This window comes from Miscanthus floridulus, chromosome 14, assembly GCF_019320115.1.
Source record: "Miscanthus floridulus cultivar M001 chromosome 14, ASM1932011v1, whole genome shotgun sequence".
Taxonomy (NCBI): Eukaryota; Viridiplantae; Streptophyta; class Magnoliopsida; order Poales; family Poaceae; genus Miscanthus; species Miscanthus floridulus.
Genome location: NC_089593.1, coordinates 7,815,542 through 7,959,720, shown reverse-complemented (window position 1 = coordinate 7,959,720; position 144,179 = coordinate 7,815,542). Strand labels below are relative to the sequence as shown.

Below are 144,179 nucleotides of genomic sequence, written 5' to 3'. Positions count from 1 at the left end.
CAAGAGCAACAACACAAGCATGATATATGAATGAGTAAAAACAAGCTTGTGTTAGGAGTAAGCAAACCAATGGGATGAACAAGATGACATGATGATTTTTCTCCTGAGGTTTGGTGGTTTGCCAACCACTTACTCCCCATTGAGGCAAGCCCAAGGTTGCCACCGATCCTTTAGCTAGTGGTGACCCTCAAGTCACACTCTCCCACGTGGAGTTCTCACCACAAGCTCTAGCTTTTGATCTGGCTGGACCACTTGGCGCTCTTCACACCTCACTCTACTAGAGTTGCTCTTCGCGTCTCCCATGGGGCGAGCACAACACCCCTCACAATGCCTTCTCTGGAGCCATGCACAAACTTCTTGCAGGCTTCATGATGGAGATCACAACCATCGAGCCATCTAGGAGGTGGAAACCTCCAAGAGTAACAAGCACCACTTACTTGCAACTCGATCACCTAGTGCCAACACTTGTAATCTCTCAATGCAACACACTAGAATCACTAAATCACTCTCAAATGCGATCACTACAAGCACTAGTGAGTTAGAGGGCTCCCAAGCACTCCCAAGCATGGCCACAAAGACCCAAGGGTGCTCTCATGCTGGCCAAGGCCTGGCTACCACTCCTATTTATAGCCCCAAGGGCTAAAGAGCCCGAAGGGACCGAGATGCCTAAGAGGGGGGGTGAATTAGGCAACTTAAAAAACTATTTCTAAATTGTGGCCTCTAATTCCAACCGTAGCAAAACCTCTGTAATAAGGTAAACTATCTATATGTGCAACTATGGTTTTGCTAAGTGTGTTGCTATCTCTACGACAGAAGAGTTATGTAACCTAGGTTCCAATCCTATCAACTAAGCTAGGAAAGGTAAAGCACACAACCAAGGTAGCAATATAAATGTGGAAGCTAAAGAGAGGTAGAGATGCAAACTCCCGTCGATGACTCTGGTATTTTTACCGAGGTATCGAGAAGCGCGCAAGCTTCCCCCTAATCCTCATTGGAGCCCCTCGCAAGGATGCCCACGCGAGGGCCAAGCTCCCAGTCAGGTAACTCCGTGGATAGCCTCGAGCCTTCCCCACATGCAAGTGGGTCTCCGATGTGCCCTCCGGCAACACTCTCCCTGTCTGCACCCCACCATCTTCACTATCAAGCTTCCCGCCAAAACGCCATGGGCTTTGTTCCCTTCAGTACATGGTGGCAGCCACAGCACAAACGCAGTTGGTGTGATCTCGCAAGACTACAAGCCCCGCCGAGTATAATCATGGTGCGCACAAGCACCTTCTCTTCTTGAGGTGTGCAAACCTCACTAAACACTAGGCCTAAACCTAGAGAAAGTGCATAGGCGGTGGTCTAACTAGGCTAAGCACTTCGCAAAGCACCTACACTAATCACCGAATATTTCACTAAGCACTTTGGTGTCTAAAGCTCCTAGAGAGGAACCTTAGCTCATACAAATGTTCCTTGAGCTCCCATACACTTGTTTTGGCTAGCCATGGGGGTATTTATAAGCCCCAAGTCCAAACTAGCTGTTGGTCCTTTCATTGGGCAATTCTGCGTACCGTCAGACCATTAGCTACAGGAACGTCGGACCATTGGTGGTCAGGGTCTGATGCTTTTCCCAACGGCTCTCTAAAGTAGCCATTGCCGACCATTGCTGCCACTCCCTCATTGGCAGCTAGGCCTGAGCATCGGACGGTCCGACGACCGTACCTCAGATAGGGTTCGACGCTCAAAACCCTCTCGGGTTCTTCTCTAGAACCCGTCGGACTGATGTGCAATGGTCCAACGCTGCCGTGATGACAGGGTCCGACGCCCTCTATCGCCTGGTGAATAGTAACTCTATCTGGTCCAATGGTCCACTGTTCATTGGGTCGACGCCCAGCCAACGCTGCCTCTGCCTAGGGTTTGCACCATTGAAATAGTATGACGCCTGCCACAATAGGGTTCGACGCCCCTGCAACCCTCCTTTGACTTGGTTTCTTCGTGATCCTTGCATCCGGCTTGGTTCCATCTTCTATCTTGGACTTCGCTTGATCTTTGTAGGTTTTCAACAAGTCTTCTAAGATCTTGCTTGAGGTGTTGATCATCCGGATCACCTCTTCACCTAAGTTCAAGACACTTTTGCATCCTATTGAACTACAAAACAAACACTTGCAAATTCATTAGTCCAACTTGGTCATGTTGATCATCAAACACCAAAATCCAAACTAAATGGGCCAAGGGTCCATTTTCCTTACAATCTCCCCCTTTTTGGTGATTGATGACAACACGACCAAAGCAAGCAGATAATAGATACCAAATGAAAACCTATCTACTTGCTAGAAAGCAATGCAAAGGCATGTTTATATGATGCTAAAAGATACCAATTGAAAGGAACGGTTTCAACTTATCTTGCCCTTGCAAATGTCCCCTTGTGGTATTATGGACTTAAGCCTCCCCCTAACTCCATAATCCACTTACCTCCCTTTCTCGGACCATTCCCATATAGAGTTCTTCCCCACTTTTATCTTCTCCTCCTTTTATCTTCATGACTCCTCATAACCAACAACACTTGTATGCTTGATACCAAATGTAATATTACTAGAAAAATTTCAAGAATTTTTAAATTTGTGGTTTTTGGTGTTTATGTGGGTATTGTATGGGTAGGGCTTGCCTTTGGTCCTACAACTTCTCCCCCTTTGGAATCAAACACCGAAAAGGAAGACATTAGTAGCACAAGGGAGGGTCAAATTTTGTGATCCTTTATATGTGGAAAGAATTGATCACAAAACATGACTCTCACATTACATAGACTAAGCTCCCCCTAAGTATATGCATACATGTAGTGTTAGGCAAAGCATATGCATAACCGGCAAATTAATGCACAAGGGAGTTTAATCCATATAATGTATGGAGAAAGCATAAAAGATACCAAAATGAATATCAACATAATGACATTGGTAGATATACCACATGTAGGAGTTCATCTTGATTGACATCATTTGAAACCAAATGAGGCAATTGTAAGCATGATGCTTATCTCTGAGGACTCCATTTTCCTTGCAATGAGACTACTACACACATGATAGACTTGAAGCAAATGTTAGTCTCAAAACTTCCAATTTGTAGAGTAACCTCCTCCTAAAAGTGTGCATACAAGTTTGGAATACTTGTAGGAGAGATGCACATTAGCTTTTAAAGTCAATATCCCTTGAAAGATGACACCACATGAAGGTGGATATCACTTTGCGGGTGATATTAGGGGTGAATCATCTACAATTTGGACTTTGGCACATACAAGATACTAAATTGTTAAACTAGAGCTATGTGCCATGCTCTTAAGAATTTTTTAAACCATGTAGGTTTGCTCCAAGGGTAAGAGTGATACCGAGCAACCCTACCATATGATTTACCTAGTGTATGCATGAGAAGGATTTAAATATGCAAATGCAAACCTAGGCATAAAGGAACTAGATGCTAATTGAAATTACAAGAATTAAAATCTAGTTACCTAACATAGGAAGGGGAATTTGGGTCCATAGTCTTTACTAATTCACTTGGCAATGACATGAATCCAATGTGATGCACCCCATGACATGCACCCAAACTTTGCCAAGTCTCCAAATTCCCCATAGTCCATTGGACCTCTCACTTCCCCATCGGGATCCAAACCTTCTTGGTGCTCTTCATGTTGGAAATTATCTCCTTTGGCGCCCAAATGCATTTGGCCCCTTTTGTGTTGGCTTGCTTGTTTACCTTAGTAGCCACCAACTTGTCATTTTTCTTCTTCTTCAAAAGATAAGGTGTGGAGGCCTTCTTGTTCACCTTATTGGTGTAGGTGTTGGAGAGCTTGCTTGTTTGCCTTTTGTTTTCTTTCTTCTTTTGTCCCCATTCTTCACCTTGCACTCATAGGACTTGTGGCCTTCTTTGTGGCACATGTAGCAAACCACGGTTGCTCCCTCATCAAGCTTCTTCACTCCCTTGATGGTGTTATCTTGATGCGGTTGGGCTTGCTTCATCTTTCCTTTTACTTGAGTCAAGTCCTTGGTGAGGCAAGCCATTTCTTGCTTCAGTTGCTCATTCTCCATTGCGATCTCTTGTGAACATGTTTCTACAATGACATTCTTAAAACAAACTTGATCGCAAAGAGGTGAGTCCAATTTAAATAAATCATCACAAGAAGTAGAGGAATCCCTTTTAGGCATATCCAAGATTGAAATTTTCTTTTTAGGTGCCTCTGTGGGGGTTGTACCAACGGCTTCAAGATTAGCAACTTTATTAGTTAGCTCATCACAATGTTTGCAAAGGATTTCCATTTTAGTAAGCAAACTTTTATATGCTTCTTGTGAGCTAGATAACTTTGCTTTTTGTTTTTCATTTTTCTTCACAAGTTGCTCATCAATAATTGTGCATTCATTTGTGTTTGCACTAGCCTCAAGTTGCTCAATTTTAGTAGATAGCTCCACATTAAGATTAGCAAAGGTTTCATATTGTTCAAGCAACACATTATAAGCTTGTTGTGAGCTATCTATCTTTGCTTTTAGTTCTTTTATTTTATTTTGTTGGCTAGTGCAAAGCTTAGCATATTCAACATTATCTTGCACAATTTTATCATAAGAAGGTAGCTCATCATCACTATCACTATCACTTGATCGAGAACTTTTGTTACCTCATGCCATAAGGCACATGCGTGAAGAACGTGATGATGAGTGCTTGTGACCGTGCCTCTTGTATTGAGCTTCTTCTTCACTTGAGGAATCATCCCATGCCTTGATCATTGTGAGGGCTTAGCCTTTAGAATTTCTTCCCTTCTTCTTTGTCTTGGGTGTGGGCTTGTTTGGACATTCTTCTACAAAGTGCCCCTTCTTGACACATCCATTGCACCATTTCTTTCTTTGCTCTTTTCTTTGGTTGGTGAAGATATAATCTTCTATCTGGATGGGCACACCCTTGACATTGAACTTGTGAATATTTTTCCCCACCTTCTTGATTAGATTGATTGTTTCTTCATCAATGTCCGAGGAGGAGGAGGAGGTGGAGGCATGATCATTGTAACACACCCGGTGTTAATCACCTAACCAACAATGGGTTTAGGCTAATGCAAAAGGATAAGTGGTTGTTCAGTGCTAAACCCTAGCTGAAGATGAAGAAAAAGGTAGAAGAAAGAGAAAAACAAAAAGAAAAAGGAAAGAAGCAAAGAATGTGTGGCAGCAACCAACCTTGTGTTCGTGCTCGAAACAACCCTATATGAACTCCAGACAAAAGTTGTTTAGGGTTCATGTTGGAAAGATGCGAAGAAAATGCTCAGAAATGCCCAAAACCCTAAACTGCTTTAATTGTTTGTTTGCTTTTTGGTGGCTGAATAAATAATTAGTTTATTAATAAACATTAAAATATGTCCGTATAAAAAGTGTAGTACAAGTTGTGTACTCTTGGGTGGTGTGCTTGGTTGTGCGTGTTTCGGTAGTTAGTCAATCAGTTCAGCGCCCCGAAGATCGATCGCGCGGCCGTTTTCAGCGTGGACTTAGAATTTTTCTAAGTCTGGAAGCGTCGTCGACACTGCTGTTTTGACGTGTCGCGTTCTCCGCTGTTGGTGCTACGGCAAAGTTGTTCTAGAGCAAAAACGTGGAGCGTGTACTTTGGAAAAGAGCTTGGAAGGTTTTGGAATATGTTGGACATATTTTAAGCCTCCAAAGTCAGAGCCAAACAGGGTTAGAACGACACTATTGGAGCACGGTTCGTGAACCCTTTTGACAGTCGACAAAGCCAAGTTTTAGCGTGTTTATCTTCTAAACCATGTGGTTAACGACCTTGGACTCTTAAGCAATTTTGGAGAGTGAAGGGGGATGAACATCTTTTGTATAGGAAGTGGGGCCCATAGCTGGACTAAATCAGCTGCACAGGGCGTCATGGGAAAGCACTTGGTTGTGCCCTTGCCCAAGCCGTGCCCACTCCCTCTCCTGTGCGCGCCCATGCTCGACGTGTGCACTGGCACCACGACGACCTCGCCGGCGCTATGTCGTGGACCCCACTGCCCTGGCGCCTTGCCGAGTGGCCATCACCGTCCTTTCTGCCATCACCTCTCCATCGCTTCACCCCTCCCTTTCCTCTCTCCCTGCTCGTGCACATCTGCCACCGCCATTGCCGCCCCTGTGCGTGCACAGCCATGCTAGGCTGTCCTCCCCACGCCACGCTGCCCCTCTCCTTCGCCTTTAAAAGGGTGGGCTGCCGCGCCCCCTCCCACGCATCCCTTCCCTCTCTTCCTCTCGGCCTCCCCTCGTCGCTCTTTCTGCCATGGCAGAGCAGAGCACCAAGCTGCCATGCGGTCTCCACAGCTTCACCCTGCCCACTGCGCACCCACCGCCATTTCCAACAGAGCCAAGCTCGCCACCGCTTCGGCACTCGCTACCCTGCCCCACTGCCGGAGCGCCGTCGCCTCGTGCAGTGGCCGCACCGCGCCGCGCACGCCGCCAGGGTGCTGTGCTCTGCCTCGGCACGAGCGAGGACCAGCCGCGAGCACAGCTGTGGCCGCCGATGCAGCGCAGCCACCCTCTCCAGCCTCCGTGCCCCACAGCGCCACCGCCATAACCCATCGGAGGCGCCGCCGTTGCCTCTGCTGTGCGGGCGCGCAATCACGCCCCTGCGGGCCGCCCCACCGGGCACGTGCTACACCGCCATGACCCCCGCACCACCACCACCGCCGGCGAACCACCTCTAGGGCACTGAATTGGCCACTGGCTGGTTTCGCCCCCCGCACGTGCTCTGTTTTAAGGAGCAAGGGCCTCAGGTGTAAATAAAAGAAAGAGCAGGAGGTTAGGTGAGAAGGCTTTGACTCAGTTTAATAGTGTTGTTTTTACCTTGGGTTATTTAGAGAGAAACGTGAGGTCAATTTTGCAAATGCCGCCGCCGCCTGGGCTTGCCGGGTGGGCCGGCCTACCCTTTCGGTGCGTGGGCCACAGCCGGCCGTGGGCCGCTGCCGCCGCCATGCTAGACTGGCCTGCTCGCCCCGCCGCTGGGGCCCCCTCCCGTGCGTGGGCCGCAGCCGGCGCTGTGCGCCATGGGCTGCATGCGCGCACGCCCCTCCGCGCCTGGGCCGCGCCCTTTGGCTAGGCCGAAGTGAGCCCGCGGCCGCTCTCTCTTTTTTCGGCGCCTCTTTCTTTTCTAGTTTGTTAGCAAACTTGTTAAATGCACCATAAATCGCAAAAAATCATAAAAATGCCAAACTTGTTTGTTGCAATCCTCTTAACAAGATCTATGCGTTAGTTATATAATATCCCATGTTTTAGTATAAACTTTTTGTCACAAAAATAAATCCATGTCTTTATGTGTTTACTTATGAGTTTATTTAATAGAGCATGCGTTATTGGTCCAAATGCAGTGATTTTTTATTGGCAAGTTAGTAATGATGTGTGTGTGCTTTGGTAAAAGTTTCATGATTTTTGGATGCTTGGTTACTATGCTTCTAATTTTCTTGTAAATGCATGTTTAATAGTTTTTAATGGTTTTAAATTAAATATGTTAATACAAAAAATGAAAACTATGTGTCCTCTATGTTTTATAACTATTTCTATGTCTCATAAACCTTTAATGTGGCTTTAATCTTTCATAGAATAGTAAATTGTAGATTTATCTAGCTGTCGTAGCTTGTTTGCTGGTGATTCCTGTTGCGTGTCGCATAAAAGTATGCTTGGCCTTTGTTTGGCTTGCGCTTGTGTGTGTCTAGGTAGTACCTCGCTCGTACATAAGTTCCGCTGAGAAAGTAGGTATTAATGGCTAGCTCGCCTTCGATTTGAAGTTGTGTTGCTTGAACTTTTGTGATGTTTTCTGCGTATGTGCTTGTTTGACCAAAGCATGCATTGCATCTATGCATATCATTTAGGAACGTTGGTGAATGACGGATCCATTGATGAACGGCGAAGTTGAACCGAAAGGCGACATATTGATGATCAGAGCCATACGACGAAGGGTGATCGTGTTCTAAAGATGGAGATGATTGGATTGTGTCCCGAAGAAAGAAGAATACTAACTTAATATTATACAAGTTACCCAAGCAAGCCCCGGTGCATAACCTATTGATTTAAAGCACTTTTCTGTTTATGCTGCATTAGGTGTAGTTGTTGGTTGGAACCTACATGCATAAATATCTTGACCTATGAGTCCTACTAGCTAATAGGCTTGAGTAGCTGCTAATGCTTAGGGACTCGATAGACTTGAGCGACCTGCTGTTGCTCACAATAGGTCCACTCTTTCGTACCTCATAACTGGAACTTGGGTGTAATAATTTGAGACTCGCGGGACCCGGTGTTGGTGAGGCAACAGGGCATGGAGGCCCTAGGTGCTAGTTCTTGTCCCGCTTGTGTCGATTAAGGACTATACCGAAAGGTGGCGCTATTGGACATGTCAAAAGTGTTGAACACATATCAGGACCCAGGGTTATTGTTGATCCAAGAAGGCCTAGGTACCTTTCTTGCCCTAAGGTTGGTCTTACACCGGTCAATTAGGCATGGGAGGCGGGGATGGTTGAGGGTCAGTGCCGTAGACTTGCGGCTAGGCCGTAGTGTTCTGGGCTTGACTCTCTCGGTTGGTCGGGTAGGTTCAAACTTAATCAGCAAGCTAGGGATGGGCTAGTCTTGCATGGGCTCGTGTCCATGCAGGGCGTGTGTTTAGCATTACCCAGCTGGATGTACACCGATTCGAATCTTCATAAGTTTCTCTCAGATATGAGAGCCTTGATCATTTCACCACCATCGTAGTAACAAATGTACTACTGCTCGTTCATAAAATATATTCTGATTGCTTACCACCTACTTGAAAGTAGTACAGGTGCTTACCTAGAATGGTTAGCTAATGAACCTAACCTGACTGCCAAAACTTTGAATATAAGGATGCACTATTAGTAAGCTTCTTTGCAGAAACAAAACTAAACAGCTATCCAAATAGCCCCCTACATATCCTTGAGAGTCGGGAGACTACTCCCACTTAGTCGGGTAAGTCTTGCTGAGTACATTGTGTACTCAGGGTTTTATTTCCCCCTATTGCAGGTAGCAGGTGGATGTTGGAGCTAATGGCTTTCGTGTGTGGATACCTCCTAGTGGGCTCAGCGAGGAAATCCTTCCGCTGCGATCTTAGTAGTTTTAATCTTATCTCACTATCTTTGTTCCATGCTCAAAATTGTTAACTGCCGCTGCTTTTATATAAAATAATCTTGCTTCTGCTATCTTTTTTTGAAATCTATTTTGTAATAACTCTGATATTTGAAATCTTGTGATGTATGAAATGATTAAGAATGTTGTAAGCTTTATCCACTTATTTGTGATCCTGGCAAAAACGTGGTTGTTCGAGTCCTCCCTTCGGGTGGGCTCGACATACTACTGGGTTTAACTTGGTCTCTTATGTGCTTAGTGTCAAATGGCTGACAAGTACACTTGGGATTAGGTTAAATTGGGCGGTTCTGCCATAATCATGTTCACTTGATTCATCATCTTCATCATCATCATCATCCTCATCTTCTTCTTCTTCACTTGAGGAGCTTGAGCTTGTCACAACTTGCTTCTTGCCCTTCACCTTCTTGTGCTCATTACATGTGAGTGCAATGTTTTTGCTTGATGAAGAAGCTTCATCTTGACCCATTTTGCGTGACTTCTCAAATGCCACCAATTTGCCAATAACAATGGCCGGGGTCATGTTGCTTAAGTCTTCCATGTTGTGGAGAATGGTGATGATGCTTGCATATTTATGATGTGGTAGTACCGAGATGATCTTCCTCACAATGTCTGCATCACCTAGCTTCGTCAATCCTATAGAATTGATCTCATTGATAATTAGATTCAAACGTGAATACATATCATGAACAAGCTCATTTTCATTCATTCTAAAGGAATCATAATTTTGTTTAGCTAGGCAATATTTTTCCTCACGGACATTACTTGTGCCGTCATGGAGCTCATGTAATTTTAACCAAATTTCATTAGCATTTGCAAGAGTGAACACTTGGTTAAAAATTTCCATGCTCAAAGATTCAAACAAGCAATTTTTTGCTCTAGCATTGAGATGAATTTCCTTTTCATCACTCGCGGTGGGTTTCTCAGATTTTTTAGAGGTTTCATCCTGTCGTGAATGACTCTCTAAACACCCAAATCTACTGCCTCAAGGTAACAAGCCATTCTAGTACTATAATAAGGAAACTTAGTGCCGTCAAAGTACGGAGGCCTAGAGGTATCCATCCCAACCACTCTTATCTAGCGCCGGCTCAACGGCGATGAAGCCAAAGGTCCAAATTGAGCCAACCAGCTCTGATACCAATTGAAAGGACCGAGACGCCTAAGAGGGGGGTGAATTAGGCAACTTAAAAAACTATTTATAAACTATGGCCTCTAATTCCAACCTTAGCAAAACCTATGTAATAAGGTAAACTATCTATATGTGCAACTATGGTTTTGCTAAGTGTGTTGCTATCTCTACCATAGAAGAGTTATGCAACCTAGGTTCCAATCCTATCAACTAAGCTACGAAAGGTAAAGCACACAATCAAGGTAGCAATATAAATGTGGAAGCAAAAGAGAGGTAGAGATGCGAACTCCTGTTGATGACTTTGGTATTTTTATCGAGGTATCGAGAAGCGTGCAAGCTTCCCCCTAATCCTCGTTGGAGCCCCTCACAAGGATGCCCACGTGAGGGCCAAGCTCCTGGTCGGGTAACTCCGTGGATAGCCTTGGACCTTCCCCACATGCAAGTGGGTCTCCGATGTGCCTTCTGGCAAGCCTCTCCTAGACCGCTCCCTGCCGTCTTCACTATCAAGCTTTCGGCCAAAACGCCGTGGGCCTTGTTCCCTTTGGTACACGGTGGCGGCCACACCACAAATGCAGTTGGTGTGATCTTGCAAGACTACAAGCCCCGTCGAGTACAATCATGGTACGTGCATGCACCTTCTCCTCTTGAGGTGTGCAAACCTTACTAAACAGTAGGCCTAAACCTAGAGCAAGCGCATAGGTGATGGTCTAACTAGCCTAAGCACTTCGCAAATCACCTACACTAATCACCGAATATTTCACTAAGCACTTTGGTGTCTAAAGCTTCTAGAGATGAACCTCAGCTCATACAAATGTTCCATGAGCTCCCACACACTTGTTTTGGCTAGCCATGGGGGTATTTATAAGCCCCAAGTCCAAACTAGCCGTTGGTTCTTTCATTGGGCAATTCTGCATACCGTTGGACCATTAGCTATAGGAACGTCGAACCATTGGTGGTTAGGGTCTGATGCTTTTCCCAATGGCTCTCTGAAGTAGTCGTTGTCGACCGTTGTTGCTGCACCCTCGCTAGCAGCTGGGCCCAACCTTCGGACGGTCCAACGACCGTCCCTCAGACAGGGTTCGATGCTCAAAACCCTCTCGGGTTCTTCTCTGGAACCCATCGGACTCTTGTGCAATGGTCCGATGCTGCCGTGATGACAGGGTCCAACGCCCTCTATTGCCTAGTGAACAGTAACTCCATCTGGTCTGATGGTCCACTGTTCATTAGGTCCAACACCCAGCCAACGCTGCCTTTGCCTTGAGTTTGCACCATAGAACTAGTCCAGCACCTGCCACAACAGGGTCCGACGCCCCTGCAACCCTTCTTTGACTTGGTTTCTTCGCAATCCTTGCATCTAGCTTGGTTTCATCTTGTGTCTTGGACTTTGCTTGATCTTTATAGGTTTTCAACAAGTCTTCTAAGGTCTTGCTTGAGGTGTTGATCATCCGAATCACCTCTTCACCTAAGTCCAAGCCACTTTTGCATCCTATTGAACTACAAAACAAACACTTGCAAATTCATTAGTCCAACTTGATCATGTTGATCATCAAACACCAAAATCCAAACTTAAAGGGCCAAGGGTCCATTTTCCTTACAGAGTCGTTGGAGCCCTTTCTTTAGCCGAACCGACCGTCGAACCGTGCCCCTGAGACCGTCGGACCGTCCGACACTCCAGATCACGCCACATGTACTAGCCGTTTGAAGGCGACCATTAGAGCATAACAGCTACATCACGTGGCTCTAAACCTTCACTATTCAACGAATGTCGGACCGTCTGGCCCCTAGGGTCCATCATGGTCCAGAGACAGTCCACAAAGGGTTTTCCTGGTCGGACCCGGTCTGACACTCACTGTCGGACCAACGTGCAGAGTTCGAGGCCTCTCTGAGTGCCACGTGCCCCTTGCTTGTGCGCCTGCTCAGCTGAGGAACCGTTAGACCCTAATGAATAGTGATACCATTCGGTCCGATGGGCCTCTTCCTTAGGGTCTAACACTCCACGTGCATCTCTGCTGCCTAGGGTAAGCCGTCGAACCCTACGATCAATGGTTCGATGCTCGCTGCCAGCTCGGTCTGACGCCTACCAAAGGCGCCAAAAAACTACTTCTCCTTTTCAAATGTGCCAACACCACCAAGTGTAACAACAACTTGTACATGTGTGTTAGCATTTCACAAACATTTTTCAAAGGATTTTCACTTCTCTTTACATGCCACTCAATCCTAGCAACACGTATGCAAAGTTAGATCGCTCAAGTGGCACTAGATGAACGATATGCAAACAAGTTTGCCCCTCTTGATAGTACGACCATCTATCCTAAACCTGATCATGCACTTATCTACACAACCTTTGACCAGTGAAATGAAATGCCCTACAAATATACATTTGCCTTGTGCATTCCATTTCATCTCCTACAATAGTTGATGCTACACAAGCACCAACCTCCATTAAGCCTCTTCATCAGCATTGCAAATCAACACTTGGCTTGATCTTCCTTGAATGATATGATCCACTTCATATCATCATGTGGCCTTATTGGTTCATCGATCTCAATGTTGCTTGCTCTTCACCGTTGCTTTAGTCCATCAATGCCAAGTCTTTGCTCAAGCTTCTCCACCACGTGCAGTCTGTCGCTCCAAAGCCTCCGACTTACCCTTCACACTTTCAACTGGTCCATTGATGCTAAGCCTTGTCTTGATCTTCTCCACATAGCCATATGACTCCATGTCATGTCTCATATGCAATGAGCTCCTTCATTGACACCTAGTTGAGCATTTTCAACAAATCCAAGCCATTTCTACCTCCATGGCTCAAGTTGCTCACACTAGTGTACCTATGGACTAATCACCTATGTATCTCAACATAAACAAATATTAAGTCACTTAGGTTGTCACTCAATTACCAAAACCAAACAAGGACCTTTCACCTTTTGTGAATCTCCTATTGCAAAGTAGGCTCTACTACCAATTCCATAGCATTAGTGACAAAGCTTAGATTTATTCGCTCAAACTCTGCACATAACTCCTTAGGCACAGGTGTCGTCCAAACTTCATTGATGTAACTCTTCCTACTATGAGCATCGGCCATGATGTTTGCCTTTCCTAGGTGGTAGTGCACTTCCAAATCGTAGTCCTTGATCAACTCTAACCATCATCATTGTCTCAGATTCAAGTCTGGCTGGGTGAATATGTATTTTAGGCTCTTGTGATCCATGTAAATGTCACTCTTATGTCCAATAAGATAATGCCTCCATATCTTTAAAGCATGAACCACAGCTGCTAATTCCAAGTCATGTGTAGAATAGTTCAATTCATGCTTCCTTAACTGCCTTGATGCATAGGCCACAATTCTACCTTCTTGCATAAGAACACATCTACGACCTTGATGAGTTGCATCATAGTAAATAGAGAAACTCTTGTTAAGATCTGGCAAAATCAATATTGGGGCTGTAGTCAACCTCTTCTTCAACTCTTTGAAGCTGGCTTGACATTTCTCAGACCATACAAACTTGGCATTCTTCTGTAACAGGGTGGTCATTGGTTTAGCAACCATTGAAAATCCTTCAATGAACCTACAATAGTATCCTGCCAAACCTAGCAAACTACGGATCTCGCTAACATTTTTCGGTGGTTTCCTACTCAGCACATCATCCACTTTGCTTGGAATTGAGTATGAGGGTATTCAACCTGTACCTGAGGAATACAAGCATGAACTATTAGAAGATGTAAACACTGAAGATAGTAAAGTGGATTGTGAGTTTTCAGATGTCAATGTAGAGGAAAAGACACCTTTGGAGGAGATTGATACGAGAGACGATCATGCTTATGCAGATTATCAAGCCAAGAAGGGACAGAACACTCACCGTGCCATGTGAAGTTTAGTTGTATTAGCTAGCTCAAAGCTTTTGTTAATAAGTCAGTTGTGACCTTTGATCCCTGAAGAGTCTCCCTATCCTTTCTGGTAGTCTCTACGAATCTCGGGACGAGATTCATCTTATGGGGGTAGAATTATAACACCCTAAAATTTGCCTTTTCTAAAATAGAGTTAAATTGATTTAAATACTTGTTTTGTGCTCATGAAAACATAGGAAAGAAAACTTTTTATTAAATTAAAGACTTATCATAGGAATTAGCAACATGTGTGTGCATACATGCTCTTGCATTGGTTTTGATGTGATGAGTGGTTTGGCCAAAGACCAAGACCTAACCTTCTACCTTCAAATGCCACTTCTACTTTCTAATATCAAAGGCTTCAAAAAGGATTTTGTTTGGTTTCAAAAACCCAAACGTTTTCCAAAAAGGAGCACACATTGTTTCAAAACAAATCTCAAAAGAAAATGTGTTGTTTGATTTAAAACTCTAAATGCTTTGTTTTCAAAATCCAAAGGCTTGGAAAAGGTTTTAAGACGCGTTAGAACGATGCCGCTCTTTCCGGGAATTTTTCCGACCTTTTTTGGGATTAAATTCCTATTTATTGGAGTTTTATCTTTTTTCTCGATCAATCCAAAAGTCTTTTCGGGAGGTAAAACCACTTTGGTTGTGTTCCTTATCCTTCCATCTATCCCTAGGATTTTTTCTAGAATTTTTCGGATCTCGGAGATATTTTTCGGAGCCTAAATAGTAATTCCTGATTTTTCTAGAATTATTTTATTCCGAAAATCAATAATTCCTAAAATAATAAAATATCTCAAATTTCCAAAATCTCCAAACTCTAGGACTATATATATACCGGTGTTCCTTTCGATGCAAGGATTCTAGAAGTACAACCCGTTTTCGCAGCCGCCGCTCCTATCTCCCGACATCTATCGCCGAAGTTCGGAGGAGGCTAGGTTTCCGGCAAACTTCCGGCGAGCTTCTCCGGGCAAACCGTCGCGTTCCGGCGTCAATCATCACCACCCAAAGGTAGATCTCTTCGTTCTCTACGCCTTAGTATATACCAACGCACGAATCCATCACTGTTTGACCGCTTTCCGTTCGTTTCTTTGTCTCCGGCGAAGTTCCATGGCACTGTTTACTGCTGGCCGCTGGCGTGCCTCTCTGGCCGGCCATCGGCCCTTCCTGGCCGGCCAGGGTTCCCTCTCTGCTGGCTGATCTGTTCTCTGCTCGCGGGCTACTGTAGCATCACGCGAATCACTGTAGCGACAGAAGGTAGAAGGACTGCTTTGCGAATAAAAGTTTCCTAAAATCGCAGATTCGTCCCTGATCTTTGGGAGGCCATAACTTCTTCGTTTTAACTTCGATTTGATCCATTCAAGTCGCGTTGGATTCGTAATTTTGTAATCTATCTGTTAGTAACAATGTTTAACTTGTTTTCAATCTAAAATTTGAACAATTCAGATGCACTCATCTCTCTCTCCCGTTTGGAAAACAAATCTTCCGAAAAGCGTATCTTACGCACCGTAGCTCCGTTTCTATCCATTCAAATTGTGTTACATTTGTATTTTGGTATTCTACGTATTAGTAACCTTTATGTCTCAGTTTTCAAAAGTAAAATTGGATCCATCTATTCCTAAACTTTGAATAGCTATAGATTAATCTTCGTAACTCTGATTAGCGTGATCTTCGCGTCTGTGTGTTTGTAGCGATGCGTAGAATCGTGTTTCAAACTCTTTTACTTATATTTAAATGATTGGTGTACTGATCTAATATAGATATACTTGTATGTTATGCATGTATGTGAATGGATGTTGTGTGGTGTTCTATGATTACGTCCAGTCGATGAGATATACGTGGTGATCAACGAGAAGAAGAAGAAGAAGGACGTTGAAGATTAAATCTTACCGAAGGATCGGTGTTTTAAGGCAAGTATAACATGAGGTTCCTTGTTACCTATTCACTTTAATGCAATTCATCATGTGCATGTGTTTAATGAACCGCCTGGAGTCTACTTACCTTGATGTTGGATACCCTGTCGTTGGTTTTCCCCATGGGTTTTTATGCATATGGGTAGTATTTGCCAGTGCTCAAGCTAAATGATACATGAATCATGAATTTGACTAATGGTGATACATAATCAAGATAAAAGATGCTTTTTAGCAAATTGGATATAGGGCGAAGGAGCTCTTGGCTTTTATACATGATGCTCTAGGCTCTCCCTAAGGACTTATCTGTCGGCAAAAGCTAGGACTTACAGTACAACCATGAGGGCTAGATGGCTCTGGCTTTAGTTCAATAAGAGGACCTTTTCTAGCTTGTTAGAGGTTACCTTTATGGCGCAAAAGGGGCTCCGACTTGTATGATCTCTGCCTACCAAGAGAGTGCACTTTGGTTTATATGTCTTTTTGTTAGTCACTCCTTGGAGGGGAGCTCATGCTTGCTGGTGGGGAAACCTAGCGGCCCTAACTTGTTAGACGAACCTTTGAAAGGCTTCATAGTGAACCCTGCCGACCTTCCTTAGAAGTGGGTTAATAGGCTAGCTACCTCGGGCGAAAGGGCAAATCACGACTCATGGGTAAAGGTGTACAACCTCTACAGAGTGTAAAACTATTATAACAGCCGTGCTCACGGTCACGAGTGGCCCGAAAAACTCACAGAATAGGTGGATCATTAATGATGGATGACTTGTGACAATGATGATGATTAATGACGATGTTGATGAACATGAGAGTTGCTATACCTAATCATGTGGGAAATATGGAGCCTATGCATACTATAGTTATGAGTAAGATAAAGTATGCCCAACTAAAATGCTGACCGCTATAAACTAGTGTCTAGCCTTTTAAGCCTTGCATCCCCTTGTGTTATACTTGTTGAGCATGGTGAGCTTGCTCTTTCTTAATCACACCACAACCCAAAGGATGGTCTAGAAGATAGCTACATATGGTGTTCCTATTGGAGGCGACCAGAGGCTTGTGATCAACCAGTTAGCCGTTCCCTATGGAGTGGAATCCCAGCCTAAAGTCTAAAGTGTTCTTTCTGCTGCATGTCTATAAGGTATATATTACGTTATGTATTTAAACATTTACTTTGATAAAGTTTCCATTCCATGTAGTCATATGTGAGGACTTGTGCCTAGGCTCACATATGGTGGTGTATTCGGTTTTATCCTTAAAACCGGGTGCGATAGAATGGTATCAGAGCAATGCTGACTGTAGGACACAAGTCTAGTTAGAACTGGACGTTTTAGCATGCTTTCATCTTTGCTTAGTTCTTGCTTTCACTTTAACCTTGTTACTTGCTAAAAGTTATGCTTACTTCTGTCTCTATTCTTTTATAAAACTTTGTCTCTATTCTGAATCTCCTCTCTTGTCTGTTAGATGGATCATAATGAGCCAGTCGCTTATAACAAGAACCAGGAAGATCCAGCTGTGTCACCTATGCTTGTGTTCGACAAGGAGAAGTTAGCGGCTATGCAAAAACAAGTACTTGAAGTAATGTCTCTTCATGGAAGCTCTCAATAATGCTCTTCACAAGGACAGACTAACGTACCAAAGGAACCAGTAAAGAGACAAGTAGCAGAAGCTTGGAAGAAGATGAAGGCTAATGAGGGTGAAAGTAGTAAGAAGCCTAGAATTCGGTACCAATGTCAATGTTGCCAGCATTATGGTTTTCCCTGTCTTCGAAACTAGCCCAATAAGGAGGAAGTTAAGGTGAACCCGAGTCATGAAATTGATGTGGATAAGAAGAGGAAAGCAGTATCAATAGAGACATCATTGGAAAGTAATCAGCAAGTGAGCTCCACTACATTATCACATCTAGCTCTTATCCCTAGACAGATAAATACCGACTATAAGAAGTTAGAAGTTTCTCAAGCTAAAACTACTACAGATGAGGTATGCATCGATGGGTGGACGATCACTTATAAGGAGTTTCAACCTCAAAAGACCAAGCGAGCTAAGAAGCAAGCTAATCAGAGGAAGGTGAACCTTCAAAGTCAGCATCCTAACAACACACCAAGCAACAAATCCGTGGAGTATGATATCACCAAAGATCCAGCTAAGATAATGTGTTATCATTGCCAACAGGAAGGACATTATGCTAAATCTTGCCCATAGAAGAATCAACAGCTGCACCATGGAAGTAGCCAGAGTCAGAGCACTACAGGACTACCACCAGCAAGTGTTAGTGACACACAATGCGAAGGAAGCCCATGATGAAATTGATGAAGTGGATGATGTGTTGCTCTCACTCCTATGCAAGAGATGCTACCCCAGAAGCCCCTACAACCACACTGTGTTTAAGGATTAGGAGTTTGTGTCCCCTTATGTAATAAAATGCTAGAAGCGAAAGTCAATAGTCTTTATGTGTGTCTTGTGAACCTTTAGTGTTTGATTGGTTGTCCTTATGATAATGCTTGAGTTGAATCTTTGTAATGAGTGCAATGATCTTGTGGGGTTTGTCCACAATTTCATTTAGTTTAGAGGCCTAAGGCATAAGGATTAATGCAATAAAGAGTTGGGTTTCAGGCATAAGGATTAATGCAATAAATAGTTGGGTTTCGCTTATCTCCTGTTTTCCCTATCCTGTCTTTTGGAGCAACCTGTCCTTATCGGCTTATATCTCTGTTCTTGGATGACCTAAAATAATGGAAAAATTCTGTACAATAGTACACTTCCATATATTTCTCGGATCTCAAGATTCAGCCTAATATCTATTTTGGTTATGGAGTTACAAAAATCACAAGATGATATATCTGCGCTGTCTGGAATCTAAAATAGTTTCTGTTGTGCACTGTTTTCGACCATGTTAACTGTGGAATTTGGAAAAGTGCTCTATAAGAAAGTTGTAGAAAATTTGATAAGCTTTCCAACGGTATAAACAACAACTTTATTGGATTAACGGAAAAAGAGTAATGGCTGTTTTACTGTACTGCTGTTTTTCTGCTCGTGAGGAAAATCGAGTTGTTTGTTCATACCCATGCACATGAGTTTCTTTGGATGTCAGCATTTCTTGATGATAGTCAACTTAGTTCAGAAGGAGATTCAAGCTATGATTGGTGTCCCCTAGTTGATCTTTTCTTAAGGGGGGTAGCCAAGTCAAAGAAGTAGCTATATGGAAGTTGCATACGTTCTAGTGTCCTGTTTGAAGGTTTCGGTTAACTCTATGGTTTGGTCTTTCTCTTGTCTCTCTTGCTATCAAGTCTATCTTGTCATCACATGAAGATACATTTAAGAATGCTATGAATGACTTAATTCTAATGCATACGTGTTGAAAACAGATGGTTGCTACTAGGAGAAATGCTTATGATGAAGCTACAAGAAGTGTTCACAATTCTAATCCACCGCCACCAAATCCTCCAACTATAGAGCAAGCTTTGATGACGCAGACTCACATATTACAGATGATGGCTCAAAATATGTTGAACAACCAGTATCAGGCACCACCTATTGGCAAACGTGGTGAATTTTTGAAGGGACATCCACCGACATTCTCTCATACAAGTGACCCACTTGAAGCTGATGACTGGCTTAGAGCTGTGGAACGACAACTGGACATAGCCCAGTGTAATGACCATGAGAAGGTTCTTTATGCTTCTGGACAACTTCAAGGAACTGCTTTAGATTGGTGGGAGTCATTCCAATATGAACATCCCAACGATGCTCCTAAGGTCACCTGGCAGAAATTCAGGGAGAACTTTAGGTCTTACCACATTCCTGAAGGATTGGTGGAGTTAAAGCAGGAGGAGTTTCTCAACTTGAAGCAAGGATCTATGTTAGTATTTGAGTATCATGACTAGTTCACTCAGTTGTCACGCTATGCTCCAGGAGAGGTGGATAGTGATGCTAAGAAACAGAAACACTTTCTAAAAGGACTAAATGATGGTTTGCAACTACAGCTGATGACTGTTGTATATGCTGACTATCGAACATTGGTGGATAGAGCAATTGTAATTGAGAACAAGCGTCGAGAGATGGAAGAGAAGAAGAGAAGGCTTGAACTTCAACACCGGTTAAGAAACATCCGTCCCTATTTTTCTACACAACCAGAGTATTAGTCACACCCTATGAATCTGCTTGGGAGTACAGATTAGGATCAGTATCCGCAATCCAATTATGAAGAACAACCCCCCAACTCTCGAGAGCTATGTTTGTCACCTCCTATTAGTACCTTGATGAACACCAATGTTCCTATCAGTAAGGAAAATTATGACTGTGGTGAGATTGAACACTATGAGGATGATTGTCTTGAGAAGTTTGTTGAAAGCAATCAAAGCTAGGATCAACCACAGCAAAAGCAACAACAGAAGGTCCAGAAGAAGCAGGAACAAGGAAGAAAAGTAAAAAGAAACTACATCCAAGGAAGATTGAATAATATGATTACTACTCATAGAGCTAAGGAGGTCGTGTATGGCTTCATTCCAGTAAATTCAGCTCCCGCCATAGTGTTGTTTGACCCTAGAGCTTCACATTCATTCATCTCTAGCCAATATGTAGAAGATCACAAGATAATGAAGCTTTCGAGGAGGAAACCGGTGATAGTTAACTCTCTAGGAGGTGAAGTGAAGGCAGACCATATATACCCAAAAGTTAACATTGACATAAAGTGGGTGAACTTTGTGGCAAACCTTATCATTTTGGAGTCAATGGACATGGATGTTATCCTTGGAAAGGGATGGTTTTCTACTTGTAAAGGAGTGATTAAGTATGCCCAACGTTTGGTTCTTCTAACAACACCGTCAGGAGAAAGAATTGAGTATGAGGGTATTCAACCTATACTTGAGGAATACAAGCATGAACTATTAGAAGATGTAAACACTGAAGATAGTAAAGTGGATTGTGAGTTTTCAGATGTCAATGTAGAGGAAAAGACACCTTTGGAGGAGATTGATACGAGAGACGATCATGCTTATGCAGATTATCAAGCCAATAAGGGACAGAACACTCACCGTGCCATGTGAAGTTTAGTTGTATTAGCTAGCTCAAAGCTTTTGTTAATAAGTCAGTTGTGACCTTTGATCCCTGAAGAGTCTCCCTATCCTTTCTGCTAGTCTCTGCGAATCTCGGGACGAGATTCATCTTAAGGGGGGTAGAATTGTAACACCCTAAAATTTGCCTTTTCTAAAATAGAGTTAAATTGATTAAAATACTTGTTTTGTGCTCATGAAAACATAGGAAAGAAAACTTTTTATTAAATTAAAGACTTATCATAGGAATTAGTAACATGTGTGTGCATACATGCTCTTGCACTGGTTTTGATGTGATGAGTGGCTTGGCCAAAGACCAAGACCTAACCTTCTACCTTCAAATGCCACTTCTACTTTCTAATATCAAAGGCTTCAAAAAGGATTTTGTTTGGTTTAAAAAACCCAAAGGTTTTCCAAAAAGGAGCACACATTGTTTCAAAACAAATCTCAAAAGAAAATGTGTTATTTGATTTAAAACTCTAAATGCTTTGCTTTCAAAATCCAAAGGCTTGGAAAAGGTTTTAAGACGCGTTAGAACGATGCCTCTCTTTCCGGGAATTTTCCGACCTTTTTTCGGGATTAAATTCCTATTTATTGGAGTTTTGACTTTTTTCTCGATCAATCCAAATGTCTTTTCGGGAGGTAAAACCACTTTGGTTGTGTTCCTTATCCTTCCATCTATCCCCAGGAATTTTTCTAGAATTTTTCGGAGCCTAAATAGTAATTCCCGATTTTTCTGGAATTATTTTATTCCGAAAATCAATAATTCCTAAAACAATAAAATATCTCGAATTTACAAAATCTCCAAACCCTAGGACTATATATTTGCCGGTGTTCCTTTCGATGCAAGGATTTCAGAAGTACAACCCGTTTTCACAGTCGCCGCTCCTATCTCCCTACATCTATCGGCGAATTTCGGAGGAGGCTAGGTTTCCGGCGAACTTCCGGCGAGCTTCTCCAGGCAAACCGTCGTGTTCCGACGTCAACCACCACCACCCAAAGGTTCCCTCTCTGCTGGCTGCTCTGTTCTCTGCTCGCGGGCTACTGTAGCATCGCGCGAATCACTGTAGCGACCGAAGGTAGAAGGACTGTTTTGCGAATAAAAGTTTTCTGAAATCGCAGATTGGGCCCTGATCTTTGGGAGGCCATAACTTCTTCGTTTTAACTCCGATTTGATCCATTCAAGTCGCGTTAGATTCATAATTTCGTAATCTATCTGTTAGTAACAATGTTTAACTTGTTTTCAATCTAAAATTTGAACAATTCAGATGCACTCATCTCTCTCTCCCGTTTGCAAAACAAATCTTCCAAAAAGCGTATCTTACGCACCGTAGCTCCGTTTCTATCCATTCAAATTGCGTTAGATTCGCATTTTGGTATTATACATATTAGTAACATTTACGTCTCAGTTTTCAAAAGTAAAATCGGATCCATCTATTCCTAAACGTCGAATAGCTATAGATTGATCTCTGTAACTCCGATTAGCATGATCTTCGCGTCTGTGTGTTCGTAGCGATGCGTAGAATCGTGTTTCAAACTCTTTTACTTATATTTATATGATTGGTGTACTGTTCTAATATAGATATACTTATATGTTATGCATGTATGTGAATGGATGTTGTGTGGTGTTCTATGATTACGTCCAGTCGATGAGATATACATGGTGATCAACGAGAAGAAGAAGAAGAAGGACGTTGAAGATTAAATCTTACCGAAGGATCGATGTTTTAAGGCAAGTATAACATGAGGTTCCTTGTTACCTATTCACTTTAATGCAATTCATCATGTGCATGTGTTTAATGAACCGCCTGGAGTCTACTTACCTTGATGTTGGATACCCTGTCGTTGGTTTTCCCCATGGGTTTTTATGCATATGGGTAGTATTTGCCAGTGCTCAAGCTAAATGATACATGAATCATGAATTTGACTAATGGTGATACACAATCATGATAAAAGTTGCTTTTTAGCAACTTGGATATAGGGCAAAGGAGCTCTTGGCTTTTATACATGATGCTCTTGGCCCTCCCTAAGCACTTATCTGTCGGCAAAAGCTGGGACTTACAGTACAACCGTGAGGGCTACATGGCTCTAGATTTATTTCAGTAGGAGGACCTTTTCTAGCTTGTTAGAGGTTACCTTTATGGCGCAAGAGGGGCTCCGACTTGTATGATCTCTGCCTGCCAAGAGAGTGCACTTTGGTTTATATGTCTTTTTGTTAGTCACTCCTTGGAGGGGAGCTCATGCTTGCTGGTGGGGAAACCTAGCGGCCCTAACTTGTTAGACGAACCTTTGAAAGGCTTCATAGTGAACCCTGCCGACCTTCCTTGGAAGTGGGTTAAGAGGATAGCTACCTCAGGCGAAAGGGCAAATCACGACTCATGGGTAAAGGTGTACAACCTCTGCAGAGTGTAAAACTGTTATAACAGCCGTGCTCACGGTCACGAGCGGCCCAGAAAACTCACGGAATAGGTGGATCATTAATGATGGATGACTTGTGATAATGATGATGATTAATGACGATCCTGATGAACATGAGAGTTGCTATACCTAATCATGTGGGAAATATGGAGCCTATGCATACTGTAGTTCTGGATAACTTCTAAAATGCTCTGAGTAAGATAAAATATTCCCAACTAAAATGCTGACTGTTGTAAACTAGTGTCTAGCCTTTTGAGCCTTGCATCCCCTTGTGTTATACTTGTTGAGCAAGGTGAGCTCACTCTTGCTTAATCACACCACAACCCAGAGGATGGTCTAGAAGATAGCTACAGATGGTGTTCCTATTGGAGGCGACCAGAGGCTTGTGATCAACCAGTCAGCCGTTCCCTATGGAGTGGAATCCTAGCCTGAAGTCCGAAGTGTTCTTTCCGCTGCATGTCTATAAGGTATATATTACGTTATGTATTTAAACATTTACTCTGATAAATTTTCCATTCCTTGTAGTCATATGTGAGGACTTGTGCCTGGGCTCACATATGGTGGTGCATTCGGTTTTGTCCTTAAAACCAGGTGCGAGCTCACATATGGTGGTGTATTCGGTTTTGTCCTTAAAACCGGGTGCGACACTAAGTTTCTGTAGAACCAACCTCAAATGTTCTTCATGTTCTGCTTCAGTCTTTGAGAAAACTAGGATGTCATCAATGAACACAACTATGAACTTGTCAAGATACTCCATGAACACCTTATTCATCAAGTACATAAAGTATGTGGGTGCATTAGTAAAACCAAAGGACATCACTATGTACTCATATAGTCCATACCTTGTAGTGAACGTTGTCTTGGGTGTATCTGATGATCGAATTTTTAACTAATGATATCCAGAACGAAGATCAATCTTGGAAAACACACAATCATCACTTAACTGATCAAACAAGTCATCAATTCGGGGCAACGGGTACTTGTTATTGATTGTTACCTCATTCAAAGATCGATAATCCACACACATCCTTCGAGTACCATCTTTCTTATCAACAAATATAACTGGGGCTCCCCACAGTGATAAACTAGGACGTATGTAATCTTTCCCCTGCAATTCCTTTAACTGCTTCTTGAGTTCTTCCAATTCATTTACACCCATTTGGTATGGCCTCTTTGCTATAAGCGATGTTCCAAGTAATAGTTCAATAATAAACTCAATATCACGATCTGGTGGCATACCCAGTAATTCATCAGGGAATACATCTAGAAACTCATTCACCACTATAGTCATGTCCAAGGTTGCATCCATAACTTGGTTAACTATGCAAACTTCTTTAGTTGGTGAGGCTGCATTGTAACCAACTTCTTCTCCTCATTTGGATGTCAAGATCACTGTTCCAACTTCACTTCGAATTTCAGCCTTCTGTGGTTTTAGCCAATCTATCCCAAGTATCACATCTATGCTTGAAGATTTCAACACAATAGGATTTGCCAAAAACTCTACCCCCTTATTTCCATGCTTACACTGGGACACTTCAAATTAGCTTGCATACTCCCGGTAGATGAATGAACTAACATTGGTCTCTTCATAAAACACCTTGGGATGTTATGCACCTTAGCGAAAGGATGTGGTATGAAGGAATGTGTAGCTCCAGAATCATACAAAACTACCGCGGGGTTGGAGTTGACTAAACACATACCAATCACCACTTCTGGGTTCAACTGTGCAGATTCTGCTATCACATGGTTAACTTTGCATTCCAACTGATTCTTTTGTCTTCGGTTTCATTCAAGTCTTCTAATTCTTCATAGATCCAATCTTAGATATCCACTAGTTTCTTCATATACCATCATCGTTGGATCTCGAGTGTGTTAGACTTCCAACTGATGTGGTCTTGCAGACCAATCTTGATCTATGGGTTAGGACCCATCATGATTCCTCTGTGCTACTCCGATGTAGTCGGGCTTGGCGATGATCCAACAATTTCTATTCCTTCTTCTTGGGGAAACTTGGAGAGAGTTTCAGAACAACGACCGTTGTCGCTGTCTTGATCAGCTACCATGTGTCAGCCCCGAAGGCACGAGACATGGATCAACAGTGAACCAGCAACAATGGATTGTGTCCTTACTATTCTGTTGGTTGGTGTTCCAAATCCAAGTCGTTGCTCAATAGGTAGACGGTTGGAGTTTGCTTCTGAAGTTCGAGGTTACCAATATCATGCTCATAACAACTTTAACTTGGCTGCCCCCTTAAGAAAAGATGAACCAGGGGCACCAAAGAGTAAATTGTATCCTTCTTCAAGTGAATTGACGTCCTTCTCATATCCAAGAAAGCTCATATACGCGTAGGAGTGGGGTAGAAATCTGTGTTTCTTTGTGGACAGAAAAACAGCAGCGCAGAAAAACATCTATAACTCCCATTCTTTTAATCCAAAATAGTTGTAGCTTAAACTGTTGGGAATATTATCAAATTACCTACAACTTCCATTTAGATCACTTTTCCAAATTCCATAGTTAACTTGGTCAAAAATATTGCACAAAAGAAACTGTTCCAGATTCCAGACAACGCAGAAACATCAACTTGTGATTTTTATAACTCCCAAACCAAAAGAGATATGAGGGTGATTCTTGTGGTCAGAGAAAGATCTTGAAGTCTACTTTTGTCCAGAATTTTCTCATAACTTTTGGTGTGCCTACGGTTGAGGACATAAACCAAAGACGACAGATAGCTCCAAGAGACAGAAAACAGGGAACAAGAGGAAACCGGAACCCGACTATTTATTTCATTAATCCTTATACCTTGAACCCTATAACTAAATCAAATTGTGAGTATACACCACAAAATCATTGGCATTCATTACAAAGATCCAAATCAAGCATGAGCATCATGATAATCATACAAACATTATAAAGTGCACACATCACACATTATGACCCAAAGACCAAACTCGTGGCACTATTGTTTTAGTTAAGTTGTGGGTACCAACTCTAAGGCTTCATCTTCATGCCACGCAAGAAGGTGGTAAGAGAGAGTTCTAAAAGCAATTCAAAGCAAGGGTGAACACAGAGACAAATGTTTTCAGCATCAAGGAGGAGATGAACATCAAAGGTTCGAATGTAGTATGGAGGAGATATCAAGGCTTATAGAACAAGGATTTATTAGCAAATTCTAAACCTTATGATGACCATTTTCTAGCTAGGCTTACGTCCTATGGTTGATATAGCTTCGATACCATTTTGTAGCACCCAGTTTTAAAAACAAAACCAGGTACATCCTATTTGTGCGCCCAGGAATGCAATTCACACATATAGTTACAAATAATGGATAATATCAAAGACAATGCCTTTATTACATAACGTTTACATATATTACAGCGGATATAAACTTACATCACATGTTTATACTAAACTCTAATCTTCTTGTGAAGCCTCCAACACCACATGAACCATCAACTGGTTGATCACAAGCCTAAGTCGACTCCAGCGGAAACACCATCTGTAGTGGCCTTCTAGTCCTTCTGGTACCCATCCGGAATTTTCCAAAGAATTGAAAAGATAAACAAGTGTAAGCTACTACCGCTTAGCAGGCATAACATGAGGGGATGCAAGGCTCAAAAGGCTTGACACGGCTGAACTGCGGTAAGCATTTTAGTTGGTCATATTTTATATCATTGACCTCAGTAACTATGTTAGGCTTAAGCTGCCAAAACATTGAATACAATTAAAGATATCATCAAAGTTAATCATATTCCCAAACCTTCCAAGTAACCATCTAATCAATAAGTATCCAGGCCACTCGTAACCGTGAGCATGACTGATATATTAGTTTTACACTCTGCAGAGGTTGTACACTTTCACCACGAGTCGTGATTCCCTTTTGCCTGAGACCCGTCGATCTCTTTACCCACTTTCAAGATAGGTATGCAGGGTACACTACGAAGCTTTTCGCAAGTCATTCTAATTAGTGGCAACCGCTAAGGTTTCCATCTCCCACAGGCTATGGAGCTCACTCCAAAGGTGGCACACACTTAAAGCACACACAACAATGGGATAAGGCCCATACACACAGCGGTATACCCCTCTTGCCCTTTCGGTAAGCTGCTCAAAAATTAGAAAGAGCAAGGTACTTGGCTACGACCAGAGCCATGTAGTCTCATGGTTGTACTGCAAGTCCTAGGTTGTCGCTTAAAGATCAAGTCCTTATGGAGAGAAACTTGAGCACCATAAACCCAATGCTCCAGCCCTCTTGGTTCCATGTTGCTAAAAAGCATCTTTTATAACAACGGTTGCATAATCTTTAATCAACATTAGAGATCTTTATATATTTGTGAAGCAAACTAAGCATACTACCCAAATTCATAAACCCATAAGTAACAAGGCAAAAGGTTATCAAAATCAAGGAAGATAGACTCTAGGAAATATATTAAACATATGCACATGAAAGTATTCCATTAAAGTGAATAGGTAGCAAGGATGCCTCATGTTATACATGCCTTAACTCCACGTGTTACTACTATTCTTGACCTTTGAAGAGTTGCTCCGGATCACCGAGAACAACTTACAATCTACTCACGATCAAACCTCACCACACACGCATCCATACAATCATACATGCATATCAACAAATAGAAACATAATTAGAACAGTACACCAAACAATATAAAAATAATTTGAAAAGGTTATAAAACTATTCTACTTGTTACTACGGTCACACAAACGCGAAGATCACGCAAAACTGATCTACGGCGCAAAAGATACGCTAAACGGAAGATTTGTTTTACAAAAGAGAGAGAATTAAATACATTTTAATTATTCAATTTATAGTTTGAAAACAAGTTAAACATTGCTTATAATACATAGATTATGATATTACGAAACCAACACGCGCGACTTGAATGAATCAAATCGAAGATCGGACGGAAAAGATATTGATGGCGGAAGAATTATCGAAAACAGGGCAACTTTGGTATATCACATGGGATGTGATGAAAAAGTTTAAAAATATATTTGTGAAGTGATGAAATAGTTCTAGGAATATTTATTGAAGTGGCCGAGAAATCAAAATTCGATTCAGAGTTGAAATGGAGAAAATACGAATAGAATTTGGGCTATCCAGGGACCTGTTCATAATTTATAAAAGATAAATAATTATGGATAGGTCCTTCTTCTTCAACCTTAGAACTCTTTTTTTCCATAACAGTGCTGGACCTTTTTTCTTGCGGTACTGTAGCAAGATAGAGGAGGGGATCGGCTGCACAGGGGCTGTCGCTCGGGTTCTTGGCAGCCGAGTGGCTGGTTGGCCTGGTAGAGGCCAGCTTGGGCGCTGTGCAGGAGGTGGCCGCGGGCGGCTGCTGCTGTAGGGAGGGACGGCCAGAGCCTGCTGGCTTCAGCTAGGAGAGGTCGTGCAGGACCTACAGGAACAAAGATCACCAGGGGGGAGGAAACAAGGAGAGGGGAAAGCGCCGGCTGCAGGGGAAAAGAAGGAGAAGAAGATTGCTCGAACAGTGCTCGGCCAAGGGAGAGAAGGGAGGAAGAATAAGAGAGAGAAGGAATTTCATGGCCAACCATGGAAACTCCTCGCCGGAGTTGGGGAAGACGACGATGAAACGGGATCAAATGAACTCCAAAACGCAAAAACAAATATACCACGGCGAATCGAACGACGAGGGCTACCTTTTGGTGGTGGTGGTTGATGCCGGGATTCTATGGTTTCGCCGGAAAAGCTCATCGGAGAGTTCATCGAAAACCTAGCCTTTCTGAACTTCGGCGATAGATGTAGATCGCTCCGTACGTCCACTGCGAAACATAATCCTTGGGACGAGGAGAACACCGACATGTATTTATATGCAAGGTTTGGAATATTTTTGGAAACTCTTAATTTCAGTTTTAAAATAATGGAAAAGTCCATTTTTGGCCCTCCAACTATAGCTACAGTTTTTTAGCCCTCTAACTCAAAAATCAGACACGCGCAGTCTCTTAACTCTCAAAACTAGTTAAAATTGGCCCTTGCGCCCAATCGACCGCGGTTTCCGCCCAGTCAACCCGCCACGACCGCGGTTTCGGCTTAGTCTCCATGTCTGGCGGCCCAAGTAGTCCCGCACTCTCCTCTCACTCTCGTTCCTTCCCCAACCTCAAACCCTAACTCCTCTCACTCTCGTTCTCAAAACTAGCAAAAGAACTGTCAAAGCTCTCGCCCAGGAGGGATACCCGCACCAGCACCCTCTACCGTCGCCGTCGCCGCCCTCGGGAGTTAGGGTTCGGGGTGGGGAAGGAACAAGAGTGAGAGGAGAGTGCGGGACTACTTGGGCCGCCAGACATGGAGACTGGGCCAAAATCGCGGTCGTGGTAGGTTGACTGGGTGGAAACCACGGTCGAATGGGCACGAGGGCCAATTTTAACTGGTTTTAAGAGTTAAGAGACTGTGCGTGTCTGGTTTTTGAGTTAGAGGGCTAGAAAAAAAACTGCAGCCATAGTTGAAGGGGCAAAAATGGCCTTTTTCCTAAAATAATCCACGAATAAAATAATTCTAGAAATTCTAGAATTACCTTTTTGAGTCACGAAAAATATCTCAGAGCTCCAAAAAATTCCAGAAAAATTCCTAGAGGTAGATTGAAGCATGAGGAACACAACCGAAGTGGTTTTAGCTCCCAAAAAGACTTTTGGTTTGATCAGTGTAAAATACAAAGCGCAAGGAAAAGGAATTTAATTCCAAAAAAGGTTGGAAAATTTTCCCGGAATGATAGAAACATCGTCTAAACGCGTTTCAAATTGTTTTTCATACATGAACACCAAATTCAATTGGCATGAATGCAACATTACATGTTACTAACCTTATTATAAGTTTTAAATTAAAAACAATTATTAATTTTCTCTAAATTTTAAATGCGCGCGAAAAATACTTTGTTAAATCTTTTTAATCCTATTTGGAGAAAAGCAAATTTTAGGGTGTTACATTGAACTTGATTGTTTTCGTGAGCTTCTTTCTCTTTGACTTGAACCAATTGATTTGCATAAGCTTCCAAGTTCGGTTTGAACCCTCTCTAAGCTTCTTCACATGCCTTTAGCGGCTATATTATTGAGGTTGTACTGGACACTTATTTGCAATCCAAAACTAATCAAGTACTTGGGTTCACTAGCTCATGAACAAACTCATATACTACCACTAGTATCAACCAATAATTTAAGCAATAGTGGTAGGCTATGAATTTAAACCATTTTTTATACATGATCCTATTAAGCATGTAATATATGCACTAACCGCATACTAGTAAGGGATGAAGTGATCATGCACATTACAATGATACCTTTGCTATCTTGGAGTAGAGGATAGTCATCAAGATTCCAATTTTGCTCCCCAATAGCAATATGAAGTCCAATTAATAGCCCGGTGAAGACCAATCATGAAAATGAAATCCATTCTTCACCCATATGATTTGAAAAACCATATATGATCAAGTGCATTCTTCATGTTGTGGTTGGCTTGCATCAATATTTAATCCACTTGTTGGAGGGCACCAATTGATGTAATGATACCATTTGTTAGAATGATTCTACGTGTTATGAACTTGCTCTCTTTTGGAGTGTACTGCTTGCTTTCTTGATCACTATCTTAATTCTTCAACTAGATGCCACTATTTTCCTCTAGATCACCACTTTGTTTAGCCTTATGAGCCACATGCTCGGATATCCCACTTAGGGTGGCATCCCACTTAGGGTGAAGTTAGCCTCTCTCCAAAAAACCATTCTTGATACCCAATTGAAATTTACTTGTTTGATTGATCTCCATGTGTTGAACTCAAATCCAAATATGAGACTTGATTCCTTGTTTGAGTTCTTTTATTTGTACCAAACAATCTTCAATCATCTCCCTTTTTGAACTTAAACACCATCTTCATCATCTTTGGTCTTGATATTCAACTTGGAGTACCAAATATGTCCCAAAACACTCAACAATCAAATGGCCTTGTACCCCTTAACTTGTCATGTTTCTAGATCAATTAAAAACCAAACTTAGGTCTCTCAATCACTTGTAAATATGTTTCCAATTTGAGAGCCTTTCAGTCAATCTTCCAATATTTCAATGTTTGTTACTTTTCTGGCAGATTCTGCACCTTTAAATGGAAAATGCATATCTCCAATTGTATGGATTCAATGATCATGAATTTTGGTGGAGATGTGCTTCACTAAGTATTTTACCAGTGGTAAAAATTTGAGTTCATTTGACTTATTATGAATTGACAACAATCACATCTTCCACAATTGGTACATGTTATAAACTGCTACATTTGTGTTTGACAAGATTCACTTCACCAAGAAGTTCCACTTATCTAATGATCATGAATTTTGCACAGCATTTACTCCTATAAGTGTAGAGCATGCCACCAATTTTCAAGCCAATCCAAATAGATTTGAACACTTAAATATGGCTATGAACTCAACTCACTCAGATTTTCAATTTTGGACAGATTTAACTACTTGAGCTTTTCTTCTTCAATTTGAACCAAACTTGAGATGAACTTTTTTGAACACTTTCACAAGATACATTACCATTCATACCTCTTAATAAAAGTAATCTTGTGAACTCATCAACTCAAGAATTGATCACTAAGTAATTAATTCCATTCAAACCACTTACTACAAGAAGTCTTATGAACTTATCCAACACAAATCAATTCAAACTTGATTGCTAAGAAATTAGTCCATTCAATCATCTTATCAATAAACTCATATGCACTCAAATGGACTTGATCAATAGAGAGTATACCTTGATAGCTCATGATCAACCTTTGGAAGCTTCAACTCAATATCTTTGCAAGCCTCAAATATTTCCAATTCAATCGCCACAACTTGATCTTTGCACTTGTATGTTGTAGCACATTTGGACTTCACTTGCTGTCATGGCATTGGCTTGACTGTAGCAAATAAGCTTCAATACATGATTCAACAAACAATAGTTAATATGAATCCAATTGAATCAAGCCTCCAATGCCGATGGTACCTACAATTAATTATCCACTTTTTTATGGTACCAAATCTGAGTAGGGTCCTCTCAAGTTAGGAGCAACATACTTAGGCATCCACATTGCCTTAGTATGAGTAGAGGAATGTTTTGCAATAGCCACCAAAGAGGTACCATTACCATCCTTTCTAAGCATAATATTTGCATTATTTGAAATAGGCTCAGGATCATTACCTAGGGGACATGAATTAGACAAGTGTCCCCTTTACCGACATGTGTAGCAAGTTCTCTTCAATTGAGCCTTTTCTTCCTTGCTCATATCTTGCTTCATATTGCCTTGCCTCTTCTTATTTGCTTGATCATCTTCTCAAGCTTGTTGGGACACTTCGAGGAAAAGTGACCCGTATCTTCACAGTTGTAGCACTTGATGTGAGCTAGATCTTTCTTCTCATTTTGATTCTTGCTCACTATCTTGGCATCTTGATTTAGCTTTGGATGCCTTCTTCTTCCTCCTCTTCTTGTCTTCTTTTTCTTCCCCATATCAATACCACCTTCATGGTTGATCTTGTTTTTCTCTTGGGGCTTCTTCTTCCCATCTTGTGGCATCATCTTTGGCTTCTATTGTGGCTCAACTTATGGATTCACCAATTGCTTGGTTGGTCACATTGAGGTGGTTGTCCCTAAGTGTGGCACTTGAAGCACTTGACATGCTTAAGCCATGCTTCTTCCTTAATCAACTTGAGCTTTCCTTTGTTGGGGGCATGTCAAATCTAGATGACCCATCTCATGGCATGTGAAGCACATGAAATGATCAAGCCATTCTTTCTCTTGCTTCTTCATCTCTCTTTCATATCTTTTCTTGCCCCATCTCTTGCCTTTGATCTTTCTCTAGTTGAAACCAATGCCACTCATGTCACCATAGCTTCTTTGATTCTTCATTATTTTCTCATGGGTGACTCTTGATACATACCACCACTCTAACTTGTTGCTCAAATTCTTCACTTCACCTTTGAGCTCAATGTTCTCCTTCAAAATGTTAGTCTCACATTGCATAGAAGAAGAACAAGCATCTATATGTGAAGAACATGGCATAGCTAATAGATCATCACAAGAGGTGGATACATGCTTCTTTCCTTCATCATAAGGGTTAGCAATACTATGCAATTGATCATCTAATCCATATGATGAGCTCTCACTAGTTTTAGTTTCTTCATTAGAAAGCTTGTTAATGAGAAAAACATGGTCTTGCACCGAGTTCTCATGAGCAACACTAAAATCCTCATGAGTCAATTTTAGCTCCTCATATGAACAAGTAATAACATAAAGTAGATGCTTTTGTTGTTCACATGCATTCTTTAGAAATGAGTTTTCATTTTCTAATTTGATTGTTTTAGCCATCTCATTATACAAATCAATGTTCATGCTAGCAATTCTATCTACAAGCTCATCATATGATTATGAACGATAAATCATATTGCAACTTGATACCTTGGTGTCACCTAGTGACATGAAGCAATGTGGTCATGGAGATGGGCTTGTAGAGGCATCACTCTCATAGCCCGAGCTTGAACCATCATCTCTTATGTCAAATGATCTTGTGGTAGATCGATCATCATCATTACTTGACCATGAGGTGGAGCAACCCTCCACAACCATTTTGTTGTAGATGTGCTCAACATTTTAACACCCTTAATTTTCAATTTCACAAACTAGATCAAATTGATTTAATTATGCATTTATATATGTCATTTGACATAGGGAAAATAATAATTTATTAAATTTAAAATAAACTATTAGGCTAGACACATGTTGTTGCATACATGCTAGTGCATTTTTTTGTACATTGAAGATTTCAATTTAAACTCAAATTTGAATTCAAATTGCTTTTGGTATGAAAATAGAAAAGGAAATAAAAATGGAAAAAGGCCTTTTATTTCTTTTGGCCTAGGCAGCCAACTTGGCCGGCCCAGCCCTTCCTCTGCGGCCTATCACTGGGCCTGCATCCGCGGCCCGCTTAGCCCTATGCTTCTCCTGCATGCGGCCCAAGCCAGGTGTCCTCTCCCCACCTCTCCTGGTTCTCCGATGCTTGGCCCAGTTCAGGCGGCCCTCGCCCGTGAGCACTCGTCCATGTCCCACTACGCCCTCACACTAACAGCTCGCCCCCGCTCATCAGCCGCCATCATGCCAACTAATAGGTGGACCTCACCTGTCAGATCTATCATCTTTGATGCATACTTGACCTTGCAATTTCCTTCTTCGCTGCCATAGTCAAATCCAACTGTATCCGCCCCTTTCCATCCATGGAGATGCCTCAGGAGTATAAAATCTGAGCCCCTGCATGCTGCCGCCCCTCATCTAGTAGCTCTCGAGCTTTCCCATGCCCTAGCACCTCTCCCCAAAAACCCTAACCCTAGTGATGATTCTGCCACCATTGACTCACCGCCTCTAGGCCTCTCCATTGTTGAAGAATGCCCTTGGAGCTTCACATTGAGGTAGGGAAGTCGTCGGTACCCTTTTCGTTCTCCCTCTCTCTGTATCGCGCGCACAAGTTTGTTGTAGCACTATCATCACAAACGAGCCACTTTGTCGCATACACTGCCAGCTCCGGCCATCCTCTGTCCACCACGACCCCTCCATCATTCTTGTCGTCATCTCCACTCTCTTCTCATTCCACCGCTTTATCCCGCCGTGCCCCGTAGGCTGACACCCATGAGCTCTGGTGAGCTCAGACCGTCTCTAGCCATGGCGCTGCTATGCGTAGCTGCCTCAATGACCTTACGCTAGAAACAAACCCTAGCCATCAGATCCTGAACCAACGATCGAGATTAGATCAGGGGCGTACCCCTTCGACCCAGTCCATCGTGGACTATGGACCGCGTGCATAGCCTTGGTTCACCGCCATGCTAGCTAGTCCATCAACAAGGACCAACTAGTGATTGCCATGCAGCCTCCAGTCAGTGCTACGCTAGCTCCCTTTGCTGACTGTGAAACCTTTTTGCTAAAGAGACCCTCTGTTTCTTCAAAATCAACCCGCAGTCCAGATCTGTTCAAAAGAATTTCAAAACATGTCCTTTTTATTTCATTTTAGCACCTGTCTTTTGTCAAAATTGAGCCCCGGTCCATCACCCTTTTTATTTTCATTTTCCTTTATTTTAAATTCAAAAATCAAGTATCATCTATTTACAAAATTGCCACTGATAATGTTTTTGCTATAAAATCTTTGTCTTAGCTTCGATTTGATCTGTTGAAGTTGCGTTAGGTTCATAATTTCTATTTTAGTTACCTTTTTATCTCTGTTTTTAGAAAACAAAAATTAATCTTTTATTCCAATCTTCCAAAAGCCGTATTTTGGTCATCGTAGCTTTGATTAGCATGATCTTCGTGTCTGTGTGATAGTAGCAACACATAGATTCGATTTATAAACTTTTAATTTCTTTTTATATGCATAGTGTACTGTTCTATTCTATTAATCTTGTATGCTTTGCATGTATGTCTGTGTTGCTTGTGTGTTGCTGTTAATCGAGTACAAACGGTGAGCAATATGTTGGTGACCAGGAGTTCTTCTATGAGGAGCAGAATCGGCATGACAGCTTTGAAGAAGGAAATTATATCATGGGATCTTCCTTGTTGCCTATTTCACCTTAATGTCACAATAATTCATGTTGCATGTGTCTCATTGTTTCCATTAAGGATGATCCTAGTCTTTGTTACCTTATACCTTGTCACCTATGGGTTATTGCATTCAGTAGTATTTTTCTAGTGCTCTATTTAAATGACCATGATCTGTAACTTGACTAATGGTATATGTAATAAAGTTAAATATGTTTTTAGCAACTTGGATTAAAGGGTTCTAGAGTATTTGGCTACTTTCCAAATGCTTTAGTTTCTCTCCCTAAGGACTTATCTGTAAGTGACAACCCAGGACTTACAGTACAACCATGAATGCTATATGGCTCTGGCTTTATTCAAGTATAAATACCTTTTCTAACTTGTTAATGGTTACCAAAAGGCACAAAAGGGGCTTGACTAAGTTGGGTATAGGACAACCTCTGGTATTATGAGTGCTTCTAGATCGAGTGTACCATAAGAGTAGGGGGTTCCTACATTCGTAGGCCAATTGCGGCTACTAACTTGTTATGTAAACTTTTGAAAGACTTCATAGTGAAACCCTGCCATGCACCTTGGAAGTGTAGTATGGGAGTATAAACCCTGGCAATTGGGAATTGCAACCCACGAGAAAAGTGTACAACCTTTGCAGAGTGTTAAAACTGTCATAACAACCATGTTCATGGTCATGAGCGGTGATGAGGACATGACACCTTCGGATACAACCATTGATTATAAGGTGAGCTCATTCTTATATTTGCATAACGATAAAACTAAGAATTTGTTGCTACCTAATATTGGTATTTAAAATGTTCTTAGGAACAATGGTGATGATGATAGTGAATGGATATGCCATGAACAAGGCCGATCTCAAAGTGCAAGTCCATCAAAATTGAACATTCGGTTCGCCGGTAGCCCGACACTACTTTATTTTGAAGGCCATAAATCTTTCATACAGAGTGTGATTGAGTAAAATGAGTACATGATGCAAATATTATTTGATAACATTTCAAATGGATCTTATCTCACTTCAATATCATGTCGGCAAGGCCTCTAAATCATCAAGACATGCTGTCGCTGTTTCTGCCGGGTGCTACGACGTCGTCATGAGCTTATTATTCACACTTGGGATCCTGGCCCAAGTTGGAGCATGCCTCAACCATGTCGAGAACACTCCAAGGAAGCCCTTGGATGTCCTCCCCCTTGGCCACTCCTTAGGAGGTCAGCAAGGACGTCCAAGCTAAGTTGGAGGCCCAATCCATGTCAAGTTCGAGTCCATCTCGAAATATAGGAGCAGCCTGTGGTAAAACGGAAGACCATGATGTATATGAACTCTGTTTTTGATGATCCACCTATGGATGGAAAGATAATTTCATAAGATAACTAATGGATTTAGTTTGAGGTCTAAATTCCATCAGAGTCAATAGGAATGGTCAAAACAATTTAGCGTCCAGAATCTATCAGGGTGTTGCGTCACTGTCTTTTGGTCCATTGGGCCGTGTATCATCTTAGAGCACATTAGGGGGGTGCGTCTAGGGGGTGTGTTGACCCTTAGACCTTATAATCAATAGCCACTGACCACGTTAGGGTTTGGGGTTTTGCTTTAGATCAATCTATCATTGAACAGTCACCGTCATCGGTTGTGAAACCCCAACTTTGAGTGCTTAATCTTTCATCTGCAATTGTCACTTCAATTTAGTTGCGCTCTATCTTATTCTTGCTTGTGTTCTTCGATTCACAATAGGGATTAGCCTTCTCGGTGAGGTCAACCGGATTGTGACACGGTTGATAACCAGAGGAGACGTGGTGCTAAGGTTGCAGGGTTCGAGTCTTTGTGACCTGAAGCCGGATCGGTGTGTCGCTCTCAACCAAATTGATAGTTATCTTAAACCTGATGCAAGTGGTAATTAGAGCTTCAGGTATACCGTCAAGGTTCGCATATTACCCTTAGTTCAAGTGTTTTCGTCTTTGTCCTATAGTCCATCGCCATATTTGTTTTCTGTCCTAAAACCATCCTCGCCACAGCCTTTGCATAATTTAGTTTTAGAGTCCATCGTGTTGAGTTTGTGTCCTAGGTCAAGGTCTTGTTGCTGGTTTAGATCGTGTTCTTTTCTAGTTTGTGTTGATCCCTCTACCCGTTGCCATCCTGTATCACCATCGGTTTGCATCTTGTGTCCACGTAAAACCCTGATTCACACTGCCTTCCTTAAAACATTCATAACTTTTGCATTCGAACTCGAAACAGGGCGAATTTTATATCTATGGAGAACACCAAAAAATTTTAGATTTGTTTCATCCTAGAATGGTTGGGTTCACAAAAATTAGATTTGCGAAATTCGATTAGAAAAATCAAGTTTCTGGGCCCATAAGTTTTCGCATGCTTTTTAGAGCACAATCTTGATTGTCAATAGGTCACATCTTTTATCCTTTTGAGCCCAAATTTTTTGTGGTTTGTCCTTGTGTGCTCCTTGCTGAGAAATCAATATCAAAAGGGCAAAAGCAAAAAAAAGTTTGGACAACAAAAATAAAAGAAAAAATTGTAAAAGAAAAGAGAAGAGAAAAGAAAAGGAGCATATAAGGAACACCTAATATCTCTATTATTTGTGGTGCCTTTTTCCTTGTCCATGTTTCTATTGTTTCCTTTCATACTTGTTTCACTCCCTTGTTTATCACAACTAGTGCTAGGAACACGTATAGGCCAACAACTAGGACAAGTGCTCTGGACATTTATTCAATATTGCTATCTGATACTGATTTGTATGCCAAATATAAATTATTTCTCTTTGTGTGCCTTCCAAGCTCCACATATATACTTCATAGCAGTACAAAAAAAGATCTTTGCAATCTCTGTACCACGCCCTCATAGGTATCACGAACCAGTCGCCAGTTGTACCATCCATTGCTTGCTTTGGTAAGAACATTTGTAAGAGCATGGTAAGACGTGTGAGAGTGTGTTGCCACCAACACATTTAATAGTTGATAGAGAATTATTTTGATTTCTAACAATATCGAACAACGAGTTTCTTTAAGAGTGAATTGCAGGAAATCATGGAACAGATGTTTGCAAGGATGGACCAAATGAAGAATAATCAGCCACCACATATAGACTATAATCATCAAGGTATGAGAGGTAAATTTACCATACCAACCTTTTATGGATCTTATGATGGAGAAGAATATTTTGATTGGGAGATGTATGTAGAACAAAAATTTAATTCTCACCTAGTTCTTGAGATACATAGAGTTAAACAAGCTACTAGTGAATTTAAGGATTTCGCTAAAATCTGGTGGTGAGAGCTAGGCAATGTGCATTTGCAACCTGAGTCATGGGATAGACTAAAAGAAGCAATGCGTGAAAGATTTATTTCTCTTTCTTATAAACGTGATTTGCATAAGAAATTGTAGCGCTTAGAGCAGGGCAATATGTTTGTCCAGGAATATTATGCAGAGTTTCAAAAGTGTATAATACGTTGTGGGATAGTAGAGGACACAAAAGATAAAATTGTTCGCTTTTATGGTGGTTTGAGGCATGAAATATAGGATATTGTTTATCATAAAGAATTTTATACTGTCACCGTTTGTTCCAGCTTGCTATGCATGCAGAAAAAGAATTGCAGGGATGTCAGGAAAAGAACCAGAGCAACATTGGCGACAACCTCACAAACCAGGTATTAGCAAGGGTAGAGCAAGCATTTGTGAAGGTCGAGACTGCGATAAGCAGGAGAGTGGCTGCTTCTGCCGCTGCAGCAGCATCTTCACCACCTCCTCCCACACCCACTTTGGAGTCTGGTAAAATTTTAAACCCTGCTGAAATTATACAACATGATAGCGAGAGTGCTACTAGTGAAAACAAAGAGATTGATATTAAATATAAAAATCACCAAGTACCTAAATTAAAAGATTCTTTTATGCTTACTATAAAATCTGATATTGCTTAAATTGGTGATGATGTGCTAAATTTGTCCACCACTTATGCTATAATAGAGCAACATTTACTGGGTACTAAATCTGAATTACCTTTGTCACAAAATAATTGTTCTGCTAATGCTTGTGATAAAGAAGAGTTGTGTGATAGTGCTTCCATTATACATGTACCACAACTATTGAATGAGATTGATTCTTTTGTTTTGGAGCCACATATTTATGCTGAAAGTACAAATTTTCTTCCCATCACTACTGAACAAGATGAATTGAAATTGTTGTCTTCTTTACATACTTTGGGATATATTGAATTTGATATTCTGAGTAATCTAAGTGTGTTGAAGGAGAAATTTTGTGCTTATTCTAAATTGCCATGGTTGTCTAGATGTACATATCACTTTATTGGCGTAAAGAAGAGTATATGGTGCATTGTGTCTATATTTGTTCAAATCTGAAATCTCCTTTTATTGTGCAAAAATATGATCAACTAAAGGGCTGTGGTAGCTATAATCTTATCATGTCGAGTTCCCCAAGTTTTGTTTTAAAGAAACAGGATAAGTCACAAGAAGGAGAGCACTCTTGGTTACTACCTACAATATATCATCCAACTAAGACCATACCGAGGATGGTTTGCTATCAAGAAGGGGAGGATGATGAGGACATGATACCTTCGGATACAACCATTGATTATAAGGTGAGCTCGTTCTTATATTTGCATAACAATAAAACTCAGAATTGGTTGCTACCTAATATTAGTATTTAAAATATTCTTAGGAACAATGGTGATGATGATAGATAATTGATATGCCATGAACAAGACCAATCTCAAAGTGCAAATCCATCAAAGTTGAACGTTTGGTTCGTCGGCAGCCTGACACTACTTCATTTTGAAGGCCATAACTCTTTCATACGGAATGCAATTGAGGCAAATGAGTACATGATGGAAATATTATTTGATAAGCTTTCAAATGGATTTATCTTACTTCAATATCATGTCGGCAAGGCCTCCAAATCATCAAGACATGCTGTCGTTGTTTCTGCCGAGTGCTACGACATCGTCATGAGCTTGTTATTCACACTTGGGATCCTGGCCCAAGTTGGAGCATGCCTCAACCATGTGGAGAACACTCCAAGGAATACCGTGGACGTTCTCCCCCTTGGACACCACCTTAGGAGGTCAGCAAGGGCATCCAAGCCAAGTTAGAGGCCCAATCCATGTCAAGTTCGAGTCCATCTCAGAATCTAGGAGCAGCCTACGGTAAAACGGACACCCGGGACGCATATGGACTCCGTTTTTGATGATCCACATATGGATGGAAATATAATTTCATAATATAGCTAATGGATTTAGTTTGAGGTCCAAATTCCATCGCAGTCAATGGGAATCGTTGAAACAATTTAGTGTCCAGAATCTGTCAGGGTGCTGCGTCGCCGTCTTTTGGTCCATTGGGCCGTGTATCGTCTTAAAGCCCGTCAGGGCTGCGTGTCCAGGGGGTGTGACGACCCTTAGAATTTATAATCAATAGCCGCCACCCATGTTAGGGTTTGGGGTTTTGCTTTAGATCAATCTATCATTGAACAGTCGCCGTCATCGGTTCTGAAACCCCAACTTTGAGTGCTTAATCTTTCATCTGCAATTGTCAGTTCAATTGAGTTGCGCTTTATCTTGTTCTTGCTTGTGTTCTTCAATTCGCAGCAGGGATTAGCCTTCTTGGCGAGGTCAACTGGATTGTGACATGGTTGATAACCAGAGGAGACGTGGTGCTAAGGTTGCAGGGTTTGGGTCTTTGTGATCTGAAGCTGGATCGGTGTGTCGCTCTCCACCAATTCGATAGTTATCTTGAACCTGACGGAAGATCGTGAAACCTGTTCCCATTAAGTTGTCTAGAATCTTTATTGAATAGATGCTCACATGTGATAATTATTTTATGCTATACATTACTCTTGTGTTACATGATCATGTGGTTATTTGGGCTTAAGCTAAACTTGATACTACTCTTTTTGTAAAATATGACTCAATAAATGCTGACCACTGTAAACCTGTGTCAAACCTTTGGAGCTTCATAATCCCATGTTATAATTGTTAAGTATGACAAGTACTTATGCTTGTTTTTATTTCATTACTTGGAAAAATCTAGGATGGGTAACAAATGGTAATGTCTTTATTGATTATCCCAAGGATTATTAGGCTTGTGCTTCACCAATTGACTGTCCCTGATTGTTGGAGGCTTCTACGAGAGTTTACAATTTAATATTCTGCTTCGTGGTGTAAAAGACTAAGTATTGTGATGGATATTTAAATGTTATGTAATAAAGCATGCACTTTGATATTATCTTATTTTTGTTGCTATTTGTGTGGACTTGTACCTGAGCACACATATGGTTGTATATCTAGTTTTGCCTTTAAAACTAGGTATGCCAAATTGGTATCAGAGCATATTGACTGTAGGACGCAAGCCTAGGTAAAATTGGTCATTTTAAAATGCTCTTGTGTAAGGAAAATGAACTCTATGGCCTATTTAAGTTTGGATTTTGGTGTTTGAAGATCAACATGACCATTTGGACTAATATTGTTTGCTAGTGTTTTGGATATAGTTCAAACGATGAAAAGTGGACTTGGACTTAGGCGAAGTGGTGATCGAGATGATCAACACCTGAAGCAAGACATTGGAAGACATGTTGAAGACATACAAGAACATGCAAGAGTCCAAGACACAAGATGGAACCAAGCCAGATGCAAAGATCACAAAGAAACAAGGTGAAAGAGGGTTTAGCAGAGCATTAGACCCTGAGGGGCATCGGACCCTAAGGGTGTCGGACCATGAGCTAGAGCAAAACCTAGCCAGGGCGTCAGCAAAAACATTGGACCGAGCAAGGAGTAGGGCGTTAGACCAAATGCCATCACTGTTCAACACAAGGAGCTGTGTCAGACCGAGCCAATAATGCATCGTCCAACCAAAGGAGTGTCCGACGGCCTGCAGAGAGGTTCCATAGAGGGAGATCAGGTGTCAGACCAGTTCGATGAGTCCCATTGGACTATACACCATGAAGACATGCCCAACAGTCGGTAATGGTTACTTCTAACATAGTAGCTATTGTGAGACACCAGACCCAGAGCATTGGTCCGATGACCACCTGTTGGACGGTCCGACGGTGGCGCAGAAAGTGTGGGCAAGGCCCAATGGCTATGTCTCTTGTGGGGGCTATAATTATGACCCCAACTAGCCAAATGAAGTGGGTTGGAGTGTGCTAAGATTATATGAGCATTGAGACACTTCACCAAGTACTCTAACCACAACAAGTGCTTAAGAGAAGAATAGGTGATTAGCGTAGTGCTTTGTGAAGTGCTTAGGCTAGTTAGACCCGCTTAATTGTGCTTGCTCTAGGTTTAGGCCTAGTGTTTAGTAAGGTTTGCATACCTCGAAAACTTTGGTGCTTGCACACACCATTGTTGTACACCGACTAAGTTTGTAGTCTTGTGAGACCATACCAACCGTGTTTGTGGTATGGCTACCACCATGTACCAGAGAGGCCCATGGTGGTTTGGCTGGAAGCTCGATAGTAAATACGGTGGGGAGCGGTCCGGGAGAGTCCCTCTCGGAGACCCACTTGTGCATTGGGAGGCCCGAGGGCTATCTATGGAGTTACCCAACTAGGAGCTTGGCCCTTGCAAGGGTATCCTTGCGAGCTGATCCAATAAGGACTAGGGGAAAGCTTATGCACTTGTCAATACCTTGATAAAAATATCAGAGTCGTCGACGGAAGTTTGCATCTCTATTACAATTAAGCTTCTACATTTACATTGTGTACTTTACCTTCTTAGCTTAGTTGATAGGCTTGTTGATAGGATTGGAACCTAGGATGCATAAGTCTATTGCGGTGGAGATAGGAACACACCTAGCAAAACCATAGTTGCACATTAGATAGTTTATCTCTTGCATAGGTTTTGACTAGGTTGTTTTAGAGGCGTTAGTTTAGAAGTAGATTTTAAGTTGCCTAATTTACCCCCCTCTTATGCATCATGATTCCTACAATTGGTATCAGATTCAGTTGGCTTAATTTGGACCTTTGGCTTCACCGCCGTTGAGCCGATGCTATTTCGAGTGGGAAGGATGAATACGTCTAGGCCTCCACACTTTGACGACACTAATTTTCCCTATTGGAGTGCTAGAATGGATTGCTACCATTAGGAAGTATATTTGGGTGTTTAGAGAGTCACTCGCGACTGGATGAAACCCCTAAAGAATCCTAAAAAACCAACCGCCAGTGATGAAAAAGAAATTCATCTAAATGCAAGAGCTAAAAATTGCTTGTTTGAATCTTTGAGCATGTACATCTTTAACCAAGTGTTTACATTAACTAAAGCAAATGAAATTTGGCTAAAGTTGCATGAGCTCCATGATGGTACAAGCAATGTCCATGAGAAAAACATTGCCTAACTAAATAAACCTATGTCTCTTTTAAAATGAAAGAAAATAAGCTTGTGGAAGACATGTTTTCTCATTTGAATCTAATTGTCAATGAGCTCAACTCTATAGGTTTGACAAAGCTCGAAGATGCAGACATTGTGAGGAAGATCATCTCGGTGCTACCACACAACAAATATGCATTGATCAACACCATCCTCCACAACATGGAAGACTTGAGCAAAATAACCCCGCCATTGTCATTGGCAAATTGGTGGCATTTGAGATGTCATGCAAGATGGGTCAATAAGAAGAATCCACTTCATCAAGAAAGAGCATAGCTCATACATGTGATGAGCATAAGAAGATGAAGGGCAACAAGCAAGTTAAAACAAGCTGAAGCTCCTCAAGTGAAGAAGAAGATGAGGATGATGATGATGAAGAAAGTGATGATCAAAGCTCCACCTCCTCCTCCAATGTTGATGAAGAAACCATCAAGTTGATAGGACTGGTGAAAAATATTCACAAGTTGAATGTCAAGGGTGTGCCCATTCAAATTGAAGACATCCTATTCACCAACCAAAAAAGAACACAAAGAAAGAAAGGATGCTTTGTTGTGGCAAGAAGGAGCACTTTGTGGAAGATTGTCCAAACAAGACCGCACCCAAGACAAAGAAGAAGGGAAGAAAAGCTAAAGGCCAAGCCCTCACCACCATCAAGACTTGTGATGATTCATCAAGTGAAGATGAAGCCAAACACAAAGCTACTATCCAGACTTGAAAGCCAGAGTGCAATACTGCAGCACTGAGCATAAGCATCCTCATGAATCTACTTACCGGAAGACAGAGTTGGTTGTTACCATCTGGAATGAAACAAGCAGGCTCGTGAAGTGGAATCTATCCACATCCCTCTTGCTAACCATGCTACTATGGAGGCTAGTATGGAAGATGCACCTCATTAAGCCTACCTGATTTATCATGCCCAATGCTTTGGTGAGATGAAAGAAAATGAGTTCAATTACCTTTCTCACCATAGATCGGGAGAAGATGGTTGTGTTATGATGGAACCACAAGGCCTTGATCCAACATTCTAGGTATTGGTCAAGTTTGCAAGAGAGATGCACCAAAGTTTGGAGTCTTGCAAGCTAGAACTAAAGGAAGAGAAGAAGGCTCAGTGAACTCAAATGCATCTCGATGATTATAGGTCCCATGCTAAGATGCCCCAAGTTTTTGAGATGGACACTCCAGCTCGTTCATCTCCATGCCACCGGTGTTCTCTAGGATGTCATTGCCAAGATACTACCTTCTCCCCATAGGAATTTGGAGTCCCCTCATGTAATAAACGATGCTAGCAACGCAAGTTGAGTAAGGTCTAGTCGAGTCTGTGTGTGGTGTGAAACTTTTAAGTGCTTAGTTAGTTTGTGCTTATGATTTATGCTTGAGTTGGATTTTGTAATGACTACTAAGATAATGTGGGAATGTCCATGAATCTCTTAGATAAGGGACAAGGTTTAAGGATAATAAATAAATAGTTGGGTTTAGTTATCTTTTGTCTTTTTAGTTCTGTTTTTTCGACCAGCCTATCTTTACCTTTTTTCGTAATTAAATCTACACGACCAATGTCGCAACCAGTTTTAAGGACAAAACTAGATACAAAACCATATGTGAGCCCAGGCATAAGTCCTCACATATAGCTACATGGAATGGAAATTATTGGAGTACAATGCTTAAATACATTATGTAATATTACCTTAGATTATCTTGCAGCGAAAAGAACACTCCAATCTTTAGGCTGGGATTCCACCCCACAGGGACAACTGACTGGTTGATCACAAGCCTAACTTCTCCAGCTTCTGGCAATCTTGTACCCAACTGGAATTTTATTGAATTTAAGCAAGAGTGAGCTCACCTTGCTCAACAAGTATAATATAAGGGGATGCAAGGCTCAAAAGGCTTGACATGGCTATACTGCGGTAAGCATTTTTAGTTGAGCATATTTTATTTATTAAACTTGAGTAACTATGTTATGCTTAAGCTCCCAATTATGAATTGTAAATAAAGATATCATCAAAGTTAATCATATCCCAAACCTTCCAAGTAACCATCTAATCAGTAAGGATCCAGGCCACTCATGACTGTGAGCACGGCTGTTATAACATTTTTACACTCTGTAGAGGTTGTACACTTTCACTACGAGTCGTGATTCCCATATGCTAGGGGTCATGAAATCCATATCACCTCTTCCAAGGAAGTGCGACAGGGTATAGTACAAAGCTTTTCGCAAGTCATTCTAATTAGTGGCAACCGCTAAGGTTTCCATCTCCCACAGGCTATGGAGCTCTCTCCAAAGGTGGCACACACTTAAAGCGCACACAACATTGGGGATAAGACCCATACACATAGTGGTACGGCCCTCTTGCCCTTTCGGTAAGCTGCTCATGAACCAAAAAGATCATGGTACTTGGCTAATATTGGAGCCATATAGTCTCGTGATTGTACTGTAAGTCCTGGGTTGTCGCTTAAAGATCAAGTCCTTATGGAGATAAACTGAAGCACCATAAAGCCTAAATGCTCTAGCCCTCTTGGTTCCATGTTGCTAAAAAACATCTTTTATCATAATGATTGCATAGTCTTTAATCAACATTAGAGATATTTAATATTGGTGGAGCAAACTAAGCATACTACCCAATCCATAAACCCATATGAAACAAGGTATAGGAAATCAATATCAAGGTATGTAGACTCCAGGCAGTTGATTAAACATATGCACATGAATGTATTGCATTAAAGTGAATAGGTGAACAAGGATGCCTCATATTATACTTTCCTTAAACACCGATCCTTCTGTCGATCCTTAGTCTTCAAGAGTCTTCATCTTCTTATCACCACATATTATCTCAACGGTGGACTAAACCAAAGATCACCACACAAACATCCGAACACACATGCATAACATACAAGTATCTAAATTAGAATAGTACACCAATCAATAAAAGGATTTGAAAACAAATCTATGTATTGCTACAAGCACATAAATGCGAAAGGCACGCTAAACAATCGCACACGTTGCAACGAAAACATGGGCGCGAGAAACGCTAAAAACGGAGCTAAAATGAGAAAACGCGACTACCGGAGGATTTTCAGTGCAATAGAAAGTAAAACCTATAAGTTTAATTTAATTTATTTGTATAAATGCTTGTAAATATTTGCATTAATCAAATTAATTCTGTGCTTATAAAAGAGCGTAGTATAAAACCTATATTTATTTTATTTATAAAATTATTTGCATAAACATTAATTAAATTAATATTTGATTGACCGGAAACATAATTTTAGAGACATGATAAACATCAATGCCACTGCATAGAGCACACCGCTATGAATCTAACGCAACGAGAATGGCTTGAATCGGAAATCAGACGGAAAAGATATAAACGACGAAAGATTTATCTAGAACAGGGGCGAAACGGGTAATTCACATGAGATGTGATGAAAAATATGAAAAAATATATTTATGAAGAGATTAAATATTGCTAAGAATATTTATTAAAGTGGCGAAAAAATCAGAATTTGATTTGGAGTTGAAACGGAGAAAATACAGATGAAATACCGATGAAAATTAAACTGTCCAGGGACCTATTCATAATTTCGAAAAGAGATATAATCGCGGATGGATCCTTATTTTTCGACCTTGGAAAAGTTCCTGTTATTGCCATAGTTGGAGCTCTGTCCTTTTTTCGTGTTTATAGAACAGAGAGGAGCAGCAGGCTGGGGGCGTGGAGGGGAGCCGACGGTTGGCTGGGCGGTTTGCTGGCCGGCCATGGGACTGCTCTGGCCGGCTAGGGTTCCCTGGCTGAGCTGCACAGAGCAGGGTGACCGCTTGCTGAGCCAAGAACAGAGGGAATAGGTGGGCTTCAGCTGGGGGCTAGTCGGCCAACTGCTGGCTGCAGCCATGGCTGGGGCTGAGCTCGGCGAGCTGGGGTAGGCTACTGGCCGGCTGCTGCCATGGCCATGGCACACAGGGGAACAACGCAGGGGCTGGCTGCTCAAGCGCAGAAACAGAGAAGACCTGGGAGGGGCATGCGGCAACAGGAAAAAGGAAGAGAGGAGGTTGCCGACTACAGAGAAGAACAGGGCTCGGCCAAGGAAAAGAAGGGAGGGAGAAAGAGAGAAGGAAGGAAAACTTTCATCCATGGTGACATCGTGCCGGAGAGGAGGAAGAAGAGGTGGGAATAGGATCAAACAGTGTCGGAATCGCGCAAATAAATATACCATGACAAAGAGAACAATGAGGGATACCTTTTGGGGTGATGGTTGATGCTGGGACATGACGGTTTCGCCCAAAAAGCTCGCCAGAGAGTTCACTGAAAATATATCTTTTCCGAACTTCGGTGATAGGTGTAGATCGCTACGAGCGTGACTGCAAAAAAGGCTTGTACTTTCGGAATCCTTGCATCGAGGAGAACACCGATATTTATTTATTTGCAGGATTTGGATTAGTTTTGGAAACTCTTAGATTTAGGATTAAAATAATTCCGTGAATAAAATAATTTCAGAAAATCCAGAATTACCTTTTTGAGTCACGAAAAATATGCCAGAGCTCTGAAAAATCCTCGAAAAATTCCTGGAGATAGATTGAAGGACAAAGAACACAACCAAAGTAGTTGTAGCTCATGAAAATATTGTTTGAAAGATCAAGGAAAAAGACAAAGCGCAAGGAAAGAGGAATTTAATTCTGAAAAAGGTTGAAAATTTCCCGAAGAGATAGAAACATCAGGCTAACTTGTTTTAAATCATTTTCCACTCCTTTTAAAATAGTTTTCAAACTAAAATATGTTTTCCATTTCATCTTTTGAAACAAATAAAATATTTGAAACTCTTTTAAATAAATATTTTTAAGATTTTAAAACAGAATTACTTTCAAACTTTTCAAACCTTTGGATTTTGAAAACAAAACAAACTTTTTTCTAAACTTTTTCCTTTATGAACTTTTCAAAACCTTTTTAAACTACTATTATTAGATATAACATGGTTGGCATCCAGCATCAAGAAGTCACTACAGGAAACCGGGACTTTGCCCAGTGCTCAAATCTTTGCCGAGTGCCAAATATCGGGCACTCGGCAAAGGCCACCTTTGCCGAGTGCCGCACTCGGCGAAACTTGGCACTCGACAAATAGGGCTTTGCCGAGTGTCTGGCACTCGGCAAAATAAGGCACTCGGCAAAGCCAAACTTTGCCCAGTGCCAGGCACTCGGCAAAGTTGGGCACTCGGCAAAGAGGCGCCCGGGGATAACGGTACCCAACGCTGTCCTCTTTGCCGAGTGCCTTTTGTTTGGCACTCGGCAAAATATTGGCTTTGCCGAGTGCCCAGGGCTAGCACTCGGCAAAATAATTTTTTTTTTGTTTTTTGCCACCAACTTTTTTTCTTAGATTTGTATTTGTACCATGAACAACATGTTCAAATTTTGCACAATTTCATTGCTGTTTGCTATATTTCTTCACTTTATTTCGTTTTCTTGCAATTTTCCGAAAAATGTAGGTTTGAACTGCAGGTGCATCGAATAATAGTTTTGATCCATTCCAAAAATGTTATTCTTGTTTGTTAGTGTCACTTTATGCTAAATCTAGGAACTGTCTCCAAATTTCGATCAACGTGCTCACGAGGCAACGTCGCGAACTTGCGTGCGAGTGGTTATTTAATTCTATAAAATTCAAACGAATCCCAAAAAATCATGAAACTTGGCGAGATGTCGTGATATCACATGCATATGCGGTGGTAAAAATTTGAAAATGTTTGGAGGACGTCATCACGTATGGTGTTCACAAACCAGGACATCATCACATGTGATATCTTTAATATTGGTAGAGCAAACTATGCATACTACCGAATGCATAAACTCATAGGTAACAAGGTATAGGAAATCAATATCAAGGTATGTAGACTCTATGCACATGAATGTATTGCATTAAAGTGAATAGGTAAACAAGGATGCCTCATGTTATCCTTCCGTCGATCGTTAGTCTTCAAGAGTCTTCGTCTTCTTGGTCACCACGTATTATCTCACTGATCGACTCAACCAAAGATAACCACACAAACATCTGAACACACATGCATAACATACAAGTATCTAAATTAGAACAGTACACCAATCAATAAAAAGTTTTGAAAATGAATCTACATATTGGTATGAACACATAAATGCAAAAGGCACGCTAAATGATTGCACGCGTTGCAACTAAAACGCGGGCGCGAGAAACACTGAAAATGGAGCTAAAACGAGAAAACATGGCTCCTAGAGGATTTTTGGTGCAACAGAAAATAAAACCTATAAGTTTAATTTATTTTATTTTTATAAATGCATGTAAATATTTGCATTAATCAAATTAATTCTTTGCTTATAAAAGAGCGTTGTATAAAACCTATATTTATTTTATTTATAAAATTATTTGCGTAAACATTAATTAAATTAATATTTCAATGACCAAAAAACTAATTTTAGAGACATGATAAACATCAACACCACTGCGTAGAGCACGCTGCTACGAATCTAATGCAATGTAAATGGTTTGAATCGGAAATCGGACGGAAAAGATATAAACGACGGAAGATTTATGGGGAACGGGGGCGAAACGGGTAATTCACATGAGATGTGATGATAAAGATGAAAAATATATTAATGAACAGATTAAACAAGGCTAAGAATATTTATTAGAGTGGCAGAAAAATTAGAATTCAATGTGGAGTTGAAAAAGAGAAAATATGGATGAAAATTAAACTGTCTAGGGACCTATCCGTAATTCAAAAAGATAGATAATCGTGGATGGGTCCTTCTTTTTAAACCATGAGAAAGTTACTGTTATTGCCATAGTTGGAGCTCTTTTTTTTTGCATTTACAGAACAGAGAGGGGCGCAAAGGGGTGCCGGCGGCCGGCTGGACGGCTTGCTGGCCGGCCGTGGGACTGCTCTGGCCGACTAGGGCTCATTGGACGAGCTGCATAGAGCAGGGGCAGCCGTTTGCTGAGCCAAGAATAGAGGGAACAGGTGGGCTTCGGCTGGGGGCTAGTTGTCCTGGCCGGCCGGCTGCTGGCTGCAGCCGCAGCTAGGGCTGAGTTCGGCGAGCTGGGGCAGGCTCCTGGCCGGTTGCTGCCATGGACAGGGTGCACAGGGGAACAACGCAGGGGCTGGATGCTCAAGCGCAGAAATAGAGAAGACCTGGGAGGTGCACGCGGCAACAGGGAAAAGGAAGATAGGAGGGCGCCAGCTACAGAGAAGAGCAGGGCGCGCCCAAGGAGGAGAGGGAGAAAAAGAGAGACAAGGAAAGAAAACTTTCATCAATGGTGACATCTCGTCGTAGACGAGGAAGAAGAGGTTGGAACAGGATCAAACCGTGTCAGAACCACGCAAATAAATATATCACGACGAAGAGAACGATGAGGGCTACCTTTCTACGATGATGGTTGACGCCGGGACACGACGATTTCGATGAAAAAGCTAGCCGGAGAGTTCGCTGGAAACCTAGCTTTTCCAAACTTTGCCGGAGCTCCTTTTGAAATAGTTTTCAAACTAAAATAGGTTTTCTATTTCATCTTTTGAAACAAATAAATAATTTGAAACTCTTTTGAATAAACATTTTAAAGATTTTAAAACCAAATTATTTTCAAACTTTTCAAACCTTTGGATTTTGAAAACAAAACAAACTTTTTCTAAACTTTTGCCTTTCTGAACTTTTCAACACCTTTCTAAACTACTAGTTTTGGGAAACTCTAAAAATTTGTTTTAGAGATTTAGATTTGGATTTCTTTTCAAACCACTCATCTCAAAAATACTAATGCAAAGGCATGTATGCGCAAGCATGTTGCTAACCTTATCTTAAATTTTAATTCAGAGAAAAGTTTTCTTTTTCCTATGTTTTCATGAGCACAAACAAATAATTAAATTAGTTTAACTCTATTTTAGAAAGAAGCAAATTTTAGGGTGTTACAACCAAATGGTATGAATTTTTTAATGGGAGCTAGTAGACTTCCTATGTTTTCATGAGGCGAGTCTGTTCGTTCAGGGTGCGTTCTCTTCTGTCCCACTTTGCTATCCACCCGCTGTATTTGTTCACAAGATGCTGTAGTCTAAAGATAGCGGAAGCCTGCATGGTAAAGGCCTCTCTGTTGGAAAATGGGTAGGCTATGCTAGCAGTAACAATTACTTTTCTACCACCTTCAACCAGGATACTTGCAAGTAAGATGATCATAGATCATTACCACTAGATGTGCAGTGCAGCGGAAGAAGAGTTGAGGCAGCCGACCCCAATCGTAGATGCGCGTCGATGAAGAGGAACCGGTTGGTCGAGTTCCAACCGGATCGCCTCATACTCATCCTCGTCCTCGTCCCAGCAACAAGGCTCAACGATCAGTGTAATAGCCAAGCAGTAGCGCCTCTACGGTATTCACACATACAGGGATGGAATCCCCCGTGCGGAGGCATGCTAGCACCAACTCGCACGGTTAGGGTTTTAGGAGGTCGTGTGGAGGAGGCGGCTCGGCTAGGGTTTGTGGCGTGGTGATCTACTATCAACAAATTGGATTGATCTCTCTAGCTAGCCTGAGCCCCTCCTCCACATATATATATAGATCGGGCCGTGGTTGCCTCTTGGGCACACCATGCAAAATAGCCGAGTCCTTTCCGAGCACGTCATGGCGTTGCAGAGTCTCGCTCGGCAACGTCCGACCAGAACTGAGTCCCACTCGGTTACGAGTCCGACCACTCGGGAACATGTCTGACTCCAAGTCCGACCACTCGGGAATGTGTCTGACTCCAAGTCCAACCGCTCGGGATATCAAGTCCAACTCGATAATGTCAATCCGACCACTTGGCAACATCGAGTCATAGTCGGCATTGCTCGAGAAAGCACTCGACACTACATATCATATATCAGTCCTCGTGTTTTTCCAACAATCTCCCACTTGCACAAGAGACAATCTCTCGAACAAACTTTTAGTTATTCCAAACCCCTTAAGTGTGTGACCCATTAGGTTCATGTGTAAACAGCCATGAATGGAAACCATTTCTGAGCACTAGTCACTAGAGGCACCTAGCAGTACATAATGACTCCCAAATACACACAAAGATCATATCGGTCCAGCCTAGATATGCTCGAACCTAGATATCCACGTACACTAGTCCCTTTACCACACGATACCAGTCAAGCTCAAGGCAAGATTCGTGCCACCCTTGTGATAGCCCAACCACTTCACTCGATCAAATAGTGGATTTAATATGACTAACCTTTAGTCACCATGATTAACCTTTAATCACATTGGCATGGCCATGCACTTTCAAATCCATCTATCTTGAGGGGCCCAGAGGTATCTCTCCCATTATCAGGAGGGGTAAATTCCATCTTGATCCGCTCACATCCCATTCCATGCTTCAGGATACACCTGAAAGATACCTTTATAACTACCCAGTTATGGTGTAGCATTTGGCATCCCCAAAGTGCACCATTACACACAGTGGGAGACAATGGCGATCTCAGGTCTAAGGACCTAGTAGGTATATCTCTCGAGACCGACTGATGGCACATTCAAGGTGTCGGCACGAAAACATGTCGACACACTGCAAGCCAGAAGGGTCTGCTCGATGGAGCTGTAGATCCGCCTAGCTTCAGTGCAGAGGTGGTCGATCCTGCGCACTCCTCCGAGACGTGCCAGTCAATTTGACCCTGTAATTGACAAGGAGAGAGTTCATCAGTAATTAAGGGCGGAACTTGCCGGTGTTACCAGATAGTCCCGAATGTGCGGCTCTGAGAGCCGATATGAGAAGAAATTGACTAAATAGTCGATTCCAGCATATTAATGAGAATAAATCGGTTAAAGCTCATTGGGTTATATAAGAAGAATCGGTTATCATTCAGAATACATGTCGTTATTTGAACAAATATTAATCAATGGCAATAAGATGTCAACAATGATTAGTTTATGTCAAGCCAATGATTACAGGTAACCGAACCCCTTTTTATATAAAGAAACAGTTCAACACCACTTGACCATTTGATAAAGGTAAATCTAATGAACATATTAGATCTCATCTATCGCCATGACCAGTGGGGCATGAGGCAGAATCATGCAGGCCGTAGAAATAACAACAGACTCGACGACCCTAACTCATTACTAATATCAGTGGGGCATGAGGCAGAATCATGCAGGCCGTAATACAATAATAAGATCATGGGGCTAACATATCTTTCAACCTATCTTTACTTCAACGGTCTCGTGATGCAAATTGTTCGTGAAAGCATTCGATATCGGCTAAAACAGCCGATTCAGGCATAGCGCACAGTTAAAGTCATGCTTTATCAGGAATAGATCTACTAAATAATGATCCCCACTCCACAATGCTAACAGTGGGGTGAGAGGCAGAATCACACAGGCCGTGATAGCGGGCCATGGAGTAGTTTTTGCTAGCCAACAGATCTACTCAAGATGCAACATGCCTTAACCGCACGCTATGCACAATCAGAATTGACGTAAAACAGCCGATAAAACATAACTCATCGTTTAAAGTGTAGATTAGATCAGTTTTAAATTAACAAACGATGGGTTAAACAAGATATAAGGCCGATCTAGATCAATCCCAATTGGGCAGAATGATATTGCTGTAATTTAGATAAACAATGAAAGCAATAAGCAATATCGGTAACTTAATGAATCTACCATAGACTGCCATTCTAAGGTAGAGCCGATAACTTGACCTTGATCTAGTTCATGCAGTGGGGGTCGACCGGATCGATGCAGCCATACTTGAACTAGGCAAGAATCGATAACTAACTTATACCAGAGTCGCAGTGGAGGTCGACCGGATCGATGCAGCCGTACGAACAGAGGTATAAGCCATAAGGGTACTTACAACAAACAGTGGAGGTCGACCGGATCGATGCAGCCGTACTTGCTGAAGAACTCGCCGAGATCTACCTTACTTCTACTCCTAAGGGTGGCCGGAGCCGAAAAAGTAAATGACTTGTGTATTGGATTTTCCCTTTTTAGAATCCTTGCTAATAAAGCTTCTTGGGTGACATATTCTTCCTCGATATATATCCTAGAGTCCGCCATCTTCCAATAATATTTATCAGCTTCCTTTCGTGGATAGCCGAATCAAATAGAATCTAACTCGGCTTAACACGTCCTGAACACATTTGCTCCAAAAGCCAACCATGTACGACGTACACCAGGTGGTCAGCTTGGCATATTAAATTGATGACTCCAGAGTACGGCACCTACGTGAGGCATGCTGAACTTGAACTTTGATTTCCATACCAGGCGCCAACGTCCAACCGCCGAGGGAGAATTTGCAGATCTTTTCCTACTCGGCAACGGAGATTATTCAGCTTACACAATCTTTTGGCTTTCCTGTCTTTCCTTTGCCTTCACGTGATGTGCTTCTAGACATCTGCTTTCTCCTAGATATATTAAACAATGTTTCTTGGCCGGTGAAGAGTTCCTGAACGTCAAGCTTTCCCAAATACACCTCCAAATGTATTAAAGAATATTTTTTGGCCCTGGTTCGTAAGTGTCTTTAATTAGGAGATTTTCCTGCCTTTGACACCGCCAGCTGACTCCTTTATGTCAGGGTAAACTTGCCAAATTTTGGTGTCAACACAGGCCCCCCTAGTTCGGAGTATGAATTTTCATGCTTCGAACTATTTTGATCCGATGGTCTTCTATCCCGAGTCAGTGACATCTGATTGCAATACTTGGCTTTGATGACTTACATGGGTTCAATCTCTTGGCTGTTCATCTACTTTAGCCGATTAAGGGCTGGCCCCCGAATCTATAATTATAATCGGCTATTAAATCACTGGCAAGGAGCTGAAGAATTCACCGGTAGCAATATTATCGTATTCCAAGCCTCACCTATACATGTGAATTTTGAGGTGTCTATCACACCATCTTTGGTGGTTGAAGAATGGAACGGATTAGAATTCAGTCATCCTCAGTTCTCCTGCTCAGAAAACTTGAGTTGTTGAAAGACTTTTAAATTAAAACATAGCTTTGCTCCTCAAATGATTTTCTCAGATCGCTCAGTGTGTATAGTTCCTCACCAAGACATTGTTTCGCCTCTATTCACCCTACTTCTAAAAAGCTTATGTGGAGTTCGGGTAGGGATAAAATATGTAGCATACTTACCTTGAGTATATCGTAAAGTCAAACCCCGGATCCAAGGAGAGAAGTGTCATCCTCGAAGATCAAGATGTGCATGTGTGTGGAATATTTAGTGGCCAACCTAATTCTACTATGCTCTCTGAAATATATTTCTCTCTTGTGACATATTTTTGCGAGAACATGGGTTATCTTTATTCTCATCTCTTTTTCTTTTTCTCGTTTTCTCCTTCTTTCTTACTTTGGACCTTTTTTGTGTCCATCTTTTTACATTTTTGCATAACCCATGTCTCTTTTTACAACAAACTTTTGAGAGAAATATTATCGAGAATTTAGAGCATTTATTCTGATAAAGTCTAGCAAACATATTTTTGTCTTCTCCCAGTGTAGGAGCAGAACATTTTGAGGTGGATAAAGAGCATGTTTTTGCGTACTTCCAGTATAGAAGCAGCATATATATGAGAGGCGTGTACGTGATCTTAATCTTGGGAGCATGATAAATCTCTTAACAAGGGTCAACAAGACTTGACAAAACTCAACACAAAGTAAGCAGCCTATGTGGAAGATTTTTTGATGATAACATATGGCCTTGGTAGGAAATTCAATATCATCGAGGAGACAAGCTATTGACTTTGAATTTTTGTAAGAAAAATTCCCAAGTACTTTGCAAAAAGAAGCAAGGTTCCCTTCATCATACCAGATCTCATTCATCAACTACTTAGATGGCATGCTTTCCCTATGATAAATTGTTCACAGGTGATAGGAAAAGCAAGGAATAAACAATATGCGAGCCAACCATAGAAAGGCATATACCTCATATCTGCTTGTACATTCCTCCACTCTGAGCCGATGAGTGCCTCTGCGCGGGATCCATTTTTTATAATGATGCCCTCACCAGCGTGCTTATCGGATACACCTCATGCTCAAGAGAATCCGATAGTCAATGAAGTTGTCAACACCCGCAAGGGGCTGATGATAATGCCCTGATCCTCGAGTAAAGCCAGCAACAAGAAAAATCCACCTCTGATTATATTCAAGAAAGAAGAGAGGGAGCCGATGTATCCAATACAAATATCCCGCTCGTAGCTATAGATTCTTCCCAGTAAAAAGAGCTTCCGCCAACAAATCCATCATCATTTTTTTTGAGTCCGAAGCAGTATCACTTTGCTGCACGTGATGACTTCTTGAAGCCTTTCTCATGTGCGCTCTTTCTGTTAAATTAACCTGTTCTCGCCTTAGGTAGGAACACGGCGTGCATGGAGATGCTTAATGGATTCATCAGTCATTGGATAGCCGATTGAGCTATTGGCTCTCCTGCGGCGCTATCGGTCATGACCGTTCCCTACTTCCCTTCATGAAGTCTTGCCGTAGTTCGATGTCAATCCGGCCACGTATCTTGCATCTTTCCTACCGGCGTGCAAGCTTCCGTCCAGACTACCAGCTAGAACACATGCATACATATGTGTGACACGTAGAATATTGGTTCTGGTGATGAACTTGCAACAAATCTCTTCGCTCATTATTACGCATCAGCCCTTTTTCATAATTAATTTGGCACCGAATTCATCTGAGAATAGCATGCAACCGACAGATATATCTCATCGGCTTTCATTGCCAATATTATATTTTGATCTCCCCCTTGAGACGACATATAATGATTTAAGATTCACTTGAACTTCGGTCAAACACCGAGACTGACGAGCTACTGTTCCTCCATGGCTCCATCTTTTAGCCGATTAGGAGCAACAACAAAAATACCCGATGCAGTGGAGAGCTTCTGATCAATTTCGGCTTCAGAAGATCATCTTGCTCTGATTTTTCACAGCAGCAGTGCAGTGCGTAGCAAATCTCTGCTGGTAGATCTGAGGACCACGCAGGTACGCCCAGTTTAGCAATGTTGCCATAAGCACGATAAATGTAATCGGCCTAACCGTTCTAGTCTTGTACTTTTATCTAGCCGATGTACTGCACCAATCAATGTTGTATTCATCGGCTTTGTGTTGTACTCACATAATATATACGGAGCTCCCTAAGTTGCTCAATATATTAATCTGTAACTAGCCGAATTTTCTATCAGCTTTGTAATACTTTGATCAAACGGTCTTTACAAATCACTTCTTTTGCCCAAAATATTATGATGATATTAGCTCGGCCGATCTCTATATATCTGATTCGCAATCAAGAATCCATATATGTTTTGTTTGTATTCTTCCATACGTCCGTCAGCTTGAATATCCTTGTGAAATTACCTTCGGCTGGCTACTCATCCTTTAACTTGGATGCTGGAGGTGGTGTCATGAATTGACTAACCGGCTGAGAACTGGGGGTAGTATAAACTGAGTCATCGGCTGTTTACTGGAAACTTGTGTCAACATGTTCTGCTGGTGACGCTCCTGAAAACGGCGCTATCTGACTTATCGGCTGTTTACTAGGTATATTCTTTCCTGTACAGAATCTAGAATAGCCGACTTAATCTGAATCTGACTCAGTTAGCGGTCCGAACAGATTACGTATACATGCCACGATCTCGCATACATGTGCATGTACTTTCTAGAATCAGAAGTCATGTAGTTTTCCATCTTTATATCCTTAATAAACACGACATGCATGTTGCCTTTGTAGAGTCCGAATCAAATAAATCTGATATATGCATCTTTGCTGCCTATCAAATGTGAACTGCACACTCTCTGTTTTTGGACGGCTTCATTGTGACCATCATTAGCTTCTGCAGATTGATTTCCCATGCACATGACTTTGACATTCCTTCTGGCCGTTTCTTTCGTTCGCATGATTCTGGATTACAAGCCAACCTTCTATCTTCCTTGACTTTATAAAATTGTTGAACTCCTTTATGCTTCCCGGAGGACACCCCCATGGCATGTGCATCGGCGGTCCCGGCTGAAACGGCATTATGAAAATTCTCTTGGTGCCGATTCAGACCATCAACCTTCTGTCTTGAATGTGATCTTGACCGCTTGTTTTCCAACCGAACCATGATGTTCGGATTTCATTGTTGCCATCTGATGCTGTCTACATCAAAACATGCAAACAACACAATTCTTCCTGTGTCATCACGGCTGTCAGTCTGTCGCGATGATGAACAACTCCATCTGCGCGTGCGTGTCGAGCCAGTGACTGTTCAGCTGGTACTAGCAGTAGTCGTCCCCATTAATGTGCGCCTGACGTGAGTATAAACATAGTGCCCTTTGCGGTGGTCACCTTGTTTCGGAGCTTAGGGATGCTCAGTTTGACGGCCAGCAGTGCGAGCGTACCGTCACTGCGCAGCAGAGTCCTAGCAGCGTAGATGAAGTCATCTTCGATATTGTTGATGTTGACCAAGAATGAAGTTGTCGTGGTGGCCCTGGATGTAGAACCGTTTGCCGACCTGTACCTGTTGTATGGTGAGATCCTCTAGCTCGTTCTCGAGGCACGTCTCGGTGATGATGCTCATGTGGTCACCGTACCTCTTTTTATATTAATCAATTGCAATAAAATGTCAACAATAATTAGTTTATGTCAAGCCAATGATTACATGTAACCGAACCTCTTTTTATATAAAGAAACAGTTCAACACCACATGACCGTTTGATAAAGGTAAATCTTATGAACATAATAGATCTCATCTATCGCCATGACCAGTGGGGCATGAGACAGAATCATGCAGAATACATGTCGTTATTTGAACAAATATTAATCAATGGCAATAAGATGTCAACAATGATTAGTTTATGTCAAGCCAATGATTACATGTAACCGAACCTCTTTTTATATAAAGAAACAGTTCAACACCACATGACCGTTTGATAAAGGTAAATCTTATGAACATAATAGATCTCATCTATCGCCATGACCAGTGGGGCATGAGACAGAATCATGCAGGCCGTAGAAATAACAACAGACTCGACGACCCTGACTTATTACTAATATCAGTGGGGCATGAGGCAGAATCATGCAGGCCGTAATACAATAATAAGATTATGGGGCTAACATATCATTCAACCTATCTTTACTTCAACGGTCTCGTGATGCAAAATATTCGTGAAAGCACTCGATATCGGCTAAAACAGCCGATTCAGGCATAGTGCACAGTTAAAGTCATGCTTTATCAGGAATAGATCTACTAAATAATGATCCCCACTTCACGGTGCTAACAGTGGGGTAAGAGGCAGAATCACACAGACCGTGATAGCAGGCCATGGAGCAGTTTTCGCTAGCCAACAGATCTACTCAAGATGCAACATGCCTTAACCGCACGCTATGCACAATCAGGATTGACGTAAAACAGCCGATAAAACATAACTCGTCGTTTAAAGTGCAGATTAGATCAGTTTTAAATTAACAAACGATGGGTTAAACAAGATATAAGGCCGATTTTGATCAATCCCAATTGGGCAGAATGATATTGCTGTAATTTAGATAAACAATGAAAGCAATAAGCAATATCGGTAACTTAATGAATCTACCATAGATTGTCATTCTAAAGTAGAGCCGATAACTTGACCTTGATCTAGTTCATGCAGTGGGGGTCGACCGGATCGATGCAGCCATACTTGAACTAGGCAAGAATCGATAACTAACTTATACTAGAGTCGCAGTGGAGGTCGACTGGATCGATGCAGTCGTACGAACAGAGGTATAAGCCATGACGGTACTTACAACAAACAGTGGAGGTCGACCGGATCGATGCAGCCGTACTTGCTGAAGAACTCGTCGAGATCTACCTTACTCCTACTTCTAAGGGTGGACAGAGCCGAAAAAGTAAATGACTTGTGTATTGGATTGATTGATTGTCCTTGATACAATAGCCGGAGGTTTATATTTATACTCTGGGCTAATAACTCCTAACAAGCCATATACGTAACTTGCCTGGCAATCGAAAAGAAATACTAAAGTACATGGACTCTAATTTTCTCTTTTTAGAATCCTTGCTAATAAAACTTCTTGGGTGACATATTCTTCCTCAATATATATCCTAGAGTCCACCATCTTCCAATAATATTTATCAGCTTCCTTCCGTGGATAGCCGAATCAAATACAATCTAACTCGGCTTAACACGTCCTGAACACATTTGCTCCAAAAGCCAACCATGTACGACGTACACCAGGTGGTCAGCTTGGCATATTAAATTGATGACTCCAGAGTACGGCACCTACGTGAGGCATGCTGAACTTGAACTTTGATTTCCATACCAGGCGCACGTGATGAGCTTCTAGACATCTGCTTTCTCCCATATATATTAAATAATGTTTCTTGGCCGGTGAAGAGTTCCTGAACGTCAAGCTTTCGCAAATACACCTCCAAATGTATTAAAGAATATTTTTCGGCCCCGGTTCGTAAGTATCTTTAATTAGGAGATTTTCCTGCCTTTGACACCGTCAGCTGACTCCTTCATGTTAGGGTAAACTTGCCAAATTTTGGTGTCAACACAAGGATAACAATCCCAACAGTCTCTCGGTGGGGGTCTATCTAACGCCATGTTCCCAACATGCGTCCACATTACTAATTTGATATCTCCATATCCATGATCCGTGAAACATGATCATCAAATAGTCCATGTGCTGGTCCATACAATTATTGTTCCAGATAATGATGTAGACTAGGGATCACATAGAATGCATCATTATAAGCAGAGAATTTCACGATCAAGTCACGTACTTGATTATCAATGAAAATGACAATCATTCAAGGAACTTTATTCATAAACTTAGACAAAAACAATATCTCCCACTCACACTAGCATCGTACCAAGTATCTAATACCCATCGACCTAGTGTGTGCCTCATGCTTGGGCTGCGGGAGAGGTTTCATCAATGGATCAGCGATATTCAAATCCGTGTGCACCTTGCATATCTTTACATCACCTCTCTCTATGATCTCCCGGATTAGGTGGTAATGGCGGAGTATGTGTTTGGACTTCTGATGCGATCTAGGCTCCGTTGCTTGCGCAATGGCGCCACTATTATCACAATAGAGGTCCACTAGACTGGACGCGCTAGGTACAACACCCAACTCGGAAACAAAATTTATGATCCAAACAGCTTCTTTTGCAGCTTCAGAAGCAGCAATGTACTCGGCTTCTGTCATCGAATCAGCTACCATTTCTTGCTTGGAACTCTTCCAGCTCACGACCCCTCCATTGAGGCAGAACAAATATCCGGATTGTGATCTATAATCATCCTTATTGGTTTGGAAGCTAGCATCGGTGTAACCGTTTACAACGAGCTCTTCCTCACCTCCAAACACTAGGAACGCATCCTTAGTTCTTCTTAAGTACTTAAGGATGTTCTTTACAACTGTCCATTGACCCTCACCGAAGTTTGATTGATACCTGCTCGCCATGCTTAGAGCATAGGCAACATCTGGGCATGTACAAAGCATGGCATACATGATGGATCCAATAGCCGAAGCATAAGGAATCCCTTTCATCTTTTCTTGCTCATCAGTAGTCAATGGACACTGAGTCTTGCTAAGAGTAATGCCATGTGACATTGGCAAGAAACCTTTCTTGGAATCCTGCATATTGAACCGTTTCAATATCTTGTCAATGTACATGTCTTGGCTTAATCCAATTAGCCTTTTCGATCTATCTCTATAGATCTTTATGCCCAAAATGTACGCCGCTTCTCCTAAATCTTTCATCGAGAAACTCTTTCTTAATGAAGACTTGACGGCTTCGAGCATTGGAACATCATTTCTAATCAACAGTATGTCATCTACATACAGTACCAAGAACACAAATGCGCTCCCACTAACCTTCTTGTAAACACAAGGTTCTTCTTCATTCTTGATGAAGCCAAACCCTTTGACTACTGAAAGGTCCTTTATGGCTAGAGGGGGGATGAATAGCCTAATTAAAAATCTATAAAACACTTAGAGCAACTAATTAGACAATTAGATAGCGAAGCTTTTTGCGCTAGCTCTACTAAGTGTTGCAAGCCACCTATCCAAGCAATTCTAGTATATTATGATTTCTATGGCACACAAAGGCTAGGTTGCTACTCTCTAAACAAGTGAGCAAGTGATAACTAATTACTTTTAATTAGAGAGCTACAACTAAGCACTATAACTATCACTACACAAGAGTATATGAATATAATGCAAGTGATAGAAATAGTTACCAATACCGGCAAGAGACAATTGATCAAAATATGAATACCAATTGAACCAAAGGAGACAAAGATGACACGTTGATTTTCTCCTGAGGTTCACGTGCTTGCCGGCACGCTAGTCCCCGTTGTGTCGACCACACACTTGGTGGTTCGGCGGCTAATAGGTATTCCCACAAACCTAGCCCAACAATTGGGCGCCGCAAGAACCTACCCACAAGTGAGGGTAACTCAATGACACAAGCAATGTATTAGAGCTACCATATGACTCCGTCATCGGGGAAGGTGCAATACCCCTCACAAATCACCGGGAGATGGCCACGAACAATCACCGACTCATGCCAATCCTCCTCCGCTGCTCCAAGCCGTCTAGGTGGTGGCAACCACCAAGAGTAACAAGAAAACTGCAGCAAAACGATCCCCAAGTGCCACTAGATGCAACCACACAAGCACAAGCACTTGGAATCACTCAATCTCACTTTGATTTGCACTATCAAGCAAGGAGATGAGTGGGAGGGAGTATTGTTAGCTCAAGGGAATGTTTAGTATGTCAAAAGATCGAGAGTTATCCCAAAGAGCCGGCCAACATCTATTTATAGACCCCCTCCAAAAGACATACCCGTTGGGCAACTCATAGGGCACTCTGCGTACGCACCGGACGCGCTGCACGTGTCACCGGACGCGTCCGGTGCACAGCGTCCGATGCACTCTGTGAAAACCTATCTTTTTGTACAGGGCGCCGGTGGCACTGTCGGACTGTCCACACTCTACGGGTGGACACTCCGCCAGTGGAGTTCCATCTCCAAACACTTCACCCTTGCTCCCAAGTGCTAAACACAATATGTATCACCTTTGTGCATGTGTGTTAGCATATTTCCAAAGCATTTTCAAGGGTGTTAAGTGAGCACACTAGGTCCTAATGCAAATGCATGTATGAATACACCTAGTGGCACTTGATAACCGCTTTAACCGAGATTCTCCCCTCTTAATAGTACGGCTATCAATTCTAAATGTGATCACACTCTCTATAGTGTCTTGATCACTAAACCAAAAATGGCTCCTATGGTTATACCTTTGCCTTGAGCTCATTTTTGTTTTTCTCTTTCTTGTTTTCCAAATGTGAAGCACTTGATCAATCATCTTGTGGTCATCATCATCTTCATGATCACCATCTAGCTTCATCACTTGGATTGGACCACCCTAACTTATCTACACACTTAAGCATGGGATTAGTCCAATAGGTTTCATCAATTAACCAAAACCAAACTAGGGCTTTCAACTACTTCATCAAAATGAAGATTCCAACTCCGAGATGCATGCTTTAGTCAATAAATGGACTTCTTAAGCTTGCATATCTTTCCAACATTTGTAGGATCGACAAAACCTTTAGGCTATGTCATGTACACATCCTCACTTAGGTTTCCGTTAACGAAAGCCATTTTGACATCCGTCTGCCATATTTCATAATCAAAATACGCAGCAATTGCCAGAAGTATCCGAATAGACTTGAGCATTGCGATGGGCGAGAAGGTTTTGTCATAATCAACTCCTTGAATTTGCCTAAACCCTTTCGCCACCAATCGTGCCTTATGGATGTGAACATTTCCATCCATGTCTATTTTCTTCTTGAACGCCCATTTGCACTAGACAGGTCTCATACCTTTGATAGGATCAACCAAGTTCCAAACTTGATTATCATGCATGGATTTCAACGTGGATCGCTTGGCTTCAAGTCACTTGTCGGAGTCGGGTCCTTCCACAGCTTCCTTATAGGTCTTAGGCTCATCATTGTCGAACAACAATATGTCACGCTGCTCCATGGTTAGGAAACTGAGCGTATCACTTGCGCAACATGCCCTTGTAGACCTCCGTGGGGTTGGTGCTTCATTAGCGAGTGGTACAATATCTTGTACCTCTCATGGAGGCTTAGTGGGTGCTGAAACAATTTTAGGCGTTTCTCGAATTTCTTCAAGTTGCACCTTGCTCCTACTAACTCCTTTTAAGAGAAACTCTTTCTCTAAGAAGACACCATCGCAGGCAACAAACACTTTGTTGTCCGACTAGTTATAAAAGTAATATCTTTTGATTTCTTGAGGAAACCCCACAAAGAAACACTTGTCTAACTTGGGAGTGAGTTTATCAGACGTCAAACACTTCACATAAGCCTCACATCCCCAAATTTTTAGAAAAGATAACTCGGGACGCTTCCCAGTCCATATCTCATATGGTGTCTTATCCACAGACTTGGTCGGAACCCTATTCAGTGTAAACGCAGCCATTTCTAAAGCATAGCCCCAAAACGATAATGGAAGATCAGTTTGGCTCATCATTGACCTAACCATGTCCAACAAGGTTCGGTTCCTCCATTCAGAAACCCCATTCCATTAAGGCGTTCTAGGCGGAGTTAACTGTGAAACAATTCCACATTGCTTTAGATGATCACCAAATTCAAGGCTCAAATATTTACCTCCATGATCCGATTGTAGAGACTTAATTGTTTTTCCTGACTGATTATGTACCTCATTCTATAATTCTTTGAATGTTTCAAAGGATTCTGACTTGTGCCTCATTAGGTAGACATAGCCATATCTACTAAAGTCATCGGTGAAAGTAATGAAGTACTAAAAACCACCCTTGGCTATGGAGCTCATTGGTCCACACACATCAGTATGTATGAGTTCCAATAGATCACTCGCCCTCTCACTAGGACCAGTGAAGGGTGCTTTGGTCATCTTTCCAAGTAAACAAGATTCGCATGTGTCAAGTGACTCATAATCAAATGAACTTAACAATCCATTCTTATGGAGTTGTTTTATGTGTTTCTCATTTATATGACCTAAGCGACAATGCCAAATGACCGTGGGTATCAAATCATTGGATTTAATCCTTTTCGTATTAACGTTATAGATGAGTTGACACCAAAATTTGGCAGGATTTATTAGCATGGTTCGGTTTTGGAGAAAGATGATTAATTAATGAGAAATATATCTAGAAGAGACCAGAATCGAGAGGAGAAACAGGGAAGCCACGTGGGCGATGTCATCGGCTCAGTACATGTAAAGGTCGAACTCTATTAGAAAGGAAATCGCAGAGTTGTATCTATTCAAGTAGCTTTATTTTCCAAACTACGGCATTGTATAGACCATAGTCGGTTAGGACTTTATTTCTGCCCAGGGTATAAATATAAACCCCGGCTATTGTAAAAAAACATCATCCAATCAATACAACACTTTTCGGCTCTCACGCCAATTACCTTAGGAGTAGGAGTAACATAGATACTCGGCGAGTTCTTCGGTCCGCAAGGTTGCATCGGTTAAGTCCGATCTCCGGTTTGCCACGGTCTTCGTCATATAGGTATTCTAGGCTTTAATTAGGGGCGTATCACTGTAATTTCGTCTAGACTCCTAGTTATCGATTTTATCACGTCTTGTAAGGCTGCATCTTATGATCTCTTACTGGATTTGATATAATCATCCACCTCGATTAAGGTTCATCGGCTCATATCATATGCTTCTATCGTCTCGCTGTTCTTTCAAGTTGATTATATCGTAATTGACGATAGATTTGTTTACTGGCCTATTGAATCTTAACCCTGGCTTCATGTAGTGCTTGTTTATTATAGTTAGATCCATCGGTTTGTCGATTTCTCTTTATCGACCTGCTGCCAACGCTGCATCAGATGACTCGATTAGTGGTGACGATAGACTAGATTTTGGTAGACTTATGGCTCTGGCTATAGCTAAACCTGCAGACTATAGCCTATTGGCTTCTTAGCCAATAGCCCATACCCTCATCGGCTTCATAGTCGATAACGTTATACATCTACCGATCAGCCGATGAGCAGTATGTCTGGGCCTTAAAGAAGAATCAGTTATCTGACTAGATTAAGATATTATCGGCTATTATCCTTTTAGATCTGTCATCTTACAGTTCTATCATGTTGATCTAAGACCTGATGACAGATCCTACTTTATCAGTCGATTATGTCTTTCATAGCATGTTTCTAATTCTATATTGTAATGGTAAATAGATTCATCGACTAGCAGACTTTAGATCTATCGCCCTGCTGCCAACACTGCATCGAATGACCCGATTAGTAGTGATGATAGGGTAGATTTTGTTAGTTAATGGATTTCTTTATTAGGAAGATAAAGGATTAATCACACGCTATGCCTCATCGGCTAAATAGCCGATGACCCGTGCCTCATCATCCATAGCATGTTTTTAATACTTTGTTCTGCTATAAATAGGTCTATCGGCTTATGAACTCTAGACTTATAGCCCTGCTGCCAATGATGTATCGAATGACCCGATTGGTAGTGACGGTAGGCTAGACTTTGTTAGTCTATAGATTTATTTATAGGAAAGCAAGGGATCGATTGCATTCTATGATCTTGTCAGTGTGATACATCCATCGGCTCTTTAGCCGATTGTCTTTATCTGCTCATTCTCTAGATGCATGTTAGTATCATCGGCTTATCAGCCGATGGCCTGATTGACCCTATCGGCTCTTTAGCCAATAACACTATGGAACTGTCTGGACCATGGGCCAACATGTTCCACCCAAAAATTACTGATTATCTTGTCTCCTTGTCAATTGCAGGGTCAAATTGACTAGCACGCGCACAAATCTCCAAAATCGATAGGACCTGCACTGGAGTTAAGCAGGTCTTCCAGGCCTATCGTTTGATGCTGAGAGATTTCCATCGGCCAGGTCCTAATTCGGCCGGTGACCGAGGTTTTTCGGCGTCAACAGATTTTGGCATGCCTGGTGGGACACATGATCATTTGATTAGAAGTTGAGATAAAACAATCAACATCGGCTAGAGCAAAAGGATTTGGATCCATGGATCCCAAAGTGTAGCTTTCAGCCGATGTGAAAGAATATCATTTCAAATTAACAATCAAGATTAGAAGCCGATCCAAGCATTCGGCTCTGAAAGTTTGTTCTAATGGATAATCAAGTCGATGACACCGAAGGAAAGTTAGGACAAGGATTTACGTCGGCCGATGAGTTAGAAGAAGTTGATATTGGAATAGGTGACAGACCAAGGCCGATGTATGTAAGTGCTAAATTGAATCCTGAGTTTAAACAAGAATTAATAAAGTTATTAAAAGAGTATCGGGATTGTTTTGCTTGGGAATATTATGAAAATGCCAGGTTTGAGCCGATCAATTGTAGAACATCGGCTACCCATCAAATCCAGATATCGGCCATTCAAGCAGGCACCTAGAAGATTTAAAATGCAAATGCTTGAAGAAATCAAGAAAGAAATTACAAGGTTGTATGAAGCCAAATTTATTCGGTCGTGTCGATATGCGGAGTTGGTTTTGAATATAGTCCCTGTATACAAGAAAAATGGAAAGTTATGAGTTTGCATTAATTTCAGGGATTTGAATAAAGCCACACCAATGGATAGATATCTAATGCCGATTGCTGATTTGTTAGTGGATGCGGCATCTGATCACAAGGTCATTAGTTTTATGGATGGCAATGCAGGAGATAATCAGATATTTATGGCAGAAGAAGATATTGCTAAAACTGCTTTTAGATGTCCTAAAGCCATCGGGTTATATGAGTGGGTTGTGATGACTTTTGGTCTGAAAAATGCTGGTGCCACTTATCAAAGTGCAATAAATTATATTTTTCATAGATTAATCGGTAGAGTAGTGGAAATCTATATTGATGATGTTGTCATAAAATCCAAGGGGTATGAAGAGCATTTAGCCAATCTGCGAGAAACACTGAAATGCACAAGAGAGCATGGTCTGAAAATGAATCCTAATAAGTGTGCTTTCGAGGTATCGGTTGGACAGTTTTTGGGTTTTATGGTTCATGAGAGAGAAATTGAAGTTGGTCAGAAAATTATGAAAACTATTGATGAAGCAGTTCCTCCAACAAATAAAACAGAGTTGAAGTCCTTGATCGGCAAAGTAAACTTTATCAAAAGGTTTATTTCCAATTTGTCAGGAAAACTCTTACCATTTTCTCCTCTGTTAAAGTTAAAAGCCGGTCAAGAATTTGCATGGGGAGAAAAGCAACAGAAAGCATTTGATGATATCAAAGAATATATGAAATCCCCACCTGTGTTGATCCCTCCACAGCATGGAAAACCTTTCAGGTTATATATATCAGCCGATAGCCATTCAATTGGATCGGCTTTGATGCAAGAATTTGAAGGAAAAGAATGAGTAATATTTTATATAAGCAGAAGGCTTTTGGATGCAGAAACTCAGTATTCCCCCGTTGAAAAATTCTGTTTATGCTTATTTTTTTCCAGTACAAAATTACGCCATTATTTACTATCGGTTGAATGCACCATAGTTTGTAAAGCCGATGTGGTAAAGCATATGTTGTCAATGCCTATTTTAAATGGGAGAGTCGGGAAGTGAATTTTTGCTTTAATTGAATTTGATTTAAAGTATGAATCGGCTAAAGCAGTAAAAGGACAAGTGATGGCCGATTTTGTAACACAACATTGTGGACAAGATATTGGACTAGTAAAGCCAATGCCATGGACTTTGTTCTTTGATGGGTCTTCTTGTAAGCAAGGAAGTGGCATCGGCATTGTTACTATTTCGCCTCGGGGAGCGAGCTTTGAATTTGCTTTTCCTCTTCAGCCGATGGCCACAAATAATCAAGCTGAATATGAAGCTGTGCTTAAGGGACTGCAGTTACTTCAGGAAATTAAAGCCGAAGTCATTGAAATTTTTAGAGATTCACAGTTGGTAATCAATCAATTACTTGGTACATATGAATGCAAGGATGATATTTTAAGAGAGTACCATGAAAGATGCCGACAATTGCTCAATGATTTTTCGGTGGTATATATTAAACATGTTCCTAAAGCACAGAATGAAGAAGCCAACAGACTTGCACAGGATGCCTCTGGTTATCGGCAGATTGTTGATATTTGTAATGATGAAATCATTGCCGATGATTGGAGAAAAGAAATTATTAATTATTTGACAGATCCATCTCAAAAGGTATCTAGGAAGCTAAGATATAAATCTATCAAATATGTGTTGCTTGATGGTGATTTATATTATCGGATGATTGATTGGGTGCTGCTAAAATGTTTGAGTAAAGAAGAATCAAAAATTGTGATGGACAAAGTGCATGAAGGAATATGTGGAGCTCATCAATTGGCTTATAAAATAAAATGGGTAATTTGTAGAAGTGGATATTTTTGGCCAACGATGCTTGAAGATTGTTTTTGATATTACAAAGGATGTCAGGATTGTCAAAGGTATGGTGATTGTCACACCCAGTTTTAAGAACAAAACCAGATGCATCCTATATGTGTGCCCAAGAATACAATTCACACATATAGTTACAAATAATGGTAATTATCGGAGTACATGCCTTTATTACATAGCGAAAACATATATTACAACATACAACCTTATATAACATTTTTGGCGCTAGCGTTGATCTTCATGTGAAGCCATCAACACCACAGGAACCGTTAACTGGTTGATCACAAGCATCCGGCCGCCTCCAATAGGCACTACAAGAAATGTGTTGGTTTATGACGTTTATGGCATGACATCCGATGAAAAGGTCACTAAATCGATTCGTTTATGACGTTTGCTTTGGAAATATTTCAACTTAGTGATATAACTAAATAAACGTCACAAAAAACATCTTAAAGGTAGTCAAATTACATATTGTGATAATATTTATCCTGTCATAAGCACCAATTGTAGTTGTCATAAATTTATGAGAAGGTTGGTTTGTCAAAAAGTATTTTATATGACAAGGATGGGGTGTCATAACTTCTTTTAATTTTTTTTATATTATTGTCCAAGATGGCTTATGGGCCCAACTGTCATCTAGTCGTGGATCCTATGTATATATATTTTTTTATTTTTTATTTCGTATTCCGTCCAATCAACCAGTCCGTACATTGTTCCTCCTGCCTATCGGCCTCCCCTTGACACGGCCTGCGCAGGTGCCCAGAAGTCCGCGGCCCAGCAGCCTCAAGGGCAGCAACGCGCGCAACTAAGGATGGCAACGGGTATGTACCCATCGGGTATCGTCGGAACATTCTCTTCCCCGCTAGAGAATTCATCCCGTCCCCATCCCCGTTAACTGTTTCGGGTATAGATTCTTGTCCATTCCCGTACCCGTCGGGTATCGGTCGGGTAACAGATACCCGACGGGTACTGCATACCCGATAAACAAGGACACTTGGGTCGTAGCTTTGCAATCGGAGACGTTTCTTCTTCACCCGGGTATAAGTGTCGGAGTCTCGGAGATGTCGAGGAGAAGGAGCGAGGTTGCGAGGAGGACGAGCAAAGGTAGCAGAGAGACCGAACTGAGGAAGCGAGGGGCACGAGCGCTCGTGAGGCAGGCGTGCTTGTGCTGCTGGCAGAGATGGTGAGGAAAAATTGAACTAGGGTTTCTAAAACACACAAACTATATATATGATTGTTCAGATTTAGACCAAAATATCTATGTTGAGCTTCTTTGGGCCTAATACTCGCATGATAGCTCAAATAGTCGGTTCCCCAACGGGTAACGGGGACGGGTAAACAGGAAACGTTCACGTACCCGCTATACCCGTCGGGTATGGATTTTTACCCATTTAGATGCCCGCGGGTAAAGATATGGTCCCATCCCCATCCCCTAATGGATCAAATATCCGTCGGGTATCGGGGCCCGTTGCCATCTTTACGCGCAACCCCCGCCTGAACCCCAGCTGACCGGCGCACCTAGCACAAAGCAGTGAAATGTACCCAAAGGCGCAAAAATCGCAAAAAAAAATCGAGCCCGAGGGAGCTCGAACGTTGGGCGTTACCACCTCAGAAGGCAGCCACGACCACTGAGCTACAACGGCGTTAGGAAGAGAAATCGTTGTATTGTATTTATATATGCGTTAGCTGTCGTAATTCAATCCAAAGTCGCAAAAAACACGGACCAGTGGGGATTCCAACCTGGGAGCGCTCAATAGAGAAGCGGCAGAAATAACCACTGAGTTACAAAAACGCCTATGGTAGGTGTTGTAGTTTCTATTTATATAAACTACTGAACTTGTTGGTGTAATTCACTCGAAACAAAAAAAAATGAGCCCGAGGGGACCCCAACCTGGATAACTCAGACAAGAAGCAACCGCCTCAACCACTGAGCTACGATGGTCTAATATATATTGTATATAGAACATTGCACTAGTTGCTAGTGTAGCCTCTTACATGGACTCGACCGCTTGGCTTCTTCGACGTTTTTAGACGCCCACGGTTGTTTTTGTGTGGAGCCATGCTTTGGCTCTACATTCTTGCAAAAAATTCAAGTCTTTTTGATACAGGTGTAATATACATGCTTCTCTTTTGTGCCATTTCATAGAACCCTGACTACAACTCCTAGGTTTCCAAGGTTCTCGTGCATTTCGACGTCGTACATGCCATAAACTTTTTCTCAAGCTTGTATGTGCCACAAGTTATGAAAACACTAAGTTTCAAAATTTTCAGAGGAGGTTTGCTATTTTCTACGGTTTAAATGAATTTTTGTGTGACGGTACAAAGTATTTGGAGGTTGAACTGAGGCTACCCCAAAACGATCCAAAATCGTACCAAATTTTTATACTAGATCTTATATGGCCCGATGAACCTAATTTGGTGGGGGTGGATGGAAAATAATATTATTTTGAAGGGGTAACTCAACCTGCTTTCTCTATTATAGAATAAAATAAATGCAATAATGAGCGAAATTGGTCAGAAAAATCTAAGATTTTGTGTGGGGCCATGCTTTGGGTCTACATTATTGCAAAAAAAATTCATGTCTTTTTGATACAGGCGTAATATACATGCTTCACAAAGTGGATGTGCCATTTCATGGAGCCTTGGCTACAACTTCTAGGTTTCCAAGGGTCCCATGCATTTCTACGTCATATGCGCATCAAACTTTTTCTCAAACTTGTATGAGCCACAAGTTAAGAAAACACTAAGTTTCAGATTTGTCGGAGGTGGTTTTCTATTTTCTACGATTTAAATGAATTTCTACATCACGGTACAAAGTAATTGGAGGTTGAATCGAGGCTACCCCCGAAACGATCCAAAATCATACCAAATTTTTATACTAGGTCTTACATGGCCCAATGAACCTAATTTGGTGGGGGTGGATGGAAAATTATATTACTTTGAAGGGGTAACTCAACCTCCTTCCTCCATTTTAGAATAAAATAAATGCAATAATGAGCAAAATTGATCAGAAAAATCTAAGATTTTGTGTGGGGCCAAGCTTTGGGTCTACATTATTGCAAAAAAAATTCATGTATTTTTGATACAGGAGTGAAAGGTCCTAAATCGCTAGAGGGGGGTGAATAGCCTAATAAAAATTTTCTACAACAACACTAAGACAAAAAGGTTAGACAACTAAATGGCGTAATGCGAGTTTTGCGCTAGCACTACAAAGAGGGTTGCAAGCCACCTAACCACAAGTCTAGTGTTCTATACTTTTCTAGTCACTCAAAGATCAATTCTAACAATTAATACTAGAGAGCTTGCAAGAGATAAATACAACTAGAAAAGTAAACTATCACTACACAAGATATATATCAATGTAAATACAAAGAGTGATAGAGAGGGTTATACCGTGTGGCAAGTGATCAAACAATAAGCACAATGAAAACCTTGGAGAAAAGATGACACAATGATTTTTACCAAGGTTCACTTGCTTGCCGGCAAGGTACGTCCTTGTTGTGACGTTCACTCACTTGGAGGTTCGCACGCTTATAGGCATCAACCACCTAACCCACAAAGGGTGCCGCTCAACCAACACAAGATGAGGACACTCAACGTCACGAGCAATGTACTAGAGTGGCTTTTGGCGCTTTGCCGGGGAATTAAGCCCAAAAACCCCTCACAAAGAACAATGGGTGTGGCCAAGAACAATCACCAATCTTGCCAACACTCCTCCGTTTCACCAAGCCGTCTAGGTGGCGGCAACCACCAAGAGTAACAAGAGAAATCCACAGCGGAACACAATCACCAAGTGCCTCTAGATACAATCACTCAAGCAATGCACTTGGATCACTCAATCTCACTTCGATTTGCAATATCAAGCAAGGAGATGAGTGGGAGAGAGTTTTCTTAGCTCAATGGGATGTTTGCAATATCAAAAAGTCAAGAGAGCCAGCCCCAAGCCAGCCAAACATATATATATATATAGAGCTCCCTCCAAAATAGAGCCGTTACCCTGAAATCAGCGCACGCAACGGACGCGCCGCGTCTGGTGGCCCAGCGTCTAGTGCTGCTAATGCAGCCATGGGTCGTCCTCGTTTCACCTCGGCCGTTCAATTCCAACGGTCGGCCGTTGTTCATATGACCGTTAAGTGATCACCGGACGCGCCTTCTCGGTTCACCGGACGTGGCCTCAGGCAGAGCCCGGTGCTAACTCAAAGACCTCCCAAAGCCTCTGCGCAATGACCGGACGCGTCTGGTCTAGGTGACCGGACACACCCTAGCGTCAGGTGCTTTCACTGCGTCAGCACACGCGCCACATCACGAGGACCGGACGCTCCATAGGCGCGTCCGGTCCAGCCGAGTTCACCGCGTCCGGTGCAACTCAGAGAGCTCCCTGAGCCACCGGACGCGTCCGGTCACATAGGACCGAACTCGTCCAGAGTCCACTCAGCCAGGGTTTAGCACCGGACGCGTCTGGTGCCAGGGGGACCAGCATCCGGTGTACCCTGTGACACCCTGTCTTTTCTCCAATCACTTCACCCTTGTTCCCAAGTGCTAAACACAATGTGTATCACCTTTGTGCATGTGTGTTAGCATATTTTCAAACCAATTCCAAGGGTGTTAGCACTCACTAGATACTAAATGCATATGCAATGAGTTAGAACATCTAGTGGCACTTTGATAACCGCATTTCGCAATGAATTTCTCCCATCTTCATAGTACGGCTATCAATCCTAAATATACTCACACCCTCTATAGTGTCTTGAGTGCCAAAAACAAAATGGCCCTATCATATATACCTTTGCCTTGAGCTCTTTTTGTTTTTCTCTTTCTTCTTATCAAGTTGGAGTACTTGATCATCATGGCCGATCACTCCAAAGCGGCCGACCACTCAAGTGCCTTGCCGACCACCAAAGAACTTTGGCTGAGCACACATAGTGCCTTGCCGACCACCAAAGAACTTTAGCCAAGCACACATAGTGCCTTGCCGGCCACCAAAGAACTTTGGCCGAGCACACATAGTGCCTTGCCGACCACATAAGAACCTTGGCCGAGCACTTGAAAGCTTTGGCCGAGCACTCCATTGCTTTTGTCGACCACTTCACTTGGTCTTGGACTTAGCCTTTCTTAGCTACACACACTTTAGCAAATAGGTTAGTCCAAATAGGTTTCATCAATTAGCCAAAAACAAACTAGGGCTTTCAAGGAGTAATACACATGCTTCACAAAGTGGATGTGCCATTTCGTGGAGCCGTGACTACAACTTCTAGGTTTCTAAGGGTCCCATGCATTTCTACATTGTATGCGCATCAAACTTTTTATCAAACTTCTACGAGCCACAAGTTAAGAAAACGCTAAGTTTCAGATTTTTTGGAGGTGGTTTGCTATTTTCTACGATTTAAATGAATTTCAGCGTGACGGTACAAAGTAATTGGAGGTTGAATCGAGGCTACCCCTGAAACGATCCAAAATCGTACTAAATTTTTATACTAGGTCTTACATGGCCCAATGAACCTAATTTGGTGGGGGTGTATGGAAAATTATATTACTTTGAAGGGTAACTCAACCTCCTTCCTCCATTTTAGAATAAAATAAATGCAATAATGAGCGAAATTAATCAGAAAAATCTAAGATTTTGTGTGGGGTCATGCTCTAGGTCTACATACTTGCAAAAAAATATCATGTCTTTTTTATACAGGCATAATATACATGCTTCACAAAGTGGATGTGCCATTTCGTGGAGCCGTTACTAGAACTTCTAGGTTTCCAAGGGTCCCATGCATTTCTACGTCGTATGCGCTTCACTTTTTCTCAAACTTGCACATGCCACAAGTTAAGAAAACGCTAAGTTTCAGATTTTTCGGTGGTGGTTTGCTATTTTCTACAATTTAAATGAATTTTTGCGCGACGTTACAAAGTAATTGGAGGTTGAACTGAGGCTACCCCGAAACAATCCAAAGCGGTACCAAATTTTTATACTAGGTCTCATATGACCCAGTGAACCTAATTTGGTGGGGGTGGATATAAAATTATATAATTTTAAAGGGGTAACTCAACTTCCCTTCTCCATTTTAGAATAAAATAAATGCAATAATGAGCGAAATTGATGAGAAAAATCTAAGGTTTTGTGTGGGGCCATGCTTTGGGTCTACATTCTTGCAAAAAAATTCAAGTCTTTTTGATACATGCGTTATACATGCTTCACAAAGTTGATGCGCCATATGAGCAAAAGAAAAAATAAAAGACATTTATAAATATATTTCTATGAGCAAAAGAAAAAACAAAAGACATTTATACAGTAATAAATAACAGACCAAGGTAACCTCAAATTCGGCCCATCACATGTAACCCAGCTTAGCCCGCTTCATCCTCTGCCGTTTGATTGGAGCAACGGTAGAGATTCACTTACAAGTGAATATAAGCCTCACCACGCTCTAACCCTAACCTGGCTTGTCTCTCACATCTCGCATGTCTCTCGTGGGCGCGCACTCCGCCGCCACCCAACTCCCCTCTCTCCCTCAGATCCGGCATAGCGGGGCAGCGATGGCGCTGGTGGCGATGGACCAGCTCGGAGCGGCGACGACGCTGGTGGCGTGGGGGGCTTGGAGCGACGACGCCACGAAGGGCCCTGGCGCGGCCCTGGCTAAGGGCGACGCGGATCTGGTCGTCAACGCCGCAGCTCGAGCCGAGGCGACCTGGCGACGCGGACAAAGCTGTCCGCCGGCTAGCCAAGGGCATCACTCCGGGCGGAGGCGGCCTAGCGGCGCATCTCTCGTGACCCGTGACTCGCGACGGTGGTGCGCACGCCGCCGCTACATCCAGCTCGCGGGGCGGCGCCTCCTCCACATCAACAAGGTATGTCCATCTCTTATGGGAGGCTCCCCTACCACGACGTCGTCTCTTCGTCGGGTCATTGCATCGCTGCCTTATCACCACCCTAACCAATTATGTTAATGCAATGGCACACTGAGCAATGGGTACGATATTTCACTTTAGATTTTTGGCCAGAAATCAAGAAAGCGATGCGCCCAATATAGGTGTACCAAATCCTTAGGTATTTTGAACTCTGAAACACGGATCCTAAACTAAATTTGGGCAGAAAGGGAGTAAAATTAAACTTCAGCTGTCAAATAATGTCGGCAGTATTCTAGTTACCTGTAGGCAGGCTGGTTCAGCAGTATTCTAGTTACCTGTCGTTCAACAGTATTCTAGTTACCTGATGACTGTTAATTTGTTGTTGGTTAATTATCTACCTGTTGTTTGCTGTATCATGTACTAGTTTAGTGTATGCTGTTGATTTAAGTGCGCTATTGCCCCTTGACGTGAGTCTGAATTGGCCAATCCACACTCATTTGCATCTGCTATAGTCATGTAGCAGTAATAGTTTGTATGCTTCATGTTTATTGCCTTTGTTAGCCTACATTAAAATTTAAACTTCAATTTTGGCAAGTGACTGTTAGGTTATCCATTGATTTTTTGATAAAATTGCTAGCATCAAATATGTAGTAACTTATAGGGAATAATGCATGTTACTGTGGCTAAGCAATTAAATAGCTGAGAACTCATGCACTGACATTCAACATCTATCATTTGTTGAATTAGTGTGCTTGTAAAGAATTAGCACACACTTGTGGCTTAATATTGTAGGATTTTTTGTAAAGAGGAACACTGAAAGAAAAGCTGTTTGATAATATCCTGGTATCCAATGAATGCTATTTTATTTTTATACTACCATCGTGCAGCACACTCTAATTAGATGTTAAATGTTACAGAGAGTCCTCCATGGATCTAGCTGTTATAGAACTTATAATTGCAGGAACATATATGACTAGCTGATGGGTTCCTCGGTTGATTTTTTCAATCTTTTTGCAGCTGCCACTGAGCAAGAGATAGCTAGCCACTAAAACCTGCTGCAGTTGGTGGGACAGTCCCTGAGCAAGAAGGTTATGCTGAAGCTGCGGTGCCAGAGTTGCAAGCACTACTTGTAGCACCCGATCAAGGTACTGCCTCATTTCTCTTGGGCTGAACATGTTAAACCAATCATTTCTTTATCTCTCTAATCTCTCTATCTGGGATTGTCTTTTTTTCTGCTTTGTGTGCCACAGACGTGCAAGTATCTTAAGATGTGATGTTTCATGTGTTGGATGAGATGGAAGATTGTTGCAGATGTGTGGATGAGATGGAAGATTGTTGCAGATGTTTTGCATAGGAAGTAGTGTTAATAGAATATAAAATGTATTTGTTGTTACTTTGGTTCGGTCATTCCTGAAATGTGACAATATTGTAAATAATCAGCCTGCTCACTGCATGAATCTACAGTGAGCAGAACATGGGCTTTTGTATTCGAAGCTACAGTAGATGAAGATGCAGTGTGCAGGGCCTGTGTATTTGAATTGTTGATTTAATATATGACATGGGCTTTTATGTGATGTTAAATAATGTGGGCTAATCTTTTATCTATATGGATTGGGCTTTTAATCTGAGATTGCAAAAAATAATGGGCCAAAAAATCATGTATTTATGGGCTGTTAATTTGAGACCTAAAATTTTGGGCTAGGCCAAAAAAATAGTGGGCTTGGCCCATTATAAGCCTGCCTACTATGTGGGCTGGTTTAATAAGAGTGACGTAAAAGCAGTTGTCATAAAACTTTGTGACTTTAAAACCAATGTCATAGATTTATGACAATAACATATAAACGACACAAAACATGGTTTAAGGTGCATGGTTTTTGACACAGGCTTTTTCGTCATCTGTGTGTCACAAGTGCTAATATGTGACATAAATTTCATATATTATGACAAAGATGAATGGTCATAAACCCTCACATCTCTTGTAGTGAGGAACACCACCTGTAGCTATCTTGTGGACCATCTTCTGGGTTGTGGTGTGATTAAGCAATAGTGAGCTCACCATGCTCAACAAGTATAACACAAGGGGATACAAGGCTCAAAAGGCTAGACACTGGTTTGCAGCGGTCAGCATTTTAGTTGGTCATATTTTATTTTATTCTTGACTATAGTATGCATAGGCTCCATGTTTCCCACATGATTAGATATAGCAATTCTCATACTCATAAGAATCATAATTAAACATCATCTTAATCATCCAACAATAGTGAGCCATTTATTCTGTAAATTTTCCAGGCCACTCGTAACCGTGAGTATGGCTGATATATCAGTTTTGCACTCTACAGAGGTTGTACATCTTTACCCACAAGTCATAATTCCCATATGCCATCACCTCTTCCAAGGAAGTGGGGCAGGGTACACTATGAGACCGTTCACAGGTTCCACTAATAAGAGGCAACCCGCTAGGATTCCCCATCAACAAGCATGAACCCTCCCCCAAGGGGTGACTAAAAACCAACCAAGGAAACCAAATGCACCCACTTGGAAGGTAGATAACATACCCATCGGAGCCCCTCTTGCGCCTTTCGGTAAGCTGCCACAAACTAGTAAAAGTCTGATACTTAATCAAGCCAGAGCCATAATAGCTTGTGGTTGCACTGTAAGTCCCGGATTTTGTTTACAGATAAGTCCTTAGGGAAGGCGCAAGAGCATCATGTAAAAAGCCAAGTGCTCCAACACCTTATATCCATGTTGCTAAAAAGCATCTTTTATCTTGATTGCATGTCACCATTAGTCAAGTTCATTGTTCATGTACCATTTAGCTTGAGCACTAGCAGTGACTACCCATATGCATAAAGACCCATAGGTGAATAAGGCATAGTAATCAATATCAAGGTAGGTAGACTCCAGGCAGTTCATTAAACATATGCACATGATGAGTTGCATTAAAGTGAATAGGTAACAAGGAACCTTATGTTATACTTGCCTTAACTTGCTTTTCCCCCAAAGCAACTTGCTCAAAAGCCTTTAGTCTTCAACTTCCAATCTTCTGCTTCTAATTCTCATATTTTGGTCTTTAGAGAATAGCTTTTCGATCACCACATAAACCTCACCGATTGACTAAACCATAGATCACCACACAAACATCCATACATGGCATACAAACAAGGATATATGATAATAGTACACCAATCAATGAAAAACAAGTTAAAAAGATCGAAGAATGATTCTATGCATCGCTACGTTCACACGGACGTAAAGATCACGCAAAACGAAGCTACGAGGATCGAACTATGGCTATTCGAAGTTTAGGATTAAATGGATCAAATATTACTTTTGAAAATAGAAACATAAAGGTTACTACAATGTAGAATACGAAGATACGAATCTAACGCAATTTGAACGGATCAAATCGGAGTTAAAACGGAGATTTTATAAGCAAAACAAAATCAGTGGCAATTTTGTAATTATTTTGAACTCATTTTCTGCTTTAAAATAAAAGAAAATGAATTAAAATTGCTCTGTGGACCTGGCCTCATTTTTAGGAAAACACAGGGGTCAAAACATAAAAACCAGGGGCATGGATTGAATTACTTTCAACAGCCGATGGACTGCGGGTTTAATATTGAAAACAAAGAGGTTTTTTTGCAAAAGAGGTGGTGACTGGTCGGGTTGACCTAGTCAGCAGGGACGTGGCACCACGCGGCGCTGTGGGATTGGGCCATGCTGGTGGACTAGGTGACATGGCTTTGGACTTGGGGTGATGGACCGTGTCCATTCTGTGCTGTGGACTGAATCGGTACAAGTGACCCTGTTCTAATCTAGGCCGTCTGCGCTGAATCTAACGGATGTGAGCGCAAAAGGAGAGGTCGGCAGAGCTGAGCTCGGTGCGATGGTGCCATGGCCACAAAGGGCTCGGACCTCGCTGGAGTTCGCCTAGAAGACAATTTCAGTGGCCACGGGCAGAAAGAAGGGCACCAGGATGGATAGGAGAGGTCGGTGAGCATGTCCAAGGGGTCAGCGAGGGCAGCGGAGAGCCGGTGATGGTGGTTTGGGGATGCTAGTGGTGTTTCTCATCGGTGACCAAGGAGGTAATGGCCTATGGAGTCTAATCATGGGAGCCAACAGCACAGGAAGGGAGCTAGGGCGCTAGCGAATTCTTCCAAGAAGTCAGAGGGGTTACAGAAGGCCGGAGACGACAGCGTGCTCGACGGGGCGGCTCGGGACTACCAGAGTTACAACGGCGAGCTCATATACCTCGCAGAGAACAAGAGAGAAGGAACAAAGAGGTTACTAGGATGCTTCTTACCCTTGCGCGGTGCTCCGAGCGGAATTCTCGCTGGTGACAAGAGAGAGGCAAGGCAGCGGATGGTAAGAACGGCGACGCGGGCCTTGCACTTCTCGCCGGTGAGATCCAAGCAAGGCGGTAGCGCTTGCTAGGGCTTAGGGTGGCATGTTAATGGGATATCGGGGTCGCGGCAGGGCACTCGGGCTTTATAGGGGCTGCTCAGCTTGATCCGCACGCGAAGAATCCCGACGTTTTTGGGATACGGCGGCGGCATCGATAGAGTCCGTATCGGCTATGGGAGGGAGAAGAAGGAAGGCGGGGAGAGAGACCGACATGTGGGACCCAATTGTTAGCTAGAGAGAGAGAGAGCAGTGCGGTGCGGGCAAAAGTGCCTGACACGTGGGGCCGATGCGTCATACAGAGAAAGAGAGGGAGAGAGCGGTGGGGCAGCGGCGCGGTGTGCACGTGTTGGCTGGCAGCTGGGGTCAGGCGGCCAAAGAGAGGGAGGTCGTAGCACGTGCTTGTGTGCCATCGGCTCTTAGCCGACGGGCCAGGAAGACTGGGTCGAGCGTGCTACTGGCCGAGTGGACGAGGAGAGTAAGAGCTAGGCCGGTGGTGAAGAGAAGCAGCAGCAGGCCAGCTGATTCGGCTGGGCTGCGGTGAGAGGAGGGGAGAGGCCTGGGTGGACCAAACAGACGAGGCCGAGAGACAGGGGGGATGGAGGGTGCTGGGCCTCGGGCCAGATTGAGGAGGGAACAGTTTTTCCAATTTCCAAATCCTTTTCAATTTTCTATTTCAAAACCAAATTCAAATATGAACCAAATCAAATTCAAATATTGTTTCAAATATACTTTCAATTCAAATAAGATAAAAACTTTTGGTAGGCTTTCAAAAATAAACTTTGTAACTTTTTAAAACTTTCATTTTCCAATTCTCTTTTATTTTTTGTTTCTTTTTTTTCAAATTCACTTCAAAAACAATTTTAAACCATTTTGAATTTTGATCAAAACCACTCAACCAAATAAATCAAATGCACCAGCATGTATGCACAACCATGTTTCTACTCCTTATGATGAATTTTAATATAATGAAAAATATTCTTTTTCCTATATTTCAAGAGCACAAAAATTCAAAATTTAAATCAATTTAACTTTATTTCCAACATTGCAAATTTTAGGGTGTTACAATTCTACCCCCCTTAAGATGAATCTCATCCTCGAGATTCGCAGAGGCTAGCAAGAAGATAGGGATGTCACGGCTAACTTGAAAACAAAAACTTTGAGCTAGAAAGCACAACTGATCTGCATGTAGCACTTTGGGTGTTGTGGCCTTTCTTGACTGACTCAACTCCACTTTGACCGCCAAGGTGATTGTGCTAGACCTCAAAGAGATAAGGGAACTCTGCCTTTACTTGATCCTCAATTTCCCAAATTGCATCTTCCTCTGTTTGGTTACTCCATTGAACCTTACACACTTAAGTATTCTGCCATTAAGAGTCCTCGGACCTGTTTCTAGGATCATGACTGGATAATCTACAGAAGCGTGATCATTTATTGTGTTGAGTTCCTCCAAAGATGTTTGTTCCTCCATACAGACATCTAAAAACTCACAGTCCACTTTACTATCCTTAGTATACTCACCTTCTATCAGGTTAACCCCATATTCCTCAGGTAGAGGTTGAATACCCTCATACTCAATTCTTTCTTCTGACAGTGTTGTTAGAAGCACCGAACATTGATCATACTTAATTACTCCTTTACAAGCAGATAACCATCCCATTCCAAGGATAACATCAATTTCTGATAATTCCAAAATGATAAGATTTGCCTCAAAGTGTACCCCTTTTATGTCAAGGCTAACTTTTGGGCATATGTGGTATGCTTTTAGTTCTCTTCCCGGGGAACTAACAATTATAGGTTTCCTCATTGGAAGCATAGTTATCTTCTGATCTTCTACATATTTGCTTAAGATGAATGAATGTAAAGCACTGGGGTCAAACAAAACCATGGCAGGGGCTGAGCTTATTGAAATCAAACCTTACACAACCTCTTTAGCTCCATGAATGGAAATTAGATCCATATTGTTCAATCTTCCTTGAATATAGGTTCACTTTACTCTATTACCTTGCACTAACTTCTTACGGACCTTTTGCATTTGTTGTGTCAGAGGTAGACTCTGGTTCTGACTATTCTAAGCAAGCTCCTTTGGGTAGTTGTCCACATACTGTCCAAATTCACCACAATCATAACCTTCCTCGCTTATAGAAGCATTAAGCATCATCAAGGTGCTAGTAGGAAGTGACAGACATGGCTCTTGAGAGTTGGAGTGTTGTACTTCATCATTAGGTTGCTAGAATTGATCTTGACTTGTATTCTCAAACATATTTGTAGGGTGAGACTGATATTCTGGTTGTGTAGCAAAATGGGGACGAGTGCTTCTCAACTGACGCTGAAGGTCGAGCTTCCTCTTCTTTTCTTCCATTTTCTGATGCTTGTTCTCAATCACAATTGCTCTATCCACCAAGGTTTGGAGATCGGCATACACAATAGTCAACAGCTGTAGTTGAAGTCCATCATTCAATTCTTCTAGAAAATGTTCCTTTTTCTTCGCATCGTCATTCACCTCTTCAGGTGCATAGCGTGATAGTTGGATAAACTTATCACGATACTCGGTTACCAACATGGAACCTTGCTTCAAGCTGAGAAATTCCTTCTTTTTAATCACTATTACTCCAGCGAGAACATGGTAAGATCTAAAAGCAGCTTTGACATCCCAACCAATGTGGTTTGCATCTTGATGTCCATACTGCATGATTCCCACCAATCTAAAGCAGCTCCTTGAAGTTGACCAGAAGCATATAGGACCTTCTCCATATTAGTACATCAAGCAATGCCAAGTTGTCTCTCTACCGACTTCAGCCAATCATCAGCTTGTAGGGGTTCAGAGGTATGAGAGAAGATAGGTGGTCATCCATTCATGAATTATTCATGTCTGTCTCTAGGTGGATCTTGCACATGCTAAGCTTGAACTTGTTGGGAAGCAGTCATAGTTTGAACCATTGTTTGCATGCACTGAACTTGTAGATGTACCATCTGTTCCATAGTCATCTGGGACGGAGGTGGTGACAGATCTTGGCTTGCATTGTTGTCTTCATCACTTCTTATTCCCGTCATCTGCTGTTCAACAAAGCTAGCATGAGCAGGGATAGATGATCATAAACTATGGGACGATACAAGAAACCAACAAGGTTTATGATAGATCAAAAGAAAGCAAGAAGATGAGACCGGGGACACTACCCCCCTTAAGAAAGACCAACTAGGGAACACCAAAACATAACTTGCATCTTCTTCACATCCTTGAGTAGCTCCATCTTGATACTCCCCTTGTGTTGCATGAAAACTCATTATGTGGCCACTCTTGTAGATCCTTGTTCCATCTTATTCCAAGTCTGGTCTTGTTGCTTCTCTTAATCCGTTCTAGTGAATCTTATTATCCATATGTTAAGCTTCCAAAAGATATTGCTTAGCTTGAATCAAGACTTTGAATTCCATAGTTCATTTTTAAATGCATTTTGAAAGGTTTTACTTTTCAAAAAGGAAGACTTCAAATCAAAACCGAACAAATTTTGTTTTTCAATTCCTTTGGAAATTCATTTCAAGACAAAGTGGGTTTTCAAATCCAAATTTACTTTCAACTTTTGAAGTTTTAGAAATAAAATACTTTCAAACTTCCAGACAGCGCAGAAACATCGACTTGTGATTTTCATATCTCCCAAACCAAAACATCTATCAAAGTGGTTCCTTCGGGAAAAGAAATATATTGAAGTATACTATCGCCCAGAATTTTCTCAGAATTTTAATATTCACTTTGGTTAGGTGCATAAGCCATTGAAGACAGACTGCTCTGGAAGACAGAAAACAGGGAACAAGAGAAAAAGAACCCAACTATTTATTTCCTTAACCCTTATACCTTAAACCTTTAATATAAATGAAATTGTGAGCATAACCCACAAATTCATTGCACTCATTACAAAGATCCAATCAAATATAGGCATCATAAGAATCATGCAAGCATTGTAAAGGCACACATCAAGCATTGAACTCAAAGACCAACTTGCGACTATCGTTTTAGCTATAACCGGGGTATCTATACCAATCTTTCTCTTCAAGCTACGTAAGCAAGGGGTGAGAGGTAGATCTAATAGCAATTCAAGCAAGGAGAGAAATAGCCAAATGTTTTAGCATCAAGGAGGATATGAATAACAAGGTACGAATGTAGCATAGAGAAGATAGCAACGTATATAGAGCAAGGACTTTATAACAAAATGTAAACCTTAGGACGATCATTTTCTAGCTAGGCTTGCATCTTATAGTCAACATGGCTTTGATACCATTCTGTCATACCCGGTTTTAAGAACAAAACCAGATACATCCTATATGTGTGTCCAGGAATGCTATTCATACATATAGTTACAAATAATGGTAATTATCGGAGTACATGCCTTTATTACATAGCGAAAACATATATTACAACATACAACCTCATACAACATACGACCTCATATAAAACAGAAACATAAAGGTTACTACTACATAGAATATGAAGATACAAATCTAACACAATTTGAATGGATCAAATCAAAGTTAAAACAGAGATTTCATAAGCAAAACAAAATCAGTGGCAATTTTGTAATTATTTTGAACTCATTTTCTATTTTAAAATAAAAGAAAATGAATTAAAACTGCTCTGTGGACTTGGTCTCGTTTTTAGGAAAACATAGGGCTTAAAACATAAAAACCAGGGGCACGGATTGAATTACTTTCAACATCCGATGGACTGCGGGTTTAATATTGAAAACAGAGAGGTTGTTTTTGCAAAAGAGGTGGTGACTGGTCAGGTTGACCTAGTCAGCAGGGACGTGGCACCACGCGGCGCTGTAGGATTGGTCCATGCTGGACCAGGCATGATGGACCGTGTCCATTCTGTGCTATGGACCAAACCAGTACAAGTGACCCCATTCTAATCTAGGCCGTCTACGCTGAATCTAATGGCTATGAGCGCAGAAGGAGAGGTTGGCGAAGCTGAGCTCGACACAATGGCGCCATAGCTAGGGAAGGCTCGTACCTCACTGGAGTTCGCTCGGAAGACGATTCTGGTGGCCACGGGTAGAAAGAAGGCACCGGAATGGATAGGAGAGGTCGGTGAGCATGTCCAAGGGGTCAGCGAGGGCAGTGGAGAGCCGGTGATGGCGGTTCGGGGATGCCAGTAGCATTTCTCGCCGGTGACCAAGGAGGAAACGGCCTACGGAGTCTAATCACTCGAGCCAACAACACGGGAAGGGAGCTAGGGCGCCGGCGAATTCTTCCGAGAAGTCAGAGGGGGTACAGAAGGACCAGAGATGATAGCGTGCTCAGTGGGGCGGCTCAGGACTACCGAAGTTACGACGATGAGCTCGTATACCTTGCAGAGAACAAGAGAGAGGGAACAAAAAGGTTACTAGGATGCTTCGTACCCTTGTGCGGTGCTCCAAGCGGAATTCTCATCGATGGCAAGGCAGCAGATGGCAAGAACGGCGACGGCGGGCGTTGCACTTTTCGCCGATGAGATCCAAGCGAGGCGGCGGTGCTTGCTAGGGCTAGAGGTGTCACATTAATGGGATCCTAGGGTCGCGGTAGCGCACTCGGGCTTTATTGGGGCTGCTCAGCTTGATCCGCACGCGAAGAATCCTGGGGTTTTTGGGATACGGCGGCGGCGGTGATAGAGTCCGTAAGGCGGGGAGAGAGACCGACACACAAGACCAGATTGTTAGCCAGAGAGAGAGAGCAGCGCAGTTCGGGCAAAAGTGCCTGACACGCGGGGCCGATGCGTCATACAGAGAAAGAGAGGGAGACAGCGGCGGGGTAGTGGCGCAGTGTGCACGTGTGGGCTGGCAGCTAGGGGTCGGGCGGCCAGAGAGAGGGAGGCGGCAGCACGCGCGTGTGTGCCATCGACTCTTAGCCGATGGGCCAGGAAGACTAGGCCGAGCGTGTTGCTAGGCCGAGTGGACGAGGAGAGTAAGAGCTAGGTCGGCGGTGAAGAGAAGCTGCAGCAGGCTGGCTGATTCGGCTAGGCTACGGTGAGAGGAGGGGAGAGGCCTGGGTGGGTCAAATAGACTAGGCCGAGAGAGAGGGGATGGATGGAGGGTGCGGGGCCTCTGGCCAGATTGAGGAGGGAATAGTTTTTACAATTTCCAAATCCTTTTCTATTTTCTATTTCAAAACTAAATTCAAATATGAACCAAATCAAATTCAAATATTGTTTCAAATATAGTTTCAATTCAAAATAGGATATGAACTTTTGGTAGGCTTTCAAAAATAAACATTGCAACTTTTTAAAACTCTTTCATTTTCCAATTCTCTTTTATTTTTCTTTTCTTTTATTTCAAAGCCATTTCCAAATTCACTTCAAAAATAATTTTAAACCATTTTGAATTTTGATCAAAACCACTCAACCAAATAAATCAAATGCACCAGCATGTATGCACAACCATGTTGCTACTCCATATGATGAATTTTAATATAATGAAAAATATTCTTTTTCCTATATTTCATGAGCACAAAAATTCAAAATTTAAATCAATTTAACTTTATTTCCAGCATAGCAAATTTTAGAGTGTTACAGTGATGTTCAAAAAGCTTCGTCATCGGCTATGAACCCAATTGTTAAACCATGGCCATTCAAAGGTTGGGGAATTGATCTGATCGGCCAAATTTATCCATTATCAAGCAAAGGGCACAAATTTATATTGGCGGCAACTGATTATTTTACAAAGTGGGTTGAGGCAACTCCTTTGAAAATGGTAACTTCTAAAAATATGGTTGAATTTGTCAAGGAACATATTATCTATCATTTTGGAATTCCTCAAACAATCACTACTGATCAAGGGACAATGTTTATGTCTCATGAGTTTAAAGATTTTGCTGCTAGTATGGGAATTAAGTTGTTAAATTCTTTCCCTTATTATGCTCAGGCCAATGGACAGGCCGAGGCTTCAAATAAGAGTTTGATCAAATTAATCAAGAGAAAGATTGATGAACAACCAAGGAGATGGCACATCACATTAAATGAATCATTATGGGCATATCGGATGGCTTGTCATGGATCGACTAAGTTTTCTCCATATTAATTGGTTTATGGGCATGATGTTATTCTTCCTTGGGAGGTTAAAGCTGGATCAAGACGCGTGGCATTTCAAGAAGACTTGATAGCCGATAAGTATAAAATTCTTATGAATGATGACTTGGAAGATTTAATTTGTCATCGGCTACGTGCACTTGAAAATATTGAAGCGAATAATCCTAGAATTGCAAGATATTATGACAAAAACGTTAAACTCAAAAGATTCCATGAAGAGGAATTGGTATGGAAATCGGTGTTGCCGATAGGGTCTAAGGATAATAAATATGGTAAGTGGTCGCCTAATTGGGAAGGACCTTATCATGTGAGCCGATGTGTACCTGGTAATGCTTATATCTTGGAAACATTGGAAGGGGAACCTTTTCCTAAAGCACTCAATGGGAAGTATCTTAAAAAGTATTATCCAAGCATCACCTAAGGTTATATCTTAAAAAGTATTATCCAAGCATCACCTAAGCTGAAAAATATTCTTAAAAAGTATTAATACTTGAAATCCGATTAACCTTGCATCGGCTAAGGTTATATCCGATATTGTTTGATATCATCTTAATGGAAAGAAGATAAAGATCCTTATAAAGGCAAAAGCCAATGCGATATGCATCACCTATAAGAATATAAATATTACAAAAAACAAAAAGTCATTCGTTATTAGAAAGTTACAAAGTTCTTGAGCTGATATCCATGCAAATTTTACAACAATCCCAAGGCATGTTGGATTGTCTTTATCGCACGCAGGCGAAGCTCATCAATTTCCCTAATTTGTTGATTGTCTTCCTCAGCTGTCCTTGGAATTGGCTTTAGACTTTTATGGAGAACTTGAGTCTGACGAACCTTAAGTGCTAGTTCTTTTTGCATCTGATCAATGGTCTTCGAAAGATGGGCTAGTTTCTGTTCTTCCACTATGATGGCAGCCTAGGTTTCTTCCATTTCCTTCACCAATTGGGCCTCTTTAGTTTTCAGCCGATCGATCTCCTGATCAATATATGATGGAGCGTTTATAAGTGTATCAATTTGTTTCTTCAGCTCTATGGCCTCTTGCTTGCTGAATTCTTTCTGATCAAGAAGGCTTTGATAAGCAGATCGATCGGCTAGGCGTTGCTTGGCTTGGAGAACTTGGAGCTGATGGCCATCAATATAAGCCATAGGAATAATGGCCGATTCAAGCTCCTGGGATAGCTGACCTCTGATGACCTATAGATTATTGCGGATCGGCCCAGCATCTTGAACCAATTCAGATATATCTTTGTCCAAGAAGGCCAAGATGTCCTGCAGCCGATCCTTCACTACATCGGCTAAATTTTTTTCATTTTGAGCCGATGAGCTTGCAGTGTCTGCTTCATCTTCATCGGCCAACAGATCTCTAAAATCAAAAGAGAAGAGTTTACTAGATGGAGAATCTTGGGCCTACAAAAAAGTGAATAAAGAATGAGAAATGAACTATTTTTGATGATTTATCAGAAAGTAAGGCACATGAATACCTGTTTTAATTCAAGCTCTTTAATAACCAATGAAATGGTGGCCGATGCATCAGGGGAAGAGACAACCGATGTGCCTAGTAGAATTGTATCAAGATTTGTTTCATCGACTGATGGCTGGAATGGCTCGAAGGTCTCAATATTTGTCTCATCAGCTGATAAAATTGTTTCATTAATGTTTGCCTTAGTGGCCGATGGTTGTAAGATAAAAGAGATAATGATAGAATTCATACCATCGGCCGTTTGATGTGCTTTCTCGAGGTTTGTTTCATCGGCCGATTGTTGGCCTGGAGGGCGAATAGTTGGTGGACTCAGGACTTGTCCTCCAGAATTTTGGCCAGTTGGTTGGTTCTGAAATTCCTGGACCTATACATGAGAATCACAGTTTAAATCATTGAGTAAAAACAAAGGTTAAGGAATCGGCTGGTGATCGATTTACCTGAGTTGTAGCCTATGAACCAATTGTTAACACATCGTTGTCAACTACTTGCTGAGTTTTGGAGGGGACATTCTGAGATTCTTCAATAGGAGCCGATTGTCAAAGGAATTACTTGCTAATGCTGGTGAAGTATACGAATCAGCTCATGCAAAATATGAAGAATACCTGGGTTTTCATTAAGTTCTTTTCAGTTCTTTGATGAACATCGAGTAAACCAGTCGATGTTGTGGCACTTATCAATAGCCCCATAGCCGATGCCACCAGCTGAGCATCAGGAGCTTTTGGAAGATTTTGAAAAAGGAATTTGATTAATATAGGTACAAAATGAAAAGTCAAATCATGAAAAAAAGAGAGTGAAGCCATTACAAGAATAGTTTTAGCAGATGGATCTATAGCCGATGTCTTCCTCTTTAGCTTGCCCTTCTTTATGGTGGTCTTGGGCGCTTGACCATCGGTCATCTTGCATTTTTTTGATGATGATATTGATAATGAACCCTTCATCATTGCGGCTAAAGAAGGGGCATCGGCTCCCATACGCAGGTCTAGGCGCCAAATATCATATTGGATTGGCCGATTTTGCCTATCTATGACAGGTGGTGCAACAATAGGACTCTGCCAAAAAAGGAAGTTAGGCATTGTTCAAATTACTATTTCTAAATCGGCTTGTACAGAATGATTACCTCATCATCAGTGTAGAAATCCTCATTCAGTTGCCGACAGTAGGCGTTGACAGATCGACAGAATAAATGTGCGTGCCATTCGGTCCACCATTGGTTGAATAAACTCGAACGGAAGGAGCCAAAGATCCAACTTGGTGGTATAATTGGAGAAATTGCTGATTCGAGCTGATGAATCCTATCAAATTCCAGAGCATCTCTTATTGGTTCCCTTGGTCTCAGTTTATCGGCAAAATACAGTTTGATTGGCAGTTGACCATGTCCTAGTTGTCGAGCAGCGACTGACGGGTTGTAGAACTCATATGAAGGATTTTGAGTGCGCCCATGATGAAAATTGACTGGGAGCACTCTAGGACGAATGATGCATTAAAAGATTTCTGCCCCATCATCACAAGCATCTGGAAATTTGAATTTTAATGGAAGTTCAAACTCATTATGTTCATCCTCGTAAATGAACCAGATAGTTGTTTCCTTGGTGAATCCATTGTAGAATAACTTGAAAAGCCTGGCAACATCGGCTGTGATGAAGATAGTCGATGCCACATCGCCAAAAGAGATGCAATGGCGGGTTAATGGAGCTATTCCTTCTGCAAAGCCAGAAGATGGGAAAACTCTATTTCTGATGTTGATACCCGTCGCTCGGTGCATGTACAGGTTTACCCAAAGTTGAACGAGCCACCAGGGGCCCGAGATCGTGCTGATCGGCTCATTATTCAATAATTTTACTGACACTTGATTAAGCAAGGAATAGGCTGATCCGAGTAGATATTTTCCTAATGGGATCTCACTGCCTTCAACTAGGTGTTCGGCTAAATATTGATAGTTGGAGGTTGGGCCGCAGGATGATCCGCAGAAAACTAATTTTTCTAACCACATGTTTAAGAAAGCTACATGTTCTTTATCAGTAACTACTTCAGATCTCATATGTGTGCTAATATAACCAAACCACCCACTACATTCTTTGGGCTTGAGTTTATGGGATCCCTTGTTGAGCAGTTTATAAGGGATGAGTGGTCCTGTGATGTTGAGGCATGTCAACATTTCTATATCGGCTAATGTAATAGTCATTGGTCCATGACCAAAAAGAAAGGCATTGAGAGCATCTGAACAGAAATGAGAAGCCGATATAAGCAGAGGTTCATTCTTATTCATATCGGCTAGAGAAAGAGCGAGACATTGTCCTATGTCACATTCATCCTAGTGTGTTTGTTTCTTGGCCAATATACGGCGATACCAGTTTCTCCAGCCAGTAATTTGATTTGGCCAGGATCTAAAGGGGACTGACCAATCAGATATATCCATAGCAGATCTCTTAAAGGGTAACCATTCGGTTTCTAACTTAATAAAATCGGCTGGATTAGGGTTTCCCATAGGACCCAAGAAATACATTTGCTCATGGTTTGCAGATGGAATCAAGATATCATTTTGCAATTCCTAAACAGAAGGGAAATTAAAATCTAAGGTATGAAAAGGAAAAAAGAAATCTGAGAACATGGAGGCTAAGCAATAGTAGAGAAGATGCAAAGCGTACCTCCAGAACATTGTTTATGGTCGCCATTGATAAAGGAGAAAAGCTTGAGATTGGAGTTACAACCAAGGTTTTAAATCTCCGGCTAAGCCTCTTAGCGATTGAAGTCTGCAAAAGCTACGAGCAGCTATAGCGGGCTATAGCTCCAGCTAATTTGTTTAGCGGTTTTGAAAAAAAGAGACAAAAATCATTGATCATTTCACATATTCATCAGTCATCGCTCATCAGTTCACAAGAACAGAGCTCTAGGACCATCACAAGACGTTTGGCATAACATATACAATGCTCATCATCAGTTCAAGCACAAATGCAATGATGAAACATTATCAGATCAATCAGCACGGTGGGTGCCAAGCTCAAAGCGCTCAGAACTACGGGTCATCCGTTCACAATTGGATGAGTCTGCTTGACTTTTGCCCAGCAAAGCACTTAGCGGCTGCAAAAAAAGGCTTATTAGCGGCTATAGCGGGCTAAATACAGCTATTAGCGGCAGCTAACTCATAGCGGCAAAGGTGAATTATCCTAGCGGCTTGTCTTCCTAGCAGCTATCTTCGGCTATAGCGGCAGCTATAGCCGGAGATTTAAAACCTTGGTTACAACTGGCAAGCGGACATTGATAAAGATCACTGCAAGAAGCGGCGATGCTAGTGATTCAGATGAGATTGGTGATGGTAGTGATACGTTATAAACAAGAACTCTCTTACGTCTAGGGTTTGGTGGTTGTTGTAGCAAAAGGGCACTTGGTTGCTTCGGAGATGAAGGTATGATGGCAATGGCCGGATGAAGAAGATGGGGATTGCTATGAAGGTATATTTATATATTTTTCAATAAGCCGGTCTGGGATTCGAGGAGTCATGCGCGTGCCAGGCGGAATGACAGGTTCGACACGAGCATTTAATGTTTACTGGAATTCCGGGACTGGATTTGTTTTCAGATATGTGTGGATGGGCACAATAGCCAATCATTGTGAGAGGACATCAGCTGGAAAGATTTTTGTTGAACGAGGGGATCGTCTATGAGTTACATTCAAGATCGTCAGCCTATTCTAATTTGCAAGAGTTAATGATGGAATAAGAGTTAATTTTGGTATTGACCAGATCGGCAAAAAGGGATGATTTTGGGGCATGTCATCAAGCCGGTTATCATGAAAGAATATCGACTAGAAGAATGTTTGTAGAAAAAATCATGATGTATTCAAGCTTGTCAGCTGATTTTAGTTTACAAAAGCCGATGACAAGAGGATTAATTTTGGTGTTGTTGGAATCAACAAGAGTAATTTTGAAGAATGAGTTCTCATACTCCAAAATTGGGGGGCATGTGTTGACACCAAAATTTGGTAGGATTTATTAGCATGGTTCGGTTTTGGATAAAGATGATTAATTAATGAGAAATCTATCTAGAAGAGACCAGAATCGAGAGGAGAAACAGGGAAGCCACGTGGGCGATGTCATCGGCTCAGTACATGTCAAGGTCGGACTCTGTTAGAAAGGAAATCGTAGAGTTGTATCTATTCAAGTAGCTTTATTTTCCAAACTACAGCATTGTACAGACCATATTCGGTTAGGACTTTATTTTAGCCCAGGGTATAAATATAAACCCTAGCTATTGTAAAAAAACATCATCCAATCAATACAACACTTTTCGGCTCTCACGCCAATTACCTTAGCAGTAGAAGTAACGTAGATACTCGGTGAGTTCTTCGGTACGCAGGGCTGCATCGGTTAAGTCTGATCTCTGGTTTGCCACGGTCTTCGTCATACAAGTATTCTAGTCTTTAATTATTTGCGTATCACTGTAATTTCGTCTAGACTCCTAGTTATCGATTTTATCACGTCTTGTAAGGCTGCATCATATGATCTCTTACTGGATTTGATATAATCACCCGCCTCGATGAAGGTTCATCGACTCATATCATATGCTTCTATCGTCTCGCTGTTCTTTCATGTTGATTATATCCTAATTGATGATAGATTTGTTTACTGGCCTGTTGAATCTTAATCCTGGCTTCACGTAGTGCTTGTTTATTATAGTTAGATCCATCGGTTTGTCGATTTCTGTTTATCTCCCTGCTGCCAAGGCTGCATCCGATGACCTGATTGGTGGTGATGATAGACTAGATTTTGGTAGACTTATGGCTCTGGCTATAGCTAAACCTACAGACTATAGCATATTGGCTTCTTAGTCGATAGCCCATACCCTCATCGGCTTCATAGTCGATAACGTTATACATTTGCCGATCAGTCGATGAGATGTATGTTCGGGCCTTGAAGAAAAATCAGTTATCTAACTAGATTAAGATATTATCGGCTATTATCCTTTTAGATTTGTCATCTTACTGTTCTATCATGTTGATCTAAGACCTAACGACAGATCTTGCTTTATCAGCCAATTATTTCTTTCATAGAATGTTTCTAATTCTCTATTGTACTTGTAAGTAGATTCATCGGCTAGCAGACTTTAGATCTATTGCCCTGCTGCCAACGCTGTATCAAATGACCCGATTGGTAGATTTTGCTAGTTAATGGATTTCTTTATTAGGAAGATAAAGGATTAATCACACACTATGCCTCATCGGCTAAATAGACGATGACTCGTGCCTCATCGTCCGTAGCATGTTTTCAATACTTTGTTCTGCTATAAATAGGTCTATCGGCTTATGAACTCTAGACTTATCGCCCTGCTGCCGACGCTGTATCGAATGACCCGATTGGTAGTGATGGTAGGCTAGACTTTGTTAGTCTATAGATTCATTTGTAGGAAAGCAAGGGATCGATTGCATTCTACGATCTTGTCAGTTTGATACATCCATCGGCTCTTTAGCCGATTGTCTTTATCTATTCATTCTCTGGATGCATGTTAGTATCATCGGCTTATCAGCCGATGGCCTGATTGACCCTATTGGCTCTTTAGCCGATAACACTATGGAACTGTCTGGACCACGGGCCGACATGTTCTACCCAAAATTTACTGATTATCTTGTCTCCTTGTCAATTGCAGGGTCAAATTGACTGGCACGCGCACAAACCTCCAAAATCGACAGGACCTGCATTGGAATTAAGAAGATCTTCTAGGCCTGTCGTTTGATGCCGAGAGACCTCCATTGGCCAGGTCCTGATTCGGCCGGTGACCAAGTTTTTTTGGCGTCAACAACATGTGATTATACTCAAGATCAAGAACATACAATCCATTCACTAATGGACATCGTGCATAAAGCATGTTATTGTAATAAATCGAGCAATACTTGTTCTTTATTACAATCTCATATCCGTCAACTTGTTCCAAACATGAAGATGAGATAATGTTCTTGCTTAGAGAAGGAATGCAATAACAATTATTCAATTCCAAAACTAATCCTAAGGGTAATGACAAGTGATAACTGTCGACTGCTTGGACAGCAACCTTTGCTCCATTGCCGACATGTATATCCAACTCATCTCTTGCGAATCTTCTAGTCTTTCTTAGCCCCTGCAACAATTTGCAGATGTGAATCATAGATCCAGTATCAAATACCCAAGATTCACTAGAAGATGTAGCAATGTTAACCTCTATAACATTTAAACCTGAAGCGGAAGTCTCACTTCCCTTCTCTTTTAAGTACCTTTTCCAGTTCCTCGACCAATGTCCCTTCTTGTGACAGTGGAAGAATTCATCATCAGGGGTACGACCAGATTTGACCTTCGCATCTAGTTTTGGCTTGGGCTGGTAGGGAACCTTTCCCTTGCCTTTGCCTTTAGGCATCTTACGCTTTCTTTTCCTATTCTCCTTTTGCACCATCATCACATGATTGGCACTTTTCTTGATGCTTTCCTCCGCCGTCTTAAGCATGCCATGTAATTCAGTCAATGTCTTCTCCATCCCATTCATATGGAAGTTCATGATGAACTGCTCATAACTCGGTGGGAGGGACTAGAGAGTGACATCAGTAGCCAGATCATCATTTAGGGGAGAACCGAATCTCTCCAAACTCTCAATGTAACCAATCATCTTGATCACATGAGGAATCACTGGACTACCCTCCGATAGCCTGCACGCAAACAAGGACTTTGAGATGTTAAACCTCTTAGTCCAAGCTTGCTTCTCAAACATTTCACTGAAGCCCTCAATCATGGTAAAAGCATCCACATTCTCATAATGCTTTTGCAGATCTGAGGTCATGGTGGCAAGCATGAGACAGATGATATCGATAGAATCATTGCAGTGCTTCTCAAAGCTCTGCATGCTATGGTATTTGCACCATTAGGGAGATCATCAGGATAGGGCTGCTCAAGAACATAATCCTTTTTTTCTTGATTGAGAACAATTCTCAGGTTGTGGTACCAATCAATAAAGTTTGTTCCATTGAGTTTTTCTTTATCAAGAACAGATTGCAAATTGAAACTAGAAGTGTTAACAGCCATGATCTACAATAGATAGTAAAACATGCAAGGTTTTAGCACTAAGTTCATGTAAATCTTCTATCAACTAGTTTAATAAAAGATATTCCCACTATATTATTGTCGTCTCCCCTCTAACGACATATTGGGGTCCAAGATCCATATTCAACAAAGTCCTAGTGAGCTTTGGCATCACTGCTAGAACTAAGTGCCATAGGTAAGCAACTCCTTGCTAATCACATCTTATGTGACTCTTGGTTGTTGGGTGGCATCCAATGCACCAGCTCCCAACACCATGCCCTGAAGCCCAAAACTCTTTTGATGGCTTCACCGAGTAAACCAATGCTTTGTGCGTGTGGATATCTCATATCCACCCTATTTATAAAGATAGATCAATGGTACCCTGCTTTGGCAGACCCACCACCGAACGATCAGTATTATAACAGGTGCAGCTATTGGTAAAGGGCATCAAAGTACTCAACTTTTCTGAGGGAAGCTATTTTATCATGATAAAAGACCTGCCATAGGCACAGTATGAAAGAATAGTATGATAGGAAATAAACATCATAGGCATATAATCATATTATATCATGAATAGTATGGCCTTGTCTTTGGCCCCATGCTTCCTGTCTTGTGGAGATCTCCATCTCCACCATGCTTGAAGCCTCCATGGATAGATACTAAGCTATTACCCTAATAGCTAGTACATGAATTACATGAGGTTTAGAGCATCACATGTTGACATGCAGGTCGTTATACAATAATGGAACAACCTCAACCCGGTTGTGTTAACTTGTTACACGCAGGCCACATAATCATCACACATAGATCATCACATGATATTGAGGCCATACCATTCACATCATACCCTGCAAAACCATGTTAGGTGCAGAATATTTCTACCGCGGGGTATAGGATGCTTCTATAATAATCTATGAGTGTACGCAACGGCAGTCCACCCCATGCGCTAATAGATTCATCACATGAACCATGCTTGAAGCCTCCATGGGTAGATACTAAGCTATTACCCTAATAGCTAGTACATGAATTACATGAGGTTTAGAGCATCACATGTCAAAATGCAGGTCGTTATACAATAATGGAACAACCTCAACCCGGTTGTGTTAACTTGTGACACGCAGGCCACATAATCATCACATGATATTGAGGCCATACCATTCACATCATACCCTACAAAACCATGTTAGGCGCAGAACGTTTCTACCGCGGGGTATAGGATGCTTCTATAACAATCTATGAGTGTATGCCTCGGTTTTCACTAGATCAATCACATTAATCATTGCGACTCGCTTCTGTTCCACCCCGATAACCGATCGATCCAATCAACCCATGCACTAATATATTCATCACATGAACCTAACACAAGTACAATAATAGATCCAATCTATGACTGTGGCATATCACCTATATGCTCATGATCTAGATCATCTACTAAACAAGTTGGCTCTGATACCACTATTGGGAAAAGGGTAGGCTACGCTAGCAGTAAAAATTACTTTTCTACCACATTCCACTAGGATACTTGCAAGTAAGGTGATCATAGATCATTACCACTAGATGCACGGTGCAGCGGAAGAAGGGTTGAGGCAGCCGACCCCAATCATAGATTGCGTCGATGAAGAGGAAGCAGTTGGTCAAGTTCTAACTAGATCGCCTCGTCCTCGTCCTAGTCCTCATCCCAGCAATAAGGCTTGCCGATCAACGCAACAGCCAAGCAGTAGCACCTCTACGATATCCACACATACAGGGATGGAATCCCCATGTGGAGGCATGCTAGCACCAACTCGCATGGTTAGGGTTTTAGGAGGTCATGTGGAGGTGGCGGCTTGGCTAGGGTTTGTGGCATGGTGATCTGCTATCAACCGATTTGATTGATCTCTCTAGCTAGCCCGAGCCCCTCCTCCACATATATATACAGACCAGGCCGTGATTGCCTCATGGGCACACATGTAAAATTGCCGAGTCCTTTCTGAGCACGTCATGATATTGCAGAGTCCCACTCGGCAACGCCCGACCCGAACTAAGTCCCACTCGGTTATGAGTCCGACCACTCAGGAACATGTCCGACTCCAATTCCGACCACTTGGGAATGTCTCCGACTCTGAGTCTAACCACTCAGGATATCGAGTCCAACTTGATAACGTCAATCCGACCACTCGGCAACATCGAGTCCAACAAGCACTCGGCACTATATATAATATATTAGTCCTCGTGTTTTTCCAACAGGTAGCCCCCGACTACTTTTAGATACATGTACGTGAACATAAAAGTAGTCATAAATGCTAAAGGACTAAAAAACCCTAAGTATAAAATCACTGAAGTTCATCTATATTCCAAGAATTATGAAGTTTAACTCCATCATCAGTCGATAAACGATAAACATCCGGGCGTAAGACTTTAGAAATAATGAAAGGTCCCTCCCAGATAGGTCTTAGTTTATTCTTGTTTTCCATACTCTGGACGCACCATAAAACAAGATCACCAACAATAAATGCCCAACTCCATAGATTCCTCTGATGATAACGATGAAGGGCTTGTTGATACTTAGCAGATCGGATAGTGGCACGGTCCCTTGCTTCCTCTAACATATCCAAGTCATCAAGTCAGGCTATATTGGTCATGTCCTCATTGAAACTTAGGACTTGGGGAGAACCTAGCTTCAACTCGGATGGAAAGACAGCTTCGGCTCCGAAGACAAGTGTCGAGGTTGGTACTCGGCAATAGTTCTTTGAGAGTGTGCAGGACTTGCGCTTGAAGGCGATGGCAGATGACATGTGAATTTTTATACAGGTTTAGGACCTCTGGAGAGGTAATACCCTACATCCTATGTTTGTGTATGTATGAGCTCAACCGGCCAAGTAAGCCGAGAGCTATGAGGTGTGGAATACAGCGATCTCGCCAGGTGATCTAATGATCTAGCCCCTAGCTGCTAAGCCTCTGACAGCTTCTCATCTTCCACCCTGACCGCCCAGACCCTCGTTTTATAATCCAAGGAGAATTGAGGCTGATCAATGGGTCACGATTACTGGTAATGGCTGAGTAATGACCAGTCTCCAATAACCGCCTCATTACAAAAGCATAATCAACCGATAAATGCGCTGTCTAATTATAGGTGTAAAGCACAGTAAATGCTTAGCGACCTTTAGGGGATGCTTCATGTCCCAACTCCCAAGTGCTCCTCACCTGAGTGGTTTGGTCATCGCCCGAATGGTCTGCAGGTGCTATGGTACTCTGCTCTGGGTCAAACCTCTTCTGTTTGGTCGATGAAGTACTAGGTCCGAGTTCACTGAGTTATCTTGTAAAAAAGGAACCCCGTCATGGTATCCCCGACAGAAGCCCCCAAGCATTATTTGGTTTGCTCTTCATTGTCATCTGATGGGGCAAATGAAATGATGCTCCCTTGTATTCGCTTGAACTTGTAAATTGATGCAGGCGTTGCCAGAATCATTTCTTCTCGAGTGACGCAGGTTTCACTTGGCTTGTGTCCATCGTAGATGTGTAGGAGTTTCCCAACAGGTATTCTAGAGAGCAGCACGGGGGTTGCTCGACTGGTGCTCACTGAAGCAATCAGACACAGCGTGAACCACTCGGGGTAGCTTGTTGAGAGCGTACCCGAGGAGCATTGTTGATGAAGTAGTCGAATACAGCGCGACCGACCCGAGATGGCTCATTGAAAGCGTACTCGATGATTGGTGCTGATGAAGTAGTCAGATGCAGTGTGAACCACTTGGGATAGCTCGTCAAGAGCATACCCAAGGGTCGTTGCTGCGAAGTAGTTGGATGCAGCATGAACCACTCAGGATAGTTCCTAGAGAGCATACTCAAGGGTCATTGTTGTGAAGCAGTCGGATGCAGCGTGAACCACTCGGGATAGCTCATCGAGAGCGTACCCAAGGGTCATTGCTGTGAAGCAGTCGAGGACAGCGTTAACCACTCAGGATGGCTTGTCAAGAGCGTACCCGAGGGGTGTTGCTGATGACATGGTCGGGCGCACCGTGACCGGCATGAGATGGCTCATTGAGAGCGTACTCAACGATCATTGCTAGCAACATAGTCAAGGGCAGCGTTAACCACTCGGGATGGCTCACTCGAAAGCGTACCCGAGGGGTGTTGCTGATGACATAGTCGGGTGCAGCATGATCGGCACGAGATGGCTCTTTAAGAGTGTACTCGGCGATCATTGCTGGTGATGTAGTTGAGGGCAGTGTTAACCACTCGAGATGGCTCACTCGAGAGCATACTTGAGGGGTGTTGCTGATGACATAGTTAGGCGCAGCGTGACAGGCATGACATGGCTCATCGAGAGTGTACTTGGTGATCGTTGCTGGTGACGTAGTTGAGGGCAGCGTTAACCACTCGGGATGGCTCGCTCGAGAGCATACCCGAGGGGTGTTGCTAATGACATGGTCGGGGGCAGTGTGACCAACACTAGATGGCTTGTTGAGATCATACTCGGTGATCGATGCTAGTGACATAGTCGAGGGCAGCGTTAACCACTCAGGATGGCTCGTCGAGAGCATACCCGAGGGGTGTTGATGTGAAGCAGTCGGGCGTAATGTGACCGACATGAGATGGCTCATCGAGAGAATACTCGGCAATCGTTACCCATCCTGATTCATGAAAATAAGGTCAACGAGTATTCATCTGGTATCCCAAATGAAATAAACACATAATAAAGCATAAATTAACATTTATAAGCTATTCATCGTGCAGTGCACTTTTCTGACTAGAGCATAGCCCCTGGGCGTAGAATATAACCATAGAAGGCATTGACCCATAGCGTTGGGTTGTTGGCATAAGTTGTCATTACAAACAAAGTGCACAACACGGAACATGTATCATAAATGTATTTAAAGCAACTTCTGAACTTGTTGCTTTTCTCTTCTTGATGTTGTTTTCTCTCTTATGAATGGTTCATTGTGTTTAAGCACTCTGCCGGCTAGACCATAGCCCCGAGCATAGGATGTAACCATAGAAGGCATGACCCATAGCGTTGGGTTATTGGCGTAAGTCGTTGTCACCAAACAAAGCTTCACACTTTTAATGAATGTATCATGTAGGTACTTAAATCATGGAGAAAAAAGCAAACAAGTACTAATTATTATTGTGTGTAAAGGACACAAATACATAGTTGTGAAAGTGACTTAGCTAGTCCAACTGGTCGTCGGCGCTAAAGTAGTCGGACGTGTCCGAGTGGTAGTACACGGTTTCCTCTAGGGCTTGCTGAAGAAATGCCTCCTCAGCCACGGCGTACCCTTCAGCTATATCAAAAAGCTGTCGGACACCCCGCGGCTTCTTGCACGTGATCTTGCTGATGAACTCCTTGTTGACGACACCCTTCATGAACGCCACCATGACCGTGGAGTTGAAGTAGTCGGGGATGGTGTTGCGCGTACGTAGAAAGCGTTTGATGAACTCACGGAGAGTTTCATCTTTGTGTTGGTGGAGCTGGTAGAGATCCCAGTCACATCCAGGACAGTCGTAGGTGCCAAGGAAGTTGTTGATGAAGACGTCCTTGAGCTCATCCTAGGTGCGCAAGGATCCCACAGCCAGATTGGTGAACCAGGTTCGAGCGGCACCCTTGAGCGTGATGGGAAGGTAGTTTGCCATCACGCGGTCGTCGCCACCCGTAGCGCGAATAACAACCTTGTAGACTCGGATCCACTCTTCAGGATTAGTGGACCCATCAAACTGCTCAATACCAGTCAGGAGAAAGCCCTCTAGCCATTGAACATCTTGGAGCTGAGGGCCGAGTGGTCGTCGGCCTAGGTCGTTAGCCGGGCGATCACCCCGTCAGGAGCGCTTCACCCGACATGCATTGATGTTGTCACGAAGGTCGCGCTGTCGAAGGTACTCTCGAACATCTTGACCCGGAGGGATCCGTTCGGGAATCCTTGAATCGCTCATAGCATTGCTAGAGGAGTATTGCTGAGAGCGCTCAAAAGCACTCAGACGCAGAGGATCCACACCCTGATCGATCTGGTGGGCTGCTGCGGTGACATAGGCACTGATTTGATTCAGCACCGGTGCCAGTGGGCTACCTGCAGGAACATGGAGCCCTTGCAGCAATGTCGCCACTATGACAATATTTGCCTATGGCGTTCGGAAGGTCGCAGAGGCAGTTGGATTGGCATGGAGCTGCTTAGTGGATGCCATGTTGGCATCAGGATCCATCACTTCAAGAGTAGTCTGGCGAAGAATGCAGTGAAGAGTTTGTTGAAACCTCTCCCCTACCTAGAGTGCCGACTATCGAGGTTGGTACTCGGCAATAGTTCTTTGAGAGTGTGTGGGAATTGCGCCTGAAGGCGATGGCAGATGACACGGGAATTTTTATATGGGTTCAGGCCCTCCGGAGAGGAAATACCCTACGTCCTGTGTTTGTTTATGTATGAGCTCAACCGGTCGAGTAAGCCGAGAGCTATGAGGTGTGGAATACAGTGATCTCGCTAGGCGATCTAATGATCTAGCCCCTAGCTGCTAAGTCTCTGACAGCTTCTCACCTTCCACCCTGACCGACCAGACCCTCCTTTTATAATCCAAGGAGAATTAAGGCCGATAAATGGGTCACGGTTACTGGTAACAGCTGAGTAATGGTTAGTTTCCAATAACTGCCTAATTACAAAGGCATAATTGCCTGATAAATGCACTGTCTAATTATAGGTGTAAAGCACAGTAAATGCTTGGCGGCCTTCACGGGATGCTTCATGTCCTGACTCCCGAGTGCTCCTCGCCCGAGTGGTCTGCAGGTGTTGTGGTACCCTGTTTCAGGTCAAACCTCTTCCGTCTGGTCATTGAAGTACTAGGTCTGAGTCCGCCGAGTTATCTTGTAAAAAGGGAACCCTGTCATGGTATCCCCGACATCAAGGAAAAAGGGGGACTCTCTAGTGGAACGATTAGGAGTCGTCCGTAGTGCCCAATGAACACTAGGCAACTTGACAACCCAAGCTGACTTGTAGGAATGCAGTCGGTTGAAGGATTTCTTCTTTATTCCTTGAAGCACTAAGGCATTAGCCCTTTGAACCTGTCCATTGCTCTATGGATGCACCATAGAAACAAAAAAATCTGAGTGCCCAAGTCATCATAGAATGAGCAGAACTTCTTTCTGGTGAACTGACTTCCTTTGTCGGTGATTATCCTATTCGGGACACCAAAGCGATGGACAATTCCACGCACAAAGCGTATTGCAGCATCAGCTATTATCTTGCCGACTGGTTTTGCTTCAATCCACTTCGTAAATTTATCAATGGCCACAAATAAATATTTATAACCACCTTTTGCTCTTGGAAATGGACCAAGTATGTCTAACCCCCATACCACAAATGGCCAAGTAATGTGAATCGTCTGTAATTCTTGAGCAGGCTTATGAATCTATCGGGCAAAAAATTGACATTTTTCATAAGTCCTGACAAGTTCTTGGGCATCAGAAATAGCAGTTGGCCAATAAAAGCCATGGCAAAATGCTTTTCCTAGCATGGACATAGAAACTGGCGTGGCTAGTGCACATGGCCAAGTGGATATCCTGAAGAAGTCTTCCCTCCTCCAAGGTAACACACTTTAAATGAATGCCTGACGCACTCTTCCGGTAGATACCCCATCAATGACCGAGTAGTTTTTTCCTTGGCGTTGAAGCCATTCAGCATGACTCGGACCAGCTGGTAGAATATCTCTCACCAAAAATCAATAAACTCTGTAATCCAGTCGGACTCGAGTATTACTACTTCAAGTATAGGAGTTGGGTTCTCCACGATCACTAAGAATGATGGCTTATAAATGTCTTCCATGAAAATACCCACTAGAACAAGGGAATGCTCTAACCCCATCTTGGCCAAAGCATCCGCCTCTGTATTAATCTTGTACAGAATATACATGAACTCCAATCCTTCAAACTTATCTTCAAGTTTTCTGACTCCTTGACAATAAGCTGACATCTTGGGATCAACTGTGTCATTTTCTTTCATAATCTATGCCACCACCAACTGAGAATCTCCATGGATTACTAACCTCTTGATACACAAAGAAATTGCACTGGAGTCCCTAATGAATTGCTTCATACTCAGCAGCATTATTAGACACCTCAAAATGTAACTGCAGAATATATTTCAGCTTTTCTCTAGTCGGCGAAATAAGAATAATCCATGCTCCACCTCCTCTCTTGAGTGATCCATCAAAAAACATTGTCCGATACTCAAAGACCTCATCCGAAGTGGAAGTCTGATACTCTAACCACTCGGCAACGAAATCTGCTAGAGCCTATGACTTAATAGCAGTTCTCGAGCATTAATCCAATTCATACATCCTGAGTTCCACTGCCCAATTAGCAATATGACCCGTAATATCTTGATTACGAATAATATCACAAATGGGGAAATATGTAACAATAGAAATGGGATGATGTTGAAAGTAATGCTGCAATTTTCTTGAAGTAATTAAAACAGCATAAATTAGTTTTTGAACTTTTGGATACCGCACCTTGGATTCACCAAGAACTTCATTGATAAAATAAACTGGCCGCTGAACCTTTTGCAACTTGTCAGGCTCACTTGTCTCTACCACCAGAGCAGTACTAAACAGTATGAGTGGTGGTTGCAATATATAATAGTAGATGTTCTTGTGGAAGGGGTGTAGTCAGAGTTGGCGGAGTCGACAAGAACCTCTTCAGATCTTCAAAAGGTTGCTGGGATTTTGGAGTCCACTTGAAAGTATCCTGCTTCTTGAGGAGCTTGAAAAATGGCATAGCTTGCTCCCCGAGTCGTGAAACCAGTCGGCTGAGGGCTGCAAGGCAACCTGTCAGCCGCTAGATGTCTTTCTGACTACTCGGGACTTCCATATCAAGAATGACTTTAATCTTCTCAGGGTTGGCTTCAATTCCATGCTAAGAGATGATAAATCCCAGAAGTTTTCCAAAAGGTACACCAAATACACACTTGTTAGGATTCAACTTCATTCTATACTTCCGAAGATTTTCAAAGGTTTTAGAAAGATCGGCAATTAGATCACGTCAAGTCCTAGACTTCACCACAAAGTCATCAACATAAGCCTCCACATTCCTCCCAATCTGTGTGTGCAAACACCACTAAATGCAACGTTGATAAGTTGCTCCAGCATTTTTAGACCAAAAGGCATTGAGATATAATAGTAAACCCCAAATGGTATTGTAAATGAAGTATAGATACAATCAGACTCTTGCAGATTAATCTGATGATATCCCAAATATGCATCTAAGAATGAGTACAACTCATAACCCACTATGGATTCCACTAACTGATGAATTCGTGGAAGGGCAAATGGATCACTTAGACAAGCCTTGTTGAGGTCGGTATAATCAACACACATCCTCCACTTGTCATTCTTCTTTTTCACCAAGATCGGGTTTGCTACCCAATCAAGATGAAAGACTTCCTTAATAAACCTGACAGCTAGAAGCCGAGTGATTATCTCCTTGATGGCTTCTTTCTAGTCGGGGGCAAATCGTCTGAGTCATTGTTTGACTGGTTTTTCCTCTGGCTGGACATTCAACTTGTGCTTGATCACCTACCTTGAAACACCAGGCATGTCTGATGGTTGCCACGCAGACACATCCTGGTTGTCTCAGAGAAAGGCGATGAGCTCAAGTTCCTATTTAGGGTCGAGCTCAGCACTTATAATCACCGTCTTGGAGGGCTCAGCCGGGTCCAACACGATCTACTTTGTTGGGCAGTCAGGCTGAGCCGGTGCTTACTTCTTGGAAGGTGTCCTTGAGCGGCTGCCGAGTTTTTGAGAAGCTTCCTTGAGCTCTGCCGCTTCCAGGGAGACCTCGATTGCCTCAACAAGCTCGATAGTTTCTTGCTCGCAGACATATGCTTGTTTTACATCGCTCCTTATAGAGACAACTCCATTCCGGGTAGGAATCTTCATGACTTGGTACACATGATGGGGCACCACCATGAATTTTGCCATAAAGGGCCTTCCTAGAATAGCGTGATACATCATCCCAAAATCGGCCACTTCAAAATTAATCAGCTCAGTCCTATAATTCTCCTGAGTCCCAAACGTGACCAGGAGTTGTATGCTTCTGAGTGGTATGGCCGGCCTCCCTAGGACTATGCCATGGAAAGGGGCCACACTTGGCTATATCTAAGAGTGCAGAATCTTCATGTCATCCAAAGTCTTCACAAAGAGTATATTTAATCCCGTGCCACCATCGGCAACAACTCGGTTGACCTTGACCTTGCCGATAGTAGGAGCCACCACGAGCGTGTGCCAACCAGGTTGTGGCACGTAGTCGGGATGATTCTCTCTGGAGAAAGTAATCGGGTACTCCGACCACTTTAAGTACTGGGGTTTCACACTTTGAATCGTATTGATCTCCCGAGTGGTAAGCTTCTGCTACTGCTTGGACTCGTATATGGTGGAGCCCCTAAATATCATGTTTAACTTGATATGTGCCTCCTGAAAATCCGACTCGTCCCCAGGAGGCATCTTCTTGTCTCCTGACTTCGCTCTAGAGGCTTGTTCGTTTGCACCCTTGAGGATGCACTAGAACTTGTAGCAATATCTAAGGGAGTGTGTAGCATTTGGATGCAATGTACACTTGGCATCCATCGCCTTATCAACATCAAAAACCCCTCTAGTCTTGCCTCTCGAGGTCGGTCGTTTAGCTGCCTCCACTGTGTTGATGGACTTCTGCTTCTTGTCCCGATTAGACTCGGGCTCAGACATTAGCTTCTTGCATTTGTCCTTCTTGTTTGAGTTTCAAGACTCTGGCTCTTCTTGCGTCTAGTGGTGGACCGCCTCTTCTGCAGCCGCATACCCTTCAGCCATCTCGAATGGTTGTCGGGTATCACGTGGCTTCTTGCGGGCCACCTTGCTTATAAATTCTTTATTGGTGACGCCCTTCATGAACGCCACCATTACTGTGGAGTCAGAGCAGTTGGCCACCGTATTCTGAGTCTACAAAAAGCATTTGATAAACCCACAAAGGGTCTCATTCTTGCGCTGGTGCAGTTGGTATAGATCCCACTTGCTCCTAGGTCGATCTCATGTGCCGAGGAAGTTGGTGATGAAAATATCTTCCAACTCCTCCCAAGAGTGAAGACTGCCTGGCGCCAAACATGTAAACCAAGTTTGGGCTGCTCCTTTAAGTATGGCCAACAAATAGTTAGCCATTACTCGATCGTCGACACCCGCTGCTAGCGACTTTGTAAATCTGAATCCACTCATTTGGATTGGTAGATCCATTAAACTTGTTGATGCCAGTCGGGCAAAAACCCGCCAGCCATTGGATGACTTAAAGACAGGGGCCAACTGGTTTCAGCCCCAAGTTATGTTGAAGATAGCTACCTCGATACTGTCACGCAAATCTATCGAGCCAAGGTACCCCCGAACATCATGACCCCGTGGGATCCGTTCGAGAATCCTAGCTAATGAAGAATGTTGGTGGAAGAACTCAGGCACGTCCCTTCTCAATGAGATGATTGCATGGGGTGCCAACTCTAGCTAAGGTGGATGTCCTTGACTTGAGGAGGTCGGTGAGTGCTTGAACTCTGCGCCACCTGCCTACCGACTTGATAAGTCACCACCAAAACATTGGCACTTATCTAATTTAGTGTTGGTGCTAATGGGCTATTAGCAGGAATCTGTAGTCCTTGCAGTAGCGCCACCGCCATTACGATGTTGGCATGTGGCATGTTGAAGGTCATTGGAGCTCCGCCCAGACATGCCGATGTCGATGGGCCAATCGGTGTTGGTTGGGGATCTATGTTGAGGGTTTGTGCAGTGTGTCCACTTGCAGTAGTTGCTGTAGTAGTATGTGCAACAACAAAAGTAGTTGCTGCAGTATGACCACCACCTCCAATGGTAGTCAGTGGTGCATGGTGCTGTGGTGAGCATGTCACATCATCTGGGTTAACAGTTGGGTTAACCATGAATACTAGGCAGGGAGTTAGGGACTATCTGTTCTTCCTCCTGCGACGCGATGCCTTGGTCTAGGATGATGACTCAGCCTCAGAGTTATATAAGGAAGGTACCACTATTGCTACCACGCACTGCATAGCAACTGGATGCAATAGGGTGATGGATCCTTTATGATCGGCGACAAAATCTAGTGATCCAAAATGGAAGCTAGTGTTGGAGAAGTGATGATTGGTGTACTCCGTTGCAACATTGTTGGAGAAAGTGATGGGGGCCATCGCTTGATGAAGTCCAGTGAGATGTAAGAGAGAAATTGTAAGAAATCTTCCCCCTACATGGTGCACCAAGTGTCAAGGGTGATCTCGTCAGTATATTCTTTTAGAGAGTGCAGGACTTGCACCAAGGGGCAATGGCTCAAGACACAAGAATTTTTAGACAGGTTCAGGCCCTCAAAAGAGGTAATACCCTACGTCCTGTGTTTGTTGTTAGTATGCAAAAGAGTCAAATCCTTTCCCTAGTTGTCTATACCCTCCTTTTATAATACAAGGAGAATTAAGTACGATCAATGGGTTACAGTTACCAGTAACAGCAGTATAATGGAGCTATTATTTATAACTGCCTAAATACAAGGGATAAATGACTGGTAACTGACTAAGAGTTATAATTGTATTGGAGTAATATACATAGTAAAGATGGTATATGAACCACTTGACCTTCGGGCACCCAGATCCTCAATGCCGAGTCCTTTTGCTGGTTGCCCGAGTCATCTGCTGGCCTTGTGACACCCTGTGTAGAGTCTTTTTACTCAAACTAGTCATTGTAGAACCTAGTCTAAGTTCTGCTCATCGATTCAATAGAGCGGGAACCCTAACAAGGTATCCCCGACAAGATTATCCAGTGTTGTCCAAAGAGCTAACAGAGAGGAATATTGGCCACTGGATTATTCCAGTGCTAGGCACCGGACTATACGCTAGAGAGGGTCTCTTCATACACAGTAATGGCTAGTGGGGAACTAGCTGTTGTCATGCACTGGATTAGTCTGGTGCTCTATTCAAAGGGTCAACGGATCATCAGGTGGTGCCAAATTTTGTGTAGTTGAGTTGTAACAGGTAGTTGCTTGTGTTGGGGATATTTATACCCCTCCATCTTGGCCATGGCAACTCTCTTGCCACTCTAAACTGCTAGTTACACCTATTGGAGAGCGAGGAGGAGTTCAAGCTTAGTGTAGTGATTAGGAATTTGCAAGACTAAGGAATCCACTAGTTCTTAGGGAGTAGCAAGTGTGCATCCACTCATCTCATTAGGCTTGGTTAGGTCAAGTGAGAGTTTGTGCTTGTTACTCTTGGTGATCGGCATCACCTAGATGGCTTGGTGGTGATTGGGAGCTTGGTGATCTCTTGATGGAGCTTGTGAGAGACCCAACTCAAGTTGTGAGCGGTTGTTGGTGATTCACCATGCCGGAATGGTGAAGAATCAACCCATAGAGAGCACTTGGTCCTTGCACAAATCAAGGGGGAGTTATACACTTGCATGGGTGCTCCAACGACGACTAGTGGAGAGTGCCGACTCTTCGATACCCTGGACAACATCGCCAGGTTCCTAACCCTCTCTTTAATTTGAGCATTTACATTTGTGCAATTACTTTCATTTCTTTACATTCTTACTATTGCCATGCTAGTATAGGGTTGGAACTAGGGTGCCACACTTTGTGCATAGGATAGATACACAATTTAAGCACATGGGGTGAAATGGGCTAATTGATAGGTTTTAATTTTGTAAGAATTTTACATTAGCCCAATTCAACCCCCTCCTCTTGGGCATCTTGATCCTTTCATCTGCCACCAAGATGGCTTGATGGATTGGAGACCATTGAGGGGCTATTGGTGATTGTTGTCACCTCCGATCAAGTCATTGTAAGGGGCTCTTGTGTTCATCCCGTGTGGGAGATCACGAAGACCAACTCTAGTGGAATGCTCGTGGCTAGTTAGAGTGCACCTTGTGCTTGATTCGTGCGGCACCCAAATTTTGGGTCTTGATTGTCATGCTAGTTAGCGCAAGAATCGTCACTTGGGTACTCGCCACAACATGGACATAAGGTGCCAGCAAGCAACCGAACCGTGGGGATAAATCATTGTGTTGATCACTGGCCCTCGTTGTTTTGCTTCTACTCACACTTGCATTTTTATTCATATATTGTGCTTCTGTGGTAGTTGCTTGGTAGATAGCTCTCTAGAGGAGCTAGTTGCTCTTGCTAGTAGTATCTAATTGTTAGTTGCTTTCTAGTGTAGTTCTCTAGAGTAGTTAGTTGCTAAAAGCTCTTGTGTGGTGTTCTGATATAGATTAAAATCATTGCTACTAGAATTGAGTAGGGTGAAGTAGAGCTAGAGTTTGTAGTTGCTATTAGGGTCATTTGTTGTACTAATCAACTTTTCTCCAGTCTCATATTTTTGAAGAACTTTTATAGGCTATTCACCCTCTGTAGCCATCTAGTTCCTTTTAGATTTAATTTATTTAAGTGGTATACCGCTTTACTTTGGTAGAGTACTCTAGCTTTGCTAAGGGAACATAGTTGGCCAAAGTGAGTTATAGTGTAGATGTGGTGTCTAGACTATATCTTGCCTGTGTATGATGCTTGTCACATGGATTATTTGTGGTAGCCATTAGGTGGAGATAGCCCTATATGGTCTCTATATTCCAACACGTTTTATAAGGTGAAGTTGTTAAAATAGTAGGACCACCCTGCTGGGAGCATTGGCACTGTTATATCTTTTGCCTTTGGTCATCTAGTCATCCCTAAGTGAACAACCCTTGTATCAACCATACCTTATTAGCTGTCATAACCATAGAAATCCTCTCTACCCAACATATCATAAACCCCTTGTGTCATCATAGGACGAACATAATTCTCTGTTAGTGCACTTTGCGTTCCCCATGGAAATCAATACCTTAGAATACTCCTAGGTGAAAGCTACCTTGTTAGCTATATGCTTGGGGTTTACCCGTTTGCCACATTTGGTGCCAATAATGCTTGAGCTTGAACTATCATCATAATTACTTGGTTCTTTCTTTTCTGTTCTCCCCTTTGGATGAGGTTGCCTTGAAAGCAACACTTTTCTTCTTTCTTTCTTCTTCTTTCTTATTTTCTATCTTCTCTTGATGGAATGTTTCTTGGGTGACAATCTCTAAGAACTTGATTGGGGTAAGGATGGAAAATCCCCCCTTCACTATGATGGTCACAAGAGGCAAGCACCTCAAGAACTTGTGTGAGAAATCCTCCTCATCAACCTTGTGCCCCAAAGCTGTCAACTCATTTACACTCATGTTCAACTTATGAAACGTCTTGGACACAATCTCATCTTCCTTCATTGTGAACTTTGCATACTTATCTTTGTAGATGAATAACTTGGCACTTTTTACCATTGAAGTGCCCACATAAGCTTCTTCTAATCTCTTCCACACATGATGATCATACTCAAGATCTTTGATGTTGTCAAATATTTTTTCATCAAGAGCTTCATATATCATATTTAGAGCTTGATCATTGAGTTGCAATAGCTCCTCCTCTCTAGCCATGAGGTCCTTAGTGTCAAGAACCACAAATTCCTCCTCAACCACACCAATTTTTTCTACCATTGGACTTGATGTGCCGTGACAATTTTCTATTCTAATTATCATATCCAATGCCATCAAAGTGTGGTGGTTGGATACTAGAGGACTGATGTGTAGCCATCCTTTACCCAAAAGGTGTTTAAACCTTAATTTGATTGGTGACATGGTTTTGAGACCACTTGATAGGATCTATGGATGGATAGAGGTGGTGAATAGCCTATTAAAATTTCTATAGACAACAACACTAGGAAAGTTGATTAGTATAAAAGAAAAACCTAATAGCCACTACATGCCTAGCCTAATCACCACAAAGCAAGACCTTCTACACAATTCAAGTAGCAAGATTAATTACTACAAACTAAACACACAAGATACTAGAGACTAGAAACTACAACTAGAAAGCTACAATAAAACTAGCAACTATAGCTAAACCACTCACTAGAGAGCTACAACTACACAAGCTACTACACAAGCACAAGTATGGTGCACAAGTATGAATTGTAAATACAAGTGTAATAGAGGGGCAAACCAATGAGGGTAAGTGACACAAAGATTTATCTCAAGGTCTGATTGCTTACTGATAACTTAATTCCTGTTGATGCATATTCTATTAGATCACTACATCCCTAGCCTCGCAAGCACACAAGGTCAGCCCCTATGACATGGGCACTAGAGTAAAGCTGGTGGATCACCACCAACCTCTCCAAGCCTCATGATTCCACTAAAGTTACTCTTCACGAGCCTCCCATGGGGATGACCAAATGAGCCCCTCACAACCCTTTGATCAAAGTGACCACTCAATCATCAAGTGGTACTCGATGATCCCACAAGATCCAAGCCATCTAGGTGATGGAAATCACCAAAAGTAACAAGAGAATCCCAAGCCACAACAATCTCCTAAGTCCCACTTGATGCAACTCTCAAATCCAATGCACTAGAGGCCTCTCTATCATACTCAAAGTAAATCTCAAGCAAGCAAGGAGTGAGAGAGGTTTGCTTTAGACATAGAGCTGTGTATTCACTTCATAGAATGTCCAAGAGAACCCCAAGGTTGAGCACCCATCTATTTATAGAGGGGGAGAAGTTCTATCCATTCCTCCCCCTAACCAGCACTCTGCGTGTCTAGCGATCAGTCTAACCATGCCTGGCAATATGACTAGTCATGAACAACGGTCAGCTTAATGCTAAATTCAAAACCATAATGCCCCTCAGTTATTCTCTAGTGAATTGTGATTTTCTTAGGTGAGGAGCATAAGATTTTTTTGGTGCCCCTAAAAAGGTCGGTGACCCAAGAGGATCGGTCCCCCACCAGAAAAATCCGGTCCACGGCACCAAAAAAAGCACTCAACTAGTTCTTTTTGAAAAAATACATGATCCACCGTGCACACAGCACTGACACATGGTCAGACCATCCCTTGGCTGTGGTCTTACTACTAGTGGTCGATAGGTGGGCCCTCGCCCAAAGACTATCTCCTTTTCATCTAGTGACTCCTGTGCGACTTCAACCAGAGAAGGCGCCCTCATGTGATTTGAAATTTTGCAATCCTATGTGCTCCATCCAGCAGGTGGTCTGACCATCAAGACATTCAGCCCAACACAAGTACACTATGAACTATTTCTTCGAGGGGCTTAACACACACCTCTTACTCCGATGACCAAAGTCCTCGGGCCAACGAATAAATCTGGTGAGACACCAAATAGCCCACCAAACTCCATTTTCAAAGCTTATTTAAATGTGCTAACTTTCTTTAAATGTTCCAACACTTTGCGAATGTCAGTGTCTGGTGACCAGCAACCTTGCTATGGGGTTACCTGGAGCAAGGATTGGTGGGCTTCGGTGTAAAATCAAGCTCGATGGTTAACGCGAGATAGCAATTTAGACAGGTTCAGGCCGCTGAATAGCATAATACCATATGTCATGTATGGTGGTTTGCCTTGCGTTGGATTGTGCTACATGAGTTGTTGTTGTTAGAAGGGGGTGCTCTTGCCTCTCTTTATATAGTCCAGAGGGCTGATGCACAATTCTAGTCCTAGTTGGATAAGGCAGAAGAGTTCTAATCCTATTACAAAGATAGACTTTCCTTTATCCAACTAGGTCGATTCTCTTTCCTTTGGAGCCATGACACCTTCTCTTGCATCTTCCTGGCAACTCGTAGGTTGGCCCATCTCCTTGCTGGGTAGTCAGCCCTATGGGGAACCCTTAGGATCTTGGTCCATCAAGCCCTCGAGCTCTTCATGGTTGAAATTTGCAATCTTCTTGAATCTCTAGGTCATTGCCGAGTAGAATCAAGCAGCGGTTGAGTACTCTTCTTGAGAGAAGCCATGAAGTGCTCTTCAAATCTTTGAAACTTCCTCAAATGGTGTGTGCTTTCTTACAAAGTGCACCCATTGGGTGTAGCCCCTGAGCCTCGTGCTATTTAACATAAAGAGATTAAGGTTCTTTTATTCAATTTTCTAATTCCTTTTCAAAAAAAATTGATTGCATCTGCTAAGGACACATGTCCCATAGCCCCAAGCCTAAAACTGACTATTCAAAGTCGATTATAGGGTCTTAGACATCCTCAAGGGTGTTGATGAGTAACCTCCCCAAGACAATGATCAAAGACCACTTGTCATTGAGTGGATTGAATACCCCTTCATGAGCTTATCAATCCACCACTGGTAGCTTTACTTCAAAACTTAGTCTTCCAGCCTTAGATAAGATAATATCAAGGATGCCCGAGCCCCCGGGCTTCATCAAAGTAGCTAAAATCTTGCCATGGCTTGCAACTTGAAGCATTCCTTGATGTCATGACTTTGCCTACTAGGCCGTGTATTGGACTTGGAGTGCTGACTGCTACATAATTGATGGTCAACTTAGCAACGGACCCCTCAATTAGACACGTAGTAAATAATCCGTCCGTTGGTTTTTGCAATGGTAAAAATATTCATCCATTGGTAGCGTAATGGTAACTTTTCAAGATAAGATACCTCCATAATTCCACTTATAAATAGATAATCTCTGGGTAAAAAATATTCACTGTGCCCTCCTTGTGCCTCAATCCTCTCACACTCCCGCTCCCTCGCGCCAATCCTTTCGCGCCACCAAGCCCTAGCTCAAGTTCACCCCTTGCATGATGCGAGTGAACCCATGCCTATATCCGTGCAATGGGAAACAAAAAAGGAGCCAACAAGGGAACCACAAAGAAGGAGGAGAAGGAGAAACTAAATCCGTTGAAGATGGGAGCCAAGCCAGCACAGACGGTGCTACCAAGCCCTTTTGCTATATGGGATCACCCGAAGACTTCAGCAGAAGATCTACTAAACCTAGTGGCAGAGGGTGTTCTACCAAATAAGCTTGTGGAGAATGGCGAGAACCTGGTGATCATCACTTTCTATCTCATGTGTCAGGTGAGATCATCGTCTAGACCTCCTTCGAGCGAGAATTTGGGCTACCCGCCTCGGAGTTCCTTCAAGGATTGATGCATCATTATTCGATCACCCTCAATCATCTCTACCCTAATTAGATTGCTCATCTTTCCATCTTTGTTCATTTCTATGAAACTTTCCTTGGTATTCCTCCAAGCTTCTCCCTCTTATGTTATCTTTTCTGCCTTAGACCATAGCCCAATGTCACTCATCTCACCATAGTCGATGAAGCCGGCTTCCAGCTTCGCATACGTGCTAAGGAAGAGTACTTTGAGTATACCCTCCCAGACACAAACAAGAATTGCAATACTCTTCGGTCATTGAATGAGGCCACCGAGTACTCTCCGGTGAGTAATCTTCACTGGAAGGAGGGTGTATCCGACTTTGACAAGGGCATGATCAAGCTGTTGCTTGAGCATATGAATGATCTGAAAGAATTAGGGCTAATTGCTATGGGCATAGTCGCCAACTTTGTAAGGCGATGCATCCAAACTTTATAGCTCCGAGAAAATTATGGGTTCAAGTACCATGGAGCCACCGATGCAACGCGGCTAACTAAAGTTGAGTTGTCAGAAAGTGAGATACTCGCCCGCCTAAAGCAAGTCTTACCTGATGTGGAGGAGATGCCATCGCAGTTTGCGGAGTTTAGCCCGGCAAACCCCTCGCCTGCGGTAAGTCTCTGCCAAGTAACAATTCCAATTCCAACTTCTTGAATTTAGCGTTTGTAGTCATCCTCTGTTGACTTGTTGCAGGAACTCAGGCTGAACTTTATTGATCTTCCAGTGCTCCCATTCCCTAGTGACCTAGCAGTGGGGCTGCGCTCGGGCAAGGGCTCATGATTGCAGAAGGAATCGAGGACCCAATAAAGTTGTCGCTTGGACTCGGCTCGTCCTCAACATAATTGGACTCCATGTTGAGGAAGTTTGAAGGAGATGAGGGTGAAAGAGCTAGCAGCAAGCGCTCCAGGAGCCCTAGCATCAAGGCATTGAGCGCATCAGTGCCTATGAAATGGTGCATAGCCACACACAAGGTCTCAGCAAGCACGGCCGTGCTCGTCGAGCCCTCTTTGAGAATGGAGGAGTCGGAGGGTAATCCTCGACCTACACCGAGTACCTAGGAGACTTGTATCCCCATATCTGACTACTCACAATTTCATCAATTCAATACTTGTGTTGATTCCAATGTCTTAATTGCAGCTTCACCAGAGGTGGGGGGACAGCCTTGAGTAGGAGTGAGCATCATGGGGAAGGTGATTACTATAGCTAGCAATTTGAAGAAAATGAAGCTTCTCATCTACCGCAAGAGGTAAGTTTATGAGTACTGGTGCTTTGTTGAAGCTTGCCTTAGACTATGTGCCAAACATACTTTGTTTTTTGTTAGGGTAACTCAAGATCCACTTGTGGATCCCATACCATCTGGTGAGCAGGATGTTGGTACTCGCGGGAAAAATCCTGAGGTAATCCTGGCCTCACAGCTAGCCCTAGAAGCTTTGTTGGGTGATCAGGGTGAGGCGACGGTGGAAGAGGAGGTATGCTTGCCGCCCGTCGACCAAGATGGGTCCTGGACGAAAGTGCTGAGTGGCAGAGCTGGCAGGGATGAGCAAGAACCATCAACTATGGACAAACCAATGATGGGATAGAGTACCCAGCTGGCTGAGAGCAGCCAAACTACCACGGCCCTCCCCGTAGGAAGTCAGATCCTAACGAGGGAGGTGGGCTTCATGCTGGGCGGGGTATGGCCAGAGCCCTTCTTGTAGAGTTACAACTCCAAGTTGACTCACACCATGGGGCTCTCATCATAAATGTACCAGAAATCAAGTGAATTCAACACTATTTTCAAAGTAAGCACTATCTTTTGTAGTCATCTTGCTTTTTTAGCTATTGTCTGAGTAGAGATTGGCCTTGCAGTATGCTTGTTTGCAAGACTTAGCACTGAAGGCTTTGGATCAGGCTAAGAACATATATGATGAAATGGATGCCAATGTCAATAAGATCAAGGCGGAGCACGCTGAGCAGGAGAAGTATTGGCAGACTATTGAGGCTCGACATGCTGAAATCATGGGTGTTCTCTAAGCCCAAGTCAGTGAGTTGGAGCAACAATAGAAGGCTGTCCAAGTTGAATCGGAAGCAGCTAAGGGGCGGGAGGCTACAACCAAGGAGTGTGCCTGGACCCTTGGCACAAATTGAAAGTTGAGTTCCTGATTCCATCAGTTCTTGAACTCATTGAGCTTTCTTTGGTAGTCGTCTAACCACTTGCACATTTTTGCTTGTGCAGCTAAATCCTCTAGAGCCAAAAGACATCAGTCAGGCTTAACAAACTGGAGAAATCAGCACGATCGCAAGGCTGAGGAGCTAGTTGAGGTAAAGCAACACCGTGCTCTTGCTGATACCTAGTATGACAAGGCACAATGCAAGCTTGAAAAAGCTAGGCGAATATGCGAAGATGCTAATAGAGATCTTGTGAAGGCAATGAAGACCATCCCTCAGTAGACCCAGGAGATGAAGGAGCTTCTAGAGGCGGTCACGCCTGTTGGCGGCCTTTTTGGAGCGGAAGGTGACAACACGTGGCCGCTCGTAGAGATGGTGAAGGAAGTACCCAATCGGCTGATATCGTACGTGTGTGCATGGTGAGGAGCTGCGTCTAGCAAGTGCTAGGGTTTCTTCACATCCACTTCCCCAGTGCCGACCTTGGGAAAGTAGTGAGAGGGCAGCCGGCTAGTTGCAATGACGCGCAACTTGACCGCGCGGAGCGGAAGATGGAGCCTATAGCCGCCGCCTTCGTAGATGAGATAGACTTCTCTTGAATTTGCTCTTGTTGTAACTCTGTACAGCCATGATGTAAATTATATCAAATATTAATGAAAAGATTTATCTGTGTCTTTGTACTTATATCTTTAGACTTTGTAGTCGTCCCTCTGAATAGAGGACTTAGTCTTCCATAGGATAGTCGATCCCACATGATTGTAGGCGTGACTTGGCGTGATTCTGTCACACCCCAAAATTTACATTTTGGGTTGTGAATAGTTCACACTAAATAAAAATAACGGCTTCATATTTTTTTAGAATTTTCAAGTTTAATTAGTCTTTTAGTAATTTAAAAACAGTGCAAAATGTGAATTTTAAATCTTTTATAATTTGATTTGATAGGGTGTTGCATTCATGCCAGTTACATTTGGTGTTTATGAGTTGAAAATTATTTAAATAATGCTAGGGAGATGTTTCTCTCTCTGGGAATTTTCTAACTTTTTTCGGAATTAAATTCCTATTACCTTGAGCTTTGTCTTTTTCCTCAATCTTTCCAAAAGTCTTTTCATGAGCTAAAACCACTTTGGTTGTGTCCCTTGTCCTTCCATCTATCTCTAGGATTTTTTAGAGCTTCAGAATATTTTTCATTGCTTAAAAAAGTAATTTAGGATTTTCTTGAATTATTTTATTCATGGAATTATTTTAATCCTGAAATTAAGAGTTTTCAAAAATATTCCAAACCCTTGACATATATATGTCGCTGTTCTCCTTGGCGCCCACATCCCGAAAGTACAAGCCTTTTTGGTAGCTGCCGGTCGTAGCCTTCTACATCTATCGCCAAAGTTCGAAAAAGCTAGGTTTCCGGCGAGCTTTTTTGGCCAAACCGTCGTGTCCTAGCGTCAACCACCACCACCAAAAGGTAGCCCCTTGTTGTTCTCTTCACCATGGTATATTCATTTGTGTGATTTGATCGCTGTTTGATCCCTTCCCCATCTCTTCTTCTCCAGCTCCGGCAAACTCCATCCATGGTGGTTCTTATCTCTTCTCCCCTTCCCTTTCTTTTCTCTGCGCCAGCCGATCCCTCCCTGCGTAGGCTGGCATCACCCCTCCCCTGCTTCCATGGCTGCACAACCTCTGCGCGTCGGCCTACAGGCAAAGCCGAGCGGCTCTGGCCTGCAGGACCTTCCTAGCCGTGCCCCTACGCTCTCTCTCCTGGTCGAGCCCCCTTACAGCGTGCCCAGCCGGCCCCTGGCCTCCGCAGCTGCAGCCTGCGCCACCACCCCGGCAAGTTCCCCTCCCCAGCCGATCTCCCTCTGTTAATGCAAAAAAGGAAAGTTTTCATCCAATGGCCATGAACAGGAAGAGTCGAAGGTTGAAGAAGGAGGACCCATTCGCGAATATTTATATTTTCAAAATCGCAGATAGGTCATTAGTCTAGTCTATTTAATTTCCATCCCTTTCATCCGTTATTCATTCATCTTGACTCCAAATCCAATTCTGATTTTTCTGTCACTCTAATAAATATTCCTAGACTTGTTTAATACATTCAAAAATATATTTGTCATCCTTATCATCACATCTCATGTGAAATACCAGTGTTGCCCTTGCTCCTCATAAATCTTTCATCGTCTATATCTTTTTTTGTCCGATCTCCGTTTTCTGCGATTCTTGAGCTCACGCATCTGTAGAAAAATACCCTATGCTTTAGTAGTATTTTCATAAGTTATTTTTATAATGTGGTGTACTGTTTTTATTTATTTATGTTTTGTTCGCTTGTATGGTCTATATGCTTGGTGTTTGTTGTGAGTAGAAAGAGAACTGCACGTAAACGCTGAAGACGAGAAGCTACTAAACAGAAGACTGAAGATTCTTTGAGGAGTTATACTGAGTGGAAATCAAGTGTTTAAGGCAAGTATAACATGAGTCTCCTTGATTAACTATTCACCTTAATGCAATTCATTCATGTGCATATATTTAATGAACTGCCTGGATTCTATCTACCTTGTTTCTTGAAACCTTGTGCCTTGTTTACCTATGGGTTCATGCATTGGGTAGTATGATTAGTTTGCTCCACCAATTTTAAAGATCTGAATGTTGATTAATGATTATGCAATTGATGATTAAAAGATGCTTGTTAGCAACATGGACCAAGGGGGCTAGAGCATTGGGTTTTTATGGTGCTCTAGTTTCTCTCCATAAGGACTTGGTCTTTAAGCAGCAACCTAGGACTTATAGTACAACCATGAAGACTATGTCTCTGGTCTTGTCTTAGTACTCTGAACTTCTCTAGCTTGTTAGTGGTTACTGAAAGGCGCTAGAGGGAGGCCTAGGTTGCAGGATGGCATCTTGTATTCCGTGGTGTGTGCCATGCCGCGACCTTGTGTGCCACTTTGTTGGAGGGGCTCCATTCGCCTAGCTGCTGACCCCTTGTGGCTACTAACTCATTAGATGAGACTTTGGAAAAGCTCGTAGTGTACCCTGTCGCACTTTCTTGGAAGAGGTGATATGGGATTCATGACCCCTGGCACATAGGAATCATGACTCGTGGTGAAAGTGTACAACCTCTGCAGAGTGTAAAACTATTATAACTATCGTGCTCATGGTCACGAGTGGACTGGATGCTTATTGATTAGATGGTTACTTGGATGGTTTGGGTTATGTTTAACTTGCTAATATCTTTAATTACTATTCACATTGGGGAGCTTAAGCATAACTTAATTACTTAGGTTAATAAAATAAAATATGACCAACTAAAAATGCTTACTGCAGTACAGCCTTGTCAAGTCTTTTGAGCCTGCATCCCCTCATGTTATGCCTGCTAAGCGGTAGTAGCTTACGCTTGTTTATTTTCAATTCTTGGAAAAATCCTGGATGGGTACCAGATAGCTAGAAATTAGAGATGTTAGGCTTGTGATCAACCAATCAGCTGTCCCTATGGAGTGGAATCCCAAACTAAAGATCGAAGTGTTCTTTCTGCTGCATGTTATCTAAGGTACTATTATGTTATGTATTTTAGCATTGTACTCTGATAATTTCCATTCCATGTAGCCATATGTGTGTACTTGTACCTCAGCTCAAATATGGTGGTGTATCCAGTTTTGTCCTTAAAACTGGGTGCGATAGACCCTCAGCAGGCCTAGGAGATGAAGGAGCTTCAAGAGGCGGTCACACCTGCTGTCGGCCTCTTTGCAGCGAAAGGCGACAACATGCGGCCACTCGTAGAGATCGTGAAGGAAGTACCTGACCGACTGACATCGTACATGCATGACATGGCAAGGAGCTGCGTCCAGTAAGTGCTAAGGCTTCTTTACATCCACTTCCCTAGTGCTGACCTTGGGAAAGTAGTGAGCGGGTGTCGCACCTAGTTTTAAGGAAAAACCTAGATACACCACCATATGTGAGCCCAGGTACAAGTCCTCACATATGGCTACATGGAATGGAAATTGTCAGAGTAAATGTTTAAACATATAGCGTAATATATACCTTATAAAACATGCAGTGGAAAGAACACTCCGGACTTCAGGCTGGGGTTCCACTCCATAGGGAATAGCTGACTAGTTGATCACAAGCCTACACTTCTGATAGTCCTCTAGGAACTCCAAAGCATCTTCATTAGTCTTCTGAGCAACTTTGACTAGATACTAGGGTGTGGGGGAAATAGCAAGAGTGAGCACATTTCGTACACAACAAATATAACATGGGGTTCATGGGGCTCAAAAGTTGACACATGGTTTACTGCGATTAGCATTTTAGTGAGTCAAGTTTTAGCAGTAGAAAATTTAGCATAAGCCCCAAATAACCACATGATCATGTAAACAAGAGTAATGTATAACATAAAATAATTATCACAATTGTTCATCTATTCAATAAGGAGTCTAGGCCACTCATGACCGAGAGCATGGCTGATATATCAGTTTAAAACACTCTACAGAGGTTGTACATCTTTACCCGTGAGTAGGGGTGAAAATGGTACGGATATTTTCTGATCATATTCGAGACCGAATCCGTTTAGAGGAGTTTAGATTTGTCCATATCCGAGTTCAGATATTCAACATCCGATACCGTATCCGTATCCGAATGCTCAAATCGCATATTTATGATGTCAATATCAAATCGTATCATATCCGACATAGCTGATACTATCCGTATTCGAATCCAAATCTGAGTAGAAATATGAAAACAAATGTAATATCGGTAATATCCATCCGTATCCGATCCATTTACATCCCTACCCGTGAGTCATGTTGCCCATATGCCCAAGGTAGCTAGCCTCTTGACCCACTTCCAAGGTAAGTCGGCATGGTTCACTATGAAGCCATTCGAACATCCCTCTAACAAGTTAGTAGCCGCTAGGTTTTAGCAGCTAGGCAAATTGATCCCCTCTAACAAAGTGGCACATATGGTCGCAACATTGTACACACCCTGAGAGACAAGAAGCCATTCTGCAACCTAGGCTCCCCATTTGCGCCTTTTGGTAACCACTAATGATCTAGAAAAGCTCATTTTACTTATCTAAAGCCAAAGTGGCTCTCACGGTTGTACTATAAGTCCTGGGTTATCACTTATAGATAAGTCCTTAGGGAGACAAACTAAAGCATTTGGAAAGTAGCCAAACACTCAAGTCCCCTTTATCCAAGTTGCTAAAAAGCATGTTTTAACTTTATTGCATATACCATTAGTCGAGTTACAGATCATGGTTATTTAATTCAAGCACTAGCATAATATTACCCAATGCATGTAACCCATAGGTATCAAGGTACAGGGTAACAAAGTACTAGGATAATCCTTAATGGTAACAAGGGAGACACATGCAATATAATTATTATGACATTAAAGTGATTAGGTAACAAGTAAAATCCCATGATATACTTGCCTTAAAACAGATCCTTTCGGGTTGACTCTAGTCTTCAGGAACTTCCTTCACTTGATCAACACGTAGACCTCACTGACTGGACGTAATAAAGATCACGACACAAACATCCATACACATACATGGCATACAAACAAGGCTATATTAGAACAGTACATCAATCATGGAAAAACAAGTTAAAAAGATTGACAAATAGTTCGACGCATCGCAATGATCGCATAGACGTGAAGATCACGCAAAACAGAGCTACGGAGATTAAGTTATAGCTATTGGAAATTCAAAAACAAATGATCCAATTTAATCTTTGAAAACAGGGTTAAAAGGGTTACTACTGCGTAGAGTATGGAAATATAAATCTAACGCAACTTGGATGGATCAAATCAGAGTTAAAACAAAGAAAATATGAGCAAAAGAGTTTCTATGGCAAAACTGTGATTTTTCAGAACTATTTTTGATTTAAAACAATTAAAATCATGAATAAAACAGTGCAGAGGACATGGCCTCATTTTTGGAAAAGTGCAGGGTTTAAAACATAAAAACTAGGGGCATATTTTGAATTATTTTGAACTGGGGTGGACTGAGGGTTGATTTGAGAAACTCCGAGGGTCTCTTTTATAAAAATGGCGGCGCTGGTCGGCTGATCGGGTCGTCGTCCGCGTGGCGTGCCACGTGGTGACAGGTGGCGGTCACGGATTGGCTGGTTCACACAAACTAGCTGACTGGGCGCAGTGGACCAAGACAGTGGACCCTGTCCATGACTATAGCTGTGGACCGAAGGGGTACGAATTAACGTGATCTAATCATGGCCGTAGATCTGAACAGGGACGACTGCGGTGATTTGGGCAACATTTGCCAGCCGGAGCAGAGAGCCCGGCGTGGTGGCACCATGCCTGGTGGCAGTGTAAGTTCACCAGAGAAACATAAAAGGGATCTTAGGACCTCGGTTCTCCGCGGGAACTACACGGGGAGAAAGAGGAGGGACCGACGGTCTCATCTAGGGTATTCTCGATGGTGGTGTAGGCTCATAGACGATGTAGGGCTCGATGGGACAGCTCGGCATCTCCCTGCAGAGTTCAGCGATGGTGTGAGAAAAATGGAGAGAAAGATAGAGGCCGAGGCCGATGCTAGCGGTCTCCTTACCGAACGCCGAAGCTCGGTAAGCAGCAAAAGTCGGTGGTGAAGCGGCGGAGCAAGCGTTGGCAGCGCCAGCTAGGGTTTCAGTGCTATGAGCATGGGGAAAGGCGGCGGGTGCACTAGGGCTTAGAAGGGGGTGGCGCGGCACCTGGCACTCCTCTTTATCGGGCGCTGGGTCGTGCGGATCATGGAATATCATGCGATAGACGGGATACGACGGCGGCGGCAGTTAAGGAAAGCGGCGGTGGCGAGTCCAGGAGGAAGATGAGAGGGCTGACAGGTAGGGGCCACCTGTTAGTGGTTATGCATCTACGGGACCACGCAGCAACGACAGAGCAGAGTCACAGGAGAGACTGACTGACCTATGGGCCTAAGATGGCAGTGGGTGAAAGGAAGAGGGAGGTGGGCGTGCACGCATGAGCGGATGGGCCACGTGAGGGGAAGATGGGAGAGGCAGGCCAGGCCAAGAGGGAGGAGAGGGCTAGGCCTTCGGGCCAAAACAGGAGGGAGAGGATTTTCCATTTTCCAATCATTTTTCCATTTTCAAAATAAAAAAAATTTAAATATGAATCAAAGCAAATTTGAATAATGTTTCAATACACTTTTAATTCAAATAAAAATGAGCAATTTTGAGAGGTTTTCAAAACTCAACTTTGCAAACTTTTTGAAACTAAACCCTTTTTATTTTCAAATTCCTTTTCTTTCCTTTTATTTCAAAGCCCTTTTCAAATCCTTTTCAAATTCAAATTCTTTTCTCGACTTTTGAATAGTTTTCAAATTGGAAATATTGACCACATTCTAAAATTCATTTTCCAAATGTGGTATAATACTTTCAAAATGGATTTTCGAAGGATATTACAAATGAGAAAATAATTTCCAAAATAAATTTCTTCTTTGAATCTTAATTCAAATCAAAATAGGTTTTCAATTTGGTTTTGTTTTCAAACTTAGATCTTTCAAAATAAAATATTTAGAACATTATTTTTGAAACTCTTTTGAACAAGGTCAAGATCTTTTAAAACCTGTTTCAAAACAAGGGAAGTTTCCAAATGAAGTTTTGAATCAAAACCACACCCTTTTTTTTAGATTTGTTTTAAAACAAAGTTGCTCCTTTTTGAGAAAACATTTTTAGACTTTTTGAAATAAACCAAATCACTTTCAAACTTTTCAAACCTTTAGGTTTTTGGAATCAAAACCCAATCCCTTTTTGAAACCTTTGATTTTGAGAAGGCATTTGAAAGTACTAGTTTGAAATTTTGTTCTTGGTCTTTGGTCAATCCACTCATCACATTAAAACCAATGCAAGGGCATGTATGCACACACATGTTGCTAACTCCTATGATAAGTTTTAATTTATTGAAAAAGTTTTATTTTCCAAAGTTTTCATGAGCACAAAAACAAGTACTTAAATCAATTTAACTTTATTTTAGAAAGAGGCAAATTTTAGGGTGTTACAGCGGGCAGCAGGCTAGTTGCGGTGATGCGCAACTTGACCGCGCCGAGCGGGAGTTGGAGCCTATAATCGCCGCCTTTGTAGATGAGCTGGACTTCTCTTGAAGTCGCTTTTGTTGTAACTCTATACAATCATGATGTAAATTATATCAAATATTAATGAAAAGACTTATCTTTGTGCCTTTGCACTTATCTCTTTAGACTTTGTAGTTGTCCCTCCGAATAGAGGACTTAGTCTTCCGTAGGATAGTCGATCACACATGGTTGTAGGCGCAACTTGGCGCGATTCCAAACATAACAGTTTGGATTTCGATAGGAAGTAACTCACTGGTTATATGTCGATGTGGTTTCAACTCGTACCCGTTATAGAGATAGGAAATAGCAGTACTATGCTATATGTATCGTTTATGGACAAGAAGTAATAGAGCATTGCTATTATATATCCTTGGAGGTAGGAATCAACTACTTGTGGCCATTGTATGCTAGTAAGGTAGACAAGGATAACATCCTATTGTATGTCAAGTAGCAGGAATCAACAGTGGATCCATTGTATGCTACCTAGGGTAGGCAGGGGCAGCATCCTATTGTATGCCGAGTAGCTAGAATCAATGGTGGAGCCATTGTATGCTACCAAGGGTAGGCAGGGACAACATCATGTTGTATGCCGAGTAGCAGGAATCAATGGCGAAGCCATTGTATGCTACCTAGAAGAGGTAGGGACAACATCCTGTTGTATGCCGATTAGCAGGAATCAACGGCAAAGCCATTAGATGCTACCTAGGGTAGGTAGGGACAACATCCTATTTTATGCCGAGTAGCAGAAACCAACGGTGGAGCCATTGTATGCTACCTAGGGTAGGCAGGGACAACATCCTGTTGTATGCTCAGTAGTAGGAATCAACAGCGGAGCCATTGTATGCTACCTAGGAGATATTTCAAGTTGATAGCTCAACTGGTGGTAATAGACTTTTATTAATAACCAGAAGTTGTCAATGCATACAATTGTAAGGCTAGTCTGCTGAACTTGTGTCCAGAAATTTTAAAGGTAAAATTTCCAAAGATGCTCAATATTCCATGAGTTAGGAACCTCTACCCCATCCTCCATGATGATCCTATAGGATCTAGGTCTGGTGACCTTGGATAAGATGAATGGTGCTTCCCACGGGCTTGATAATTTCTGTAGCCCTGTGGTGTTTTGGATGTGGCCCAGTACCAAGTCTCTGATGTTAAACGACTGGGATTGGACATGTTTGTCATGGTAGCACCAGAGTCCTTGCATATATCTAGCCGACTAGATTAAAGCTGTGATCCTAGCTTCTTCCAAAGTATCAATCTCTAGCTGTCAAGTAGAATCAGCTTCACCCTCATTATACTGCTCGATTCTTGGAGAGTTTAAGATCAGGTTGGGGTCTAATATTGCTTCAAAGCCGTACACCAAGAAGACGGGGGATAGGCATGTTGCTCTGCTCTACTGAGTTCATATCCCCTAGACTACCTTGGGTAGCTCTTGCATCCACTTTCCATCATATTTCTTGAGAGGCTCATACAGTCTAGGCTTGAGTCCTTGCAGCAACAAGTTGTTCACCTACTCCACTTGCCCATTGGCTCATGGGTTGGCTACTGATGTGTAGTCTATACTGATCCCACAGTCTTGGCTCTAGGCTTTGAACTCTACGCTGGTGAAAGGTGAGCCAAAGTCGGCGATGATCTGATTGGGCATACCAAACTAATGCATGATTTCCTGTAAAAAGTCGATTGCCTTTGCTAAACTAAATTTGACTAGTGGCTTGTACTCGATACACTTTGTAAACTTGTCAATGGCAATGAAGATGAACTTGAAGCCTTCTAGTGCCTTGGTAAGTGGTCCTACCATGTCAAGCCCCCAGCAAAAAAGGGCCATGATGGAGGAATGCATATGAGATTGTGCGTAGGGACGTGGGCCTACCTTGCGAAGAATTGGCAGCCTTTTCACCAACGCACTAATTCTTCTGCACCTACAACCACTGTTGACCAATAGTAGCCAGATCTGAAAGCCTTTTCAACTAAAGTTCTAGAGGTGGAGTAGTTGCCGTAGCACCCTGCGTGGATCTCCTCAAGGATTTCCTTGCCGTTCGCGGGTGTAATGCACTTCAAGAGTACTCTAGATGTTGCGCCTCATCGGTATAACTTGTCACTGACTAGAACATAGCTCTTGCTCCTCCTAGTGATTTGTTCATCTTGAACCTTGTCCTCCGGTAGCTTATAGTGTAGGATGTAGTCGATGAAGACTTGCGTCCAATCTGGTGCGATCAACATGAGCTGTCTATTGGGCATTGGTGTATCAATTAGGTCTGCAACCTGCTCCTTGATGGATGGCTTGATGAGTTCCTAGACAAAAACCCCGCCTAGTACTTCTGCTCGGTCTCATCCAAGTTTGGCTAGAACATCAGTGGTAACATTGAGATTGTGCACCACATGGTGGAATTCCAACACATGGAAGTGCTTCTCGAGTTTGCGAACCTCGGTGCAGTAGGCGTCCATAGTTTCTTTAGTGCGGTCCCAATCCTTGTTGACTTGATTGATCACCACAAAGGAGACATTGTAGACTTGTAGTCATCTTATGACGATTGAAGTGGCTAGGCATAGCCTGTGCGGCAGAGCTTCATACTTGGCTTCATTGTCGGTAGCTGGCCAGAAGATTTGTAATACGTACTTGAGGTGTTCACTGGATGGTAATATGAAGAGAACTTCTTCTCCCTCCCCTTCAAGCTTCAATGAACCATCAATGTACATTATCTAATGCTCCAGCTTACTCATTGATGCTGGTTGTTGGATCTCCGTCCATTCTGCCACAAAATCAGCAAATACTTGGAACTTGATGGCTTTCCATGGCGTAAAATCAATGTGAAGAGCCCCCACTTAGCTACCCACTTGGTGATGCATCCTGTGGCATGGCAGTTGTGCAGGATATGACTGAAAGGGTAGTCGGTTACTACCAGTACCTCATGTGCATCGCCATAGTGATGAAGGTTGCACGAAGTAATCAACAAGGCATAGAGTAGCTTCTAGACTTGTGGGTACCAGACTTTGGACTCTGATAGAACCTCACTGATGAAGTAGACTGGCCTTTGTACTTTGTATACATGGCCTTCTTTGTCTCGTTCCACTATGATTGTTGTGCTGACCACATTAGTTGTCGCTACAATGTAGATCAACAAGGTGTCTTTTTTGTCTGGCGGAGTGAGGATTGGAGGGCTTGTGAGAAAAGTCTTTAGTCTCTCAAGCGCCTTGCTCGCCTTGGTGGTCCATTCAAACTTCCATGTTTTCTTGAGTAGCATGAAGAAGGGAAGTCCTTTTTCGCCATGCCTAGATATGAATCTATTGATGGTGGCCATGCATCCTGTGAGCTTCTGGACGTCCTTGATAGATTGTGGGGGCCCCATCCGAGTAATCGCCTCAATCTGCTTTGGATTTTCTTCGATCCCATGATGGCTTATGATAAAGCTGAGTAACTTTCTTGACTGTACACCGAAGGTGCACTGAGTTAGGTTAAGCTTCCACCGAAATTGTCGTAAATTTGTGAAGGTCTCAGTTAGGTCTTTAATTAGGGTCTCGGGACTTTGGATTTTGATAACCATGTCATCCATGTTGGCTTCTGCATTGCGCCTGATCTGAGTACTCAAGTAGTCTTGGATAGTCTACTAGTAGGTAGCACTAGTGTTCTTTAATTGAAAGGACATGGTGGTGTAGAAATATGCACCGAAGGGTGTGATGAACAAAGTATTCACTTGATCTTCATCCTTGTGGGCAATCTGATGGTAGCCCAATCTAACACCCTAAAATTCAATTTTTGAAAGTTCGAATTAATTTGATTTAATTTGCATAGTTGTCTTTATTTTATAGGAAGAAAGAAAGATTTTATGAAAATAGATTAAAAAGAAATATAAGGTAGAAACAATGTTTGTTGCATTCATGTTGCTGCATAGTTTTATATGTTTGCTCATGTGTGTGCTTAGCCTAGAGTTTAAAATCAAATCTGTGGAAAATCTATTCAAAATCTCCGTTGGAAAAATGGAAAAGATTTTCTTTTCTCTTTCTTTTTCTTTCCTCACTTCTAGCCCGCTCCAGCTGGTGGCCCGGCCCACAGCCGGCCTTCCCTCCCTTGCCTTGCACGCACGCACCACCAGCCACTGGCCTAGCAGCAGCCCAGCCCCCGTGCAATAGCAGCGCACCGGCACAGCCTGCATCCAGCACCTGAGCACAGCCACTGGCCAGAGGGGCCTATGAGTCAGCACTGCAGCCAGCCATTGACAGGTGGGGCTCACCCGTCACTGGGCCTAGCTACAGTGTCACAGTCCTCACGCCGAGTCCGTTCGGGACTCTGCCGCCGCTGCCGATTCCGTTACAGAATCCATGAGCACGCATGCTGAGGCTGTCCGCACCTTATAAAAAGGAGACCCCCATGCTCTGCTGCCCCTGTTCCCTAAACCCTAGCCACCCTCACAAACCCTAGCTCAAGATTGCCGCACCACCACCCGAGATCGCCGCCATCATCGATCTCCACCTCCACCGTCTCTTCGTCCCTCGGTGTTCGTGCCCTCGATGTTCGTGGCGTGGTAAGGAGTGCCCCCACGTCACCCGCTCTCTCTCTCTCTCCCTCTCTATGTGACGTTCTGGCTCGTCAGAGTCATGCTGCCAATGTAGCTCTGCCTCGCCGCTTGCACCGCCGTCTCTAGCCACTTTTCGCCACGGAGATTAGCCCCATCGGCTTCGCCACACCTTGCGCTCTACTCCCGTGTCAGTCACGTAGGCGCTAGGCCCCCACAGCCCTGTTCCAGCGAGATCGCCACTGTCTCCCATGGTGCACCGCCATGGCCAGCACCACCCCGGTGACCACAGCCTCGTCGGCAGCTCCAAGCCATCCGATCTACGGTAAATGGCCCAGATTAGATCCAGACACCCCGCAATATTTCTGTTCACCGTAGACTAGTGGACGCGGTCCTTCGCTGCGGTCCATGGCCAGTCCACAGACTCGCCCATTCGCCAGCCACCACCTATCTAGTCAACGTGGCCATCGTCGATCAGCTCTGGCATTTTTGTAAAAGGCCCCTATGGTTTTTCAAAATCAACCCGCAGTCCGGCGTAGTTCAAAAGTAATTAGATTTTAGTCCTATTTTTATCGTTTTAGCTCCTAGGGCCGTCGGTTTTTATATCCGAGGCCCACACCTTTTACAAATTCGGTTTTAATTTGTTTTAAAGCAAAAATAGTTCTAGTAATCTACAGTTTTGCCACTAGACACCATTTTAGCCATATCTTGCACGTTTTAGCTCCGATTTAGGTGGTTCTTGTGCCTACGAGTTCGTCTCAATGAGTAGAATAGTTCTACATCTTGTTTATCTATGTATCTTCTATTGGTGTACTGTTTTCTAATTTAGTGCATGTTTTGTTCATATGTGCTCGTATCCCGATGTTTGTTGCGCCTAGGCAAAGAGTTGCACGTGAATCTACAAGAGCTTGACTTTGAAGACTATGAGTAGCATCAGCTTGAAGAAGGCAAGTGCCCCTTGACCATGTTGATAACCTATGCACATTTAATCACACCTTATGCATGCATATGTCTAAATATGAGTACCCTAAGGATATCCTAGAGTTCTATAACTCTCTTGTTACCTTGGTTTATAATGGGTAGCAATGCTTAGTCGATTTACTATGGCTTTGTCACATGATGATGATTTATTAATTTTGACTTAATGGCTATGGAACTATGGTAAAATGTTGGCTTTTTAGCAACATGGAACTTAGGGACAAAAGGCACATGGTATGTCTTGGTGGTTATGCAGATGATGAATCTTATGGTAAGCTTGGTTAGTGGCTTGTGTTTTATGCTCGGGTCTTTCTTAAGGACCGGTTCATGGAGAAACTACCCAGGATGACAGTACAACCTCGAGAGCTACATGCCTCTAGCCTTGACTGAGTAATTAGAGGATTCTAGTGTAGTGTTAATTGGGCTGCTCCACTAAGGGATGTCCCAAGATGTGGCATGGTCCTAGGGGTCCTCTGGTTGCTTGGGCTCCAGCGGAACCTTAGGAGATTATTGCTCGTTGGACGATTCTTTGTAAAGGCCTCATAGTTAAACCCTGCCGTTCTACCTTGGAAGTGGGTCAAGAGGTTGGCTGCCTCGAGAATCTAGGAATCATGACTTGGGGGTAAAGTTGTACACCTCTATAGAGTTTGATCAAACTGATATATCAGCCGTGCTCATGGTTATGAGCGACCTAGACCCTCACATGATTAGATGTTTTTGATGGAAGCTAGATATGGTTGGCCTTGGGCCAGATGACGATTAATATGGCTTTTCTTACACTCTTAATTATGATGACATATAAATGGGTTGGGGTTCTACTCACTTGTATTAATCAGGTGCTAATAAAACTTGACCAACTAAAATGCTTACCGCAATCAGCCAAGAGTCAACTTATCCTTTGTTTGAAGCCTTCATGTCATTATTTACTACACTTGCTAAGTATGACATATGCTCACCATTGCTATTTCCAAAAACCACCCTAGTCTATTCAAGAGAATGCTGCTATGAAGACGGAGGCTACATGGAGTATCTAGAGGAGTTCTAGAAGTGATGGGCGTGTGTGTTCCCCCAGTCAACCTTCATGTGGAGTGGAGTCCAACTACGAGTTTAGAGTCTGCGTTTGCGCTCTTTTGTAAGACCTTAGTGTCTCCTTTGTAATAATATTATGATCTTATTTAATAAACATTGTTTTGATGTTCACGGATGATGTCACTATATGTATGAAAGTTGATCCTGGCATACATATAGTTAGCATTCGGTTTTGTTCTTAAAACTAGGTGTGACAGAAGTGGTATCAAAGCCAGGTTGACTGTAGGACGTATGCCCAACTAGAAAATGGTCGTTTTAAGGTTTTCAATTTGTTATATAATACTTGTTCCCTTATATCCTTGATTTCTATATGCTTCTTTTGCTAATATTCTCTCCCTTGACCATTTAATCTCACCTTTGTTTATTTTTCTTCAAGTTCTTGATTTATTGCTCTTCCTTGATCTGCCTTGTGACCCTTTGCTATTAGAACTGATTCTTATCTATGCTCCTACGTAACCTAAGGATGACTAGAACAAAACTAACCAACTTTAGAGTTTGTACCATATCGTCAAAAGAACGTTAGTTGATTTCTATTTGGTGAAGCATGTTTGGGGTGTATGTTTGTTTATTATTATGCTATTGGATGATTTGCTTCTTTGTATTAAGTGCGATGTGTTGTGGGTTGATGTCCACAACTACATCAAGTTTGCTAGTTTAGTAAAGTTGTTAGTTAGTTCGGGGGATCTTATCCTATTCCTTGTTCTAGATCTTTCTCCTATCTTTTATGTTGTTCTTCCTTATCTCCCTAATCTATCATGTTCCTGGTATCTTTCTACCTATGCTTACAAGTCCTTGGCTAAATCAGATGGTGAATACAAGAAGGAATGCAAGAGAATGTGGTGCTACCAAACAGAGCTCACCATCACCCCCTCCTCAATGCGGCATGGAACAGTGGATGTCTATGTAGACTCAACTCATGCAGGGAATGGTTCAAGCTATGACCAATGTTAAGCAAAGTCCTGTGCAACCAAGGGACAGTCATGGAGAGTTCATGAAGGGACGTCCACCCATCTTTTCACACTCACCAGAACCACTTGATGCAGATGATTGGTTAAAGGCAGTGGAGAGGCAGCTTATCATAGCCCAATGCACTGATAGAGAAAAGGTTTTGTATGCTTCAGGTCAGCTATAGGGAGCATCTCTTGATTCGTGGGAATCCTACACTAGTCCTCCAATAGATGTTGCAACCATCACTTAGAAAGGAGTTTAAGAAAAGCTTTAGATAATACTATGTGCCAGAAGGGCTGATCAAGCTAAAGAAGAAGGAATTCTTGAGTCTTGAGCAAGGCTCAATGTCTGTGTGTGAGTATAGGGACAAGTTCATTTAGTTATCATGTTATGCTCCAAATGTGGTGAAGGATGATGAGAAGAAACAGGGTCTCTTCCTAGATGGTCTGAACGATGGAATTCAGATGCTGCTATTAGCTAACACCTATGACAACTTCCAATAGCTTCTAGATAAGGCAGTAGTGGTGGAGGACAAGCATCATGAGTTGGAAGAAAAGAAAAGGAAGATGAAGTTTTAGGAGTAGTCTCGTAGCAGTACTTGCCCTTGTATTGCTTTGCAGCATGTGGCTTAGTTTCGCCCTGAGCATTAGATTAACAACACTGAGTACAATCAGCAGCAATAGCTCAACACTCAGGTGCAACACTCAAATTTCCATGCGCTTCATGAGATTACCGAAGTTAGCCCTCCCAAGGTGATTATGACCTACAACACTCCCGAGGTGGCTACTACACCTAAGACTCCCAAGAAGACTAGAACCTCTAATAGTCTACCTAAAATGGGTTGTTATCATTGCAAGAAAGAGGGACACCTCATGAGACATTGCCCAAAGAAGTATCCATATGTGTATGGTGACAAGAATCCAAATCGGGTTCGCATTCAAGTTCAAAACCCGGGAAATAAGATGCAACAACATTATATGAAAGGCAAGGTGAACAATGTGGCTATGGATGATGTTCAGAATAATCCTGATGTGATACATGGTATGTGCCTTGTTAACTCTACCCCAACATCAGTTGTTTTTTATTCCAAAGCCACATATTCTTTTGTTACTAAGCAATATGCTGTGAAGCATCAGTTCGTTGCTGTTACTATGAAGCACCCCCTATTAATTAGTTCACCTAGTGGAGAGATGAAAGCAACACTTATATGTCCAAAGGTTAGTCTTAACATAAGGGGGGTAGTTTTCTTAGCTAATTTGGTAATCTTGGAGACTGAAGGAGTTGATGTAATCCTTGGTATGGATTCATTACCTCTGCATGATGGGACCATGGACCATGCTAGAGGAGCCATGTCATTGGTCAATTCCGCAGGAGAGGCAGTGGAATATGTGGCCTCTTTGCCATTAGTTGAAGAGGGTTCACTCAATCAAACAAAAGGTACTCCCATTGAAGAAATCATAGTGGTAAGTGAATTTCCTTATGTGTTCCCTGATGATCTTCCTGGTATGCCACTAGATCGAGAAATTGAGTTCATTATTGATCTTTTACCTGGAACTTCACCTATATCCAAGCGACCTTATAGAATGGCAGTTAATGAGTTAGGAGAACTCAAGATGCAATTAAGGGAATTACAAGATAAAGGTTTTATTCATCTAAGTTCTTCACCATTGGGAGATCCAGTGATATTTGTGGACAAGAAGGATGGAACTCAGAGAATGTGTGTGGGTTATAGATCTCTTAATGAAGTTATGATTAAGAACAAATATCCTTTGCCTAGGATCAAAGATCTTTTTGACCAATTGAAAGGAGCTTGTGTTTTCTCTAAGATTGATTTGAGATCAGGCTATCACCAATTGAAGATCCGACCAATTGATATTCCTAAGACTACATTCACTATGAGGTATGGACTTTATGAGTACATAGTGATGTCTTTTGGGTTGACTAATGCTCCAGCATACTTCATGTATCTCATGAACAAGGTTTTCATGGAGTATCTTGATAGGTTCATTGTGGTTTTCATTGATGGTATTCTCATATACTTTAAGAATGAAGAAGAGCATGTGGAGCACTTGAGTCTTGTCTTGCAAAAACTTAGGGAGAACTAGTTGTATGCTAATCTGAGTAAGTGTGAATTTTGGTTGGATGAAGTTTCCTTCCTTGGCCATGTTATTTCTAATGGAGCTATTGCAGTAGACCCAAGCAAAGTAAGAGATGTATTGGACTGGCAACCACCTCAGATTGTAAGTGAGATCTAGAGTATCCTTTGTTTAGAAAGCTATTATAGAAGGTTTATTGAAGGATTTTCCAAAATTTCTAGGCCTCTAACAGCTTCATTGGAAAAAGGGAAGAAATTTGAATGGACTACAGCCTGTGAGGAAAGTTTTATGACACTAAAGGACATATTAACTATAGCACCAATGCTAGCATTGCCTGAAATTAGCAAGAATTTTGATGTGTATTGTGATGCTTCTCACCATGGTTTAGGTTGTGTTCTTATGTAAGAAGGTCAAGTTATAGCTTATGCTTCAAGGTAGTTAAAAAACATGAGAAGAATTACCCTACTCATGATTTGAAATTGGCAGCTATGATTCATGCTTTGAAAATCTAGAGACATTATATTCTGGTTAATAGATGTGAGATTTACATGGATCACAAAAGCTTGAAGTACATATTCACTCAGTCTGATCTTAATCTGAGGCAACACAGATGGTTGGAATTGATTAAAGATTATGATCTTGGTATACACTATCATCCTGGAAAAGCTAATGTTGTAGTAGATGCCTTGAGTCAGAAGAGCTATGCTTATATGACTTTTGGACGTTAGCTTCCAACTAAGTTATGCAAGGAGGTTGAGAAGCTCAACCTTGGATTGGTCACTAATACCCAAGCAGTGACAATGGAGGTTGAGTCAACCTTGGAGCAGGATATTAGCGAAGGTCAATTAGAATATGAGAAGATAAAGGATATTGTTGAGCTCATTAAGATAGACAAAGCACCAGGATTCCATATGGATGAGCAGGGAATAGTTTGGTTCAAGAAACGGATTTGTGTGCTAGATTTGAAAGCAATTCGAGAGTTAATATTGAGAAGGGCCCATGTGTTAGCCTATTCCATTCACCTTGGTAGCACTATGATGTACCAAGACTTGAAGGAGCAACATTGGTGGTATGGTATGAATAGGGACGTGGCAGAATATGTGGCTTTGTGTGATACTTGTCAATGAGTTAAGGCAGAGCACCAGAGGCTAGCAGGATTGCTACAACCATTGAAGATACCTAAGTGAAAATGGGAATAAATTAGCATGGACTTTATAGTGGGTTCACCTCGTACTCAAAGTGGTTATGATTCTATTTGGGTAATTGTGGATCGCCTAAGTAAAGTTGCTCATTTCATTCATGTGAAGACTACGTACTCGGGAGGAAGACTTGCAGAGCTATACATGTCAAGGATTGTGTGTTTGCATGGGGTTCCTAAGAAGATTGTGTTAGACAGAGGTATTCAATTTACTTCCTTTTTTTGGGGAAAGCTTCATGAGTCTATGGGTACAAAGGTGAACTTTAGCTCAGCTTATCACCCTCAAACTGATGGACAAACAAAAAGGACAAATCAGATTTTGGAGGACATATTGAGGGCTTGTGCCTTGCAGTATGGATCTAGTTGGGATAAGAGTTTACCATATGCAGAGTTCTCTTATCACAACAGCTATCAAGCTAGTCTCAAGATGGCCCCATTTGAAGCTTTATATGGAAGGAAGTGCAGGACTCCATTGTTCTGGAATCAAACGGGAGAAAGCCAAGTGTTTGGACCTAAAATCTTGAAAGAAGCGGAGAAACAAGTTTGGATTATCTGAGAGAACTTGAGGATAGCTCAATCAAGACAGAAAAGCTATGCTGACACATGTTGCAGGGAGTTGGTTTTTGAAGTGGGTGAATATGTCTATCTTAAAGTGTCACCTATCAGGGGACTTAAGAGATTCAAGGTTAAAGGCAAGTTGACACCCAGGTATATTGGGCCATTCAAGGTTTTGGAAAGGAGAGGTGAAGTAGCATATCATCTCAAGTTACCTGCTGTTGGCACGGAAATCTGGTTAGTGCGCCGACACATCAACAGGCCTAGGAGGCCTACTTAACTCCAGTGCAGGTCCTGCCGATTTTGGAGGTTTGTGGGCATGCTAGTCAATTTGACCTTGCAATTGGCAAGGAGACAAGATAATCAGTAATTTAAGGTGGAACATGTCCGCCCATAGTCCAGACAGTTCTACAGTGCTATCGGCTAGAAAGCCGATAGGATGTATCAAGTCATCGGCTGATGAGCCGATGATACCAGCATATATCCATATATGAATAAAATAAAGCAATCGGCTAAAAGAGCCGATGGATAACACAAGCAATCGACTAAAGAAAAGCCAATAAGATCGTAGAATGAAATCGACTCTTGTGTTCCTACAAACAAATCTATAAACTAACAAAGTCTAATCTATCATCACCACTAATTAGGTCAAAACAATGCAGCGTTGGCAGTAGGGTGATAAACTAAAGTTTGTAAGCTGATAGATCTATTTATAGCAGAACAAAGTATCGAAAACATGCTACGGATAATGAAATAGAAGTCATCGGCTGTGTAGCCGATGAGGCATAGCGTGTGAGTAGTGTGTGAATAATTCTTTATTTTCCTAATAAAGAAATCCTCTAACTAGCAAAATGTACCTTATCGTCACTACCAATCGGGTCATTCGATACAGCGTTGGTAGCAGGGCGATAGATCTAAAGTTTACTAGCCGATGAATCTATTTACTAGTAAAACAGAGAATTAGAAACATACTACGGATAATGAAGCATAAGTCATCAGCTGTATAGATGATGAACACCTGGACATATAACTCATCGGCTGAATGACAGATTAATATTGCTATCGACTATGAAGCCTATGAGTGTAGAAATCAAGATATTCAATATGAATTGTATGGATTATCGGCTAGGAAGCTGATAGAGTGTAGTATGCAGGTTTAGCTATAGCCAAGGCCATAAGCCTAACAAAATCTAGAATATCGTCACCACCAATCGGGTCATTCGATACAGCGTTGGCAGCAAGGCGATAAAGAGAAGTCTAAAAGCCAATAAATCTAACTATAACCAAACAAGCTCCTAAAACCAGGATTAAGATACAACAAGCCAGCAAACAATCTGACATCAATCAAGATATGATCAAGTTGAAAGAACGACAAGATGACAGATTTATAGGATATGAGCCGATGAATCTTAATCAAGGTGGGTAATTATATCAAATCTAGTAAGAGGTCATAAGATGCAGCCTTACAAGACATGATAGAATTGATGACTAGGGATCTAGATGAAATTATAGCGATGCACCCGTAATTAAACCCTAGAGTACCTGTATGACGAAGACCGTAGCAACCCGGAGATTGGACTTAACCGATGCAGCCCTGCCTACCAAAGAACTCACTGGATATCTACATTACTCCTACTCCTAAGGTATTTGGCGTGAAGCTGAAAAGTGTTTTATTGATTGGTTGACATCTGGTTATAATAGCCGGGGTTTATATTTATACCCTGGGCTTAATACGAGTCCTAGTTGAATAAGACTTACAATTCTTGTGAATAAGGAAAATATCCTAACTTAAGATAAATTGGACTCCATACTTCCCTTTCCAGCAGAGTCTAATGTCTTCATGCTCTGGCCGATACCATCTTCTTTTTAATCAATCTCTACTCATGTTATGGATTCAGCCGATGCTGCTGACGTGACCATCCTTCAGGGTGACCCTTAGCCAATTCTGATTCCAATCCGAATCAACCGATGTCTTAGGCGACGCGATCTCCACGATGTCTTCCCAAATTCCAGGCTCCCCTTGATTCTGGTCTCTTCTAGTAGATTCTTCATTAATTAATCATCCCTCTCCAATTCCAAATCTGCTAATAAGTCCTACCAAATTTTGGTGTTAACACCTGATCAATTGTCAGATGTACACAGTGTGTTTCATGCATCCCAGATGAAGAAGTGCTTGAGAGTGCCAGAGGAATAGCTATCTTTGGAGGAACTTAATGTGAAAAGTGACCTTACCTACACTGAGCATCCAATAAAGATCTTGGAAATTGCAGAGAGAATTACTAGAAGTAAGGTTATCAGGATGTGTAAGGTTCAGTGGAGTCATCACTCGGAGGATGAGGCAACATGCGAACGTGAAGATGAATTGAAGGTAGAATTTCCACAGCTCTTTGAAGGCCCATCCAAATCTCGAGGACGAGATTCATTTTAAGGGGGGTAGGTTTGTAAAACCCTAAAATTCAATTTTTGAAAGTTAGAATTAACTTGATTTAATTTGGAAAGTTGTCTTTATTTTATAGGAAGAAAGAAAGATTTTATGAAAATAGATTAAAAAGAAATATAAGGTAGAAACAATGTTTGTTGTATTCATGCTATTGCATAGTTTTATATGTTTGCTCATGTGTGTGCTTAGTCTAGAGTTTAAAATCAAATTTGTGCAAAATCTATTCAAATCTTTGTTGGAAAAATGGAAAAGCTTTTCTTTTCTCTTTCTTTTTCTTTCCTTGCTTCTAGCCCGCTCTAGCTGGTGGCTCGACCCATAGCCGGTCTTCCCTCCCTCGCCTTGCGCGCGCGCACCGCCGGCCACCAGCACAGCCTGCATCTAGCACCTGATCGCAGCCACTGACCAGAGGGACCCATGAGTCAGCGCTGTAGCCAGCCACCAATAGGTAGGGCCTACCCATTAGCGGGCCTAGCTATAGTGTCACTGCCCTCCTTGTGCCAAGTCTATTTAGGACTCTACTGCCGCCGCCGATTCTGTTGCAGAATCCATGAGCACGCACACCGAGGTCGTTCGTGCCTTATAAAAGGGAGACCCTCGTGCTCCGCCGCCTCTGTTCCCCAAACCCTAGCCACCCACGCAAACCCTAGCTCAAGATCACTACACCGTCGCCCAAGATTGCCACCGTCGTCAATCTCCGCCTCTGTCGTCTCTTTGCCCATGCGAGCGCCCCTCGGTGTTCACGGCGTGGTAAGGAGTGCCCCCGTGTCACCCGCTCTCTCTCTCCCTCTCTATGCGCCATTCTGGCTCATCAAAGTCATGCCACCACTGTAGCTCCGCCTCACCGCTTGTGCTGCCGTCTCTAGCTGCTTTCCGTTGAAGAGATTAGCCCCATCGGCTTTGCCTCACCTTGCGCTCTGCTCCTGTGTCAGCCACATAGGCGCTAGGCCCCCGTAGCCCTGTTCCAGCAAGATTGCCGTTGTCTCCCATGGCGCGTAGCCGTGGCCAGTGCCACCTTGGCGACCATAGCCTCACCGACGGCTCCTAGCAGTCCGATCAGCGGTGAATAGCCTAGATTAGATCTAGACACCCTCGCCCTATTTTGGTCCACCAAGGACTAGTGGACACGGTCCTTCGCCATGGTCCATGGCTAGTCTATAGACTCACCCAATCGTGGGCTGCCACCTGGCCAATCAACGTGGCCACCGCCGGTCAGCTCGGGCATTTTTGCAAAAAGGCCCCTATGGTTTTTTAAAATGACCCGCAATCCGGCGTAGTTCAAAAATAATTTGATTTTAGTCCTATTTTTATCATTTTAGCCCCTAGGGCCATCGGTTTTTATATCCGAGGCCCAAACGTTTTACAAATTCGGTTTTAATTCGTTTTATATGCGAAAATAGTTCTAGTAATCTACGGTTTTGCCACTAGACACTGTTTTACCCATGTCTTGCACGTTTTAGCTCTGATTTAGGTGGTTCTTGCACCTACGAGTTCGTCTCAATGAGTAGAATAGTTCTACAACTTGTTTATCTCTCTATCTTGTATTAGTGTATTATTTTCTAATTTAGTGCATGTTTTGCTTGTATGTGCTCATGTGCTGATGTTTGTTATGCATGTGTCAAAATATGAGTACCCTAAGGATATCCTAGAGTTCTATATCTTCCTTATTACCTAGTTTTATAATGGGTAGCAATGCTTAGTCACTTTACTATGGCTGTCACATGATGATGATTTATTAATTTTGACTTAATGGCTATGGAACTATGGTAAAATGTTAGCTTTGTAGCAACATGGAACTTAGGGACTCAAGGCACATGGTATGTCTTGGTGGTTATGCAGATGATGAATCTTATGGTAAGCTTGGTTAGTGGCTTGTGTTTTACGCCTGGGTCTTTCTTAAGGACCGGTTCATGGAGAAACCACCTAGGATGACAGTACAACCTCGAGAGCTACATGGCTTTAGCCTTGGCCAAGTAATTAGATGATTCTAGTGTAGTGTTAATTGGGCTGCTCCACTAAGGGATGTCCCAAGTTATGGCATGGTCCTAGGGGTCCTCTGGTTGCTTGGGTTCCAGTGGAACCTTAGGAGATTATCGCTCACTGGACGATTCTTTGTAAAGGCCTTGTAGTGAAACCCTGCTGATCTACCTTGGAAGTGGGTCAAGAGGTTGGCTACCTTGGGCATCTGGGAATCATGACTTGGGGATAAAGTTGTACACCTCTGCAGTGTTTGATCAAACTGATATATCAGTCATGCTCATGGTTATGAGCAACCTAGACCCTTACATGATTAGATGTTTTTTATGGAAGCTAGATATGGTTGGCCTTGGGCTGGATGATTATTAATATGTCTTTTCTTACACTCTTAATTATGATGACAAATTAATGGGTTGGGGTTTCTACTCACTTTGTAGTAATCAGGTGTTAATAAAATTTGACCAAATAAAATGCTTACCGCAGTTAGCCAAGAGTCATCTTATCCTTTGTTTAAAGCCTTCATGTCATTATTTACCTCACTTCTTGAGTACAACATGTGCTCACCCTTGCTATTTCCAAAAACCACCCCAGTCTATTCAATAGAATGCTGCTATGAAGATGGAGGCTAGTTGGAGTATCCAAAAGTGATGGACGTGTGTGTTCCCCAGTCAACCTTCCTGTGGAGTGGTGTCCAACTATGAGTTTAGAGTCTCCGTTTGTGCTCTTTTGTAAGACCTTAGTGTCTCCTTTGTAATAATATTATGATCTTATTTAATAAACATTGTTTTGATGTTCACTGATGATGTCACTATATGTATAGAAGTTGATCCTGGCATACATATAGTTAGCATTCGATTTTGTTCTTTAAATCAGGTATGACACCTGAGTAGCAATCAAGAAAGGAGAGTAGAGCGCAGCACGCGGTATCGTCCATGATTTGGTCGATGCGGGGTAGCCCGAAAGGGTCTTTCGGGCAGTACCTATTGAGGTCCATGTAGTCGACGCACATCCTCCACTTTTGGGCATTCTGAGTTCTTCTTCTTTACTAGCACCAGGTTAGCGAGCCATTCTAGATTGTGGATCTCTTTGATGAACCCTACTGCTATGAACTTTGTGAGCTCTTTCTTGATGGCGGCTTTTCTGTCTAGAGTGAATTGACGTAATCTTTGCTTTACTGGTTTGGAGTTAGGTTTCAATTCTAATTTGTGCTCAGCCAATTCCCTCAAAACTCTAGGCATGTCCACTAGTTTCCACATGAAGATATCCCTATTGTCCCTGAGGAAATTGTTGAGCGCGTCTTCCTATGCCTAGTTGAGCTCATAGCTGTTAGTCACTGTATTAAAGGGGTTGCCCTTTGAAGGACCAGATTTAGCGACTAGAGGAGGGGTGAATGGGAGCATTTGAAATTTTCTCAAAACTTTGGCCACTATCCCAATCAAACCCCAAAAGAGTGAAAACTCACACGGAGAACACAAAAGATGTCCACGAGTCAACTTGGTGACTAGATGAACTCTAGATTGCTAGAGATCACAGTG

The 144,179-nt window shown here is 42.4% G+C and overlaps 1 long non-coding RNA gene across 1 annotated transcript; it reads left to right on the top strand.

The window, feature by feature from the left end:
* The first annotated feature begins 77,310 nt into the window (after positions 1-77,310).
* On the top strand, positions 77,311-79,278 carry LOC136505759 (uncharacterized). The gene is made up of 3 exons (XR_010771306.1): positions 77,311-77,703; positions 78,721-78,848; positions 78,954-79,278. It is a non-coding gene; the product is annotated as an uncharacterized lncRNA (long non-coding RNA).
* Positions 79,279-144,179: the final 64,901 nt, after the last annotated feature.